This window comes from Coccinella septempunctata, chromosome 2 (assembly GCF_907165205.1).
Source record: "Coccinella septempunctata chromosome 2, icCocSept1.1, whole genome shotgun sequence".
In the NCBI taxonomy this organism is placed as follows: Eukaryota; Metazoa; Arthropoda; class Insecta; order Coleoptera; family Coccinellidae; genus Coccinella; species Coccinella septempunctata.
The window spans coordinates 39,991,771-40,110,049 of NC_058190.1; the positions used below are offsets into that span (position 1 = coordinate 39,991,771).

The 118,279-nt window shown below is 35.4% G+C and overlaps 9 protein-coding genes and 3 non-coding genes across 15 annotated transcripts; 7 read left to right on the forward strand and 5 right to left on the reverse strand.

Annotated features, from left to right (window-relative positions):
* Window positions 1–416: 416 nt before the first annotated feature.
* Window positions 417–58,649, forward strand: LOC123306908 (glutamate decarboxylase). Of its 3 annotated transcripts, none has more exons than XM_044889103.1 (11): window positions 417–932; window positions 6,895–7,019; window positions 20,461–20,697; window positions 38,292–38,495; window positions 39,001–39,119; window positions 41,449–41,700; window positions 42,432–42,499; window positions 47,127–47,205; window positions 47,263–47,412; window positions 56,629–56,823; window positions 57,147–58,649. In XM_044889103.1, the coding sequence occupies exons 2-11, from the start codon at window positions 6,956–6,958 to the stop codon at window positions 57,318–57,320; spliced, it is 1,542 nt and encodes a 513-aa protein (XP_044745038.1). In that variant the 5' UTR covers window positions 417–932; window positions 6,895–6,955; the 3' UTR covers window positions 57,321–58,649. The 3 variants fall into 3 exon arrangements, with proteins under 3 accessions (XP_044745038.1, XP_044745040.1, XP_044745039.1); XM_044889105.1 differs by lacking the exon at window positions 417–932 and adding an exon at window positions 3,039–3,057; XM_044889104.1 differs by lacking the exon at window positions 417–932 and adding an exon at window positions 3,928–3,959.
* Trnae-uuc lies at window positions 37,499–37,570 on the forward strand. Its single transcript has one exon. It is a non-coding gene; the product is annotated as a tRNA-Glu (tRNA).
* LOC123306909 (P-granule-associated novel protein 1-like) lies at window positions 50,172–52,853 on the reverse strand. The gene is made up of 2 exons (XM_044889106.1): window positions 52,646–52,853; window positions 50,172–50,973 (listed from the first exon to the last, which is right to left on the reverse strand). Coding segments are annotated over exons 1-2 (753 nt in total). The 5' UTR covers window positions 52,648–52,853; the 3' UTR covers window positions 50,172–50,222.
* Window positions 53,616–55,813, reverse strand: LOC123306910 (P-granule-associated novel protein 1-like). Its single transcript, XM_044889107.1, has 2 exons — window positions 55,656–55,813; window positions 53,616–54,423 (listed from the first exon to the last, which is right to left on the reverse strand). Coding segments are annotated over exons 1-2 (747 nt in total). The 5' UTR covers window positions 55,658–55,813; the 3' UTR covers window positions 53,616–53,678.
* Trnai-uau lies at window positions 56,010–56,101 on the forward strand. The gene is given in 2 exon segments: window positions 56,010–56,047; window positions 56,066–56,101. It is a non-coding gene; the product is annotated as a tRNA-Ile (tRNA).
* A 683-nt stretch (window positions 58,650–59,332) lies between the features above and the next one.
* LOC123308046 (fumarylacetoacetase) lies at window positions 59,333–64,295 on the forward strand. Of its 2 annotated transcripts, XM_044890571.1 has the most exons (8): window positions 59,339–59,611; window positions 60,138–60,248; window positions 60,308–60,429; window positions 60,780–60,920; window positions 61,028–61,281; window positions 61,394–61,600; window positions 62,019–62,167; window positions 64,076–64,295. In XM_044890571.1, the coding sequence occupies exons 1-8, from the start codon at window positions 59,528–59,530 to the stop codon at window positions 64,268–64,270; spliced, it is 1,263 nt and encodes a 420-aa protein (XP_044746506.1). In that variant the 5' UTR covers window positions 59,339–59,527; the 3' UTR covers window positions 64,271–64,295. The 2 variants fall into 2 exon arrangements, with proteins under 2 accessions (XP_044746507.1, XP_044746506.1); XM_044890572.1 differs by lacking the exon at window positions 61,394–61,600 and having other exon boundaries at window positions 59,333–59,611.
* A 3,765-nt stretch (window positions 64,296–68,060) lies between these two features.
* Window positions 68,061–70,954, forward strand: LOC123308047 (fas apoptotic inhibitory molecule 1). The gene is made up of 3 exons (XM_044890573.1): window positions 68,061–68,479; window positions 70,331–70,559; window positions 70,752–70,954. Exons 1-3 carry the CDS (start codon window positions 68,333–68,335, stop codon window positions 70,952–70,954), a joined length of 579 nt encoding a protein of 192 aa, XP_044746508.1. The 5' UTR covers window positions 68,061–68,332.
* Window positions 70,955–71,148: 194 nt separating this feature from the next.
* Window positions 71,149–71,220, reverse strand: Trnae-cuc. Its single transcript has one exon. It is a non-coding gene; the product is annotated as a tRNA-Glu (tRNA).
* A 657-nt stretch (window positions 71,221–71,877) lies between these two features.
* On the forward strand, window positions 71,878–85,826 carry LOC123307404 (synaptic vesicle glycoprotein 2B-like). Its single transcript, XM_044889691.1, has 8 exons — window positions 71,878–72,015; window positions 73,946–74,070; window positions 74,916–75,137; window positions 75,196–75,358; window positions 76,840–77,308; window positions 80,569–80,942; window positions 82,734–83,111; window positions 84,731–85,826. Exons 2-8 carry the CDS (start codon window positions 73,995–73,997, stop codon window positions 84,909–84,911), a joined length of 1,863 nt encoding a protein of 620 aa, XP_044745626.1. The 5' UTR covers window positions 71,878–72,015; window positions 73,946–73,994; the 3' UTR covers window positions 84,912–85,826.
* Window positions 85,827–96,724: 10,898 nt separating this feature from the next.
* Window positions 96,725–102,190, reverse strand: LOC123307415. The gene is made up of 2 exons (XM_044889702.1): window positions 101,255–102,190; window positions 96,725–98,426 (listed from the first exon to the last, which is right to left on the reverse strand). The coding sequence occupies exons 1-2, from the start codon at window positions 102,177–102,179 to the stop codon at window positions 96,790–96,792; spliced, it is 2,562 nt and encodes an 853-aa protein (XP_044745637.1). The 5' UTR covers window positions 102,180–102,190; the 3' UTR covers window positions 96,725–96,789.
* Window positions 102,191–104,026: 1,836 nt separating this feature from the next.
* On the reverse strand, window positions 104,027–108,679 carry LOC123307414 (hapless 2-like). The gene is made up of 2 exons (XM_044889701.1): window positions 107,696–108,679; window positions 104,027–106,116 (listed from the first exon to the last, which is right to left on the reverse strand). Exons 1-2 carry the CDS (start codon window positions 108,648–108,650, stop codon window positions 104,102–104,104), a joined length of 2,970 nt encoding a protein of 989 aa, XP_044745636.1. The 5' UTR covers window positions 108,651–108,679; the 3' UTR covers window positions 104,027–104,101.
* A 5,370-nt stretch (window positions 108,680–114,049) lies between these two features.
* On the forward strand, window positions 114,050–116,565 carry LOC123307416 (segmentation protein even-skipped). Its single transcript, XM_044889703.1, has 3 exons — window positions 114,050–114,299; window positions 114,901–115,109; window positions 115,382–116,565. The coding sequence occupies exons 1-3, from the start codon at window positions 114,161–114,163 to the stop codon at window positions 115,922–115,924; spliced, it is 891 nt and encodes a 296-aa protein (XP_044745638.1). The 5' UTR covers window positions 114,050–114,160; the 3' UTR covers window positions 115,925–116,565.
* Window positions 116,566–118,279: the final 1,714 nt, after the last annotated feature.

A 118,279-nucleotide genomic window follows, 5' to 3' on the forward strand; every position in this document is an offset into this window, starting at 1 on the left:
CCCTATTGAGCGTGCATTTTGGTGTAATATACTAAATTTTTCCTATTTTCCTATGGACTGAAGGTTCTGGTCAGTTAAATTCATCATTATTATAGAGGAACTAATTGATTTTTTGGAAGTTACTCCATTATTCTTCACATAAAATATTGTGGAGAATTCTGCTGGTTAAGAGTGTTGAATTTAGCAAAGTCAAAACGTCGAAAGCCTACTCCTTTAGGCCAGAAGTTTGGTTGATATAATTGATCTTTAAAGGAGAAAGGTGCTCCCACCATAAAACATTTCTTGTGGGGGGTTTTGGAGGGTAGTTCTTTCACCGTTTATTCTTCTTCCTTGTTTAGTTTCTCCTCTAGGTAGTTTTTTATGTGTGTATGTTCTACATCGGGTAATACCCTGTATACATACATCCATACTCTAGGTAGGCTTCCTCGGAAACCGTGACTGTTTATCTCTCCTTGTCCGATTGTTTTCTTGCGATTCTGGCGCTTTTGCTTTCTCCTCTGCACCATCTGAAAATTATCATTATCTGTAATGTCCGCATTGTTAACATCTTTATGGGGTGAATGGTGAATGTTTATTGTATTATTCACACTTGTTGATTCCTTGTCAGCTGTTTCCTTATCAAGGGAATTCCCATCTGCATTTGTGATTTGTTTTGTAAGTTTTTGTGTGACATTTGATACGGTTAAGTTGTTGATCTCATTTTTTCGGTTGTCTTAATTTTGAGTAACGTTCGTTTTGATTCCCTTTGATTGTGCCTTCCTGTACTGAACTTGGTTTAGTGGTATTTCACTGGTTCCGCTGTTGCTTAGCTTGGATTCGCTTGAGATTCCTCCTGTGTTAATTTCTGTCTTTAATTTTTGAATTTCATTCGACAAGTATTGGAAGTTTTTGTCTAAATACTTTTGTGGAAATTCGACCATCTCTGAACGAAGGTAAGTGTCTTCTATTGATATTCTTCCAGCTGTGGTTGGTTCGGCTTTATTGAGCAATTGGTTCTTGAGATGAGAGATCTCTTTCTCGAGATTCTCAACTTTGTTTTCTAGGTTTTTGTTCTTGTTTATTAATGTAGTGTTTAACACATGCAGTGCCTTGATCTCTGCTCGGGTTCTTTCCATTAAGTTGGTTTCTTTGCAGCACATTATTTTGTTGCCATCTAGTATTTTTAGGTTATTTGAAACTTTGGCACAACTTGAGTGGTACATTGCCATGCAGTTGATGCAAACTACTGTTTTGCATGGTTTTTTTGCACAGCACTTGAAATTTGTCGTATAGTTGGCTTTGTTTGAAATGTTTTCCACACTTTCGCTGAGAGCATCCGACAAATCGTCTTCATCGGACGCCATCTTAACTAATTTTAATAATATCGATGCAGTTCTTGACATGATTTTATCAGACCGTCGAATTGGGCTAAAAGGGATATCTGAAGCACTGAATATTTCATACGAACGCTTTCATCATATAGTTCACGTCAATTTGGACATGAGAAAAATTGCTGTAAAATGGATCCCCAAATGTTTGAATCAAAGATTATAAAGTCAGTTATATTCTTTGGTTTGAATGTTGCCAAAAGCGTGCAAGGGTAGAAGCATCGCGTTCGATCTGTGCTCGATTTGAAAACGATGTAGACTTCTTAAACCGAATTGTTAGTATGGATGAGACTTGGGTACATTTCTACGATCCAGAAACAAAGCAACAGTCGATGGAATGGCGACACTCTGGTTCTCCAAGACCTAAGAAGTTTCGTGTCCAAGAATCTGCTGGAAAAGTTCTTGCTTCAGTTTTTTGGGATTGCCATGGAGTAATCATGATTGTTTTTTTTATAAGGGTAGCACAATAAGCGGAGATTACTATTTGACCTTACTGACCACTCTACTGGAAACAATTAAAGAAAAAAGAAGCGGAAAGCTATCTAAAGGTGTTTTGTTTTTGCATGACAACGCCCCTGCACACAAATCTCATGTTGCCATGCAAAAAATTCGTGATTTAGGGTTTGAATTACTAGAACACTCCCCTTATTCACCAGTTTTGGCTCCATCTGACTATCATCTCTTTCCTCAACTGAAAAAAAGTTTAAAAGGTCGTAAATTTTCTTTCAACGAGGAGGTAATAAAAGCTGTGGAGGTCTGGTTCGCAGAGCAAGAAGAAAAACTTTTTTTGAAAGATCTAGCGACGTTGTAGGTTCGCTGTAATAAATGTATCCAATTAAGAGGAGAATATGTTGAGGTTATAAAATATTGTGACATAGGAATTTTGTTTGGTTCCATAGTAGGCTAACAATTTTTCAATATATCCTCGTAGATATTAGCGTAGAAGGAGCAAGCATTAATATAAAAATACCTAACTCTATGATCTCTAAATCACTATCTATGCAACGGACAATTGCTTCTTCGGACATACCATGCTCTGTAGTAGCATAAATAACTCTTTTCTCAGTTTAGTCAGTGAGCCTACTACGGTCAAGTTTGAATTCATTATCGGTATCACCAATATAAAATGGTCTTGGATGGTGCTTCATCTCCAAAAGTTGAAATAAGATTATTTTTAATTTATCCACGTCGAAAGTCATGATTAATCAGACTTTTAACTTTTAACAAATATCTATTGCTCAAATTTGTATAGATATCACAGTAGATATATCGTATTATCAAAACTTAAGTTAAGTAAGGAAATCACTGGATTGTTTGTAATGAATCTGTGCCAAATAGACGTAATTTTCGTTTATGGCCATTTATTTTTCACCTTGAATCCCACTTCGAAGAGTGAATGTGCTTATTTATCCAGAATAATGACATTACTCGTGCTCCAAACTAATGTCCCCTCAGTTATTCTAATTTTAGGATAGGAGGATGAATAATAATCATTGAAATTAAAATCGAAAGCGCGAATTTGCAGAAAATTATAATTTTTTTATCAGTTTTTGAATATCTTTGAGTATTCAAATAAGATTAGATAAATAAGTGCCTAACTAGGACAGAAATAAGTGACCTGACTTAAAAAGCTGAGCTTGTACTCAAACCAAACTTTATTAGTATTGGTCGGTGGTGTTATTAGTTGGAGGTAAGAATATTACGAGGATATTTTTTTTTGCATTGCATGGGGTTGTATGTAAAACATATTCTTCCATTGAAGGTGGCTCCTTTGAAAAAAATTATCAAGCTTCTGATTTTGTTTCATGACAAAAATATCCCAACCAGATCACGACACCAATTTTAACACAAAATTTTTTTCTCAGTGAGTTTGATTTTGTTTTTTTCACGTTTTGTAATTCGACCGACTTCTTCTTGTCCAAAACTTCATTATCGTAGGGTTTAGAACTGGAAGTCGCTGCATTATTTTAAAGGTGTTTTCAACCTGATCCTGCATGTTTTCCTAGATTTTCAGTGATTGGACTAATTAAAATTCTTGAAGAAATAATGAACCAACATTTTATTTCGAATATTTCCAAAGAAGAGTGCTTCTCAGATCTGATAAAAGTACAATACCTTATTTATATAAGCCCATTTTATGACTTTTGAGCTATTTTTTCGAATTCAGTTATAAGCAGCACTCCAGGGGTAAATTTTCAAGGGTTGAAACCTCCTACAACACCGAATAAATTAAACTGACATATTGCGTTAGATTTTCAATCTATTAAATTCTCTAATCCTCACTTTTCTCATTTTTTATAGTTACCTACAGGTCGTTTGAGCCCCTAAAAAAAGACAACATTGGCATAGGGCTAATTTTGATCCTAAATTTGAAAATGGATGCCTGTTCATGAAATAGTAAGGTTTTCAAACAAAATACCTTCATTTACTAGCACTTATATCGGTACTGGTATAAAATTAACCTAAGTTGTTATCACGACGAATGCTATTTCCACGAATATAATTTCTTGTAAAAATGGTCATCAAAATAATCAGATAATCCTCATTGTAAAAAGGGAAGTCGTTAAAGTTGGTGCTTAGTGGAAGTTTTGGGTAAGTTAGAGGTTCTTGTAACTATCTACATCGGTTAACTGGTTGGTTTTCATATAAGTTGCTGTCACATATAATATTGAAAGCCTTCTCAAATTGATAATAGTGTTCAAACTATTATCTCAAGCCAACTTTCATATGATTCTATAAATTATGTTGAAATTCCCCAAATTCTTTGCCATCAATTATTAATTGTTGTTTCGTGTGAGTATTAATTGTATAGTTCAAGTTGCTTCAAGAAGACTTTGCGAATTCCACACATGACACTCAAGTTCATTTCTTCAGGTTTCTTGTTGATCAAAATCGAAAAATTTTGAGTTCATGGCAAGCTTCGAACCAGGACCAGTAGAATTTACAGAAGAAACTCCAACCAGTGGGCTAGGTTGCTCAAATTTGTAATAATGTCTTAAAGAAGACTGAAATTATCATTACTGGGAAACTGAAAAAAAATTGGTCGATTGATTTAAAGGTTTCCATTCCAACCAAAATTGTGACATAGTTGGGTATAATGTTTTGGTGTTGATATTGAACTCCTTTAACCGATAGTTCTGGACACTCAGATCCTATGTTTTCAGCTGTTTCTTTTTCCTATCCAAAGACCTTGTATGTCTCATGAGCATCTGCTGACTTCCCCATACGGTACACAAGATAACGACAGCAGCTACAGCCAGCTTTCTGGGGCAGGCCAATAAAAGTAACATAAGTATTTCTGCCTCTTAGAGTGCAAGAGTGTTGTTCTATAGCGTTATTATATTTTGTACCTCTAATAATTGTTGGATAATTGCCTTAAATGGGCCTTTTCCAAGCCACAATTAGAGTGCAGCTTTAAGTATAACAGGTGTTAACTAAGGGGTTCAGAGCTGAATTGAACCAAGTCCATGCAGCCTAGTTTTGAGATAAATGGCTTAGAAGTTGTTTATCACCAATTAATTCAAAAGTGACTTCTTTATTTATTATTATTCTTATGTAAGCATATGCTGACATTCTAAACTTAAAATCTAAAGAAGTCACTTTTGAATGGATTGGTGATAAACAACTTCTAAGCCATTTATCTCAAAACTAGGCTGCATGGACTTGGTTCCCTTCAGCTATGAACCCCTCAACTGATGTCTTTTCGCTCGTTTCCATACCATAATGAGCTGCTACCGATAGAAAGAATTTTCCCCAGCAAGTAGCTTAATGGTTTTACGGCATTCACACATCAGCAGAGAACCCTGGCTTGTGATTCCAGAGCTTTTACTAGAGTGGCCTGGTTTTTCATTGTAATGTAAATATGCGCCTCTTAAAGGTCCCTTTTGAGACACTCAGGAGCACAAGTGTAGAAAGCTAGTGTTTTTCTTCATCAGCCACTGCCTGTCCACTTCTAGATATAGGCCTAACAAAGCTCCTTTCATCTGTCTCAGTTCCTCGCTTCTGAGTAGGTTCAAGTTTCATTTGGTTATGAGCCACGTTTTGCTTCATCTTGTCTGTGAAATAGAAGGCTTTTGTCCCAGGGGCTTATTTATCCTTCGTTTTAGTTTCTTAACTGAAGTTAAATATAGGAGAATAACCCTAGATAGCTTTGATGTAACCCAAAAATACTGCGATGGATGTGCGACAAGATTGTGCGACCAATAATGACTTAGGTGCAATAGTCTGGCCTGCCAGGGCAAGTGAAAACAGTACCTACCTCGATATAATACAAAGGCTGGACTGTTGTTGCTGGAGCTATGAGAACGTGACCAACTGGAGCACTAAAAATCATTAACGGTTCTTATAAACATTCATCGAACAAGTACCAACCACATGAGGTGGTAAGCGATTCCAAATGGCAAACACACTACTTTGCTCAGAAAGTACTCTCTTTGAATAGTCTTCTTTTTGCAGCCTAACTCTATGGACACTTAGACAAACATCAATGTTGAGCGTAAAAAGCGATCCAAGGCTGAAATTGAAAAGAACATTGAAGGCTCTGTGCATCACTATAAGAACCACGACCACGAAGTCGTCTCTCAGAGTTTTTTGACAGACTGTCAAAAAACTCTTTTCTAACGAAAAGAATACCTCTGGCAAAATCCTCGTGGGTTGATCATTCATAAAGTTCCCTGGAACTTCAACACTTCAAGATGTAAGAAGTATCTGGATTTTAGGCAGAATATGCTATTTCTTACTGCATTCCTCACAAGAAATATCCCCTCAGGAAGCACCTACGCAGATTCTGTATGTAGGGAAGGAGGAAACTCTTGAGCACCTGGTGATGGAATACCTCGGTATTGCTAGCCAACGCAAAAACAGCTTTGGACAAGAAATTTGTTAGGCACTGGAACTCTTTGAGGCCATCCAGGTACTGAAGTTCATTAAAATTCTAGAAGTAGAGGGGCTAGATAGAGACGAAGTAGTGGCGAGAAAAGCTCTGATGGAGGGTACAAAAGATTTTAAGATCGCAATCCTTACCCTTCTTGAGATTCCCTTTAAAATCTACAATCTACTGGGTCCCTAATGAAACGATTAAAACAATATAACCGTACGTGTAAGAATTCAATCCTTATTGGGCGATTTTTTGTTCTAATATATGACTGGACTATCGAGCGTTGATTCAAAGATGAAATATACTATTCATGAAATACTTTCTAACGGTTCAAAACCTCCCTCCAACAACTCCGATCCCAGAAGCGCTCCCCCATATCGATCCCAATTTCCTCCCCAGATCGTCCATAACCCATTAGAAGCACGTGGAGGGCATCGGGAACCGAAACAATTGAAAGCGTAGGATTCCGACGAGTTCGCGAATTCCAAAAACTTCACGCCCGCCAAAAATCCATACTTGCTTAGACGCAACCCTCTGTGTTCGCTCTTGTGGTTGCTCCACCCCCGTCGGACGGCCTCCGACGCTCTGACGTCACGGGTGGTGCTCCCGCGCAGCGCCTCCAACTGGGTCACCATCAATTTGACCTTTCAGGACGAACGCGGAGTCCTCATCCAGAAGAGACCGAAGTGACAGTCCTGCAGAGTCTTCCGCCATGGCTTCCTCCAACAGCAGCAACTACAAGCTGAACGCTGCCATAGAAAAGCTTTCGTGCACAGGTGAGTTGTTAGTTTCTCCTATTTATCTCCGCGATGTTTTCTGGCCGTCGAGTTCTTCTCCAAATTGAACTGATTCAAAGTAGGCTGGTATTGGCCCCAAACCGTTTTTAAACGTCTCCTACAAGATCATTTAGAATGGAGAATATCCAGCATAATGCAGAAATTCTAACGTTTCATTATATCATACCATATCGATATGCCCTCTATGATACAATGATGCTTCAATTCATGAATGACTTGAACCTTCATCTGGTGAACTATACAAATTATGAACCTCGAGATCAGAACGAAAATTAAGAAAGATACTGTCATGGGCTAATGAAATCGAAAAATTTCCGCCATTTTTAGACGCCATCTTGGATGCTCCTGCTCGGTATTGATTCTTAATTTGTGAAGTCAGTCAACATGTGACTGCACATAAACATAAAATCGTCTGGAGTATTGAACTCTAAATAGTAGTTTGTTCATTTCCAGACTCACTGTATTATATTGTGTTACCTTGAAGTCTCCTCAGGTTTGGATGGCTTTGAAGAGTTTCGTTTAGGGATGAAGCCTCTCATATACGGCTTATGTGGCGAGCAGCTTCGTATATTCTGCCAAATAATAACTCATAAATATAAGGATAATAGAGAACCATTTTCCACTACACAGTGATAAGTTGTTTCAGAGGGAGATCTCCTTCTGCGTTTACTAATTTTGTTTAGACCTTCGAAGAATTTGTCTTGTCCATCAGTATAACTTTGTTCTACTCCTATCTACAGGGTGGGTCTTTGACTCGTAAAAATATTTTAACAGTAGATTCTCCAGGTTTAAAGAAACACTTTTTTTCTAAACCATTTTTTCCAATTCGGCCCTGATGAAAAGATATAGCCATTTTAAAAGTTTCCATAATGATCTCTGCCTCCCCTAGAAAAACAAAATTACCCTCAGAATAACCACCTAAATCCATGACACTACACATATGTGGATCTTTTAAGAAGATCTTTTAAGAAGAGTTGTATTCAGCCTAAGTACCCAATTTTCCAAATTTTACAAATACTTTTTAATTTTTGAACAGCAAATTACTCGAAAACGGCGCATCATACGAGAAAATATGAAGAATACTTTTATTTTACAAAGTGTTCAAATATACATTGAATAGCGTCCAACTTAGTTTCAAGAGTTGTGTTCTTTGAATTTTTGGTATTTTTATGGTACGTATGATCATAATGAGAAAACTGGAAGACGTGGATGATATCTTAAGCCCGTTTGCAACAGCCGAGAATTCTCTGGAGAATTCTCTACAAAATTCTCGCAAGAAAGGGGCGGAGACTATTTAGTACGCAACTGAACAGAGAATTCTACCGAAAGTGCGTATGTAACGGTACATAATTCACGGCGCATGAAATCTCGAGTAAATTTTCTAGAGAATTCTCGCCTGTTGCAAACGGGCTTTATGTTCGAAAAAGATTCATCAAATAAATGGAAAACTATATTCTGAAATTAATTTCATTCGATAAAACCGTTTGTGAGAAAGAACTAAAAATATTTTTTTATGGTGTTATATGGTTTCTCAACAGCCTGTATCTTTTAAGCCTAGCCGATTCGGAAAAAAGTGTTCCTTTTGACCTCAGCAATCTACTGTTAAAATATTTGTACGAATCAAAGACTTAGCCTGTATATTGGAAGTTTTTTTATTATTAGATATCTTTTTTTTATTCAGTCTGGCCGCGTTTCCAGAGAAGCTTTGGCTATCATGAAAATTTCCAGGTCTGCAAATATTCGCTGGACCCTTTTCTCAATCCCTATTGGTACCTTAAAACCTGGGCAGTTTGCTTTATAGGAATTACAGATCCAGTATTTGCATTTATAGCTAACTGGACATCATAGTCCATCAGTATTCTTATGCCTCTATCCAGATTCATCGGATTCTCATTCCTTATTGAAATATCCATATAGTACGTGCATTTCTGCTTGGAATATTGTAGTGTTTTCCCTAAGAATAGTCAAACACTACAGTGTATCCCAATTCAAACAAGTTAAGAAACCACAAAAAGAATTCTTTCACCATTCCAGAAATGAATTATGACAGGTCTACAATATGTGTGCCATGTATAGCTCAACTGAGGTTTCAAGCTGATTTATCCATAGTAGCTTAGGAGGAAAGTATATATGGCTTTGAAATCAGCCTGTAGGGTTATTTCAATCTTCGTGATCTATTTCGAAGATTTATTGTTGAAAATGAACCATGAGCAAGCTTGGACTGAAAATCAGATCTGATCGATGTCAGAAGGTGATTAATATCTCCGCCATTTTGAGTCGCCATATTGGAGCTCAGTATTGATCTGTCATTCGTTATGTCCGTCAACATTTAACTGAACATGAACATAAAACTGTCTGGAGTGCCATAAAATGCAGTGGTATATGCTTGAAGTGTCCATGACTGGTATAAAATGATTACGAATCAAGTCTGACGATCGTAATTTCACGAAATTTATGTGTAGATTTGAGTTAGTGGTCGAAACTAATTGAATCAAGTGGTGTTCTATCAATTATAACTTTACGACGGTTATTAATTGAGGAAATTCGTATTTCCTACTCCTAGCCCTTTGAATCCTACAAACTTGGAGACTAGCATTTCACGAAACGAGTATAGTTGGCCCAATTTACCCCTATAAGAGCTGTTTCAAATTGTTTTAATACGCTTCTCGTGAAATATCGGACCTTTGGGATACGTCAATGATTAATTGGGGCCTAAGCGGTAATTGGGGGATAAAATCTGCTAGAACCACACCTGTGCTTGTTGAAGAATTGAGTGGATTCGGCAGTTGGATTTGAATTATGTGCTGGCATTTATGTCGAAGCTGAATCACTAAAATTAGGCCTTGTACTGGGGATGTAGTAAAACGTATGGGAGTAATAATTATGGGGAATTAGTTGGGGAAATGAAAGATAAAATAATAAAATAATACTGTTCCGGATGCCAGGGTCTACAGTGGAATTTGATTGATCTTTTCTAGCAATTTTCTGAACATTCGAATATTCACCCTCCCCTTGTTCTCCCAGAGTATATAAAGGATTGAATCTTTCTCCTATTTGCAAAAGATTAAGACAATCCTTTCTCTCATTAAAAAGTTTTTAAGATTTAAACACAAAAAAACAATATTCTGACATTCACAGGGCAGTCTCTTCGAATGATCCATTTAGAAGTTTTACGCATTGAGATTTATTAAAAGCCTTCCCACACTTCCTTGGCAAACTGGAAAAAGCTTCATGAATCATTCGAAAACAATGGCTGCATGTTGGCGAAAGGAATCGCTGGACCAGTAATAATTCTCTCCTTTCTAGATTCAAGTCCATGATTAAAAAATGTTCATTAAGAGTGAGTTATCAGTGGAGTCGTTCTAAGATTCAGTGTTTAGTTTGTTTTTTCTCTCAATCAGAAAATGAAAAAGTATAGGTACATGGATGGTGAAAGGAGATCAATTCTAGAATTGAAAGGTTTGTTCGTACAAAATCTTCGAGGAATATTATGGAAAATTTAATTTTTTTGAATTGCAACCATCTCTCTGAGTTGAAATTTATACCATTGCTACAGTCGCTTCTCTTCAATTATAGTGAATAGCCTTGAATGATTTTTAGGGCTCATGTACAGTTTTAGTTTTCAAACATCAGATCTAACTGAAATTTTATATTATCCTCAGTTTAACCTATAGCGTCAGTGTAAAAATAATATGGTTACCCGAGTGGTTACCTGAATGCCAAAGCAAGAAAAAACATGTCTGTTTCATTGAGATTCCGAAAAGGTGTAACTCTCTGTATTTCCAGTATTTAATACAAAATATATTCCTCTTACAATCTGTTGATGATAGTTTAATGTTAACCTTATTTTTAAAATTGAGAAATGCAACCAAAATAAAGCAATCATTCATCAGAAGGTGTAGAACACGTAGATATATTAGAGCTTATGGTGGCCACTTTGAGCATCTTTTGCGAAATTTTATTCAGTAAACGATACTTATTTTAGAATTGTCGATAGGCAAGCAGAATAATGCAATCATTTATTAGAAGGTGTAGAGCATGTATGAGAGCTCATGATGGCCACTTTACACTTTGTATGATTTAATTTAATAAAACTATAATTTAAAATTGTTATTTTGTCTCGTTTTCTTTCATTACTAAACTGCATAGTTGTTGAATCAATACTTTTCAGTTAATCTCAAGTAAGGTAAGGTTCAGCATTTTTGTAATTAAAAAAAAGGTCTCGACTCAATGGAATACGAATTTATTTTTAGCTTTTTTTCTTAATTACAAAAGTGTTGAAATTTATTTCATCACTTGAAATTCACTTAAAAATATTTATTTCATAACTATGGGGCTGAATGATGAAATAACACGGAAATTTTAAATATCATTTCATTGAATTAAGTTTTGCAAAAGTGGCCATCATAGGAGCTCTACTAGATGCTCTACACCTTCTAATAAATGATTGCTTTATTCTGCTTGCATTTCCATCTCAGTTTCTAAAAATAAAAAAAATGCTTTACATTAAACTAGACCTTGACTCATTGTAATAGAAATTTATTTTGTATTTAATGCTGGAAATACATCGAGTTGTATCATTTCAGAATCTCAGTGAATACAACGAAGTTTCTTCATCGAAAATTAATTGATAATATAAGGATATTAAAGTTTTTCAATGAAAACTTGCGCGCTATTGCTCATCCATTGAATCCAATAACATTAATATGACTTTTGCAACTGCTTGCTGGCTGATAAAGACAATTAAAACAAAATTAACGTGACTAACGGAAATTTTCAGGTTGATGTCCACGGGTAGATTAAGGTTTAGCATGGACTGAATAAACATAGATAGGAGTTTAGAAGTTTTAATGTTTTAAAAGAGGGGAGTCATAAATTTATTCTATTTTCAGAGTGTATTGTTATCTAACCCAAAGTTACATAATGAAAGGCAGAGCAGACAAATCTGTAAGGAAACGAGATTGAAGCGGTGTAGAATTTCACTCTTCACCTGAAAAAAGAAAGAAATTAAATAATTCCGCTTGTTCATGAACACTGAGTTTTCTCTGATACAAAGTGTCCAAGGAATAACTGTACATTGGTGATACCTGAATTACAACTTTTTAACCCCACGAGATGGAGGAAAATGAATGTACTATTCATGTCGTCTTTTTTCGAGAATCTAATAATGCCATCAACTGCATTCCTCTATCTTCTTTTGTTTTTGAGTAATGGGTCAAAATTTAAATTTGGGCGATTTCAACATTGGTCATTATCTCCGTTTCTGTTTGTGCTAGGATGTTGAAATGAACACATTATACAGGCACTTTTTTGATAGCTATCCATTGGCGTACTATGATTTCTCCTACAGGTTTATTTGCTGAGCTATAACATAAAGTTGTGGTTTTTCTTATGAAAACAGTAGTTTAAAATGACTCGCCATTTTTTTGCTGTTTCAACAAATTACGCCGATTAGTTTACTTTTGATAATAATCAAAGTATGTATTTCCATGAATTTTGAAGATCATCCTGTTGATCTCTGAGAAAAGCCAGAGATTATTTTTCACTATCAATCCCTATTCACCAAGTCCTACTTTACCTCTGTTGTTAGTATGTAGGGTTGATCCTGGGACACCTTGTACAACAGATTATCTTGTACATCCTGAAAATATCCAATATCAAGAGACAGTAGTTGATCTACATATTTTATCTCAAACATTGATAAGAACACAAATTAATAGAATCGCTGAAAATGCCTAACATACCACATTGATCAATTCTGTCTATTTTGACTTACCAACAACATCTTTGAGCTAAATTTCACCCTCCATTCGCAACTGTCACTTCTAGAAAGAAGGTATTCTTTGAGGTCAAGATTCGAACCACCAAATGAATCAAGAGGTCCAACTCTGCCGAGGACTTTAGCAGAGGACGTCTGCGTAAAGTTCAATCAACGATGCAATTCGAAGTTTAGACTGGTGTATTTAGAATCTGCAGTGTGCAGTAAAGACAGCTTAGAGAGATCCATCCATGATTCGAAACATTTGTTGAGAACCCAGATGAGTCCAGATCTTGAGTTTTGTCCATCTGCTCATACAATCTTTCACCAAGGTGTTGGAAACTCCAGTATCTGATTGTAGGTCAATTTGTATTTCACTCTAGCCTTTGGTGGTCAGAATCATTTCGATTGTCCCTGAAGCCAGAGTGCCCAGGTACTGAGGTACCCAAATCAGTTATAATCTATTGCCCTGTCCCAAATGGAGAACTCAGTGATTTTATTTTATTGACAGTCCTGTTCCTTCTTTGGAGGTGTTTTAGTCATAAACTTATTCCTAGACAAACTTGTAGCTTAGTCGTGGATACCCAGCTTCAAAACATTGCTTTGTTTTGAAGCCATTGGTGAAATAGTAACGTCACTCTAAGTAGAGTTGTTTGTTTCTGAACCTGTTTCTTCTGGGATGTTGAAAGTAGGCACTATCTTGTGCAGTTTCTGTCGGTACAAGGTTAGTTCTCAATAGTGGCGTCTGAATTGAAACCATGAGTGAGTTAGTCATGGAAATTAGCTTCACTAACAACTGAGTCGATCGTAGCTGCATTAGAAATATGTTGCTAGTCTAGCCTCCTATTATTCATGGAAATCAGCAGAAAGATCACCCTCATAAAAGAAGACAAGATTCTAACCATTGTTTCTTATTTTTTTGTTATTATCACTGCAATACTTACCCAAAAAACAAACAAAATTGGCGTCATAGTTACATGATACAGGGGAAACGTCTTCCAATAGCCATTCTTATCATTATCGTAGATTCGGGTAACTTGGGACGATTGTTGCATTCAACTTGTCATATTTTCAAAACGGTGACCTATTTTTATTTGCAAATGAGGTTCGAGTATGCTCAATGACTCAGACTATTGATTAGGATATATACCATGCTTCAGAATTCGGATATAAATTTTGAAAAAAATAAAATATACTTGTCTCAAGTCACCCACCGATTTGGGGGGCATGAAACACAAGTTAAAATCAATTGATTTCTCAACTCTCAAATGAAATAGGTGACTTGGGACGGTGTATAGTTTTGAAAAATTAGAATTTGTGATTATTTAGTTGAAATTCGGTAAGGAAATTAAATGATAAACCCATATTACAGCTAAAGTAAGTATATTGCAACTCAAATGTATTATAAAAAAACTAAACAAAACAAGAGAACTTTGATTTCTTTCATTTTTTGTTGATTTCTTTGTGGCAATAATGTAAATAATAATATCCTGCGAAAAATCGTCATATTTCCTGCTACCAATGCGTCGCTTGTATCTATTCGGCATTGTCCCAAGTCACCCTATGAAACAACCAAATAAATGAATGAGATCCGTCTTGCCGTTTGATTTGTGAACAACCTTGTTTCATAACATATCTAATATCCCAATATCCCACATATCCAGAAAAAAAATGACACATGCACAAAGTGAAACACATGTACAGGATACTAGAATGTATGTATAAGGGCCATAAAATAACGCGCTTATACTCTCCTGAATTCGTTAATTTTTCCTGTCAATTCAAAAGCTCTAGTCACAGCAAACTCAACAGGAATTAATTGTTAAACTAACCGAAAAGACGCTACACAATCTTATAAGTTTGTCCCTTCACTCATAAATGGTAAGAAACTAGGAAATCTGCAAGGGGGGTAATTGTCCCAAGTAACAGGACTGTCCCAAGTCACTCGAATCTACCGGTAATATCTTATTAAAATTAAAGAACGAGTACTAGTGGGTTCTGATATTGTAACACTGTTGGTATTCAACGTTATGAATCGAGAAAGAAAATTCAACTTCAATAGATCAATATAACTAACACATCCCCATATAGATCGTTTCGATTTTTAAATTCCTGAAGAGCACAAGTGCATACTATGGGATAATAAATAGCTTGAAAAGGGCCCGTGGGACTTTTAATTAAAGCTAAACTTCCCTCCGTGGTTAGAATTTCTATTACAAGGAGGGGAATACCAGGGTCGTCTCTTCAGTGCGGCCAGTTCTTGATTGACCCCAACGCAATTTCTGTATTGATGGTTTTGGTTTTCTCTTTTGCGCGAGTAATTCTTATGATTTTGACCAAATGACTGTTATTTTAGAATTTTTTGAAATGAACTAGTTGGACTCATTGATAAATAATCCATCGTCAAATGCAAATATAATAGGGAGTTCATCCCTTGGATGGGAAATTGATTTGATTATGACTTTCATTAAGCGCTGTCCCAATATCTTTTCTATCGTGTCAAATTGTGAACAACCGCTTATACTTGGAAACAAACATTTTCGACAAAACCATCACCAAATCAAAGGATTTAGATTCAGAATCCTTAAAATGATTTTCTCTGAGTATTAACAAGGTTTGCAAGCTCCTCTACTATGGACAATAACTAGCGAATTTTGTTCCTTGTCCTGGCGTGGTTGAAAACAGCCCCCGCCGCTGCTTCTCGCCGATTTTCGCAATATCTCCACCCCTATGGCGGTACAAGCTGTGCCCATCTCGGAGCAGATGTTGTTCCACATCCCCTGTCAGTCAGCCTGGAAAAGCGGGTTGAAGTTACCCCGATTGAAAATTATTCACTGCCTCCGATACGTAATTGAAATACCTCTCGTGTCTGTTTTGTCATTGTCCAAAGATTTATTTGTTATCCCAGAGAGAACTGAAAAAGTTTTCTTTAGCTAATATTGTTACTGAAGGGGAGTTCGAGAATAATTGTAGTTGGAAACCTATTTTAGATTAGTGATGAAAAGGAGGCATTGATTTTATATGAAAACTAAATAGAGGCGTATTTTGCATCTGCCATTTCATCAATTACATTTATAACAATCAAAATATTGGGAATTTTCTTGGTTTCCCCAATGCCATCTTGAAAAATTATTCAATTTTTTTATTTTCTTCCAGATTATGAAGGGTATACCTTCGCTTTAATTAAGATACAAATTAAATTAAAATGAATAATTCTCTACGTTGAAAATTGGAGAGATAGTTTTTCCAAACCTGACAATAGCTATTCCTAAGATTTGCTGCATATCTACCAATGAACATATTTCATGAATAAGGTTTTACCACGGAAAAACCAATTAATTAAATTTAGTTGTGATTGTGGTATATACAGAACCTCTATGTAGTGTAACAGAAATCGTAAAAAAAAAATGTTATTTTTAGTTCTATCTCACAAACTGTTTTATCGAATGAAATGAATATAATTTTTCATTTATTTGATGAATCTTTTTCGAACACAAGATATTACCCACGTCTTCCAGTTTTCTCATTATAACCATTACGTACCATAAAAATACCAAAATTCAAAGAAACCAACTCATGAAACTAAGTTGGACGCTATCTAAGGAATATTTGAACGTTTTGAAAAATAAATGTATTCTTCATATTTTGTTATATAATACGCCGTTTTCGAGTTATTTGATGTTCAAATATTAAAAGGTACCAATGAAATTTGAAAAGTTGAGTAATTTGGCTGAATACAACTCTGATTAAAAGATCCACAAATGTGAAGTGTCACAGATTTAGCTATAGTTATTCTGCAGAGTGCAGGTAATTTTGTTTTTCCAGGGATGTTTCTTTTGACCTCAAGAATCTTCTGTTACAATATTAGCGTATTATAAATTTCATTCCAGAGCACTTACTAGCTCAACTAGTAATGCACCCAAAATATAATATTACTTATTAAAGTTAATCATATTAATTGAATTGAGTTTTCTTTTTATAGTAGACTTACACTTCATATATTTTGAATAAATCAAAAAAAACATGAAATTTCAATCAGTAGACTTGTGAAGTAAGAAGCATAATATAAATTTTTCACTTCCGTCGCTATACCTCAATGACTGTTTATATTATTATGGTTAATCTTTCATCACTGAACTCTTTTTGTTAATAACATGATACCTTTGTTTTTAGAATATTAAATGTTTTCTGACATTCGCCTCATCTACTCTGATTTCTTCTTGAAAACATCATTTTCTTTCCCTATATCTGAAACATATAGAAAAACAGAAAAAAAAAGGTTCGTAGAAAATGCTTTTGCGCTTTTAGCGTCAGATATTTTCCGAAAAATATAACCTAAGAAATTATTTTCAATTAATTGTAATTTTTTTTTGTGTCATCTCCAGAATTTTCAGAAGAACTTTCATTAAAAGCTTTCGAAAATACTCCCAATCAATATTTTCTCCGTATGGTTGTAGAATTATAATAAGGAGATATTTTATCTGTTTGTTTTCGAAATATTCACATTTGAATTTTAAACAACATTGGTTTTGTCCTTTGAGCTATGTAAATCAATCGAAATTTTGCTAATTTATTCTGTAATTTTTATGATAAATCTGTTAACGATTATCGTCGAAACTATAGAATAAAACAATATTTAAATTTAAATTTCAAACAACACTTGTGATGTTGTAATTTGAACCATTAATTACATGGTTTAAAGAACAACATTTTCTTTATTTATACTTTTATTATTCGAACAACCATGGGACAATTTTCCCCAATTATAAATTTGAATATATTCATCGGATTACCGCATAAATAAGGAATAATATTTGATTTCCCGCAATATGAGTGATTTATAATGCAGTAAAAATAATATGTAATTGTTTCTCCATCAGGCTGATGGAAGCTTTCTACTTACCTATCACAGAGAGCTTCCTTGAACAAATATAGTTACCTGTATATTCAAAATATTCGGCCGAAAAATTTAAGTTTGGTATTTATCCACCAGTATATAATATTGCTATAGAAGTTAATTGTTTGATAGGATTCTGTGCAGAGATATAAAGTCTATGTATAGTTTTACAAATACAGTTTTATACGAACGGAGCATAAAAAACTTCCCATCGAAATGATGGAGTGTGTGGATGATAGAATTTTATGGAAGATTGAAAAGTGCTGATAAGACCCGAGGAAAAAATCGATCATCTCCCACTCGGTGTATCTACTCGCTCCGCTTCGAACTTCACTTTTACGCCGTATCTGGATCCGATCCCTCATAAATTATGATCATCAGTGGAGCCTATCCATTTTTCAATATAAAGCAGCATCGATAAATAAGAGGTGCGATTAATCCCTGGATTGAGCGGCTGACGGATGGGCTATTAAGGAGGGCTGTAAAAGACTAAATCCGCCACAAGGAAGGCCTACTGGGACCTCGAAAATACCCCCCAGAGATGGAGGGGGAAACTCGCGGGATTACAGGACTTTTTTCGGCGTCTCTGAAATTCTTATTATCTTATCTGCAGTTATGCCAATGTAAATAGGTATAAATCAGTCGAGGACGAGGTCCAGTTATTATAAATTGCAGTAACTGTAAATGGAAACTAGTCAGAGAACCTACTGAAGAAATTAATGAGAAAAAAGAAAGAACCCAAAAACATTCAAAGTTGAGTGGTTCATTCTTCTCTGATATTTTGTTTGACATTTTCTCATATAAGTATTTTACAAGTAGGTTACAAATGCTTACGCGACTAACGAATTTTTGAAAAAATCTCATTTCATATGCTCAGGGTGTTTCGGAAAGCCGGTGCATAATCCTACTTTCTTATTCCGAATGGATGCCCAATTTTTTATTCGATATTCTCATTCTCAATAATCAATCTCCCTGTACTCAGATGAAGAATTTATAAATTTACCAGATACCACATGATACCGCTTTTGTAAAGTATTTCCTTGAAGCGACACTAGAAAGAAAAGTTGCTGATCGGAATTAAAAGCACTCCGAGCTGTTGGGGAAGATTTTAAGTCTGACACAAAAATATCGATGGGGTAAGAACGACAGCTTGATATCTTGGTGAGTTCAAAATGACTTTGGTCTATTGAACAATAATTTGAGAAAAAAAAGCATTATCACCAGAGTGTCATATCGAAGATCAATAAAAAAGCGATAAAACAATAACTAAAATATTTAAAATTCACTATCTATTAGGTATATTTCGGAATATGTTATATCATATATAAACATGGGAAAAATTTTTTACCTTATAGTTGGGGAGCCGACGATGTTAAATCGGGATTTACTCGAGCGTCGTGGAGATCTCGTGGATTTTGAGGATTAGAAGGTAAACAGAAAAAAAGGTTTCATGATGTATGAACTTTCAGCGGTGGGGAAAGCGTCTGCAGGTTTTCAAAGATGTAAAAAGAAATCGTCAGGAGTACATACTCGAGCGTGTCAGATCAAGATACTGTATATGCCCTACGTGTCTCTGATAATAAATTCATGTTAATCTGATAGTTTGCGTGGTGGCGCTGGTCGTACGGAAGAGTTGAAAATGGTAAAAAAAAAATTTTTCGAGCGCGTCAGATTTTTAGAGGATATGTCAATTGGACCCGAAGGAAGCTACTCTTCAAGGGACTGACAATTCGGAAGTGACGCAAGGTCAGAACGGTCCTTTGAAAAAGCAAAAAAAAATTGTTACTTGTTCATATTCGATCGTGTCAGATTTTTATACAGATGGTTAATCTCGGTGTTGCAGACGTGTTGATCCATTAATCTTAAACTAATTCTGAGGGGTTTTCTTAATCTGACAGTTTGAAGATAATAAAACGGCATATTTTTTAATATCTCCCTTCCTGTACCTCTAATTGTTTCTGTATTCATTATGAAAGTCGTAGATAATAAAATTTTATACAACTTTTGTCTGAAACAATTTTGCCTACTCTTAACCGTTTTCGAATTAGAGGGCGATAAGGGTGAGGAGGTCAGCCACACATGCGATTGACTAAGGTCAATGTAGAAACCCAGTCTAATGTACATTCATCGCCATATATCTCGAAAACGTTTGAAGGAAGAAAAAATTGCTTAGAACAAAAATTGTAGAAAATGTTATGCCCTACAACTTTTATAATGAGTGCGAAAAAGATTTGAAGCCCAGGAGAGGAGATAATTCAAAAAAAACGATTTTTGAGACCTTTATGGCCAATTTTTATTGTTTCGGCTTGCTGAAACTGTCAGATTATATTTTTTCCGTTATTCTTGAATAATTGGCTTCAATATGAGGAAAGAAGCCTATGCACTCGAGAATGTACACGTGACGTTTTTTTTGCGTTTTTGCTTTTTTTTGCAAGTTTGGCGTCCTCCCACGCATTTTCTTCAAACTTGAATTGTCAGATTAAGAGATTGTATAATTTTCAACATTAACCACATATATCTCAATCTGAGTATGTACAATAATCGTTTTTTTTACTATTCTGACAGGCTGTCCTAGACAATTCCCCTATATACAGGTTCAATTTTTTAGAGGTACTCTAAGGGGTCCAAGGTATCTCCTCTTATATTAATCTGACACAGTGGAGTATATCCCGAATTTCTCTCTTGGGCTCCCCAACTATTATGTATATACTATGTATTCAATAGACTATTGGTCCCACATTGAATATTTTCGCTATTTTTTGCAGATATCTTGCCTTATAAGTTGGAGAACACCGAAGCAACATGCGAATTCCTCAAGAAGGTGGTGGAAGTTCTGTTGGATTTCGTACGATCGACCAACAACCGCAACGAGAAAATTCTGGATTTCCACCACCCAGAAGAGATGCAGAAACTGTTCGATTTCAGCATACCTGATCAGGGACTCTCCTTGCAGCAACTGATACATGATTGCGCAACCACATTGAAGTACCAAGTGAAGACCGGTAAGTTCCTCCCAAAATTTTCACGGAAAAATTCGATAATGATGTTGTACTGTAGAAATTCTGGATGAATTATGAGTACTTATTTATGAAGATATCTCCCATCATGATCTACGCATCATCGTAGATCTAAATTTTATACATATTCTAAAAGAGCAACACTACTAGGTATTAATCTCGAGATTTCACCGGATTTTTAACTGACCCCATCTTTTTGGCAATTTTGAGAAGGAAGAAATTTACGACCTTTTAAACTTTTTTTCAGTTGAGGAAAGAGATGATAGTCGGATGGAGCCAAATGTGGTGAATAAGAGGAGTGTTCTAGTAATTCAAACCCTAAATCATGAATTTTTTGCATGGCAACATGAGATTTGTATGCAGGGCAGATTTTTGGACACGAAACTTCTCAGATCTTGGAGAACCAGAGTGTTGCCATTCCATCGATTGTTGCTTTGTTTCTAGATCGTAGAAATGTACCCAAGTCTCATTCATAGTAACAATTCGGTTTAAGATGTCTACATCGTTTTCAAATCGAGCACAAATCTAACGCGATGCTTCTACCCTTGCACGCGTTTGGTCAACTTTCAAACATTTGGAGATCCATTTTGCAGCAGTTTTTATCATGTCCAAATTGACGTGAATTATATGATGAACGTGTTCGTATGAAATATTCAGTGCTTCAGTTATCTGTTTTAGCCCAATTCGACGCTCTGATAAAATCATGTCATGAACTGCATCGATATTTTCGGGGAGTGACACAGAAACTGGCCTTTTCGATAGGTCATCATCTTCAATGGAAAATTTGCCTCTTTTGAAGCTTGCAGTCCAATTTTTCATCCTAGCATACGAAGGACACCAAGGGTTTTAAGGATATATTTGTAAATCTGCTTACCTCTTAACCCTTTTAAATACAGGTACTTGATGATGGCTCGTTACTCCAATTTTTCGATTTTCACAATTTCGATGGAAATCTTCTCTCTTTTAATTCATTGTGTAACTCTGGTTTACTTTTTTGACCTCAAACTTCACACATCTATGCTTCACACTGGCACTTCTGATGAGTTATTGTTCGTTGCTATGGTAAGGCAATATTTTTTCTATGCGTGGAACTGGACTAGGCTAACTAGATATCAATACATCCTCGCATAATAAAAGAAAGGAAAGAAAAACTAACTCGAATATGAGGTAGAAGATAACTGAGTAAAACTATAACCAAACCTTGAATTTCTGATTTATACTGACCTAGGAAAATGTTCAATAAAATGCAATGAAATTTATTACATTACTTTGTTATTCTGTCACGAAAAAAGAAAGATACAATATTGAATAGACTATTGATTTCTACCCTCGATATTGCCTGGAGAGGTATCGAGTTATCTGCGGTCTTCTGAAAGATACTGCGGCATACAGGGGTGATAATGTCGATCCTTGGGGACCAGACAGGACGCGTGTCTGCAGGCCCCAGCGCCTGGTTGTGATGAGATCTTTGTTTGCCTAAATATCGGTGAAAAGCTTGTAATTCAATGATAATATGTTATCTACCCCTGAACAGATTGTGGGTGCCATAATAATCGACCAGAAATATACTAGGGCGACGAAAATTTATGCAACGGGCTTCACCTAATTTCCATACAGTTTTTTCGATTAACTTGGTTTGCAAGGGTGAAAATATACAGACTGTTCGATCAATATGGTTCGAAGTTAATATGCATGCATTCAGACAGAATATTCTTCAACTTGTGTTCAGAAGCTGTGAATAAAACGAAAGGATCAGTATTTCTGTGTATTTATAATATTGGGAGTACTAATTAGTTCAGTCAGTTATTCACCACTAAAAATGCATTCATATAAGAAAAAATCAATGAACAGATTATGAGATCATTGAAGTATTCTCCATCGTTGAACTTTTTCCATCTTTCAACAAATTTTCGAATAACATTTTAAAAAAAATGCCTCGAGAAACTACGTTTCTCGGATCTTTATCATTATTTGTCTTCGAGTTTTTTTGGCTGTCCATAAAGAGGCTTCTCTTTAACGCTGAAATCACCTTTCTTGAAACAGCCAAAGCATTCCCTATATGATTTATCACTTGGAGCATTGCCACCATAAACTGCCACAAGCATTGGATGAATTTCAGCTGTATTATTCTTCAAATTAGCAGAAAACTAAAACTTCCCTCAAATGTTGTTGGGTCAGCACATAATCTAACATATTCAACACAGTGAAAACAAGTTTTTTCTTCGAAATTCAAAGCGCTATGAACTGAATATTTTATGGGCTAATGTTTAACCTCTCTTAAAACACCTAAACCACTATAAGACAATAAGACATTAATAACAGTCAAGGGCCCATTAATAACAGAAAAGTCCATTAAGATGTAAAACTGTCATTTTTGGAGGAAATAATGGAAATGAAAATTGCAATGGACTCCCCTGCAACCACATAATTTGAACTTCCAACTTCCAATAAAAACAGGTTTTTATCGATTGCATCTGACTGAATTTTAGGACAAGAGTGGTTTCTTCGTCAACCTCCTCTTCAGAGATGTCTTAATATGTCCCTAATACAGATTCCAGAAGATTGATTTCTTCATCAACTTGGATGTCCTGTTCTTCGAGGGCGTAGTGTTAGGTTGAAGCAGTTGTGGCCTTTACAGTATGCTAAGAAAGCTGAGAATTTTTTCTCAGCATTCCTGCAGGATGTTAAGGAAAATTTCTGGTGTTGGAAACAGGTCTTTATTCACTTATGATGTTACTCATACGTGTAGGTACAACTGTGACCTGAGCTAGGATTAAATATCCGATCTTCTTTCAATATAACGTTTTCAGCTTTCATAGCCAAAATATCTGTTTGTGTTTCTTCCAAAACTCAAATTGCTTTTTGATCAATTCTCTTTCTTACAGAGTATTTTGTAATTATACAGGGTGTCCAGGGATTAAGTGTAGGTACATACTCTTATCAGAGCTGAGTGCAAATTGACTATTAGAATTCAATTTCTGGCTTTCCCCAGGAAGCTACAGGGTGATTTTCCAAAACTGTGTAAAGTAGAGACCATCATCAAAGCAAAAATTATGGAAGGAATTTTTTGAAATATGCTGAGATCTTATCAGTTAGATATCAATTATTTCACTGTTCCAAGGTCGTATCAGTAACCTCCCAAGTTTCAATAAATCCCGCCGATAAGTTTGGCTTTGCTGATTTATTTATTTATTTATTTATTTATTTATTCATACGGCCTTGCCATTTTACAAAATAAATTATACAATATCTGCTCCAAAAAAAAAAAAAGGTTTACATTACTCAAATCTTATTATATGCACATTAATAAACTTGATTCCTTTCCAAGTATCTTTTCATTGAAAAAATAGATAGTGAAAACAAATCAACATCTCTAGAATTCGCCTCTCTTAATGCTCTATCTATCGGATTATTAAAACTATAATTGGTTGGACAAAATCGTATTTTGAACAGTTCTCGGTTCCTGAAATTTATAGTGCAACAATTCAATCTTATCCTCTCTAAGAGATATTTACAATCTGTGTAATTATTCAAAATTTTATATATAAACATTAAATCAAAATTTCTCCTTCTGTTTTCTAATGAGTTTAATCCTAGCTCCTGCTGTAAACTTGAATAATTTAAACTACAAAGAGGAATATTTTTCTTGAAAGCTATCCAGCGTATGAATTTTCTTTGTACCATTTCGATGTTTTTGACGTGTACTTCATAAAAAGGCGACCATACCACTGTAGTGTATTCTAAAATGCTTCTAACATTAGTGGTATACACAGTTGTCATTGCTCGTGTGTCTCTAAAATCTTTCATGTTCCTTTTTATGAATCCTAACATTTTAAGCGCTTTACTGGCTACAAATTGAGCATGAGCTATGAAATTGAACTTTTGATCGATGTAAATTCCTAAATCTTTTATTAAAGTTACGCTTTCTAGAATTTCTTCTCCTATTTTGTAGTCAAAAACTATTGGAACCTGTAGTCTGTGCAATCTCATTGTCCGGCATTTTGCCACATTAAGTGACATCTCATTTTTATTACACCAGTCCAGTAAACTGTCTAAATCTTGTTGTAACAATTTACAGTCTTCAAGATTTCTAATCATCTTGAATATTTTCAAATCGTCTGCAAACAATAGAAATGCCCCGAATCGGATGAAACCTTTGATGTCGTTAATGAAGCACAGAAACAGTAAGGAAGACAAGGGAGAACCTTGCGGTACTCCTGATTCTACTAATATTTCTTCAGATAATATGTCCAAAATTTTGACCCTTAATTTTCCTTGATGCATTCGATTTGCTATCCAATCAATTAGTGGGGATCTCACTCCTAGTTTCTTTAACTTAATTATAAGTAACCAATGAGCAACTTTATCATAGGCTTTCGAAAAGTCTGTATACACACAATCTGTTTGTGCTCTACTTGTCATGGATTTTATCACATGATCTGCATATATTGTTAAATTAGTTGTCACCGACCTCTTGGAAATAAACCCGTGTTGTTCTTCTATAAAGATATGTTTGAAAAGAGGTGTAAGTCGTTTGGCCAATAATGAATCCAAAATCTTAGGAATATATGACAGTTTACAAACTGGTCTGTAATTTTCAATATCACTCCTGTCCCCGCTCTTGAACACTGGCGTTATATAACTTATTTTCCAACACTCAGGGTAAGTTCCTGTCTGTATTGACATATTGAAGATTTTACGTATTGGTGTTGTTAAGTTTCCACTGCATCGCTTCAAAAACATAGCAGAAACGTCATCAGGTCCTGCATCGTTTCTATCCGGTAATGCCTCTAGCTCATTGAGAATCTCCTCATCAGAAAAAGTGCATGTTGATATATCTACTGAATTTTCGTATACTATGTTTGTTTCTTTAGGGTTGGATTTCTGAAATATCTTTAAAAAATTACTTCTGAACAATTTAGCTATTCCGGCAGGTTCACTCGATATTTCGGATTTAAGGTACATTGTGTTGGGAAGGTCTTTAGACGTTTTCAGATCATTTATATATTTCCAAAAATACTTTGGATTCACGTTTAAGGACTCTTCTATTGAGTCTATGTATGACTTATGACAGCTCTCCAATTCTACCTTGCATTTTTTCCTCAATTCAGCAAAATCCAGATAATTTGAGGTTGATTGATTTTTTTTGTACATTTTATGAGCTCTTTTTTTGGCCGATATTAACTGTTTCAGTTCTGCAGAAAACCAAGGAGGATAAGTATGACGTAATGCAGTTCTCTTTGGTACATGTTTATCAATGATATTTTTTATTGTTTCGTTAAAGTTGGAAACGCTTATATTAACATTCATACCAATTAAAGGATCCCAATTAAGGCTCTGTAATAAATCATTTATAGTTATGAAATCAGCCATTTTGAAGTCAAAATAAGTTGATCTTGAGGAACGATCAGTAATACCGGTTTCGATGGTAACTTCGAAATATAAAGCAGGGTGATGTGTATCGCAACCCACCAATTCATCTCTGGAAATCAAAATATCAAGATCTATAAACGTTGAAAATATTAAATCTAATATAACATTATTGGTATTCCTTATTTTATTCTTTTGTGTCATATTCAATAGCAGTGAGGTATTCAAGATTATTGTTTGTGCTTTGTTCGAGCAAACTCTTAACTCATTATAATCATGCCAACATGTATCCGGAATATTAAAGTCTCCTAAGCATATAAGATCTAGTTCAGGTAACTCATCAACTAACAATTCTAAGTCTTCACAGTAATTTTCATAGACTGATAGATTACAACCTGGAGGAAAATAAACACAAGATATCAATATTCTCTGAGAGCCATGAGTTAGTAATGCACATATATGTTCTGTATTTACATTTTCTATACTGATGGTCTTAGTATTCCTATGAATTTCGAAAATTACCCGGTAGCTATCATTCAGGATGAATTTTTGACTCAAACAAATATCTCAACAGTAGATTCTTGAGGTCAAAAGAAACACTTCTCTCCTTTACATTTTTTTCCGAATCGGCTCGGTTTGAAATATAGAGGCTGTTTAAAAAACATAAAAAAATCCACAACTCATAAACCGTTTAATCGAATGAAATGAATTTCGGAATATAGTTTTTCATTTATTTGATGAATCTTTTTCAAATACAAGATATCACTCACGTCTTCCAGTTTTCTCATTATGAACATTAAGTACCATAAAAATACCAAACTCTTGAAACTAAGTTGTATGGCATCTAATGAATATTTGAATCTTTTGTGAAATAAAAGTTTTCTTCATATTTTCTCGTATAATGCTCCGCTTTCGAGTAATTTCTCCAAAAATTAAAAAGCATCTGTGAAATTTGAAAGATTGGGTACTTTGGCTGAATACAACTCTGTTTAAAAGATCCACAGATGTGTTCTGTCTCAGATTCAGCTAGTTAATCTGAAGGTAATTTTGTTTTTCCAGGAGTGGCACAGCTCATTATAAAAACTTAAAATGGCTATATCTTTTTATCAGGGCCGAATCGGAAAAAATGGTATAGAAAAAAAGTGTTTCTTTTGATCTCAAGAATCTACTGTTAAAATATTTGTACGACTCAAAGACTCACCCTGCATGTACAGTTACTCCCGGAACTGCCTGTGTATGTGTTGGACTAATAATCCAACAAAAAAAAGTCCAACCACTCCAACCCTGGTTTTAATTAAATTTCAACCCCAAACTTAGTATCCCACCCCCGCCAATACGGAGTTTCGCTATCTAAATTGCATCAGACATTCATCATAACTTGGTAGACATTCGAAAACGTCCGGAAAAGAGATGTAATTGAATCAGTGGCAGAATTTGTGGTATCGCAGTGTTAACAAGCTATTCATCGAGTGGCGGGGTTGTCGCGCCCTGCTGGGGGCGAAATGAGATATATACTTTGTGTGTTACGCCAAGGGCCATTTCCTGTGCCACCGACCCAGATAACTATGGAGCTATTTCCGTTCGAGGGAAACTTCGGCGTTGGGGGCGGGAAATTTTGGCTATCCCATCACAGATCAGATTCGTTGTTTTGCCGGTTCAGTAGAGGATATTATAGATAGTAGGTATTGAGTTTCACCAAATAGTTATTTATGCACCAAGGCCAAGGACGAAAAACTGTCTATTAGAGTCGAGTCTGCAAATTGATTTGTACAAAATGAATCATGCTTTCAAAAATCAACTTTTGAATGGTATAGAGTCATTCGGGGCAACTTTGCGCACTTTTGCCTTTCAAGCCATACCCTGTTTCAAATGTTGAAGCTAGGAACATTAAAACATATTCATAAGATAGAGAATTTTCTAATCTATAAGAAAACATCAAAAAGCAAACATACAAAAACGTTTTCTTTCCGCAAAAAAGAATTTAATAGAGAAAGTCGGAGTGCGTTCACATGCCCCGTATTGCGGGTAAGTGTGCGCACTCTCACGGGGTAAGTGAACGCAGTTCTTAATGAACCACACAATCAAAACAAATTACAAAATAATGTCATCAAAATGTTACAATATTAGAGAAATGCTGTTTATTGTCAATACAGAAGCGCCTTTTTACAAGCAGTGCATTATTCTTCGTGCCACAATTCTTGGTGAACACAACACTTGATACATTCCCCTGTTGGTGGCTCTTCATATTTTTCCGAACAAATAGGACAATATTGATCGAGTCTTAACCAAGAAAATCAACAATGTCATAATTTATTCCTTACTGAACTAATGCCCATATAATGAATCTATGCGCACACTTTCCCCAGTAAGCCAAAATTTGAATTGACGTTCTTATAGAGTTGAACTAAGAGAACCTAAAATTTTTTATTATATATTTAGATTAATATGCCCATGATCGAATAAAGTATTGTTTAACACTGAGGGACTCGGAACTTGGACCTGGCAGAATGTGCAGAGAAGCTAAAAATTATCAAGAAAACTAGGGAATTTGATTGATTGCAAATAAAAAGTTAAAGGAACATGGCTCGGCGCAGTCCTATGAAAAACTAATATGGCGATTCTGCGCCCTTGCTTCACCCAAATGAACCCCTCTTTCATACTTTGCATAGTCGAGATATACGCATTGCGCACACTTACCCACTGCGCTCAGTTACCCCGAATGACTCTAATATTAATAAGGAAAAAAGTTTCTTGTGGAAGAAATTTTAGGGGTGGCTATGCCATCACAGATCAGATTCGTAGTTTTTCCGGTTCAGTAGAGGATATTATAGATAGAAACTTTGAAACTTAAAGTAGGCATTGAGTTTCACCAAATAGTTATTTATGTACCAAGGCCAAGGACGAAAAACTGTCTATTAGAGTCGAGTCTGCAAATTGATTTGTACAAAGTGAATCATGCTTTCAAAAATCAACTTTTGAATGGTATAATATTAATAAGGAAAAAAGTTTCTTGTGGAAGAAATTTTAGGGGTGGCTTCTTTTATTCTGCTCAATATCATTTCTATCAGTTTTCTTGTTTCTAAGAAGAAAATATGAAATTGCAGGGGCTGCTCAAAAAAAAATTCGTATAAAGCCCCACAATATTTTTCAAAAAGGAATGGAACACCCAAATTTTTTCGCAACTATTCATTCACACCCTGTATACGGGGTGTGTCTTTACCCGTAGAAATATTTTAACAGTAGATTTTTGAGGTCAAAAGAAACACTCTTTTTCTATACCATTTTTCCGATTCGGCCCTTATAAGAAGATATACCCATTTTGAGTTTACATAATGAGCCGTACCACCCCTGGAAAAACAAAATTACCTTCAGAATAACTAGCTAAATCTGTGACACTACACATCTCTGGATCTTTCAAACAGAGTTGCATTCAGCGAAATTGTCCAATTTTCCGAATATCACAGATACTTTTTATTATTGAACATTAAATTACTCGAAAACGGCGCATTATACGAGAAAATATGGATAATACTTTTATTTTACAAAACGTCCAAATATTCATTGGTTATCGTCCAACTTAGTTGCAAGAGTTGGGTTCTTTTAATTTTCGGTATTTTTATGGCAAGTCATGGTCATAATGAGAAAACTGGAAGACGTGGGTGATATCTTTTGTTCGAAAAAGATTCATCAAATACATGAAAAATAATATTCCGAAATTCGTTTCATTCGATAAAATCGTTTGTGAGAACTGAAAAATAACATTTTTTTATGATTTTTCAACAGCCTGAATCTTTTAAACCAAGCCTATTCGGAAAAAATGGCATAGGAAAAGAGTGTTTCTTTCGACCTCAAGAATCTACTGTTGAATTATTTGTGGGAGTCAAAGACTCACCCTGTATTGTTTTCATATATTTTCCCGGTTCGCATAATTTTTCGTACAAGCTTTTTTTTCCACTTTTTCAATCCTCTTAAAAACAACCGGCGACCCATTAGGCGCTTCCTCGATTTCATCCCGTGTAGGAATGTCTGTGCCTTGTCATTTTCCAAACCGATGGACATAATTCCTGCCCCATTCAGGGGGAGATTAGCGCGGCAGGAGGGCGCGATTCCTGCCACTCGAATCGCCCCTTCGCAAATATCCCGGGGCTGCTGTCTGGCATTCACTCTCGCATCTACTCCCAAATCCTTTCAGAGACGTATGTCTATTCGGAGCAAATCATTTCCAGCAGGATATCCCGGCTGACAGATGGGGCCGGGATATATACCGATTAATGCTCACTTTTGCAGACGTTCGAAGTAAGGCAACGTCGGCAGGGAAAGCAGGAGTATAAAATTTTTTACCGTTGAGTTCACAGAATGAATCGTGACGTGTGTGAATATCTTTTAAAATACAAATCTTTAAATCTTTACACTTGATAGTTTTTTATTCTTATAATTTTATTATTGTTATTCATTTTTTATCTTAAATTGGTGAGGTAGATAAGGGTAATAAGGCCTGTCGGACAGTAAGACCTAAGTAACAGAAATAATCGTAGAAAGCATAAAATGGCTCTATCTTTTTATCAGTGCCGAATCGGAAAAAATAACAAGAAAAAAAGTGTTTCTTTTGACCTCAAGAATCTACTGTTGAAATATTTGATAAAAAGATAGTTTAGGTCAGCACCCTAAAACTCCCCCCCCCCCCTCTCAAACTCAGGATCTTGATGCGCCACTGGTTCATAATTTTCGATTCATTCCAAATCATCCTTACTCCCTTTAATTTTAATCCTACTAAAAATTACAGTAAAGGAAACTTTAGGCTTGAGGTGACTTTGAATTTGATTATGATTCTGGATGTTAGCTAGGCCTTTTTACCCTCACACCTTAATTCCTTTGAATCATTGAATGTTTTTCACTAATAGCATTGAGTATAATACTCAATGCTAATAGTATTAATGATAGTTGAAATCAACGATATTGAATTACTTTGTGTTTTCTATTCAGAAAGATGTAATTTCCTTTTGTAATACTTATGGTCTTTTGAATCAGAATAATAAGATTTCAAAGAAATAGTGCACTTATTAGCACTAACAAAAATATACTATTTGAAAAGGTATAAAATACCTTAGTTTCATACTTCTATTCACTCTTAATGAAAAGTATGATCTCCAGGTGCATCAAAACCTGCTTGGTATTTTTCTGCATGCTCTCCACAAATTTATTGAGAAATCCCTTCTCAATTTGTTGCCAAAGTTTTCTTTTTGTAACATTTTATAACGTGAGCGACATTGTCTCTGCTCTTAGTAACAATAATAAGGATAATAAAGCTGCTACATCTGAACTCGTCAGTAAAGAGAAGGTACGTATTCCCATTCATCCACAGAACACATACACTGAGAAAACAATTTATCAACTATAATGCATATTTATTAATACGTAATATGGGCTTTATTCGAACATGGCGTAATGAATCTTTATTTCCCAGAAATAAATGCTTTATTGGATATCCTCAAATAAATATTTCTTATTTATTAATATATTGAAATATATTTATTACTAATGAATTGAGTTCTTCGTTAATATATAATAAGCTTCGTTATTAGTAATAATGAACTTTCTTAATAGTTATTATCAGGTTTGTTGAGAGATGAACCTATTGAATTCAGTCCCTCAATAAAAGGATAATCAAAACTCTCCAATGAAAATAAAATACATTTATTTTCAATTTAATATTAAAGATGACAAATTCGTAAAAGCTTGACATGTATCATTATCATTATCACTCAATTTGAAAAAAAATAACAAAAAAATATAAAATAAGTCATAGACATATCATCAGCACCATAAAAAATAACCAACCTTCTCCTGCGTCTGATTGAATCCTCAAAAAATTGACCTTTTTCGAATGGGGTAATCCTTCCTCCTCTAGAATGTTCTCCTTATAATTAAAAACACTCACTGAACCCACTTCACTTCACTTCACTCCACTGTCTCCACTCACTCTTTTTAACACCATAGACAAGAAATTATTTGTAGAAACCGCTCTAATAAGCTTGTTCAAACTCTCAAGCCACAAGAAAAAAAATCAGGGATCTATAATATTCAGATTAATCTGGAAATCTCCCTGTATTGCATCAAATTTTGATAGTAGACTGAATACAAGAACCGACGCTTTGCTTGACCATTAGAGACGCTTGCCATCTATTGGTCGACAAGATTCGACAAGTCGAGAATGATTTCATAGCTGGTAAATAATTTTTTTTTGATGTTAACAAAAATAAATAGATTATTTATAAACTATATATTTCTGAGAAATAAAGGTTTAGACTAAGATAACAAAACGATATTCATTTCTACCAAATAAACAATATTTGGACCAAATAAATTAGGCTTTAATAAATTTCTCATTAACTATAAATAACTGAAATTCCTGAATTTCTTTGAGGGAAATCACGTTTATTTTTTATTGGCTTATTAAATTTATAGTGAATAAATTCGGATCAAATAAATATTTATTAAATGTAACCCGTATCATTTTTCTCAGTGTACATAGAACAGTTATTTATGTACCAAGGACGAAAAACTACTTTACAGCAGAGCCTGCAAATTGATAGCCGAGGCGCAGCCGAGGATAGCAAGCAGGCGAGACAATATAGACAGCTTTTCCAGGGGTGCATATTACATTTTTTCGTCGACCTCACATGCCTTTATGAAAGTTAGAAGTTTCCCTGTTTTATGGCCTCATCTAGGTGTCCGTAAATGCCAGGTTCCTGAGGTCTGTTGAAGTGTAACTGTTATCCACATCCCTTTCAATATCCAGTCTTGATTATACTGAACCCTAACATTCAGACCACGTCCCTAATTCACTGGTAAAATCTAGCCGTTCTCGTAAAGAATTAATTTGACAACATCAAATGACAGTTATTGTCACAGGCACATGTTTTCATCAAATTCTGTATTCACAAAATTGATTCAATCTCGCCGGGATCTAATATATTGCCTAGTGACAACCGGACGAAAAGTAAATCAGTACAAAAAGTGAATCAGGACGAAAATTACTCGCCTTCAAAAGTAGTCGACTTTTCGTTCGGTAATTAGTACGTAAAATGTCATTTTTTGTTCAGGTCGACGAAAAATTAATTTATGCATTCATCTCGCATCACGTCAATGCAGCCGCCCCATGGGCCCATTGCTCACTCTTATCTTTGACGCTTGTGTTCACGAGTGGTCTTCAGTCTGTGCTCAAGGAAATTGTATCTGTGTCATCTCGAAGACTATTCTACAAGTGCTGTCTTCTCTGTCTTCTTACCGAAAAAGTGTAAACCATTCTTCTTTTTTTATTATGTGGTCTACTATCTATACCACTTATGTGTCTTTGACGAACTGTTCCAGTGGCAAAGTATCGTGAGAACTGAGAGTAAATAGGATATCACATATCACACTTTGTATAGTAGTGTATAGCATTGAATGAATTGACCACTATCCTGATCTTGAAGTATACCAAGGGCTCTGATGGCATCATCATCTGATAAAACTTGGAATGATAAAAATTCTATTTTTAAGAATAGAAAGAACGGTTTGTCCCTTTGAAAATGAAATACAGACCGAAGACAAAAATCATTAAAATTTCTGACACACATGAAGCAGACCTAGGATCCAGATTCTTTCACAATTTTCCTCTTCGAAGTCGGCTGGACGTTATCTCGATTTTTTCAACCCCAATACTGCGTCCTCCTCAAAGGCCTGTGTACGGAAATTGCCACTCGCTGTTTATCCCAATAGAGGATTAACCATAATCCAATGGGTCACGTGTCGTTTCATGGAGGGAGATCAAGAGCCGAAGGTAATGTCTTTGTTTCAAGTCCACTGACATTCAATTATTCTGGGCAATAGCCCGAAATGAAGGAAGACTGATGTATCGAATTGGCGACATGAAGGGGACTTTGAATGATGGAAGGAAAAGATACGATGTATTGAAGTGAAATTTTCAATACGCTAGACTAGTTTATGCCTTATACTTCTCGGATTGCCTTAGCTTGTTTCTCATCCGTGGACCTGATAAAGCCTAAAATTTACAGAAGAAACCTTGTCAGACTGACAAGGTTTCGGCTAATATTAATAATTACTGACAATGTCAGTAATTATAATATTAAAATTAGCTATTGTTAGAAAAAAATTAATTTTCGAAATTCCAAACAAAGAATATCTCTGGTACATATGAGATGATAATAACAAATACAGATAAATAAGTACAGTGTGGGCAAAATTCGTTGTCTACTGAGGAGATCTCGAGAACTATAGCAGCTAGAAAGAAACGGATGACACAATCTCGAGCTCTTTTTTCTTGACTTATTAATAAGATTTTGACGATTCCGAAAAGTTCTCATAACTTGTTTGTCTTTGAAGTTACAGATCTGAAACTTGAACTTTCTCAGGAATTTTTATACGTAGAATCTACTGACAAAAAGATTTTTTTCCAATTCAAAAATAAGAAATTCAATAAAAGTTTGCATTTAAAAAAAAAAATTAAAGTTCACCTAATGATTCAAAGTGAAAGAATATTTTGGCTCGTCAGTGATTTCTAGGTAAAAAAGTGCCTGTAGAAGGTTCAAGTTTCAGATTTGTAACTTCAAAGACAATAAAGTTGTGAGAACTTTAGGAAATTGTCAAACTTGAAAACGAAGTATCGTAGGAGGCTGCGGTTTTCACCATTCTTTGTTTTTCCGTAGAAGAGCCGGAAATGTGTCATCTGTTTTCTTCTAGCTGCTATAGTTCTCGAGATCCTCTCAGCAGACAACGAATTTTGCCCACCCTGTACAGGGTGGCTGATTACTAATGTGCTATTGTGTAGAAAAAAGTTTCGTACAAGACTGTATGATTCGAAATAAATCCTCCGAAAATCGTCTTTCCATCTAAACCGTGTATTTCAGAGAGCCTGGGGCATGATTCTGCTAAGAATTTTTTTTATCTGACATACCACCTGAGTTTCAAGCCCAAAAAGACATTGACTAAAGTAAAAGAAGAGGCAATGAATATTATAATGCTGAACACATCAAGTGGGTTATTCGATATTTCAGCATAATCTTTGTTTTTTTTGTAGTTATCAGTATAAACACAAAAGTCTCTTGGAAAAAAAATTGAAAATAATATTTTCGACAATCCCGTAGAATTGTCGCTCCAATTCCCGAGCTAGTCATGAACAAGCGTAGGAAAATCCCAGCAGAGAAATTGAAAACATCTTAACGCAGCTGCAGACCTGTTTTGGGATCATTGTCCCTCATCAGTACTGTGTAGTGATAGATATTTCAACGAATGTAACAATTCGTCAAGCGACCTTATTTACAAAACTTTTTTCTTCGCAGTGTCAAAAAAAGCTGAAGGGGCTGGGGTAGGGGGGAATGGCATGAAACTGATGGTTTTGTCCATTTATTAAGGAGCCGGAATGCTGGATTCAGTAATGATATATTTCTCTCGATACCGGAAAAAACTGTGTTTTTGAATTCTTTATAACTGAACTCGAAGAATGTTGCCCATGTATCCACTCGCAAAATCAGCATGTCGAAAAGTATTCCAATTTTAATTTCATAATTGCATACTAGAAATTCCTACGGAATTCCTGCAGTATAGTTTAGGGTAAAATTTAATCCAACGTGGTCTTCTGACGGGGTAAAGCGGTAGGGTGGCTTTGAGTGCCCTTAATTACTGCACTTTGCCGGGGAGAACTTTCAGTTTGGAAGTATTTGGGCAGCGGTGCGATACATGTTGTATACTGGGTGTAACAGGTTGATTGCCCCTAGCGTGAAGGGTTAATTTCACCAATCAGCCTCTTCCCTTTAGGTTGTTGCTGCCCAACGATATAAATTGTATAAAGGTTTAGAAAAATCTGTACTATAACTTTTCAACATCATCTGAGGTTCACGAAATTTTCAAACAGGACCTTCTGTAAGTGAGCTCTCATCAGACAGTTGTTTCAAATTCTGTGAAATTATCAATCTTGACTCACGGTTTTAGGGTGATAATGAAGATGGAGTAAGGTGTAATTATTTCTTAACCTTCAATCGAAGAAAGTAAAAGAATACTCCACTCACATTTTAAGTATGAGCTGTGACATCCCTGCAAAAACTTTCAGAATAACTAACTGAAGCTGTGACACTACACATCTGTGAATCTTTTAAACAGAGTTTAAAAAGTACCCAATTTTTCGTATTTCATATTTTTTATTTTTGAATATCAAATTATTAGGCGCATTATACGAGAAAATACGAAGAATAATTTTATTTTTCAAAATGGTCAAATATTCATGTGAGCCTTCAATTTAATTTCAAGAATTGGATTCTTTGATTTCTGGCATTTCATGGTATCAAATGGTCATAATGAAAAAACTGAAGGATGTGGTTGGAATTCTATTTATCACATCATTAATGTAACACTTTATTCTAAAAATCATACCATTCGACAGAATCGTTTGTGAGATATACCTAATCTAACCTAACCTAACGTATCCAAAACCTAACCTAACCTCTAAGTCTTGAGTATTCAAAAAACTGAATTAATTCTCAATTATTTGGGTAACTCAAAATTGCATTTTTTCAGGGATTTTCAACAACATGTATCTTTTCAATCGTATTGGAAAATATTGAAAAAAAAAATTATGTCTTGTGACCACGGGAATCTTATGTCGAAATTTATGTACAAAGACTCACCCTGTGTATTACCTATCAGATAGGTTCTATCTGTATTTTCTTAACTGAAATCAATGAAATTTTTCTGCTGCATTTTTCCCCCTGAATATACCGGAGTAGTCTTGGAAAATGGAATGTTTTTCCTCCCTCGGAAGGGGATGCAGTAGTCCCGGATTACCCAGATTACCCTGTCAGGCTTCCTAAGCTTCCCAATGTGGAGACCAATTTATACCACACTTAATACCACTCGACGTTTATAGCCACAATGTAAATTCAGATTTGTTTTAGTTATACCACATTATTTCCTTTTTCCTTTTCCTCCCCACGTTGGTTGGTTGTTGGTTCATTGGACTTTTTCGTGCTTTTTCTATAAAGCGTACCAGAAAAATAACAAAACAAGCTCATACTTCTTGTGCGAAAAATTATTGAAGAAAATACTCGCATTCGTCAATTTTAATTTCAAGAGTAAGTTACCCAGTGCCTTTTTGAATTTGATAGGCATTTCTCACTCCCTTGTATACGCCCAACGCCCATCGCACCCAACATGTTTCTTCAAATGGTATTTAATATATGGATTTTGATATATCAAATGGAAGGATATTCTATTACCTATTTAGCGGTGTAACTGTAAGGAAAATTGGTTATGCCGTTTTTAATTGAAACATTGTGAAAAAATTAAAAATTTGTGATTTTAGAGTACTGCAATCTGGCCACCTTTGCGTAATCATGTTATAAATCTACATCATACTCAACAATCCGATATGGTCTAGTGGCTAGGATACCTGGCTTTCACCCAGGAGGCTCGGGTTCGATTCCCGGTATCGGAAGATGTTCTTTTGTTGATAACTGGCAAAGAATCTATTATAATCTACAGGTTGTTTTGTAATCTGTTATGCGGATCTCTTAATAATAATTCAATGTTTCCTATCTATATCTTTTCACTGAGATTTCGTAGTGTAGGTACCTACTTTTAGTGGATCTTTTTCCTCTTTTTTTCTGTGGGATTGAAAATATTTCATTATGAATGAACTCATTATCTATTATCATTATGAATTTTTTTTATAAATTACCAATTATGCCTCAAGTAAAAGGGGAATGTTTGTTTTTGAAATTTAGGAAACAAAACAGTCTATTTAAGCATCATGAACCATCAAACCATATAAGACCACATATTTTCATATTCGTTTAGAAATGTATTAAATTTTTCTCTTCAATATTTTAAATTTTATTAGTTTCACTCGTATTTTCGATATGGATTTGTGTTTTAAGCAAATGAAACAGAAATTCAATAAGTAGATAATCAAATAAGCTATTTATAAAAATGATGTTGTTGAAGTCAAACTGATTGTTCCGTAAATCTGGCGTATTGAACTTATTAATTACTTTATTTTTTACTTTCAGCCTCAATATGTAAAATTTTCATTAAACACCCAAAGTCTTTGCTTTTATCATTTCACTCTCTGTAGTTTCCACCTGACTACTGACCCCTTAACAATGAATATTTGTAATCCAGGTTTATGTTGTTTTATATGATGGCTTTCTTTTCAGGTCATCCCCGTTTCTTCAACCAGTTATCATGCGGTTTGGACATCATTTCCATGGCTGGAGAATGGTTGACTGCCACTGCCAATACCAACATGTTCACTTACGAGATAGCTCCAGTGTTCATTCTCATGGAGAACGTCGTAATGACACATATGAGAGAAATCATCGGTCCCAACTGGAAGAAGGGGGATTCCATCTTAGCTCCAGGTGAAGAATTTTGGAAAATATTGCCATTGAATATTTGATTTCATATTCTCTCCTCAGAATTTCATTCGCATTTTTTCAATGTTCGATCGATGTTTCTAAAATCGTTTTTCCATACGTTCAAATGTTCAGCTACTAAAATGCGGGATACAGAAATCATCGGAGCATGTAATTCAAGTTAATCCCTTAATTCTAATGTCAATAGGTGAGGGATTCAAAATGCAAATTGAAAGGGGTTCACCAGAGCAGCAATCTGTTCTTTCCCATGGACTGGGAACCAGAAGTGAGAATGAAGGGAAGCAAGCAAGATGTGGGCGTATATTCGACCAAAAAATTGTCTTGTTTTTGCATAAATTCCAGATGTGAAAAGGGGGAAAAATAAAATAATATCTACAATGAAAATTCATTTACATTCGCTAGAGTAGAAAGATCTGGTCAAAAACTGATAATTGCTTTCTTCGACTGTTCTATCTAATATTATATTGATTTTCTTTTCCTTTTTTTCCAGGTGGTTCAATTTCAAATCTTTATGCCTTCTTAGCTGCGAGACATAAAATGTTCCCTAACTACAAAGAAAAAGGAATAGCAACTATCCAAGGACAGCTTGTCATGTTCACGTCAGATCAGGTTGGTACAAAAATATTTCATTTGTATTTGCTGGAAAGAACTTTTTCTACCTGTATTTTACTATTGGTATCTAGTAATAATAAACTTCATTGAAATAATGTTTCAAAGGGCTAACGATCTAGATCCTCCTGCCTTGTACACACTTTTATATACTGTGTGAATAATTCGTCTTTTCTAAGCCCAGTATCTGGTAACGCTAAAATAATAATTGTACAGGGTGGGCAAAATTCGTTGTCGAGAGGATCTAGAGAACTAGAAGAGCTAAAAAAAAACGAATGACACATTTCCTAGTTCTTTTTCAGATAAACAAAGAATGGTGAAAACCGTAGCCTCCTACGATTCTTCGTTTGTTCGTTTTTGAGTTATCAGCAAAAAATGAGATTTTGACGATTTCGAAAATTTCTCATAATTTTTTTGCATTTGAAGTTACAGATCTGAAACTTGAACCTTCACTTTTTTACGTAGAATTCAATGATGAGCTCAAAATATTTTTTCATTTCGAATCATTTGGCGATTTTTCTTTTTTTATATGTAAACTTTTATTGAATTTGTTATTTTTGAATTGGAAAAAAAACTTTTGTCAGAGTGCCTATACGAAGGTTCAAGTTTCATATCTGTACCTTTAAAGCCAAAAATGTTTTGAGAACTTTTCTAAATCGTAAAAAGCTCATTTTTTGCTTATAATTCAGAAATGAAGAATCGTAGAGGCTACAGTTTTCACCATTCTGTGTTCCTTTGAAAAAGAGCTCGGAAATGTGTCATCCATTTTCCTATTCCATCCATTTTCTTCTACTATTATAGTTTTCGTGATCCTCTCAGTTTACAACGAATTTTGCCCACCGCATAGTCCGTTTAATGAGAAGAACGAACTATTTCAAATACAAAAATTGAATATTGAAAAGGATACTATCGGAGAAATACATATTTTTCTTCAAACTTAATACTTAATACAAGGAATTAAATAATATTCCCCGAATTAATGGAAAACCCTATACAGAGTAACAAACATGAACGGCGTTATAGAAGTGAGAAAAATTGAACATTCACCCCGGGTTTTATAAAGCTTGATCGGGGAATCAACGCTTGATTGACGAATAGACGTCAATTTGTTTTCAATCGATAATTCAGTCATGAACACTCACAATATCATTCTCTCATCAAATGAGACTTATGATCTACATCTCAATTCCTATAGAGAGTAATTAAATGGACGTTCTTATATATATTCGGAAATGAAAAGGTTCCAGTCATCGACTTTCAAATCGTTGATCGGGCAATCAAAGTTTCATTAAACCCGCCGTAAGTGTTTCAGTGTCAGATATTGGGAAGGAAAATTCATAAGAAGTTCCAAGTAAAAAAAAAATAGGAATAAAACTATACCAAGAAAAATTCCTTGTTTCAAAGTACATATAAATAACAAATTTGCAAGCAATATTCCGTGTTTTTGTCAGAACTTTTCAATTTCAGAAATCCTTTTCGGGTTTAGGTTCCTGGAATGAATCCTATTTTATCTAATATTATGAATTCTAATTCTTTCCACCCAATGACTTCTACATATTTCAAATGAAGGCCAAGCTATAAATTTCATTCCTGAATTCCAACCCACTAGAATCTAGTCCGTATAGTAGATTCTTTCGTTTAAGAATTCGATTGCATTTCGACAATGAAAGCTGAGGAAGCAATTTCACAAGATATTACATCTGAAAGAAATAACAGCCATAGCAGAATGCGTGAAATCAATTTTTTTACGCCGCTGTGGATAACACGGTGGAGTTTTACACGGAAATTGTCCTCCGATTGGGAAATCGAAATCGATACTCTTCTACCAGCCACTTCCCGAGACATAAATCCTTACCCTCCACAACAAAAAGTCAGTCCATCTGACTTTGGCAGACTCTATCTAAATATAATATAGGTTTTTTTCTCACAAGCTGCGGATGCTTGTAAATTAATGAAATATTCTAGAATTCTAGGTTTTTCTGTGATCTGTCAACTGCCGTTTTATCTTCAATTTAGGAATAAAAACAATGGAGAGATGGCAGAAAAAACACTTCACCCACAATCTTACAATGGACACGTGCCATTCTTTTTCCTAGCTCTTACGGTTACAGAGCTATCATTCAAACCCATCGAAGTTTGCCCATCCTGTACAATAAGAATTTTTGTATAACCTTATGTGTTTTGAAAATGAAAATTAAATTTTTTCAAGGAATAATTCGGAAACAATCGAACAATTTTCTAATTAAATATACCTTTCTTCCTTCTATTCTTTTGATGGCGGAGTTCGAAAGGAAGTGTGATTTTCCTCACACTGCCCTTTTTTTTTCAGAGTCATTACTCCGTGAAATCTTGTGCCTCCGTTTGCGGTCTGGGTACCGACAACTGCCTAATGGTACCATCCGATATCTATGGTCGCATGATCCCATCTGAACTTGAACGTTTGATCATCGAGAGACGCAATCGTGGTCACATTCCCTTCTTCGTATGCTGTACCTCTGGAACCACAGTCCTCGGCGCTTTTGACCCCATCAATGAAATCGCAGATATCTGCCACAAATATGGTCTATGGCTACATGTCGACGTAAGTAATAAACTGCACGTCAGAAGTTATTATGTATTCTTTATTCATCGCATATTTTACGAATATAATAGTTATTTAATTCAATTAATGAAAGCGATTAATGATTCAGATCATTAATCGCTCAATTAATAAACGAGTTGATTACAAGATTTTTCCGTCTACCACATTTTGAATTGAATGTGAATTCTTGATTGCAAAAATTTCCTATCAATACCTAGTCAAATTTGTCTATGTTCATATGTTGATATTTATCTATGTTCTAAGATATTTATGCGGCCGATCGAACAATTCGAGAAGTCCATAGAAGGCATATTCGAGTTGTGACATTTTGAGTAAATCACATTGATATCGTTGCCTATAATATATGTTAAAGAATATGTGGAGCTGGTGGCAGCTGGAGTTGTAGTACATAGATATATTGATTACTGTCTAACCATCACAATTTTTCTGCAACCTCCACAATTCATCTCTTCGCAATTCACACGAAAATCAATGCTACATAAAAATGAAATAATTATTTGAGAAGCTGCTGAATACTTCTATGTTCGATTACCCGTGACAATAATGCATTAATAGGAAATAAACCAATAAAAGGGTTCATTAACAGCTAATTTCGTGTACGTTAAACAGTGCTATTATTAAGAGGTCGGCGGAAAAAAAATAATCATGGAGATATTGATTGTAAATGAATTTTGCTTTGTCAATACTATGCAAATTAATGTATTTTACAGGCTGCCTGGGGTGGAGGTCTTCTTCTTTCCAAAAAGTATCGTCATCCACGTCTCACTGGGGTTGAGAGGTAAGATATTAATATATTTCGAAACTTTTTTAATCTCGTCAGTTCGAAGCTGCTAAGAGCTGCTCTCCTAGTGGCCTGTGCCTGATTTATAATGTTGGGCGCTTTTGTTCTCGGGCTTTGCGGTTTGACTAATTGTGTGGTGTACTTGACACTTTGATTTATGGGCTTGCTAGCTAGCGCCTATATGGTTCCGTACAATGCAAATTAACTTTGTAACTTCGCTTGTGAGAACGTTTCATAGGAGATTAATTGGTTATTAGTTCAATTAAGGTCGTATTCTTCATAAAATAAGAGTATTTTATTATATTGACCCTGAAATAGGAATTTAACTAGATTCGCAAACTTGAAAGAAATTCGCAACATCAGGCCTCGATCATACTAATAGTCCTATTGGCGTCATCTACACTCAATTTAAGTCTCGGCATTATTGCAAAACGAATAACTGATCCAAAATTGTTAGAAATTCAGACGACAATAACTTGCCTGAAACTGAAAAAATTTTATCAAACGAGGAGCATAATAAAAATCATTCAGATATAAAGAGTAAACATTTGATTTCCCATAAATTAACATTTGCTGGACAAATTCGACAACTTTTGCACAGGTCACAATACGAGGAAATTCAACATGTGTTGTAAGCCTAGACCAGTTCCATGCATAAAAAAAATTTTGCATTACCATAGCAGCGAACAATAGCTCATTAAAAAATAAATTAAAAGAAAGAAGATGTCTACCGAAATTGTGAAAATCGAAAAATTGAAGTATCGAGCCATCATCAAGTACCTGTATTTAAAAGGGTTAAGAGGAAAGCATATTTAGGAAGATATGCTTAATACCTTGGTGATCAAAGTCCTTCGTATGCGACAGTGAAAAATTGGACTGCAAGCTTTAAAAGAGGTAAATTTGACATGACAAGATGATGACCGATCGGAAAAGCCAGTTTCTGTGTCAGTCCCGGAAAATATGGATGCAGTTCATGACATGATTTTATCAAACCGTCGAATTACGCTGAAACGGATATCTGAAGCACTACATATTTCATACGAGCGAGTTCATCATATTGTTCACCTCAATTTGGACATGAGAAAAATTGCTGCAAAATGGATCCCCAAATGTTTGAATGTGGACCAAAAGCGTGCAAGAGTAGAAGCATCGCATTCGATCTGTGCTCGATTTGAAAACGATGTAGATTTCTTAAACAGAATTGTTACTATGAATGAGACTTGGGAATGGCAACACTCTGGTTCTCCAAGACCTAAGAAGTTTCGTGTCCAAAAATCTGCTGGAAAAGTTTTTGCTTCAGTTTTTTAGGATTGCCATGGAATAATCATGGTTGATTTTTTGGATATGGGTAGAACAATAACCGGAGGTTACTATTCGACATTACTGACCACTCTATGGGAAAAATTGAAGAGAAATGACGCGGAAAGCTATCCAAAGGTGGTTTGTTTTTGCAGGACAACGCCCCTGCACACAAATCTCATGTTGCCATGCAAAAAATTCGTGATTTAGGGTTTGAATTACTAGAACACCCCCCTTATTCACCAGATTTGGCTCCATCCGACTATCATCTCTTTCCTCAACTGAAAAAAAGTTTAAAAGTTCGTTAATTTTCTTCCAACGAGGAGGTAATAAAAGCTGTGCATGTCTGTTTTGCAGGGCAAGAAGAAACTTTTTTTTTGAAAGGTCTAGAGACGTTGCAGGTTCGCTGTAATAAATGTATCCAATTAAGAGGAGAATATGTTGAGTAATAAAATATTTTGACATTGAAATTTTGTTTGGTTCTATAGTAGGCTAAGAATTTTTCAATATATCCTCGTATTTCTGAACTTCCTCAACTTCTGGGGAGCAGTATATAACAAATTGCACTATGCTTTTTATTTTGGCAGGTTGGTTTGGCTGGTGAAACTTCAAGTAACTAACTAATATTCTCCCATTCATAGTAGAAAACTAGTTGCACATAATATTTAATATTCCTGTTAGAATTAAGAACATATGGAAAATTTCTATTTTGTCGGGTAATTTTTTCTTCCCAATTTTCCATCATTTCTTATCTTCGAAGTAACGCTTCAAGAAACTTCCGAACTAATAAAATGTTCTATGAACTTTTCTCTCAAATTCCCATTTTTCTGAACTCTCCATGAGTAGGTAATGTGCAAGTTCTAAAGTGCTCAAAGTGCAGACTTCTGTCTAGCCTCTTCAGAGGGCCTAATCCCCGATTACATGGGAATCTGGCAGCTGTATGTCACTCGGAGATACAAGACGGTGGATTGATCTAAATCCTGTCCTAATTCTGCTAGAACGTTTAATCAATGATGTTCAACTGTCGGAAGAGCAGCTCATTGTTCCTTGGATATTTTCCAAACTGGAGACTATCTCTTTTTCCCCCTCAGTTTCAGATAAACTCGATAAGCAGCCTCCTAAATTGTTGGAATTACTTCAGTTGATTATTTATTGATTGTAAACAGTTACTCAGGAATAGGTCTTCAAAATTCAATAAAATAGAAAACACTCAATTTTTTTCTATCACGAACTGAGTCTCCACAGTTATTGCTGCCTGTTCAAAATCGAATACGATAACATTTGTCAATAATTGCCTGATAAATACAAAGTGAGTTAAAAATAGCGAACAAATTTAAAAATAGTCGATATCTAAGCCATTCGAAAATTAATATCTTTGATAAGCAGTTACCTACCCTTTTATAGGGAAAAAAGTCAATTTTCAATGATGGCTTTCTCTATACTAGAGTAGTAAATAAAACTTTTTGTGCCAGAAATTCATAGACCTTGGGTTGCTGAGGAGATCTAGATTTTGTGGGTTATTTTTTCCAGCAACTCTGTATATATTTTTGCATTAGTTCTTTGACTCTTCTGTAACTTTAGTACATAATTGAAAAAATTTTAGACAGCAAAGATATAATATGCTATATAATTGGAACAAAAAGTTTTCTCCCAAACGATGATCCATCTAGAATTTTTTTTATTTCTAATGACTTACTTAAATCTAGTGCCGAAAATTGCGAAAATTCTAATTATGGAGAGAAATTATTTTATACAGTGTGAGCATTTTAACAGTATAGATTATTAAAGTCAAAAGGAAACAGGCTGTTGAAAAATCATTTAAAAAATGTTATTTTCAGTTCTATCTCACAAACGATTTCATCAAATGGAATGAATTTCGGAATATAGTTTTAAATTTATTTGATGAATTTTTCTCGAAAACAAGATATCATCCACGTCTTCCAGTTTTCTTATTATCACCATTACGTACCATAAAAATACCAAAAACTCAAGGAACCCAACTCTTTAAACTAAGTTGGGCGCTATCTGATGAATATAGGAAAGTTTTGCAGAATAACAGTATTCTTCATATTTTCTCGTATAATGAGCCGTTTTCGAGTAATTTGATTTTAAAAAATTAATGAGTATCTGCAAAATTTTAAACAATACAACTCTGTTTAAAAGATCCTCAGATGTGTAGTGTCACTGTCACATATTGAGTTAGTTATTCTGAAGGGAATTCTGTTTTTCCAGTGGTGGCACAGCTCATTATGAAAACTAAAAATGACTATATCTCTTTATCAGGGCCGAATCGGTAAAAATGGTAAAGGAAAAAAGTGTTTCTTTTGACCTCAAGAATCTACTGTTCAAATATTTTTACTGGCCAAAGACTCACCTTGTAAATTCCTGTGTTCATCATTAGAAATGAAACTCAAAAATGTTTCCCCTAATGCCTTCATACTGAACAAATGCTAGTCTAATATTCCACATTCTTCTTTCCCAAATCTTTTCCTCTGGAATGAATGTTTGTTTTATTAGGAAGTTATCTCGGCTTTCCATAATATAAAGTCAATTGAAACCCTCCACCCCAAGGGCTTTTGTGGCAAAGTGTTTTCTCACCATAAGTAGTTTTGATGCAAATTAAGGCACACTTTAGAGATTATCGGCTGTTTATGGGGACCTTTAGAGGGGGAGCGGTATATTGATTTTACGGTAGAGGTGGGGTTGATGGTTGTAGAAAATTCATTTGGATTTTACAGAATATAGAACCCTAAAGAATAATTATTGAAAGATATCAGGAGTTGAACATGACATACGCAACTTGACTTTTAAACAAATAAATTGTTAGTAAATGGGTTCAAAAGATTTCAATAGGAATTGCTGAAGGATTTCGTTTCATCAAAAAAAGTTCATACAAACCTATTACCTAAAATGTTCAGGTTTTTTGAAGATCAGTTCTTCCTTATTTTTTTAATTGGTAAGTTTGTTTAATATTTGGAAAACATTTTGAGGTATGATCAACAAATTTGGAGAATACCTTTTCAGGCTCCGCACTGATATTTAGACCAGTGGCGTCGCCATTTTATTCATATATTAACAAAAATAATAAAATGAAAAAATACAAAGCGAGCAATAAGTAGGATCACGCTCAGGCTTTTTAAAACACCATGTATAAATTGAAAAATGTTTTTTTATAAATAAACATTGAATGATTTCTACAGAATTCATTCTGAATAAGTAAGACTTTAGTGCGAAACTTTTTTCGCCCAAGTGGCACAAATAATTTATGGGTGCGGAGGCATTTATCATCAATCACCCTGTACATAATTCGATGCGTCTTTTCCAGGGCCGATTCGGTAACTTGGAATCCCCATAAATTAATGGGTGCCCTTCTCCAATGTTCTACAATCCACTTCAAAGAAGACGTAAGATGTTTGAAAGTTAGCCTCCGAATTTTCCCTTAATTTTTGGTTATCTTCTAGGGCTTATTGATGAGCTGTAATCAGATGTCTGCTGATTACCTCTTCATGCAGGACAAGCTGTACGATATCCGTTACGACACTGGAGATAAGGTCATTCAATGTGGTAGACATAACGACATCTTCAAGCTGTGGCTTCAATGGCGGGCTAAGGTAAGGAAAAAATTACAGCTTATACAGGGTGATTCATAACTATTGGGACATAGGCTAAGGGCAGATTGTTTGGACAAAAATATGGCGATAGGACCAAATATACTTCAATGAAATATTGCTGTGGAAAAAGGGTGCGTTAAAGTTGAATTTTTTTTTTCGTTTTTTGCTAATAATTTCACTGTATATTTTTTCATCCGTTTTTAAGAAAAACACAATTGAACAGTTCAGAGCATCGGCAGGGGATTTGAAGTAACGAGTTATTTATTTCATTCATTTATTTCGACGATAAAGCATAATTAAAAACAATGTAACATAAAAAGAATAAACTTAAATTAAATGTTCTACGTGGCCTCCTCCGACTTCCATGCCTTTTCTAATTCTTTTAGTATAGGACTTTCGAACTTCGAAGAAAATATTATTCTGTCCCCTTATAAAAAATTCAAGCAAAATACAGCAATATTTTATTGAGGTATATTTGATCCAATTAATCTGCCCTTAGTTTATTTCCCAATAGTTATGAATCAATGAATCACCCTGTATTTATTCTTGCTGAAAGTTGAAGTTTCAGCTTCAAAAGAATCTGATTATTCAACACTATTGGTCCAGGGACCCACTTTGAAAGAATATACATATTTACGAAAAAAATGCTTTCATTTTCATTGTTTGATTTTTTTTACTCAAACTATAATATTTGGAGTGTTCCTGAAACTTTTATGGGTTTTTTCCCCAATACCTACAATAGAACAATAGAAGGAGTTATAATAAATAGGTATTTTGTATTTAGGGAGATGCCACAATAAATTAAAGAAAAAAATCAAGCAACTCCTGAAGTATACATCAAAATGTATAAAAAAAAATTTTTGTGAAAGATTATCATTTTCCGTCCAGTCATATTTTTGATGCTCCGGAAAATAATACAGGCTGTATTTAAAGATGTGGCCCTTTTTTTAGCATAAGGTGGAAATGGTCGAAATAAAGCGTTTCACCAAAAATCACCAATACAAAAATTTCCTATTAGATCATTTGTTATCTGAATTATCGCAAAGCAATTGAAAAAACTCATCTCGTGATGACTGACTCAACCATATAGTTTCGTTTAGGATATTGGCCCGTTCGATTTTTGCGTGGGAATAGAAATTAAAACTTGAAGTTTTCTCATTTATTAGTTACTTTAAACGATTTTATGAAAAAAATGACTCATTTCGATACCAAATGACAGAAAAATAATTAGAACCAAGGGTAAAAAAATAGAATATTAGTTCAGAATCTCATTAATATTAAAATTCGTCCAAATTATTCACAATTTTTTTCTCAATGGTCATCACAATCTTCTTCTTATTCGAACAATCGTCGTAAAAATGGGTTGAAATAGGGTAACAATAGTAGCACTTTGTCAACATAAGCACTTTAAATAAACTGTCTCAATTTTCTTCACTCTAAATCACACGATACAACAATTTTTTCAAGTGACCTGATGCAACTAATAAGATAGACTCGCAAGTCCTAAACCATTCATTGACCAGACATATGTTTATGTTTTGTTGTCACCTCTAAAAACACCCTGTATTTTTGGAGTCCGGAGTAAAATATTCTCAAGAATGGCAAAGACAACATCGGAATAAAAATTGATTGAATATTATTCTATGACCTGCAATTTTTTATGAAGGCTTTATTCAAACAATAGCGATAAAACAAACCCCAAAATATGGGTTGGAAGTTGAAATATACAGGATTGAGTGAAGTTCTTATTACGTCATGCGTAACACATAACACACAAACAAACCAGACCAGACTATAGATAGAACATACATACAAATACAAGCATCCTTCTTGGATTTTCTTTTTACAGAAATGGCTTCGCTACAGTAGAGAAAATTATTATTGAAACATAATTATAAGTAATTTGAAAAAATCTATACCGGTTGAGTCATTGACTCAACAAATACAAATACAAGCATCCTTCTTGGATTTTCTTTTTACAGAAATGGCTTCACTACAGTAGAGAAAATTATTATTGAAACATAATTATAAGTAATTTGAAAAAATCTATACCGGTTGAGTCATTGACTCGTACAAATACAGTAGATACTTCAGGTCAAAAGAAATACTCTTTTTCCTTCACTATTTTTTCCGAATAGGCTCGGTTTAAAAGATACAGGCTGTTGAAAAACTATAAAAAAATTTTATTTTCAGTTCTATATCACAAACGATTTTATCGAATGAAAAAAATTGCAGAATATAGTTTTTCATTTATTTTATGGATGTTTTTCGAACGCAAAATATCACTCACGTCTTCCAGTTTTTTCATTATGACCTTTACGTACCATAAAAATACCAAAAATGCAAAGAACCAAACTTTTGTACTTAGTTCCACGCTATCTAATGAATATTTGAACGTTTTGTAAAATAATAGTATTTTTCATATATTCTGGTATAATACGCCGTTTTCGAGTTATTTGATATTCAAATAATAAAAAGTATCTGGGAAATTTGAAAAATTGGGTACTTTGACTGAATACAACTCTGTGTAAAATATCGACAGATGTGTAGTGTCACAGATTTAGCTAGTTATTCTGAAGATAATTTTGTTTTTTCAGCCTGGAAAATGGCTATATCTCCTTATCAGGGCCGAATCAGAAAAAATGGCATAGGAAAAAAGTGTTTCTTTTAACCTCAAGAATCTACTGTTGAAATATTTGTGCGAGTCAAAAACTGACACCGTATACAATAGTGAAATATTATGACATCTATAAACATACTCTAATCTATACCTATATTCAAAATCAAATTTAATAAAAGAAGTATAAGATCTAACTTTTCTTTATTTTGATGTTCAAACTTTCGAGCTGTTGTTTCACTGATTGAGCCAGGTTGACTCCCTTGAGTTTGATCGACTCCAAACTGGGACACTTCGTCTTTATGTCTGTCACATCCAGATCAGTCAAAGGGTTGTTGCTCAAATTGATCTTTTTCAAATTCGGCATGTTCGGCAGCTTCGCGAAGGAAAATTTTTTGATGGCGTTCTTCTGCAAGTCCAGTTCTCGGAGTTTGTTCAGTCCAACCATAGAATCGGGTTCGATATTCTCTATGTTACATTCTTCACACACCAATTCTTCCAGACTTGAGCAATTAGAAAACATTTTCGCTTTGATATCTCCGATATTCGTGGTTTTGATCTTGAGTTTTTTTATTTTGGATAGGCCACTGAAAGTTCTCGGATTTAAAATGTCGATTTTGGAGTTTTTTATGGTAATTTCCTTGAGGTGGTCGCATCCGCTGAAGGATCCTTCGGTGATTTCCCCAATAGTACTTCTGTCAATCTCGATTTCTTTCAGGTTCCGTATATACATGAAACTGTTCACCAAGATTTTGTCATAATTGCACTCTTTCAACTTCAGTTCTCTTGCCTGGTTGTTTTCGAAATAGAAGGTTGAGGGCGAGAGTGTACCTGATTTGCGAAAAAGTGTCAGTTCCTCAACATCCTCCTCTGAACTGTCATAACCACAGAATGTTGAAACGGCCAAATAGGATAGGATTATGCTGATGACCAGTGGGTATTTCCTGAAACGCAATATGATATAGGTATATACAGGGTGAGTCTTTGGCTCGTACAAATATTTTACCAGTAGATTCTTGAGGTCAAAAGACACACTTTTTTTCTGTACGATTTTTTCCGAAGCGGTTCGGTTCAAAAAATAGAGGCTGTTGAAAAGCCATGAAAAAATGTTATTTTTAGTTTTTATCTCACTAACGGTTTTATCAAATGAAATGAATTTTGGAATATAGTTTATCATTTATTTGATTAATCTTTTTCGAATACAAGATATCACCCACGTCTTCCAAATTTCTCATTATGACTATTATACGTACCATAAAAATACCAAAAATGCAGAGAACCTAACTCTTGAAAATAAGTTGGAAGCTATCTAATGAATATTTGAATGGTTTGTGAAATAAAAGTATTCTTCATATTTTCTCGTATAATGCACAGTTCTCGAGTAATTTGTTCAAAAATTAAAAAGCATCTGTGAAATTTGAAAAATTGGGTACTTCGGCTGAATACAACTCTGTTTAAAAGATCCACAGACCTTTAGTATCACAGATTCATCTAGTTATTCTGAAGGTAATTTTGTTTTTCCAGGGGTGGCATAGCTCATTATGAAAACTTAAAATAACTCTATCTTTTTATTAGGTCCGAATCGGAAAAAATGGTGTAGGAAAAAATGTTCCTTTTGAATTCAAGAATCTACTGTTGAAATATTTGTACAAGACAAAGATTCACCCTGTATACAGGGTGTCCCAAAACTAGTGAATCAAACGTCACACCACGCTAGAGTAGATCAAATACTATCGAATGACACCAACATTAGTTGATCGAAAATGTACCGTTTCTGAAAAAACCTAACCTAAAGTTGCCGATTTTCGAACTATTTTTTCAATCACAAGGCCAATTTGTGATTAAGGATAGCGTTTTTCTCCCAAATTATCACCCCTATAGAGGGGGTTTATTCTCAGTAATAAAAATCATGTAGAAAAAACAATTGTTTTAATTTACATTTACTTAGGTTATCGATTAACTACTTAAAATAATTTCCATTAGGGGAGATTAAACAATAATCTTAGTTCAATACAATTCAAAATCGATATCCTTTTTCACAAACTGGGCCTGTGATTAAGAAAAATAGTTCGGAAATCGGCAACTTTAGGTATTTTAATAAAATTCTGATTATTTTGGAAACGGTACATTTTCGTTGAACTAATGTTGGTGTCATTCGATAATAATATTTGGTCTACTCTATCGTGATGTGACGTTTGATTCACTAGTTTTGGGACACCCTGTATTACTTGAATTTTTACTTTTTTACCAGTCGAAAAGTGTAAAAAAAGGCATCGAATGGAGTCTGTTGCAGTCTTCACTCAAATACAAGGTGAAAGAGGAATGTCTAACTTGGAATGAATTCAGTAAATCAAGGAAAGTTTTTTCTTTTTTTTAATATGTGAATTATTTGAATTGCGCTCTTTTTGATGCGGACTAAATATAGAATTCTTTCCCCTTAAAAAAATCGACAAACATGGAGGTATCTTTTTCAACTCAACGAAATGATTACTGAATTCATTCATGAAGTATAAACCAGTATTGTTTCCGTAAGGTATTTTTTGAATGCGTTCTTGTTATGAGCAATTCACAACCCTTTTTTTATTCCTTGAACGATTAATTGAAATCAATACTTACATTTTGATAGTAGCTCAAAAATCACACCTAGGTATTCAAATCGAATAATAAAACAACAAACTGAATAAAAATTTGTTGTTGCCAGAATGTTTGTTTTCGAATTCTTTGGCGATAAATATTTATCTTTCCTTCTCCTTGGCAAAATCGAAGTAAGATAACAGATTATAAAATGGAGCAACGTCTTCTACTATAATATACTCGTTTGGTCGTTTTCAACTTTTAGTCCAAGAGAATATAACCAACATATGTGACAATAATTGAATTTTATTTCAGAGTGAAAAAATATATTTTATTTCCATGGAAATAAAAACTATTATAGTTTCAATCAGTTTACATAAACGTTAATTATGTTCATCACATCTTTTCGAATTCATTTATTTGAATTTATTGAATTCAAATTATGAGAAATACGTGATTACTAGATTTGTAGAATTTTGTAGAACGGACAAAATAGCTCTGATTTAAAACCCAAAAATGTTATTACAATTGTCAAACCTCACATATTCGTACTATAAAGTGTGGAATGTATCAAATTTTCAAGGACAACCGACTGCTTTCATAAAGGTGAATGGACTATACCAGAAATTAGCCTTGTATATTCGGGAATCTGTAAATCATAACTGTGAATAAACAAAACAAAAAATCAACGTACATACTAGAACGTGTCAGATTAAGTTACATGCATTTAAATACATGACAATTTAAGCCAAAATTGGCATTTGTACATCATAACTGGTGATGAATCTGTTATGATACCAGCAGTAAAGGTCAGATAATTATCCTCAGGCTCAAAAATAAATAAAGAGGTTCACAACAGCCGAAGAGAAGGTGTTTAAAAATGAATTAAACAAACTAAAATCTTAATTTTCACGCATGTAAAAATGCATCGACTGTGATGAGTAGGTAATCATTTGAAAATTTTGACAATAAATTCAGCCTTAGTACTCTCAAGGTTTTAAAAAATCCTACATTATTACAAAAATTCCTATTTATTCTGTACAGAATTTGAATTTAATAAGAGCAGTTTATCTACTTAATTCTTCTTTATTTTTATTTTGAAAGTTTCGAGTTGTTGCTTGACCGGTTGAGCCAAGTTGACTCCCTTCAGTTTGATCGACTCCAAACTGGGACATTTCGTCTTTATGTCTGTCACATCCAGATCAGTCAGAGGGTTGTTGCTCAAATTGATCTTCTTCAAATTCGGCATGACTGGCATATTCGCGAACGTAAATTTCTTGATGGCGTTCTTCTGCAAGTCCAGCTCTCTAAGATTGCTCAGTCCGTTCATGGAATCCTGTTCGACATTTTCAATGTTACACTCTTCGCATACGAACTCCTCCATGTTTGAGCAACCGGAGAACATGTTGGTTTTGAGATCTCCGATCTTGGTGGTCTTGATCTTGAGCTTCTTGACGTTGAGCAGATTGTTGAACGCCTTCGGGTTTAGATTGTCGATCTTGGAGTTTCTTATGATTATTTCCTTGAGGTTGTTGCATCCGTTGAAGGCTCCTTGGGATAATTCACCGATGGTGCTTTTGTCGATCTCGATTTTCTTCAGGGTCTGTACGGAAGTGAAGCTGTTCGCGGAGATTTTGTCGTAATTGCACTGCTTTAGCTTCAGTCCTTTAGCGTGGGTGTTTTGTGCGAGGAGGGTGGAGGGGGCGAGTGTGCCTGATTTGCGAAAAAGTGTAATTTCTTCATTTTCCTCCACTGAACTTACACCGAGTGTTGAGACTGCCAGATAGGATAGAACTATCGAGATGATCGATAGGATTTTCCTGAAAAGTAATTGAATGTAGAATGCTAGCCAAAAGTGCGTAATGAAATCAATATTTCCTATAATTATATCTGATGTCCCGAAACTATGTACAGAGGCTGAGTCTTTCACTGGCACAAATATTTTAACACTAGATTCTTGGGGTCAAAAGAAACACTTTTTTCCTATAGCATTTTTTCCGATTCGGCCCTGATAAGAAGATATGGCCATTTAAAGTTTTCATAATGAGCTGTGCCTCCCCTGGAAAAACAAATTTTCCTTCAGAAAAACTAGCTTAATCAGTGACACTACACATCTGTGGATCTTCTAAACAGAATTGTATTCAGCCAAAGTACCCAATTTTTCAAATTTCCCAGATACTTTTTAATTTTCAAACATCAAATTACTCGAAAACAGCGCATCATACGAGAAAATATAAAGAATACATTTTTTATTTTACAAAAAGTTCAAATATTCATTAGATAACGTCCAGTTAGATTCAAGAGCGGGGTTCTTTGAATTTTTAGTATTTTCATGGTGCGTAATGGTCATAATGAGAAAACTGGAAGACGTGGGTGATATCTTATGTTTTCAATTTCGTTATTTCAAATGGGACACCCTATTTATTTTAACTTTTGTCGCTTCTTTATCCTCATCTGAGTATTTTTGTCTGGTACTTCCTTATCCCTTTATCGGTTTCTTTCGGATATATTCCACGAAAAATTTAAGAAAAAATGGACCCAATGAAATAGGTAGGTACAGAAAAGAAGTTTCACGCTTTAGGAAGCTGAAATTAAATATACAGGGTGTTCCAAAAATTTTTCGTTCTGTCACTCGAAACAGAAACTGTAAAACTCTGATGGGGATAGAAGAGCAAAAAATGTTATACCCAAATTTTCTGATGATCCGTTCTCCGTAATGAGCCATGCACCGTATATATTTTTCCTTAAATAGGCTGTGCTGAATATGGAACATCAAGATTATATTTATAACGCATTTTTAGAATTTTTTCAATTATAAATTTGATGCAATTTGATCCATGCAAACCCAAAACGAAAACTGAAAAGTTAAGGAGGAAGCGCTGCTACTCAGAGGTTTTTGTCTTGATGGATTATACTTTGAGTTGCAGAATATTTTCCAATAAAATTTTTTCGTTGTTTTATTGCAGAAATTGTTTGTTTTACCACTGTTACCCATACATAGATATATTCGAATATTCCTCAAATACTCTTATTAAAAGAAATATCTACTCACATTTCGATAAATATTCAAAAATCACACGTATTGAAGTATTGAAATTGAATGATACAAACACAATCTGAGCAATAACTTCGATGTTGTTGTTTAAATTAATTAGGAATTCATTTGCGATAAACATTTATCACTCCTTCTTATTCGCTTAATTCTTGGTAAATTGTTGTCAAGATAATCGATAATTAAGCGAAGCTCTCGTATTGAATTTCAGCACTCTTATCAAGGATGATCGAAATTTGCCTTCATTAATTAGAATGAATGTTTTTTTGAGTCATAATGATTACACCATATTAATTTCTATTCTATATCTAACCCGCATTGTGATATACGTCTATTCCTACACCATTTCCCAGATCCCCAGTGGCGCAATTGGTTAGCGCACGGTACTTATAAGACAGTAGTTGTGAGCCATGCCGGGGTTGTGAGTTCGAGCCTCACCTGGGGAACATTTTTATATCTGCAAATTAACATTTATCATTTTTGATTCATTATTTCGGATAACCGGCCCTATTGTCGGACTTCAGATCGAATAGAGTCCGTATGCACCGAATAGAAATGTTACAGACAAATGGTGCAATGTGCAATGTCTGATCTTCGAATTGGACTCCTTACCTTTTTTATTCGCCGAATGTATTTTTTTGAAGATAACACGAAAAAACTTCAAACTCTTCTGAAAACTTTACAGTAACGCCTTCAGCCCTTCCAAGGTTTTCCCAAAAAATATCAAAAATGATGGATTTATGAAATTCCAGTACCTAATAATATCCCTCTTATTTGGACCTTTTCCCTAAATCGACTCATCTGAAGTTAAAGAATACAAATATAACTAATATAAGTGAGTAAAAGTAACGCACAACATTCATATCTTCGGAATTTACTATTTCGTAGAAAAGAGCTCAAAGAGGTCGAACCACCAATAGTGTAATTTTGCATCTTTCCCTTAAATTCATCATGAGATTTCATTTCTTTGCAGGGCGACGAAGGCTTCGAGAAACACATGGACCGTTTGATGGAGCTCACCGAGTACATGGTGAAAAAAATCAAGGAGCAACCAGACAAATTCCATCTCATTATGGAACCTGAATTGGTGAATGTCAGCTTTTGGTATATTCCAACCAGACTTCGTAAAGTTGCTCATTCTCCTGCAAGGGAACAAGAGCTTGGGAAGGTAAGAAAAAAAGAAGGATGTATTTCTTGATTATTTACTTCAGATTCGTTCAAAATATTTCTGATTGAATATTTCATTGAAGATCCACATTACCTACTCAATAGACTTAGTGTTTTTGAATCTTGATCTTTATTACCAAAACGCCTATTATGTTTTTTGAGATAAGCAGTCCGTGGCTTAGTTAGAAATCAATTATCAAGAATAATACTCCGTAACCCTTCCACGCGGTGCTGATGGGCTCAAATGAGAGCGAAACTCTGGATGTAGATTCATGCCAGTCCAATTTTTTTTTAAATTTCTGTTGACACTTATATTTCCCATAGCTATGTCCCGTGCTAAAAGCCAGGATGATGCAGAGTGGTACTCTGATGGTTGGCTATCAGCCAGATGATAGAAGACCAAACTTCTTCAGGAACATAATCTCATCGGCTGCAGTCACCGAGCAGGATGTCGACTTCCTCTTATCAGAAATGGACAGACTTGGCCACGATTTGTAAACGCCTTCTAGAAAAAAGTCAATTTTATCAGTCGTTATTAGAAAAGTGTCATTCCTGTCAGTTTTTCTGTTGTATTGTTAGTACATCACAAAATTTAATCTTTTATGGATATTGAATTGATGACTGCTTCCTGAGAGGAAATGAATCTTTATCAAGTGCATGTAAATCAACTTGAAATAAGCAGATATCGTTAAAATAAAAAAAACGATGATCTGATTCGTTAGACCGAGCCAATATTGAAAAAGGAAACCAACAATATCAAAATCGAAACATATCAAATCAAACAACTGTTGAATAGGTTAGATGAAACGGCTTCAAATGCTTCTGAATAATTTCTGCCGAAGCTGTTCAGTTTTATTATAACTTAGGAAAATTTAAGAAAGAAAATGCTTTGTTTCTGTCCATTTATTCAGTTCCCATTGATTAATTCTTGATGAGTGATAACATCAATTTAATTTTTTGAGTAACTTCATCAACGCTTAGTATTTTTATCGGTAGAAAATCAATAATATTTGCTGAAAATTTTCACTCGAAATAATTTAGAGAATTTCGTGAATGCCAAAACTGTTTGTTTGGAGACGTCAAATTGTGGTTAAATTTTGTGATAGCTGTGAATAATCTGCTCTATGTGTTCTATACATATATAAAAAGTACCGTTATATAAAATACTTCACAAATTAAAAAAAAAGTAGCGTATCATTATCATACGTTATGAAATGTGTAGCTGATGCAATAAATTTGTATAGGAAATTATATTGATTTCAATAAATATATTTATTAATATCGAATAAAAAATTGAATCGATGAACAGGAATATTATAATGGAAAGTTTATTGTTGCAGCTTATTGAAATATTTTTATTGATTTTTTGATAATTCTTCGTTGCTGTTTTTATTGATTATATTATAGAGAAATTTACTCACATACAAATTGTTACTCATTCTTGAAAATTATATGGTTTGAAGTTTTCGAACTCGAAGAATTATGTTTGTTACTATGGATTTTATGGAAAATATATTTCCCGTTATTTTCGATGTTATCCACTGTTATTAAACTTTTTTCTGAATTTTGGTCAGATGCCAAAATACGCTTTCAATGTAAATTAATAATATTGTTGAACTTGTTAACATTATATCATAATGTACAAAAGAAAAAAAAGACTGTCATCAAGGTCTTCTAACAAAATCCATGTCTTCCATTCGAGATAATTAATGACACTTGTAGTCATAATCTAGATGTATATGTATTTTGAGTGAATAGTCGGTTGATTCGAGCATCGAAAAAATAATAATTGTAAAAATAAATGTACATAAAAGCTATAGTTGAAAAGAGGAGTTTTATTCGATTTCGATTCCCTATAAATCATTTTCCTATGAAATTGGGTTATAACCCAATTTCCAATTTAGTTATTTTTTTTCAATTGAAATAGAAAATTATAATACCTACTGTTTACGTAATCAGGAATGAGAAAAACTATTAAGAAAAATCAGTTGTGAACCAGGAGGAAAAGTCTTTTTATCGCACAATCTTAAATAGGCGTTTCGAGAATTTTTAAAACAGACTCATTTTCAAGTTATAAAAGAAACAAGCTACAATGTAAAATAAGGAAATTGACAAATATCCTTTCATATGAAGTCCTCTCTTCTCAAAATCAGCTAAATTTAATGGTGGCAAGCAAAAACAAATTTTGTTCAATTTGTTTCCCTCTAGAGTTGGTCCGAAAGGCACTGCAATTTTCCAAAAATGTCCAGTTTTTTGAATGGCATGCCCAGAACCTTCGATCTTTCGTCTGTTGGATAATCTATAGTTATAGTATTAAAAGTAAGTACATAGTACATAGTATGCCTTTTAAAAAAATTACCTTATTGAAATTTTTCCGATGATTTTTTGACGAGGCTTTGAAACTTATTATTTTAGGGATCAATATAAACTAATGAGAGCTCATTGGGAATGTTTTTCTTGGAATTAACCTTTGCACTTGACCTTCAACATCCCATTTCCTAACCTAAAATTTGTCGAAATCGGCTTAGTATTATTTCCAGAATATAAATCCAGTGCAACTAACAAATAAACACATTCGTCATAAAGTAGAATATTTCTCAATCAGCATTCACTATCTTGCTTCAAGAATCGTTATTTTAGAATTCTGAAAACTCCATTCTTGTCTTATCATCGGTTCCAACAGTTGGACAGAAAAGGAGTCAGAAATGAAGTGTTTTGTGAATTACGAAAAAAACTGTGATTTTCCAATAGAAAATTTACCGTACGGTGTATTTTCTACGAATAATGACGTGAGTAGATACTTTGATATTAAGCTTTAATTCAGTATAATGGCATTTCGAAATAACACCTATATAGATAAAAGTTCCTATTCAATAAATATAGAGGTACATTTAGCGTACTATCAATCCTTATTGTAGAATTGTCAATATAAAGAGTAAATGAAAATTCAAAATTCAAAATGAGCTAATAAGGCAATATTTTTTATTTTCGACTTGCACTGCTACCTTTCCATCTATTGGAAGCATTTAGTACTGATGTAATGGTTTCCTCTTTGTCTGACAGAAATCTTTATGTTTAATTTACACTTTACAGGCTTCTTCATTAACTTATGATAACGGAAACTTCAGGATGCCATAGTTAAAAGAGTAATTGTTAGAGGGCGTAAAACCAAAAAAATTATAAACATTGCATTATCACTATAACATTCGGTATTAAAAGTGTCAATAATTATACATATACTACATGCAGAACGTTTAAAAAAATAAAGATATAATATGAAACTATTTTACACCCGAAACGATCGATATATTACAGATTTGTCACCGAATAGGGGTAGCTATTGGAGATTTTATATTAGATCTGAAAGAAATATCGCATCTCTTCAACGGACCACTCTTAAAAAGTCATCAGGATGTTTTCAAAGAGGTATACTTTCCAAATACTCAAAAATTGCACAACAGATAATAAATAGAATCACTTTTTAGCCAACTCTCAATAAGTTTATGGCCCTCAACAGAGAATGTTGGATTGAAGCTAGAAAAACACTTCAAGATCTTTTGTCTTCAGACAATCCAACTCTGAGAGACAACACAGAGTTGAAAGCAAGGTAAAGAATAACGTTTTAGTTTCACCTACAAATATTACACCCTTTTGGTATTCAATTTCTAAGATTAACCAATAAGGAAATAAGTGCATCCCCTTCACATATTCCACTCTAAATAAATTTATGTATGAGTGTTACCTATATGAAGAGATTTCATAACATTCACATTTTATATAGTAAATAAACATAATAATTAAAAATTCAAATTCTCAATACTCTGTTATTCAGCTGAAAACGCAGAAAAGAATAGTCATATTATTAAAGCTACATATTTAAGACTTTAAGTTTCATATTTGAGCTTTGAGTACTCAACTCAGCTCAATGGTTAGATTCCAGAATCTTTTTTTTTTCAGAGCTTTCGTAAGACAAAACGAGGCTAGGATGCATTTACCTGCTACCATTGGGGACTACACTGACTTCTATTCCTCTATTCACCATGCAACCAATGTTGGTACCATGTTCAGAAGCAAGGAAAATGCACTTTCAGCGAATTGGTAGGTGCTGACTCTACTAAAAATAGTTCCCAAGCTCAGGCTTTAGAATCAGTTAATATCTCTTACTTAGGTTTGAAAATTTGACAGTTTTCCTGAATTTTTTTCAGGAAATATATTCCAATAGGATACCACGGCAGGGCAAGCTCTGTAGTGGTTTCTGGAACACCAATTCGTAGGCCTCATGGACAGACTTTAGTTGCTGATGGGGCCCCGCCCGTGTTCGGTACCTCAAAACTAATGGATTTCGAGCTGGAAGTAGCTTTCTTCGTGGGCGGAAAAACCAATAAACTTGGCGAACCCATATCGGTCAAGAACGCACACGAAAATATTTTTGGATTTGTTCTAATGAACGATTGGAGTGGTAAGTTATTTCGATGAATCACGTTGTGAAAAATAGACCTGTTTTTCGAGAAAGGGCCTTTTCCTTTTTTAATTAGCAGCTGGAAATCTTGAAAGCATTGAATTTTTTTCAGCCAGGGACATACAAAAATGGGAATACGTACCCCTAGGTCCATTCACGGCAAAGAACGTTGGAACAAGTATATCCCCTTGGGTTGTTACGACATTTGCCCTAGAACCTTTCATCGTCGATAATTATCCCCAAGATCCAAAACCTTTCCCTTACTTAACGCATGAGGACAAGTTCAACTTCAACATCAATCTGGAGGTTGACTTGAAACGTAAGCATCTTTTCATTTAATTTCTTCCACCAACAATTCTTCAACGTTTCTAGGTCTTTTCAATCTGGAAATAATGAAATTATCCGAAGAGAAATAATGACCATTTCTTCGCTTGAATACCATCCATTATAAATAGATATTTTTTTATAGTAATGAAAAACGCACAGTTAGTCATAGTTTAGAAATGTGGGCTTTTCACAGTGTTTTTCATTACTTGAATCAGAATCATTCTATTGAGAGTACCTACTACATTGAGTATTACACCCAACCATTGAGTTTAATACTCAATGCTACTAGCTATTATTTGGTATATGCAATATTAGCATCAATCGATCACTTATAATATGTAATAAGTTATGAATGATGGCAGTGTTTGAATTGTTTCAATGTCCCTTGATCATAAAATCGATTTTTTCAGCGGATGGTTCAAAAACGAGCACAACCATATGCAGGTCTAATTACAAATACTTATATTGGACGTCCAAGCAACAATTAGCCCAACATACAATTACAGGTTGTAACATGAACCCTGGTGATCTTCTTGCTAGCGGCACGATCAGTGGAGAAGTGAGTTGAAAAATTAGTAACATGAATTACGAAATTAGTAGTACGAGATGAATGAGTGAGTCTCGGTGTGAATTCTAAAATTTATGACTTTCATTCAAATTGCAATTTATGAAATCAGTAGATTGCATAATTCCATTGTTTTTAGGATACCAAGAAAATCCACTCCTAAATTACACTCCAATTTTATTTTAATTTTAAATTGCTTCAGGTAAAAAATTCAATTGGAAGTTAGGAAAGCTCATCTGTTGAATGTTGTTACTCAGGAACGCATAACTTAAACTCTCTATAACTTCCTTTATTTATAGAGCATATCATGCATGTTTTAGTTCATAGTTCATAACACTCGCATTATGAGTGGGAACGCGCGTAACTTCTCAATTTTAATGAATTAAAACGACGACGCCTTATGTTTTGTTTATTAGTCGGAAGAAGAAACCTTCTTCCGTTACAAGAGAAATTCTAAAAAAATTACGCTTATGATTTTCACTGATTGCCTGATTATTTCCGCGTGTCTTAAGACCTCACGTTCACATATTATGAGTACTATACAAAACTGTGGCGCCATCTCTTTTGTAATTCATATTACAGAAATCTGTGAAATGTTTCTCCGGCAGAATTCTGTTAACTCTCTGGTTATTGCGTAGATATCTCTATCTACGGGTTGCGTAGATATCTACGACGGGTTGTGGGTTATGGTGGCATTTATGGAGGGCTGTGAACTCTAAAAGAACTCTCAGAGTTCACTCTAAAAGAAATTTTGTAGTTAACTCATGGAGATTAGCTACCCTCCATAGTGGCATTGAATACAGCGTGTCTTTATCAAACATTTGCCAAGAAATTGTAGAATAGACTATACATAGATCGGTTGTTTAAGCTGTAAGCGTCATGCGTCATCTTGACTGGTAGTTATTTTTAATTGCGTTAAGTGCGGAAGATTAACAAATCTTCCGCCACGCGATAAATTCTTCCTTAATAATTAAGTAAACTTAATCTTATACTTTGTACGTTCGGAATAGTGTAAATAGTTTTAGATTTAGATCTTCTGAGTATACCGTAACCAGTGTCGTCCTCTCGGAGAAGAAGTATAAGTTAGATTGAATTCCTCAACTTATGCTCAGAGATTCCTTTGATGATTGGAAGATGTCATGTTGATATTAATTTCCAAATAATATTGAAGATTGTTTAATTTTTATTTTTCGAATCTTTCGTTGAATTTTGCAATGTCCATGATTGATAAAAAAGACGTATTTATAATTAATTATAAAATGACTTACTGTTTAAAAAACTCCCTGTGAAATACAATTGCCCCGTTTCGTTTCGGAGATCTAGTCGGTGTGTATCTGATAATAGGTATCCTTGTTCCTTGTTTATATTATATAAACAAGAATAATACCAGAGCCATCTGAAACAGATTAAGAATATACATTCTACAAAGATCAATAATAATTACACCAAATATTATGGAGTTAGGTTTGGTACTGTTGGAAAGCAACAGTCAGGATAAGGTTTTCTCACTCACTCATGGGATATCGAATGGCTACAATAACAGTCGAAGGGTGAATCAAGGATCTATAATCTTTGGGGTGGATGATATCAAAGATATTACACATAATATGTGATATCTTTGGATATCTTAAAATATATGTAATGGAATTATAGACCTAATGAAGTGTCTATTAATTAATTATTTTTATTACTGAATAAGCACTTAAATGATAATTATTTATAAATTAATAATTTAAATATATGAGTAGAATGTACCTACACTTTGAGTAAGGCTGAAATATTCAAATGATGTATATTATGCTTTCTACATAGAATCTGTTGGCATTTGAAACCAGGTCCTACCATCCTACCAATGAACCAATGATTCACTGTCCTCATTCTGAACTTGGAAATTTGTTTTAGGAATCAGACTCTTTTGGATCTCTTCTTGAATTATCATGGAAAGGTACTAAACCGATAAAACTGAACGACGGCAGCCAAAGAAAATTTCTTCAGGATGGTGACACAGTCATAATGAAAGGAAAATGTGAAGGAGATGACTACATTATTGGATTTGGTACTTGTGAAGGGAAATTATTACCTGCCATTCAATTATAGAGAATATAAATAATATATGCACAGATATTTTAGTTTTTATTCATTGCTTCCCATTTGATATTGAGTGAGACAGTGAAAGAATTCAATTATGATCCGTGAAAAGAAACATCTCAGGATTTACATCTTGGATTAACAATAAATGTCAGCATTTTCCTTTCAAGCAAAATTGAGTTTTTGAGTATGTTCACATGATATACAGGGTGTTTCTAAATTGGAGATACAAATGAAGAGGAAAGTAATTTTTTTGCGTGATTGAGTAGGTTTGGTTTTCGATACAAGGAGTTTAAGTTTTCTTGTAGTAATACATTTTTTGTAACGATTATACGAGTTTATGGACTCTTTATGAATCATTGCTACAGATCGGGTAAATTACTATAAAAGCTAATAATGAATTTATGCACCACAGCTTAATAACTGGATTTTTATGACAATTTGCAGATACGACAAAACAACAAGAGACCATAAGGTTTAGATTCTTTTTACATTTTTTAAAATTAACATTGTTCCACCAAAAAAAAATGTTCTGGAGTTCCAGAAAAATACCATGTTGATCTGCTATCGAAATTGGCATGTCACATGGTGAGAACTATCAATTATAATATTTATGCCAAATTTTAGTTGAATATCTTGTAAAGTCTAGGTACTGTTAGAGAAAACTTTGAAAAAAATTCTAAATTTAACACCCTGTATCTCGAAAACGAATCGTTTGCCATCCCATGTTTATGACACTTTTTTTATCTTGAAATTACTCAAAGAATCTCCTCCTTCCGTTTGTACCTCCAAATTATGAACATACTTTAAGAAACTCGTGAAATATAAATTTTTTCAATTTTTCCTATTCTCTTTAAGCGAACCCGAGGGTTTTCGTTCAAAAGATAACGGTTCAGAGAGGAAAAAACTGAAAAAAAGTATACTGCGGAGCAAATTCCGCATCTGAAATGATTGTACCAGATTCAACACTAACAAGTGCTCGAAATTGAATCTGTCAATCTGAGCAAATTTTGAACTGAAATTAAATTTTCGCCCAGGTTGAATTCAACGGGTAAATCTACTTCAATTCGACGTCATTCTAATTGGAAACTGTTCACGTCAACTTTCCGTTTTCCGAATTGAACTTCTGCAATTACCATCAGGATCTCATTAAATTTTCAACAGAAATTCCTAGGTCTTTCAGAGGAGCGAGCTTGACCTCGTATACATTTGCTGTCGTAACATAGGTACCTACATCGGAACTGGGTCGGATTGAAATTAATGGGGCTGAGGGAAATGGAAATGGAGTGAATCATGGGTCGATAAGTTGAAAATAATGAGCTCTAACAGAGATAGTCACTGACTTCTAAGAAATTCAGTAAATGAAAGATTTTTTTCTAAAATATACTGGGACAAGTCCATAAGTATTTTTTTGCTGTGAGAAAATATACAGCGTGTCCCAAATTTTAGATATTCTTTCAAATGGAAATACTAATTTTTTATGACTAGGTATTCTTGAAGGGTATATGAAGTTACATATGCTTACCAAATATCAAATTCTTATTTCTTGTCGTTAAAAAATTCGTTCTATTGAACAAATATCATCTAATTAGATGATATTTGTTCAATAATTTTTTAACGAAAGTGATTCAACCACAGCCTTCTCTACAGGTTGAGTCCTTGACTTGTACGAATATTTTCACAGTAGATTCTTGAGGTCTAAAGAAACACTTTTTTCCCTAACCATTTTTTCCGAATCAGCTCGGTTTAAAAAATACAGGTTGTTGAAAACCCACGAAAAATGTTATTTTTAGTTTTATCTAACAAACGTTTGTATCGAATGAAATGAATTTCGGAATATAGTTTTTCATTTATTTGATTGATCTTTTTCGAAGACAAGATATCACTGACGACTTGCAGTCTTCTCATGATGACCATTACATTACGTACTTTAAAAATACCAAGAGTTCGAAGAACCCAACTCTTTAAACTGAGTTGGACGTTATTTAATGAATATTTGAGCGTTTTTTAAAATAAAAATATTTCCTCTTAATGCGTCGTTTTTAAGTAATTTGATGTTCAAAAATTGAAAAGTATGTGTGAAATTCGAAAAATTGGGTTGAGTTGAATACAACCCTGTTTTAAAGATCCACAGATATGTCATAGATTCGGCTTGTTATTCTGAAGGGAATTTTTTTCTCTAGAGGTAGCATATCTCATTATGAAAACTTAAAATGGCTATATCCTCTTATCAGACCCGAATCGGAAAAAATGGTATGGGAAAAAAGTGTTTCTTATGACCTCAAAAATTTGTACGACTCGAAGACTCACCCTGTATAGACTGGCTGTGATTCAACACATTGAAATAATTCAGGCAGTTCAAAAATGTCAGGTCAATATGTTTTTCTTACTTTTAATCGTTTTTGTCGAACAAAAAAGTTAGATGAAACAAGTTAGGAGAGTAGCATCGTATCGAGTGAGATCTAGATGAATTATCGATGATATCATATCTTAAATTTGCGACAGGCTGTATAACAATTTTACATATAAGGCCGTGCAATTCAAAATATAAGATTATACAAAAAAAAGCTGTCTTTGAATTACTGAAAGTGTAAAGTGTAAAAACTCTTGGAGTAAAATTGGTAGCTCGTGTGAGAACTGTCAGATTCGATGCATGATTTTTATAGGAATAAAAAGTCGTTGATCTCGGAAAAAATCACAGAAAAGTAGGTAAAAACAAAAGGTAGGTGAAAAAATTAATTTTCTATTACCACAAGAAAAGGAAATGAGCAAATATACGCAATTTGTGATTAATTGCCAAATTCCATTGGGAATATGTGATTACATATTTGCTAGATAATCATTACCATACTAAAAGAATCGTATATTCTATAAGGTTAAATAGTCTCAACCCACATAAACCTATCGAATATACAATTTATAAATCGAGCAATAGTACAAATGTTCACTGAGTTTATGAAAACTCCTTTGACTTTGCCTTTCCAGCAGGGCTAGAACACTGATTAATTCGATATAATACCATTGACATAGAGAATGGACTGAGCAATACCCGAATGAAAGGGTCAGCTCTGTAGAAAGAGGAATCTATGATGCGGCCAATACTTGTCTCTTTTCTATGGACATAGAAACGTGAGAGTGGAGTGTGGACCAATCAAAATTCTAGAAAAAAAAAACATCTGGCCACATGTTTAATATAGTCTCTTTCACATTTTTCTGTAGAGCCCAATAGGGAATGCTCAGTCCATTCTCTGTGTCTATGGTTTTTGAACAAGAGAAAATATTTTTTGGTGCTACAAAGTCTGTGGCTCATGATGAAATTCACCAATACCAGGGCACCTCTGGAAGAACATTTCTGGACTTCATAACATAAGAAACGAAATATTCCGGTTGAAGAAATTGAATGAAACACTAAACACTTCTGATCCCTAGAACAACGTTTTGGCTGCTTTATTTCGCCTTCCTTACAGTAAACTGTGTATAAGTTTATGTGAAAGATTGTCGTATGAAATGTTTGAAGAGATATTCAGCTGAGAAATCGTTAACTGATTGACTTTTGTTGATACAAAATGACTACTCAACAGAAGGAAGTTCAGAATTTCCAGAGCTTCATAGACAATTCCCCCACGGGGTGGAGCATTATCGTCCAAAAATTTGGCCCATTAGCCGCTATTGCATGATTCGACAAGTTCTCATAAGCTCCCTATGGATAGACACAGTCAAAAACAGATCCTGTACAGGAGTAGTAGATCTTGGGCGTCTACTTCTCGGTCTTTCGCTCAAGTTTCCAGTTTGCCGATGGACCATAAACTACGCTTTCACTAACCTAAAAAAAATTCGCAACAACCCCCTGATTACCTTCTCCTCAATCATACCAATAGCCCTATTAGAAGGCTCCCTAAATTCGAAGGAAATCTTGAAGCAGTGCTCGTGAACGTATAAAATTTCCCTCGTCCATATTTCTCTTTTGAAAGTGCGCGGTCGCTGACAATATTTTCAAAGCCAGAAAACGATCAATGTCTTCCATTACAAACATGCCACGTTCACCTGATTGTATCGATATTCCAGTCCACAATGTCGGACAGCACGAAAGCCACAAGACGTAACGATAAGAGTGACCTAGTGGCCACCTGGACTGTGCCCCTCTTGGACGGGGTGCACGTCATCGAGTTCGAACACGGTACCACCAGCGGAAAGAGGGTTATAAGGGTTGACGGAAAGGTTGGTAATGATGTAGTTCACCTTTTTGACGCACACCGGAATCGGTTAGGTTGCACCTGAACACATTCTAATAATAGATATGATGGCAGAATTTTTTACTACGCTGTAACAAGTTCGATTGAACTAGAACGCAGTAGATAACTTCATCCCTAAGTGAAAGTTGGAAAGAAACATTTACATATATGGGACAACCTTTCTTGATTCCTAAGAATAAAAATGGTAATATGACAAACTGTTCTTCATTGACGATAATGAGAGCTAGGCAAAATATATTGAAATACAAAATGTGCAATACTTCCTCTCATGAAATGCGAAATACGAGGATATATTAAAAAATTCGTAGCCTACTATAGAACCTAACAAAATTTCAATGTCAAAATATTTTATTACTCAGCATATTCTCCTCTTAAGGAGCGAAGCTGCAACGTCTCTAGAACTTTGAAAAAAAAAGTTTCTTCTTGCTCTGCAAACCAGACCTCCACAGCTTTTATTATCTCCTCGTTGGAAGAAAATTTACGAGCTTTTAAACTTTTTTTTCTGTTGAGGAATGAGATTATAGTCGGATGGAGCCAAATCTGGTGAATAAGGGGGGTGTTCTAGTAATACAAATCCTAAATCACGAATTTTTTGCATGGCAACATGAGATATGTGTGCAGGGGCGTTGTCCTGCAAAAACAAAACACATTTTAATAGCTTTCCGCGTCTTTTATCTTTAATTTTTTCCCGTAGAGTGGTCAGTAATGTCGAATGGTAATCTCCGGTTATTGTTCTACCCTTATCCAAAAAAATCAATCATGATTACTCCATGGCAATCCCAAAAAACTGAAGCAAGAACTTTTCCAGGAGAACCAGAGTGTCGCCATTCCATCGATTGTTGCTTTGTTTCCAGATCGTAGAAATGTACCCAAGTATTGTCCATAGTAACAATTCGGTTCAAGAAGTCTACATCGTTTTTAAATCGAGCACAGATCGAACGAGATGTTTCTACTCTTGCACGCTTTTGGTCATCATTCAAAGTTCAAACATTCGGGGATCCATTTTGCAGCAATTTTTCTCATGTCCAAATTGACTTGAACTATATGATAAACGCGTTCGTATGAAATATTCAATGCTTCAGATATCCGTTTTAGCCCTATTCGACAGACTGATAAAAACATGTCATGAACTGCATCGATATTTTCGGGGACTGAGACAGAAACTGGCCTTTCCGATCGGTCATGATCTTCAATGGAAAATTTACCTCTTTTGAAGCTTGCAGTCCAATTTTTCACGGTCGCATACGAAGGACATTGATCACCAGGAGTATTAAGCATATTTTCGTAAATCTGCTTACCTCTTAACTCTTTTAAATACAGGTATTTGATGATGGCTTGATAATCCAATTTTTCGATATTCACAATTTCGTTGGACACGTTCTTTCTTTTAAATTATTGTGTAACTCTGGTTTAATTTTTTGATCCCAAACTTCACACTGGCATTTCTAATGAGTTATTGTTCTTTGCTATGGTAACGCAATATTTTTTTTATGCATGGAACTGGTCTAGGCTAACTAGATATCAATACATCCTCGTATACTTGAAGAGAATATTCTTGAAATAAATCTTTGGAAGGTCAGTGACCTCTAGCAGACCAGTCAATTTCAGGAAATCCCTGGAATATAGCATTTCTCATAAGTTTCCTCATCTAATTTCGTTGTTTTCTTGAAACACGTGCAGGAAAAAATTTTTTTAAATGAAGGAACAACATCCCTATTGAAAAACTTGAAGAGGTATTTTTGTGAAATGAAATAAACTTATGATCGGATCATGTTCTCTAGAAACAATGTTGACTATCGATAACATTTTTCTTCAGGAAATACTTCGAAGAGAATGGATGTTCAAATTGGTTGGGGAAGAAGTCTTCACTTTAGGCGCTCAGAAAGCCAAGTGTGTCCTGAGGGTTGATCCACTGCCATTATTCGCATTCTCCTATGGCCTCCTGGTGGATGGAAAACCGCTCGAAAAATTCACCGAAAAACAAGAAGCGACAAATCGATATTGGTCAGTCATCACGGAAGCCGGGACCCATAAAGTTGTACTAGGTCAGTTACAATAAATAAAAATTATTGAAAAACGAAGAAATTTTATACCGTAAGAAAAAATGAATTTAAATTTCGAGATCGAATTGAATAGGTATATTACATATAAGTTTTTTAATGTATTGTAAAATAATAAGAATGTAAATGTTTTTGACCTTCCATTAACTTATTTATGGTTATTTTTTTTTTTCGTAGAAAGGCATTCCCTCGATGTTTTTGTTGATGCCAAACTGATCGAGACTGAAAATACATTCGTAGAGGAAGGTACAGAAATGAAATTTGAAATAAATGGAGTATTTGCAGTAATAAAAGCATCCTATACCCATAAAAGAGAAGGAGTGATACATGAACTATATGTCAATGGCCAAAAAGTAGAAGAGGATAGTGATATTGGATAAAGATTTTCCAAGAAATATTTTTCATTTTGTTCTGTATAATAAAATTTTCACAATAGATTCATTATCATTTTGTAGAACAAGAAAGGTGATCATATATTATGTTAAAAAGCTAAAAAAAGCATAATGATGATGATAACTATACAAACAGGGAATTGGATTGAATAAAGAATCAGTAGAAAATTTTAAAAAGTTATTTCCGGTACCGGGAATCGAACCCGAGCCTCCTGGGTGAGAGCCAGGTATCCTAGCCACTAGACCATACCGGATTGTTGATAATTTAAAATTATTTCTCAATTTCTTTAAAAAGGCCAGGCCAATTAACCAGGATCGGATTTAGTATTCATTGAGATTAAACACATACATTTTAAATATGTATTGTGACTGTGATATAAGAAGTTGAGGAAATCGAGTGAAACCGTAAGAAAATTAGGGACATATGACCACGATTAAATATCACATCAATTATTGCAAATAATCCACCCCATATAGATATCCAAGAGGAAACCAACCAACTTCAGTATCTGGGATGGCAGTTGAATGCTCGCTAAACTCATTCAAGTTAGGTACCGTCAATGTCCTTGAAGGAATCCAGTAATTAGGTGAAGCACATTCTTATTTCTAGATCTTCTTAGATCTCGCAGGATTAGAGTTCCCAAGGAACTTTTTAGAATGTTTCAGTCTGGGGAGAGTTCTCCAGAGTAATTCTCTTCCGGTTGACTGAAACCTTAGGGTTTACAGATGTCCTTTTTCATTTCTCCCGAGCTGCAGACCGGGGAGTTATCCCACCCTAACACCTGGGCCTGTCATCCCTCATCTCCAAAACGATTATGCCGGGCAAGAATGAATCGTATCCCCCTTTTCCTAAAATCGATATCTCGGTCTTGCTGCCTACACGGTAGCTTGCACCGCCACCGCTGCCGCCTCTCAGTCTTGCCTGACTTGTTCCGTCCACAACGTAAAAACCCTCATTCATCCCTGATCGAATTACCCCGTGCCTGCCCTTGAAATTCGAAACACAAAATATCGCCCCTAATGTGCTTCAGTTTTTCCAGTCCTCAAAGGTGAGTTTCTGACTTTTTCAATCGAATGAGATGTTTTTCGTTTATTTGGGGTTGTATATGTAAACAAAGTCACGCTGTCAGTGTCTGGAATTCAACCCTGACATTTAGGCGGTTAAGGTAATGGGTTTGTTCTTAACTATGTTTAGATTTGATGAAATTGTAAATTGTACAGGGGAGAAGTTGTGTTTTCTGTGTAAAAGTCATTGTTGTGTGAATGTCTGTGTCCTCAAACGAGTAATTGAAACACTGATAGGATAGCTTTATTTTATACTTGAAAGTCAGGCGTTGTGGATCCTAATTTACAAATCTCGAAATTATTACGTATTCAACTGTAACATGTTGGTTCCATATAGAATCTACAGTAGTGGAATGAAAACACTATTCCAGATATAAATACTTGTGATTTTTATTAGTACTCAACATGTTTCGAGCTAAAACAACTCATCATCAGGAATAATATTGTTGTTTTTATGTAAAAGTATTCACAGTATAAATGTTCACCTTTTACATACCATTGAGTTAAATATACTCCCTGACAGTTCTTCCTTATATTAAGTGACTGTAGAAAATTTTAGGCTGTTTTTTTGATCTTTTTTTCGTCGAAGCCTATAGATGTCTCGTACATGTAAGATTTAAGGATTGAAGATGTAGACAAATGTTTTACCTCGAAAACATTCCTTTTTCAACTCTGACATTTAGAATGGTTCAATAGAATTCAAGCAAAAAAAACGTACCTATTGGTTATTGGTTTTCGTGTAAAAGTGATATTTATTCTTCCCAGGCGATATCGATGAACATACTCAACTTTTAATATTAAATAAAAAAAAATTTCAAATAATGATCTTGAGATTATATGAAAAAGTTGAAGATATTGAATGGCATTTGAATATGAATATGTTCCTTCACAGGTTTTAGATGTAAACATTGACTGACCGTTTACTGAAGGATAATTTGAATTTTCGAAGGTACTTGTATTTTTCTTCAGACGTATTGTGAGTTTTCTCTCTGAAAATCTGAAACTCAAGGGTGACTCTTTGACTGGTACATATATTTCAACACAAGATTCCTGAGATCATAAGAAACACTTTTTCTCTTTACCATTTTTTCCATTTCGGCTCGGTTGAAAACATACAGGCTGTTGAAAATCCATTGATAAATGTAATTTTGAGTTACCTATATGTATAGTTTTTCATTGATATGATGATTCTTCCATCCACATCTTCCAGTTTTTTCATTACCATTAGGTAAATACCATAAAAATACCACGAATTCAAAGAACGCAACACCTGAAATTAAGTTGAAAGCTCACTGATGAGCATTTTGGAAAATAAAAGTATTCTTCATATTTTCTCGTATATCTAATGCTCTGTTTTCGAGGAGGTACTTTGATTTTCAAAAATAAAAAATATCTGTGAAATTCCTAAAATTGGATACTTTGGCGGTTAATTGAAGTATTATTCGACCAACTAGGGAATTTTGTTCTTCCAGGGGTGGCACAGCTCATTATGAAAAAAGAAAATGTGGGTATAATACCTACAACTTTTTATCTAGGCCGAAAAAATGGTAAAGGAAAAAAGTGAATCCTTTGACCCCAATGACCTTCTTCTTCAAATGTTGAGCCTGTGGCTTGTATTTTCTATTTTTTTTTCCATTTTAAGCCTCCTGGGAGGCTGTTTTACTTTAGGATACGCATAGAGTGATATTTTTTAGTTGGGCTCGATAAAAAGCCTTCATTAGATCTCTGAAACACATGTAACCAGCCTGGGAATAGGTTATCAAGAATTTACTTTATGTACAAATACTACCAAGGATCTATTCTGGGTCCCCTTCTGTTCCTTGTTCATTGAGTGGACCAGAAATGACTGTAAAATGTTGTATCGTTCATGTTATAGTTAAAGATTTATTACAGCTTCAATTTAAATTTTTCCAGGAAGAATTAATGAAGTGCCGCAGAAAAAAATCGATATGTTAGGCGAAAAATGTGTGAGGATTCGGCATACTTGGTTTCTCCATTGGAGAGTGCAAGAAACAGCATTCCAGATGAAACAAGAAGACGTGAGTCATAGATTTAGCAAAATTGTTAGAATACAATAAGTACTTGAATTGTGCCGAACTAAGGAATAACCATACCTACTATTAGCACTAAATAACTCTTGAAGTTGCTTTTTAAAAGAAATAAACAGGGCAATATTGACCAAGACGAGATAGAATAGCCACATGGTCATGTATCCCCAAAATCCTTAGAACGAATATGAAACTTATTTTGATGTTCTAGTTAAGCTGTAGTGAACCACTTTCTTGCTCTAGCCAAACTTCGTTTAGCATTCATGGTGATTTGAATCTTATTGATGAATTATTTTCTCTGAGGAGAAAAAAGGACTTTCAACTCGAACTAAGCTGTATTCATAATTTTCATTTTATAACAGGCTATGGATAGGTTATACTGGTTTGATTGTACAGGGAGTCCGAATTTAATATAAATATATTTCAGGGGGTGATTCTAGGTCAAAATATAAAGAAAACTTTATATCAACTCAGTTGCTAAAATGCACCCCACGGGCGCTAGACCCTCTTCAACAAGCCCTCCAAAATTCAGCGAATTGGCTATATAGCTTTCTCAAAATTTGGCGTAGTATAGTTCTGGTACATTGAAGTTTTTGGATAAACTGTAAAAAAAATGACTGATTCTCATCAGAGGCAGAGATAGGGGGATCTCATAAAATTACTTATAGTTTTTGATTCAGTGATCTTTCTTATTGAAGTTTCAATACAAAAATTGATTATTCATTTTTGTAGGTACATAATAGGTATCTTTCATTGAAAGCGTTATGTAGCATCATTCTCGAGAAAAAGACTTACTGGCTACTGTATCTATATAATGAAAAAATTTCTTGTTTCAGTGTCATTCGGCACAATCGGCACAAACAGGACTGGAGATATCCTAGTTGGCTTTCACGAAGATGCTTTATCTCAAGCCACAGTCGGAAGAGCCCAGGTGATCCTAGCCATCGTTTTAGGCCTAGGCTTAGCGGCCGACTGTGGATTTGTGTCAATTTTAGATTATATTTTACCTTTAGCAGAAGTCCATCTATGTCTGGGGGAGAACGAGAAGAAATGGCTAGGTGAGATCAAATAAATCATCCAAGGGATCGATTCGGAATTCATTTAATTTATTTTCAGTTTCAGTGACATTCTTAGTCCTGGCTGGGGGTTCCTTTTCTTGGGGCATTCTTGGGGATCATCTTGGGAGGAGAAGAGCCCTGATAAGTGCGCTGTTCGTGGCGGTTCTTTTCTCCGGAGTTGCCACAGTCATGCCCACCTATGGCACATTCATCACAGCCTGGTACGAAATGAAAAATAAAATAAACTGCTCCACAAGAGTTAGGGCTATCTCATTCAATCGTTTTTAAAAGTATGTAATCTTCGAAAAAATCCCTGTAAAATCATTTAAAACTCAATAACAACTTGAATCGGTCCAATAAAAATCAGTATGACATTTCGTCAATCTGGTCGCCTTTTTTCTGAAGTTTGGTTCTTTGCATATGCTTCATGAAAGTTCTTATTTTGAAATGAAGTCAGTTTATCAACGGCTTCGATTTGAAACGAGTTTTCTGAAAATGCCAAGACGTAAATTAACAAACGATGAGGCTAATAGGGCTATCGGAATGCTACAGGGTGGCCTAACTCAGGTTGTTGTAGCGGAAAGGCTCCAAGTCAGCCAAAGTGTGATATCTCGACTTTGGAATAGATTCAGGGAGACAGATTTCGTGTTGGAAAGAACAAGGCTTGGTGGGCGACGAAAACCAACACCTGCTCAGGATCGTTTCATCACCGTTTCGGCGAGAAGAAACCCTACATCTACGTGTAGAATGCTACAGAATACTCTTCAAAATGCAGATGGGGTCCAAGTTTCCATCGAAACCATCAGACGACGTTTGAGAGAGGTGAATCTAGGTTCTAGACGTCCATTAAGAGGAGTTCCATTAACACGTGACCATAAGCGTCAAAGACTGGAATGGGCAAGGTGACATATCAATTGAAACGATCAATGGCGTAGTGTCCTTTTCACTGATGAATCCAGATATGGACGATTTTCAGATTCTCGAAGAATAAGGGTATGGACAATCCCACGCATACCCCGTAATCGTCGCTATGTCCAAGAAGTCCATCCATTCCGAGGGGGTAGTGTTATGGTACGGGCCGGGATATGTTTCAACGGGCGCACAGATCTACACATTTGTCCTGGGAATATGACCGCCTTACACTATAGGGACCATGTCATTGGCAATGTTGTGCCACATTTTCACGCTGCTATTGGTGAAACTTTTCAATTTCTAGACGATAACGCTAGACCGCACCGTGCAGCCATAGTTGAGAATGCGCGCGAGGAGCTTGGTATTCCACATTTACCAATACCTCCGCACTCATCAGATTTGAATTGCATATAACATGCATGGGATATGCTCCAAAGAAGATTAGATAATCATCAACCTACCCCAGAATCCTTAAATGATCTGAGAGATCTTCTTCCCCGTTTATGGAACCAAATTCCTCAAGAAATGTTCAACAACCTCGTGTGTAGTATGCAAAGAAGATGTAAACCTGTTATTGATGCCCGTGGAGGCCATACATTGTATTGATAGTCTTAAAATGCTTGAACTCTCTGGGAATAAAATTAATTTGCAACTCGAAATCATATTAATATGAATTTTCATCACAAAAATCTTATTTTAACTATATTTTTTCGCAATTTAAGTCAATATCCCTAACTCACGTGGAGCAGTTTATAAGGAAGGTTTATCCAGTAGTCACGTTCTTTTTCAGGTTTTGCGCTTCACTAGGAGTATCAGGCATATTCCCCCTCAGCTTCAGTTATCTGGCAGAAACCTGCTCCCGGGCCACTAGATGTAGATACGCTGGCTTCCTCCACTCCTTCTGGCCTATCGGCGCAATCTACATATCAATTCTAGCCGACGTCATACTCCCCATGAAGGGCGTTGATATCGTACAAGACAATCAGGAACATTGGAGCTCTTGGCATAGATTTTTGATATTGAGTATTATACCCACATTAGCTAGTTTGTTCGGTCTCATTTGGACGTCGGAGTCGCCCAGGTATCTCCTGGAGGCGTCTAGGGAGGTCGAGGCTTTGGCTGTGTATCAGAGGTTGCACAAATTGAACAATACCAGGACGCAATATGGCATGACGGAATTGGAGTTGCCAGGACGTGGTGCTTACAGAGAAAGATCGAGCAGTCCTGGGAGGAATATATTTAAACATCATTTGACTTCGGTAGGTATACAAAACCTAATTGGGCTCTAATTGTAACAAAGAATAGAAATTACTCATGGACGTAGAAATTGCCAAACCATGATACGAGTCTTTGACTCGTACAAATATTTCAACAATAGATTCTTGAGGTCAAAAGAAACACTTTTTTCCTTTGCCATTTTTTCCGAATCGGCTAGGTTTACGAGATACAGGGTGTCGAAAAAGCATGAAAACTTTATTTTCAGTTCTATCTCACGAACGGTTTTATCGAATGAAAACAGTTTCGGAATATAGTTTTTCATTTAAGTATTTGAGGAATCTTTTCAAACACAAGATATCACCCACGTCTTCCAGTTTACTCTATATGACAATTACGTACCATAAAAATACCAAAAATTCAAAGAACCCAACTCTTGAAACTAAGTTGGACGCTATGTAATGAATATTTGAGCGTTTTGTAAAATAAAAGTATTCTTCATTTTTTTTCGTATAATGCTCCGTTTTCGAATAATCTGATGTTCAAAAATTAAAAAGTATCTGTGAAATTTGAAAAATTGAGTAGGGGAGATTAGGGAGCATTGATACATGGGGAGGCTTGATACAGGCTTATATCCGCGATCTGTAGCCGTTTTCAAAAGTATTATACTAGTGAACACTATTCTTTGGCAGAGGGCATTGCGTGACGTTAATCTGTAAGGCTAACAGTAGTTTGTTTGTGAAATATTCAACGAAGAGTGTTTCGAGGTGAGAAATTGTTTTTACTCAAGTTACCTAAGGGTTTTATGATCATGCATTAATTCTTCTGCATAAACAAACATTTCACTGGGAAATATGCATAAAACTACTCAATTTATAGTTTTATTCGCATATCAAAATATATGAGTATAAGATGAAAACATAAATCACTTTAAAAATTGCTTTCAGGGAGGTTTGAGACATTTGTCGTGGGGAGGCCTGATACATGTATCATCTTCAGAAAATATTCCGTAGCTAGTTGGATAGGCCTACATGAAGGCGTTTTCACCACCAACATATCAAAGGGATTTTTAACAACTGGAATTTATCCGTACAATCCCCATGTATTAACGAGGCCGACTTTTCGTGTGCGGAAGTGGTCGGTTAGACCATTTCCTGATTTTTCTACACCTATGGGACCAAAGCAAGCCAGTATCATTGCTGACCTACCTTCTGATCTAAATAATCCTCTCGATTACTCTCCCAGTGCATCGTATCAATCCTCCCATAAGTGGGGAGGCTTGAGACAGTTTGCATGTTTTTGTGTTCAACGTTCTGTACAGAATAAGAAGTTTATGTTTTGAGACTTCTATATTTATTTTGTTGAACGATTAATTGAAGAATTATATAATATAAGAAAAGTCCTGTTTCTTCATATAATTCAGTTTCCAGAATAAAAATTCCAAAAAACGTATCAACCCTCCCCAGTCTCCCCTACTTTGGGTGAATGCAACTCTTTTTGAGATCCACAGATGTGTAGTGCCACAGATTTAGCTAATTATTCGTAAGGTGAATTTGTTTTTTCAGGGGTGGCACAGCTCATCATGAAAACTTAAAATGGCTATATCTTTTTATCAGCATTCTGAATAGGAAAAAATGGTATGGGAAAAAAGCGTTTCTTTTGACCTCAAGAATCTACTGATAAAGCGTTTGTACGACCCAAAGACTCACCCTGTATATATTCTTTCAAAATAGAGTTATACAAACTTTTACAATCAAAAAACAACGAAGCGGGTTTAAAGAAATGGCAACAAGATACAGATCCTAGAACCTATTCCCCGTTATACATCTCAGTGTAAGCAGGGGAAAAATGTCAACAGGGGGCCATACATATCTTCATATTATGATACATGAAAACAGAGATGAAAACCCCAGAAAAAACTCCCCCTGTCTGCCCGTATAAGTGTATTGATAATGAATTTGTATAAAGAATAAACTGAAATTATTATATTGAAGGACATCTTCTTCATAGGACGAAATCCAAAAAAACTTCTATCCCTCTCTTTCTTCCATGAAGGTTGACGAAGTGAGAATAATCTGAAAACAAAAAAGAAAGAAAAACGAGAGGGGTATTGAATTTTATATTTCTCATTAAATAATTTAGAAATTTTTAGCCCCTCTCAAAAAATATTCGGATACCGAATGAATGACTTCGAAACCAACCTCAAATTTATACTTTCTTTAACTCTTCACCAAGTGGTCTATAGTCACTTCTTCTGCGCCACACTCACATCTTGGACTATCAACAGCATTCCATCTAAAATCATGCTATTACAATTACTCCGACCATGGCCAGTCCTAAGTCGATTCAGAATTCTTCTAGGAAGATCAAATCCAGGGACTTTTTTTGAAGGATCGAACCTTTATTGAAGAGATTAGGTACATAAATTCCGTTATGATTGCCAAACTTCTTTATGGCTATTAGTCGAATAAAGAGAATCATTAGGGAAAGGCTTACGAGATTTCAATCTGGTACTTCTAGCATCTGGTATAATATATGGTAACATTGGGAATAAAATTGGGAAGTAATGGAATTTATTTCGAGACTGCCACCTGTAGGAGAATATGAGGTGGTACGTGGTACGATGTTTGAAAGAACGGGTAACCAATGTAGAGGTGTATATTTGATGGTTCCAGTAACAATCCTCATATAATCATTGAGTAGGATAACGATTTTATTGACGTGAGCACTGTTGAACCGAACATAGCAACAGTACCTACTCAGAAGCAGAAAAAACTAAGTCCAAAGCTGCCTTACGAAGTGTGATAGCATCAGCAGCAGCTCCCCATGAAGAAACAACTAATTTCTGAAGTATATTGTCCCTCGATTTTAATTTTAAACGTAAACTTTCCGAATGAACTTTAAAATTGAATGAAGAATCTTATAGGTGCACATGAAAATGATACTGTGATAGCGAAACACGTGTAGTGAATTTCAGTTTTTGATAATTCCCTCTAAAATAGGATATGTAAATAAGTCTATTCAACCCATAGATATAAACACATGGACTGTGCCTTCCCTTTCTATCTATGCATGAAATACGGTCAAAAAAAGTGACAGAGAGAAACTGAACATCGGCCATGCAGTTGTTTTTTTTTCTAGAATTTTGATTGTTCCGGACTCACCTCTATGTAAACACAAAAGAGACAGGTAATGGCCCGACGTATATTTCCCTCTTTCTATAAAAAAGCCAATTTCATGCTGGCATTGCTCAGTCCATGTCTCTGTCTATGATCCAACCCGATATTTGATAAATTGTTTCTAGTTCCAGGAAATCATCCGAAAAATATCAACACCAACCCACTTTCGAGTGACCCTCCTCCTGGCAATCCTCCATCTCATATACGGATTCGTCTACGTAGGCATTTCCAGCTTCTCGGTGTCGCTGTTGAAAGAATACAAAAATCAGGAGTTTTTCTCCAGCAGGACGTACGTACAACACGAGTTTTTCACGGACACGGCTTTCAATCGATCGATAGAGAACGTGGAGTACAAATTCACCACATTCAAGAACGTCAGTTTCAGCCACATCAATCTCAATCATGTTCTGTTCACCAGCTGCATCTTCGATGATTCAGAGTTCGTTAACGTCAAGACCTCCAAGACGTATTTCGAGCATGTGACAGTTCAGAATTGCAGGTGAGATCGGTTTTTTTGTGGATTGTTCGGGGTGTAATGGGTATTCTTCTTTGGTCAGGGGACCAGAGACCAGAGGAAAGATAACTTTCCTCTGAGATAGAGATATTCTGAAGCATCAGCGTGTGCTTACCCTCAAAGGGTAGTATAGTGAAAATGTTTCATGACATATTGACGAAGAGTTTAGGGAACCCAGATTCTAGATAAACTGCGAAAAAATATAGTTAAAATAAGATTTTTGTGATGAAAATTCATCTAATATGATTTCAAGTTTCAAATTAATTTTAGCCTGTAGGTATGCAGCGTATACAGGGTGGTTGAGAAAAATAGAGTAAAATAACGAAATTTTATTCCCAGAGAATTCAAGCATTTTAAGATCATCAATACAATGTATGACCTCCATGGGCATCAATGACAGCTTGACATCTTCTTTGCATACTACACACGAGGTTGTTGAACATTTCTTGAGGAATTTGGTTCCATAAACGGGGCAGAAGCTCTCTCAGATCATTTAAGGATTCTGGGGTAGGTTGATGATTATCTAATCTTCTTTGGAGCATATCCCATGCATGTTCTATGCAATTCAAATCTGGTGAGTGCGGAGGTATTGGTAAATGTGGAATACCAAGCTCCTCGCGCGCATTCTCAACTATGGCTGCACGGTGCGGTCTAGCGTTATCGTCTAGAAATTGAAAAGTTTCCCCAATAGCAGCGTGAAAATTTGGCACAATATTGTCAATGACATGCTCCCTATAGTGTAAGGCGATCATATTCCCAGGACAAATGTGTAGATCTGTGCGCCCGTTGAAACATATCCCGGCCCATACCATAACACTACCCCCACGGAATGGATGGACTTCTTGGACATAGCGACGATTACGGGGTATGCGTGGGATTGTCCATACCCTTATTCTTCGAGAATCTGAAAATCGTCCATATCTGGATTCATCAGTGAAAAGGACACTACGCCATTGATCGTTTCAATTGATATGTTGCCTTGCCCATTCCAGTCTTTGACGCTTATGGTCACGTGTTAATGGAACTTCTCTTAATGGACGTCTGGAACCTAGATTCACCTCTCTCAAACGTCGTCTGATGGTTTCGATGGAAACTTGGACCCCATCTGCATTTTGAAGAGTATTCCGTAGCATTCTACACGTAGATGTAGGGTTTCTTCTCGCCGAAACGGTGATGAAACGATCCTGAGCAGGTGTTGTTTTTCATCGCCCACCAAGCCTTGGTCTTTCTAACACGGAATCTGTCTCCCTGAACCTATTCCAAAGTATAGATATCACAGTTTGGCTGACTTGGAGCCTTCCGCTACAACAACCTGAGTAAGGACATCCTGTAGCATTCCGATAGCCTCATTAGCCTCAGCGTTTGTTAATTTACGTCTTGGCATTTTCAGAAAACTCGTTTCAAATATAAGCCATTGATAAACTGACTTCATTTCAAAATAAGAACATTCATGAAGCGTATGCAAAGAACCAAACTTCAGAAAAAAGGCGACCATATTGACGAAATGTCTCATACTGATTTTTATCGGATCGGTTCAAGTTGTTATTGAGTTTTAAATATTTAACAGCGATTTTCTCGAAGATTACTTACTTTTAAAAACGATTGAATACGATATCCCTAACTCTTATGGAGCAGTTTAATTTAATCTCAAGTATTCTTCTTCAGAGGAGAATCTGACAAAACTTGTAGCAATACTATGATCATGTACCTTGTACCATGCATATATAGCCTCAGTGAAAACGCCTTCATATTTTGAGCCTGCTCTCCTCTTTTCAGATTCGTAGATACGGATATAACAGACCATCATTTTCTAGAGAGTACAATGAGGAACAACACCTTCATATCATTAATTTTCGAGTGTCCAGTAGACTTCGACTACAACACTTTTTTACCAGACATCTACTACAACACCCTAGACTGGGCCGATCCCATGTTTTTGGCGCTGTTCCTCATGGGTTTCGTGATGGAAGCAACTCAAAGATCGAAGATTATCCTGGGCCTAACGGCCTTGGCTAGCTTCAGCAGCGTGGGGATGTTTTATATGACTAACACCTTTGCAGTGGAGATGTTGGAGTTCATCTTGAAGATTTTGCTGATGTGCGCTGTGAATGCTCTCACAGTTGTCGTCATCGAAACTTATCCATGTCACGTTAGGTGAGGAAATTTTGTAGACATATGCTTACATCTCTTCATAAACTTTTTACGGTTTTCACTCCCAATCTCTGAAACAAAATCAATTGAAAATGAAATCAACGATTTGCTCCTGCGTAAATTCTTGCACTAATTTGTCAGGAGCAAATTAACTAGAAAAAATTGTTGCCTGACAATGAACTCAAAATAAATAACGTTGAAATTATAATTCTTCGTAACGTTTCGGAGTCTATATCAGACTCCTTCATCAGACGGAAAAATCTACTCTTGAAAATCTTCTGAATTGTCGCTTTTTGTCTGACATTAATTGTCAACACACAGAAACAGAGACTGCACAGAAACGTTGATTCATTTAATTTTGAAATTACCGGATGGCAGCTCCTTCTTTAGTAAATTGATCCAAATATGATCTATTCCTATCGAACAATTTGCGAAATTATTATCTTGATCTAATAGAATACACGTAGACTCTTTAATTTTTCGTTTAAAATGGTCTGGTTCTGTCATTAAAATTTTAGTGTTGTCCCAATCCATCATGTGGTCTCCCGTATTAGAACAAATGTGATCTGCGATTTGTGATCGATTAATTTCTCTATTTTTAATATTATTTTTATGTTCGCGTTTTCTTATTTCTAGAGGTCTGGACGTTTCACCTGTATAAGTTTTACCACAAATACAGGGTATGTTGTAAATACGGTAATTTCAAAATTAAATGAATCAACGTTTCTGTGCAGTCTCTGTTTCTGTGTGTTGACAATTAATGTCAGACAAAAAGCGACAATTCAGAAGATTTTCAAGAGTAGATTTTTCCGTCTGATGAAGGAGTCTGATATAGACTCCGAAACGTTACGAAGAATTATAATTTCAACGTTATTTATTTTGAGTTCATTGTCAGGCAACAATTTTTTCTAGTTAATTTGCTCCTGACAAATTAGTGCAAGAATTTACGCAGGAGCAAATCGTTGATTTCATTTTTAATTGATTTTGTTTCAGAGATTGGGAGTGAAAACCCTAAAAAGTTTATGAAGAGATGCAAAATCCTCCCAAAATAAATTTCAATCGATATATGCTTACATACCCTGCTCTACCGAAGTCATTACTTTTCCCTCAGATAACCTCACAAAAACGTTTTTCTCGAAATATTACAAAAAATTATGAAATTTGGGACACTATTTCCCGCCAAACTAATTTCTACAGCCAAAAAATCCCTGACAGAGAAAATAAACTTCTTCCAATGGCATTTTTTTTTAAATAAATTCTAAATTATTCCTGATTTGCCATGCTCTTGAAATTTACTCCTTAACTACCTATTTTTAACGTGCACAATAGACAAGTTTCTTGCTATGTTCATTATTCAAGTTAATATCTGCTATAACACATATTTTCTTTGCCAATTTCACAAATCGCATCTTTAAAACCGGCCAATCAATATTGATAATTCTCTTGGCACGTACAATATTTCGAAAATAATTATGTGAAATTGTTAGAGCGAAATACATTAATTTGAGTTCTCCTTGATTTGCAGCTTCCACAGCAAATTGTCCATTTTTTCTACTTTTATAAATCAAAGGTGTCATAGGTACATATTCATTTATAACGTTAACATATAAATTTTTTTGCAGATGCACAGCTCATGGATTCATGCGGTGCTTGTACCACATAGCCTCTCTGTGTGCAATAAATGTCTACGGATCTCTGATAAATGTTATCCTGCTATTTCCAACGATCATTACAGTCATCGTGCTTTTTGCAGCTACTTTTCTATCCACCAAAATCCAAGACAACAGCAAGACCCTACTTTGATTTAACTTACAACGAAGTTGGACATTCATAACTTTAGAAAGGATTTCTGTAACGTAACAGCCATGCATGCTTTAACAAGCAAACCCCCAAAGTGCATGTTTTTTCGGCTGAAACATGTCCATCATCCATTGGTTTTCTGTATACGAGAATTTTGTGAGGAAAGATCTACATATCAATGATGCCGAAAAGCAAAATTTCGAGGAACAATCGAAATTCATATTTGATCAATGTATAGAAGCAATAAGCATTATCAGGATTCATGACCTGTTTATATGTTGAATCATTGAAACTTTATTATATCACCTGAACTAGTACAACAGTACATCTGGATATTTCTTTCCGAATGCTGGATCAGAACTTTGAGTGCTGGGAATAAGTGAAAAAAAATAGTTTCAATCCCTAAAATAATCATGGTTGTGAATATAAGATAGGAGGAAGAGAACAGGAGAATATAAGTTACTATTGGAATGTGATGTAGCCTAATTTATATCATTGGGATGAAAAATTGTACCAATTGTTTCTTTCAGAAAATGTTTGACTAATGAATTCGAAATTTTGAATTCATCTCAATCATTTGTTCCTAGTGCTCACTGTGGGAGAGTCGAAATTATTTCAAAAACACCAAGAAACCCAGGATTTTCATGAGTCATAGAGAAGAAATATTTATTTTTCAAATTTTGATGAATTTCAGATCATTTTTAGATAATTTCCCTTCAAGTAGGTACCTCTAATGTAATGTCTTCCTTTGGACACAAAGTTATTCTTTTACAACATACGTTACTCATCTCTTATTTCCTACAATCAGAAAGGTAAGGAAATTTGAGGAAATGAACTACATATCACCTGGAACGACAAATCATTGTGTGATTTGACCCTGAAGATTTTGTATTGGTCGTATTGAATAAAACTTTTGCTTCATAGAAAACAGCATTTTCATTAAACTTTTGTTGCTAATTTACCTACTTCCATTTTACACTTCTAGTGAATAACTGAATAATGATTTGTTTTCTCTACTCATCAATTCATTTATTGAAAATTTGCTTTTGTGTCTGTTTTTTTAGTACTTCTGAATTTCGAAAATTATGGAATAACAGAAAACTTTTTGATTTAAATCAACCATCTATTGCCATCTATTGACCAATCGTCAAACTTGAAAGTTGCACCACTTCAACTTTTTGCCATTTTGTAGTTATATAATATGATTAAAGTTATAGAGTTTCCGCTCACTTTCAAAAAAGCTCTCATTCAGAAGGAAAAAATCTATTGAACCTAACGAAATAGGTTCCTTTCAAATTTTCCTCTTCAAAAAGTAATCTGTTTTTAATGATGTTACAGAAATCTACAAAATATATTTAATCAACTATTTTTAGTAGAGAGCATCAATGATAGATGGAGGCACCAGTAGTTTTTCGGAATTTCCCATATCGACCAATTTTGTCGCCATACAACTTTGCCCCAGTATCTTCACGTTATTAATATCATAAGGGAATAAGCTGCTTTCATTGCGCAGCCCAAAGCAATTTTCCTCGAGCCTCCCACGAGAGGAGTAAACGCTGCATAATTGTTTAATTATTGAGCATAATCGTGGAGGATGCCGGCTAAGGTTTACACTGTAATCAAAATTTTACCTCTCGCGGCGCTGCTTGATCATTAATTTCTTGAATCCAGGCCTTTTATACGAACTTTCACGAGACTTGTAATGTTCTTAACGGGGACTCTAACTCGGGAAATCGATTTTCAGGAAACGTGTGAAAATGAAGGTCCATTCTCTTTTTGCAGGATTCTTGATCGGATTCGTCGAATGATACGTGTTTTGAATGATTTCCTCTTTGGAAATGAAAAGAAAAGAAAGATTTCTATTGATTTTATTGTTTCTTGTTATAGTTGAAGAAATTTGTGAAGTTGCTGTGTAAAATCTGAAGTGATTTTGTGCTAAAACCATTCACCAAACCGCTTCTGAATCGATATTATTCAGTGAAAGCCATAAAATTTGAGTTTTATCATGATGATTTTTTTCCAACACCTATCCCATAAGATTTCAGGACCGCCTGGAACAAATTGCTTGAGCACATAACACACAGATTTTTTTTTGTTTTGGTTAAAGATATCGGTGAAATTCTTCCATTTATGTTTTTTATCCTAAATCTGCAAAAAAAAGTATACTCCATAAAAAAAGATGTACAGAACGAGATTCGTATGGAATTAAACTCTTATGAGGTACTTATGTAGGTACCTAGATGCAGTGAATATTTTGAAAAGAGTTTCATTAGGTGAAGGTTTCCAATTTTTCGAATTCCACAGATAATTTTTATTTTTGAACATCAAATTACTCGAAAACGGCGCACCATAAAGGAAAATATGAAGAATACTTTTATTTTACAAAACGTTCAAATATTCATTAGATAGCGCCCAACCCTTGAGTATTAACTCAGTTGAATACTCATAGGTTCAACTTAGTTTCAAGAGTTGGGTTCTTTGAATTTTTGCTATTTTCATGGTAGGTCCTTGAGTCCATGGTCATAATGAGAAAACTGGAAGACGTGGGTGATATCTTGTGTTCGAAAAAGATTAATCAAACAAATGAAAAACTATATTCATTCGATAAAACTGTTTGTGAGATAAAACTAAAAATAACATTTTTTGACGGTTTTTCAACAGCATGTATCTCTCAAACCGAGGCGATTCGGAAAAAATGGTAAGGGAAGAAAGTGCTTTCTTTGAACTCAAAAATCTACTGTTAAAATATTCATATGAGTAAAAGACTCACCCTGTATAAATATTTTCAAGGTATACTTATTGTCTGGCTTATGGTTGGAAAAAAAGTTGATAGCTTGGAAAGAAACGAATTTATGGACTCCTGTCTTCTGGGTCACCATATATGTAGAGGGTGGGCAAAATTGGTGATACCTGAACTACAACTTTTTAACCCAACGAGATAGAAGAAAAGGAATCGCATATAACCTTCGTCTTTTTTCGAGAAACTATTAAGGCCATCAACTACATTCCTCTATCTTCTTTTGTTCTCGAGTTATAGGGCAAAATTGAAATTTTAGCGATTTCAACTTTGGTCATTACCTCCGTTTCTCTTTGTGCTAGGATGTTGAAATGAAATCATTATAGGGACACGTTTTTGATAGCAATCCAGTGGTGTACTATGATTTTATTCAACAGGTTTATTTGCTGAGCTATAGCACAAAGCTGTGTTATAGAAGTAAAAATTACTTTGAAACAAACGCCATTTTTCCCGATTCAGAAATATATCATACATAGACCTCAATTTTTTTATGTAATTTTAAACTACTGTTCTCATAAGAAAAGACACATCTTCATGTTATATCGTCGCCCAGATGTCAAAACCTCGTATCTCAAAATTCACTGATTTTGAGATACGAGTATAATTCTGACTATTAATTAATTTTCCATCGATTCCAAAACCTTGTATGTATATCGATTTAGTGACAGACAGTATTAAACCACTTATCAAAATTTGAACTAAAACAGATATTTGATTAAGATATGAGAAGTTTTCTTCATTTCCTGAAAATTGTGCTTTTTTGAGATACATGGTTTTCACATCTGAGCGACGATGGACCTGTTGAAAAAAATAATAGTACGCCACTGGATTGCTATCTCAAATGTGTCTGAATAATGTTTTCATTTCAACATCCTAGCACAAACAGAAAGAGAGATATGTAATACCAAAAGTTGAAATTTATAAATTTTGGCCTATAACTCGAAAACAAAAGAAGATAGAGTAATGCAGTTGATGGTATTATTAGTTACTCGAAAAATGACGACCGTAATGTGTTATGCATTTTCCTATATCTGTTGGGATAGTTGTAGTTGTAGTTCAGATATCACCAATTTTGCCCACCTGTACAAAATACAGTTTTCTAATTTTACTTGTACGTATTGGTATGGTTCAGGATACATCTAGTTTTATCAACTTCTTTTCATAAGTGTTTAAGGATAATATTGTACTTATATAATGGTGCAGTTTAGATATTGATAGATCCATCTAACATCGATCATCAGCCCCTCGCATCAGGACCATACTGTAGGGTGATGGCGTTCATGAATTTTAATAGACACAGCATAGTCTCCAGCTGAGATCTCAAGCGGCACCAGATAGATATTCGCAGCTCGATTTTTATCAATTATAAGCCGGATGACAAATTGTTTATTCTTTCCAGGCAATTCCTGTCGTGCGCGGATTTAGAATTTTATCGGGGTGTATTCCCAGTCGGACTATTAGCTCCGTCACCCCAGATGAACCTGCCCGTATCTGTAGGGGTTGAATTATACGATCGGATTTCATAAATGGAATTATCCGAGACTGTTTTCCGATTGTTTTTGATGCGGTGCTTCAGAAGGTTAGTCAATCCTTCGGTGAATGAAGGGGGTTGGTGATATAGCAGGGGTCTTATCGAATTTTGAGTTCATGAAATGATCCGTTGGAGGAGCGATGATCTGATTAATCCTTGAGCTTTATCGTCCCCTTATTATATATTGAAATATTGTCGCTGTTAGTAAATTGGTTGAACACATGTTTATATTATGTAAAATTGTTTCACGGTCCACAGAATGAAGGGTGTGCTTTTCAATTGATATGTTTAATCCCTCGATTATGGAAATCAGAATTTTATGTAACGATAGATGAGTCTATGGTTTTATCTGTAACATATTGGCACACGGAGCAAACAACAAATATACTGCTCCACAAATTAGGGATATCGTATTCAATCGTTTTTAAAAGTATGTAATCTTCGAGAAAATCTCTGTAAAATCATTTGAAACTATCAATAACAACTTGAATCGATCCAATAAAAATCAGTATGAGACATTTCGTCAATCTGGTCGCCTTTTTTCTGAAGTTTGCTTCTTTGCATATGCTTCATGAATGTTCTTATTTTGAAATGAAGTCAGTTTATCAACGGCTTCGATTTGAAATGAGTTTTCTGAAAATGCCAAGACGTAAATTAACAAACGCATAGGCTAATAGGGCTATCGGAATGCTACAGGGTGGCCTAACTCAGGTTGTTGTAGCGGAAAAGCTCCAAGTCAGCCAAAGTGTGGTATCTCGACTTTGGAATAGGTTCAGGGAGACAGGTTCCGTGTTGGAAAGACCAAGGCTTGGTGGGCGACGAAAAACAACACCTGCTCAGGATCGTTTCATCACCGTTTCGGCGAGAAAAAACCCTACATCTACGTGTAGAATGCTACGGAATACTCTTCAAAATGCAGATGGGGTCCAAGTTTGCATCGAAACCATCAGACGACGTTTGAGAGAGGTGAATCTAGGTTCTAGACGTCCATTAAGAGAAATTCCATTCACACGTGACCATAAGCGTCAAAGACTGGAATGGTCAAGGCAACATATCAATTGGAACGATCAATGGCGTAGTGTCCTTTCCACTGATGAATCCAGATAGGGACGATTTTCAGATTTTCGAAGAATAAGGGTATGGACAATCCCACGCATATCCCGTAATCGTCGCTATGTCCAAAAGTCCATCCATTCCGAGGGGGTAGTGTTATGGTATGGGCCGGGATATGTTTCAACGGGCGCACAGATCTACACATTTGTCCTGGGAATATGACCGCCTTAAACTATAGGGAGCATGTCATTGACAATGTTGTGCCAAATTGTCACGCTGCTATTGGTGAAACTTTTCAATTTCTAGACGATACGCTAGACCGCACCGTGCAGCCATAGTTGAGAATGCGCGCGAGGAGCTTGGTATTCCACATTTACCAATACCTCCGTACTCATCAGATTTGAATTGCATATAACATGCATGGGATATGCTCCAAAGAAGATTAGATAATCATCAACCTACCCCAGAATCCTTAAATGATCTGAGAGATCTTCTGCCCCGTTTATGGAACCAAATTCCTCAAGAAATGTTCAACAACCTCGTGTGTAGTATGCAAAGAAGATGTCAAGCTGTTATTGATGCCCGTGGAGGCCATACATTGTATTGATGGTCTTAAAATGCTTGAATTCTCTGGGAATAAAATTTCGTTATTTCACTCGATTTTTCTTAACCACCCTGTTCACGCTGCAGACCTACAGGCTAAAATTAATTTGCAAATTGAAATCATATTAATATGAATTTTTACACAAAAAACTTATTTTAACTATATAATTATATATAGATCATGTCGAAAATGACCGGGGGAGATAATAGGTGAACGACACTAGAAAAAAAATCAATCTGTAGATTTTTATTGTTATAAAATAAATCAAAACAAAATAGAGATAAATATATGATATGTCTCGCAGTTAATGAGTTTCTAATTTTACACGAAGTATCTCAAAAACGGTTGACCGTATCAAAAAAGTCTCGAACAAAATTTGTCGCAAATTTCATGTTCTACAACTTTGATAATATTCGTTAACATCGTTGGAGCCACAGAAACAGAGATATTTGAAAAAAACAATTTTTTCGACCTTTGACCTTACTTACGACGCACACGGAGATTTTATGATTTTGAGGCAACTTTTAGAATGCCACAATGAAGGTGTATACAAGTTTCCAGCTTATCTCCCATTCCGAGGTTGAATCCTATTTTATATCAACTTTCATAAAAAAATTAGGATTGCCATATCGATGCCGTCATATCCCAAATTTGAATCACGCTGTATTGTATAATCTTTTCTCCCATCAAAACTTGGGCAATTTGAAATACTAATCAACCTGCCCGAGCATATTTGCAATAAAAATATCGTTATCCCTGGTATGGAGAAGGCCCCCTCATAAATACAAATGAAAGAAAAATGGAACAAACAATGAATATGAAATAATAAAAGCCATTCGTCCTTATCCCAAAATGTTGATCCAACGCCGTCCGGAAGAAATTTTATGGGAACGAGTCAGCCCTCAGTACAAACCATTCCGGAACGAACATTTTTATCTACTATCTAACGTTTTTCGGGACTCCCTTAATGCTCCTTTTTCCTCTCAGCGATCCGACGAATAAAAATCCAATTAAGCTCAACGACAAAACAAGCTAAGTCTTCCGCTATAAAGTCATAATAAACACACATCTAAAGACAAACCCCGCATAAAACAGATAAAATCACACCCGCTATATTCGGATCCAATTCGGTATGGATTCACCCTATTAGGAATGGACGCACAGGGACGTATTCAGAGCATTCATGTATAGAAGAAAATAGCAAGGAAGGGAATAAAACGCTACGAAGTCGTTAAAATATTTATTTGTCGAGCTAGGAAACAGACCAAGGCCTTAAATTTTCTCTCCTAGCCTTTGAAACTGATTTTTTTCCTGATTTCACGCCAAATTATATTTTTGTTAAAAATTTTCTTGAAAATTGATTTTTATTTATTGCTCTGAAACCGGTCGGAATAGTCAAATGAAATTTGGTTGATTAGAGGAGTCAACTAATTATTGTGGATTTTTTGAGATGCAATCAAGATTTTTATGTTCATCGTTGACGCTCATACAGGATGTCCGCGCCGTAGGGCAGCGGTCAATTACCCTAATTCTATTGACTTTGCAAAAAAGAGTTTCAAATGAAACTTTCCCCTTTTTGAGTAGAGCATCTCCTTAAATTATTTAGAACTAAACAAAGTGTTTCGTTTCTTCTGCGCAGCTATCAACTTCGTTATTTTAAAAAGAACACCCTATATATATTTTTACATTTTTGAATTCCTTGTAAAATTTGAATATGAGTTTGATAACACAACTATGTCTGAATTCTCAACGGTTTTCGAGAAATTTGACTTTTTATTAATATTTTGACAGTTCGAGGTACTTACATAAAGGACTATAGCTTCGTCCCTATTCTATGTAATTGATTCTAATTTGGACTGTGTCTAGCCAATAAATGATATAGGTACTAAAAATTTTCTTTGTCAATAACCATACTATATATAGGGTCCACGAAAACGTAGATCCATTATCAAAACAGAATTTCATTAAAATCTTAATTTTTGTTCGCTCCTAGTTGTTTGAGATAATGAACAGAAAAAAATATGGGTTGCCATTTGAAAGAATGAAGATTTTGATGAATTTCCGTTTTGATAATGGATCTACGTTTTCGTGGACTTTGTAACGTGCGTTCAAAAAAATTCGTCGTCAAGTAGGCTATGGAATTTTGAACGTCGATATTTCGTGTCTAAAAGTAATTCTTAGCTCGTGCTGTACTATTTTCCAGGTGAACTGTCATTTTAGCATTCTGGATTGTTGTTCAATTAAAATTATCAGCAAATTATAAAGATGGTTTTTAAGGACGTGTAAAAGGCTTTTACTATCGAATCCTACTTCAAAATTGGAAAGAAAATTGAAGAAGATTGAAATATTCTGTTCCGGCGACTTCATAGAAGCCTATGTTGCTGTAGATTATTGAGTATGAATTTTTCCATTGTACTGTTTTGCGATGTGTTGACGAAACAGGTATGTTCAAACAAAAAAGGAAGTGGTCGACCAAAGAAGAAAACTCCAGAGTTCAGCAATAATGAAAACATGATGACAGAAGCTCGACAAACCTCTGTTCAGGTTTTATCTCAAGTAGCTGGAGCATCCGTTGGCATATGCCACCCGATTTTGAAAAAAAGATATCCATTTGTTTCCATGAGGATTGACATGTTATCAGAAAACTAAAAAGGTTGTGATTACCTAACCTTGTAGCATCCAAGAAAAATTGGAATTCAGTATGCATCAGTCAAAGGCAAAATGTGGACCTACTTTCTTTTATGGAACTTTAATAGCAGAACGTTATGTAGGAGAAAGCATCATGCCTTTTTATTGCTGAATTGAATTTTAATAAATTGTCCAATAGCTATTTTCATGTAATTCAGTTCTTTTAGTTTAGTCATGGATTTTCAGTAATGACTGAATCAATTCAATATTTATAAAGAATTAATAAACATATTATTGAGATTCTTACTGTGATTTATTCATATGACTGAAGTAGCTAGAACCTTCTTACAAAAAAAACATAATACCACGATCGATTCAAGACTCATGTCTCTTTGAAAATAGTGGACGGTTAAAATTTTTACGAAAAATTTTTCTAACCGCCTCAGATTGTTTGGATTCTTGTCATCTTACTCAATGAAAGAAATAGTTTGCGAACGTTGGGTGAAATTAACCTGTAACATTTTCTAAAAAGTGCCTTTCCGCACAAAATTACGATATATAGGTTGATGTCATCATTGTTTACATTTTGGGAAGATGAAGTAATTCAAGGAAAGACATACGTTCAGCCACCGAACATCAGCCTTCAAAATTTCATAGCCTACTTGACGACGAAGTTTTTCGAACGCACTTTATATAATATGGTTATTTAAAAAGAAGATTTTTAGTGTATTATTTATTGACTAGACACAGAAACTTGAATCAATATTTCAAGTCCAAATTTGAATCAATAACATAGAATAGGGACGGAGCTATAGTCCTTTATATAAGTACCTCAAACTGTCAAAATATTAATAAAAAGTCAAATTTCTCGAAAACTGTTGGAAATTCAGACATAGTTGTGATATCAAACTCATATTCAAATTTAACAAGGAATTCAAAAATGTAAAAATATATAGGGTGTTCCATTTAAAATAACGAAGTTGAAAGCTATGCAGAAGAAACGAAACACTTCGTATTCATCACCTTGGTCTTGGGTTCATCGTCTTCAGCTCTCACAGAAATCTCGATAGTACAGCTCTGCACCAACCTGGCGCTACGGATTCACCCTCCTCATGTTTTGACTACTGTTGAGATTGGTTTTTAATATGACGATTTCTCCCATACGCACTAGCCACTTAGGACGGCGTTTTAAATATTATCTCATTTATAATAGCCGTTGAAGTGACGTGATTCGGTTTTTAGAATAGCATCTGGTAGAGGAACGACAGCTAGCAATACGCGATTATCTCGATATTGGTCGTTAATTTTCAATAACGATGTGTTACTCCGTTGCTTTACGGCATTAATGACGGAAGAAATATCAGAAAAAGAGTGATGAGAGGTTATAACATCTGGTTCAAGTACGAAAGGAGTTTTCAAGTGGAAAAATAAGTTAATAGTGAGAACACAACTGACATTCTGGCGTTGTTACATTTTTTACACCATATAGATTATAGAGAATGCTCAACTTCCTTATTCCTGTGTACGAGCATATATTGAAAAATTCTTAGCCTACTATGGAACCAAACAAAATTTCAATGTCAAAATATTTCATTACTCAACATACTCCTCTTAATTGGATACATTTATTACAGCCCACCTGCAACTCTAGACCTTTCAAAAAAAAATGTTTCTTCTTGCTCTGCAAACCAGACCTCCACAGCTTTTATAACTTCTTCGTTGGAAGAAAATTTACGACCTCTTAAACTTATTTCACTTGAGGAAAGAGATGATAGTCGGATGGAACCAAATCTGGGTGAATAAGGTGGGTTTTCTAACCCTAAATCACGAATTTTTTGCATGGCAACATGAGATTTGTGTGCAGGGGCGTTGTCCTGCAAAAACAAAACACCTTTGGATAGTTTTCCGCGTCTTTTCTCTTCAATTTTTTCCCGTAGAATGGTCAGTAATGTCGAATAGTAATCTCCGGTTATTATGTTCTACGCTTATCCAAAAAATCAATCATGATTACACCATGGCAATCCCAAAAAACCGAAGTAAGAACTTTTCCAGCAGATTTTTGGATTTTTTTCTTAGGTCTTGGAGAACCAGAGTGTCGCCATTCCATCGGTTGTTGCTTTGTTTCTGTATCGTAGAAATATACCCAAGTCTCATCCATAGTAACAATTCGGTTAAAGAAGTCTACATCGTTTTCAAATAGAGCACAGATCGAACGCGATGCTTCTACCCTTGCACGCTTTTTTGTCAACATTCAAACATTTAGGGATCCAATTTGCAGCAATTTTTCTCATGTCCAAATTGACGTGAACCATATGATGAACTCGTTCGTATGAAATATTCAATGCTTCAGATATCCGTTTTAGCCCAATTCGACGGTCTGATAAAATCATATCATGAACTGCATCGATATTTTCGGGGACTGACACAGAAACTGGCCTTCCCGATCGGTCATCATCTTCAATGGAAAATTGACCTCTTTTGAAGCTTGCAGTCCAATTTTTCACGGTCGCATACGAAGGACATTGATCACCAAGGGTATTAAGAATATCTTCGTAAATCTGCTTACCTCTTAACCCTTTTAAATACAGGTACTTGATGATTGCTCGAAACTCAAATTTTTCACAATTTCGGTGGACATCTTCTTTCTTTTAATTTATTGCGTAACTCTGGTTTACTTTTTTGACCTCAAACTTCACACTGACACTTCTAATGAGTTATTGTTCGTTGCTATGGTAACGCAATTTTTTTTTATGCATGGAACTGGTCTAGGCTGACAAGATATCATTACATCCTCGTAGTAGAAGAATAAATCTTGAGAGAAGTCAGGAAGGGTATATCACCACTGAAGCTAACATCAGGAGTCGAATGAGTTCAGAACATTTAAAAACTATGAATTTAAGAAAAAATATAACTGAATAACCCTTTCTATTTACCAAGGAAAAGGTAAGGAAAGTCAGATAGCTTGCATGGTCATCTCTGACTAATTGTTCGTAATTTTAATTTTTTTTTTTCAACTTTGTCATTTTGAAAGTTTTGTATAAGTGATTTTTGGTGAAACTCTTCATTTTGACCAGTTCTAACTTCTGTTAAAAAAAAAGCCTCACCTTCAAATACACCCTGATATTAGCTATTTCATTGAAACAACTATTGAAAAATGATCATATTCCAGTTTTACTAGAGTTAATAATGCAAAATACAATTCAAAATACTTATACTGAAAGCAACAATGTTTCAAAATTCAGAATCGGACCAGAAAACTCGTCAATATTTATTTCTTACACTTCTTCATACACGATTTAGGACTCTTTGGAGGAGTGATCATCGGACATGGACAAGGCTTCTTCTTATACTGCTGAAATTTCGCGTTCCTAACCTTACTATCGAGATTCTCGTTAGAATATTCCGGCGTGAAAACCTTAACCACGACCGCGTGCAACAAAACCAACGGATACAACAGAAAAAAGAAAACATTTATGGTAAACTCCACCGATATCGAAGTCGGCCTACAACGTTTCTTCGCGTCCGGGTTTATCGGCCAACCTAACTTATCGTACTGCGCCGGCGTCATCGTCAAATTGGACTCGTAGTACCTATCGATCGACTTTGGCAGCCCCAAATACCACTCCATTCCGAACCTTCCGATCGGTGGATAACACAAACCTATAACCGCTTTTAGGACACCCAAGATCAACAACAAGAGCGTCATAGTTAAGCATAGATTGAACATCAGAACCAGGTATTCCTCGACGAAGGATGTCGACATTATGTATTTGGAGGCTATGGGTAAACCGCCGTAAAAACCAGCGGCGTTGTAATGATCAATGGGAAGTGGATGACATTTCAGACCTTTATCAGCCTCTAAACATGTGCAGCAACAGTGCCATATACAAATGCACCTGTCGCTCTTCTGAAAACGTATCCTCCTGAACGCCAAAACGTCGTGTCTGTAATTCTTCACGTCCACCGAGCAGTAAAACTTCTTTTGAGGCAACGGGAACAACACTGTTATCGCGAAAATATGCTGTTGTTGCGGTGGAATGACGGCGGAACTGGTGGCTATATTGCTGAATCCAGCTGGAAGACGCAAAGGGCAGTCGGTCAAAAACACGTAAAAAGCCGCGTAGACCAACCCCGTATTCGTCACTTTCACCGTGATGTCAGTCTTCTCACAATGCGTGGCATCCACGTACACTTCGGTAATGACGGCAGAACTATGAGGCTTCAACATCATATTGAAATCGGCCTTGATCTCGATGCTTATGAAACTCTGATGCGGCCCCTCGTAGTAAAACGTCAAGTTCTGGAAACAATCGGTGGTGTTATGCAGCGGTACCGGCGGCAGCTTCGCGAAGTTCTTCAGGAAGAAGTTGCCCCTGTATCCACGCCGCTCGCGTTTGTAATCCTGACACCAGAACCACTTGGGGGGGTACTTCAGGGCGCTGCTCTTGGTCACGTATTTTTCATGCGCGCCGTAATGCACGCCGGACGAATCGAAGCATTCCTGTTTCCTGATGAACATTCCTTCGGGGATCAGCAGGAAGCGTCCGGCTCCGCCTCTGAGGTACGGGAACTGCGGTATCAGCAACCTGACGCAATCGAAGGGGAGCGCGAAGTTTCTCAGCGGCGGTTCCTTGGAGCTGTAGCCGGCCACGAAAGTGTCGTTTCCTCCCCAGAATTCGGTGTCGTAAGTGCCTAGGAAGAGTGGTTTGTCGTCCGTCACCATGTTCCACTGCACGCCGCCGGTGATGTCGTGGTGTTTTTCGAAGATTTCTAAGGAAAAGTGGTGTTTCACTATTGGTTCTTGAAGTTTGTATATGTAGTATCTCATGTTGCATAAGGCGCAGTTTTCGTAGCAATTCGACTTTGGTACTGGTACCATGGGGTAGTTGGGGGAGGAATAACCAGCTGGAAAAAAATCCCAGTGTCAAATTTGTGAATTTATCGTTTCAATTCAATTTTAATTGACTAAATACAGGAAGATTCAAGGTTTCAGGTCATAACTTAAGACAGTGATAGTTCTAGTTAAAGTGTGCTAAAGATAAATTTGAGAATTGTCAACTGTGATATTGATGTCTTCTTTACTAGTCCTTTTGATGCTTCTCCAATAAATTACGAGGATATAATGAAAAATTCTCAGCCTACTATAGAACCAAACAAACTTTCAATGTCAAAATATTTTATTACTCGACATATTCTCCTCTTGATTGGATACATTCATTACAGCGAACCTGCAACGTCTCTAGACCTTTAAAAAGAAATGTTTCTTCTTGCTCTGCAAACCAGACCTCCACAGCTCTTATAACTTCCTCATTGGAAGAAAATTTACGACCTTTTAAACTTTTTTTCAGTTGAGGAAAGAGATTATGGTCCGATGGAGCCAAATCTGGTGAATAAGGGGGGTGTTCTGTAACCCTATATCACGAATTTTTTGCATGGCAACATGAGATTTGTGTGCAGGGGCGTTGTCCTGCAAAAACAAAACACCTTTGGATATCGTTCCGCGTCTTTTCTCTTGAATTTTTTCCCGTACAGTGGTTAGTAATGTCGAATAGTAATTTCCGATTATTGTTCTACCCTTATCCAAAAAATCAATCCATGGCAATCCCAAAAAACTGAAGCAAGAACTTTTCCAGCAGATTTTTTTACACGAAACTTCTTAGGTCTTGGAGAACCAGAGTGTCGCCATTCCATCGATTGTTGCTTTGTTTCTGGATCGTAGAAATGTACCCATAGCAACAATTCGGTTTAAGAAGTTTGCATCGTTTTCAAATCGAGCACAGATTGAACGCGATGCTTCTACCCTTGCCCAATTTTGGTTAACATTCAAACATTTGAGGATTCATTTTGCAACAATTGTCCAAATTGACGTGAACTATATGATGAACGCATTCGTATGAAATATTCGGTGCTTCAGATATCCGTTTCAGCCCAATTCGACGGTCTGATGAAATCATGTCATGAACTGCATCGATATTTTCGGGGACTGACACAGAAACTGGTCTTCCCGATCGGTCATCATCTTCAATGGAAAATTTACCTCTTTTGAAGATTGCAGTCCAATTTTTCACGGTCACATACCAAGGACATTGATCACCAAGGGTATTAAGCATATCTTCGTAAATCTGCTTACCTCTTAACCCTTTTAAATACAGGTACTTAATAATGGCTCGATTTCGATTTCCACAATTTCGGTGGACATCTTCTTTCTTTTAATTTATTGCGTTTTTCTGGTTTACTTTTTCGACCTTGAACTTCTGACAACCACTGACAGTTCTAATGAGTTATTGTTCGTTGCTATGGTAACGCAATATTTTTTTTTATGCATGGAACTAGTCTAGGCTAACTAGATATCAATACATCCTTGTAGATTTGTTTACTTGGGCAAACAAGGTCATCAATAGTTACTTTTTGGCTAATGTGGTTTAAGTTGTACTGGTCGTTTTTTTATGTTGTTTTTTTGTCAGTACTCGTATTACAGCCAAGAACTCACGCATATTGTTACTGGTTTAGAGGTGTTTGTTAGAGCTTGATTAAATAATTAAATGAACTAATTCAGGTCAAGTCCAGTGTTTCCCCCAAAGAGATTCAATAAGGGTTTAATTCCTACAACAAATTTCATTGTGTTAGTGGCTTCTCCGTTTCTAAGTGACCTATCCTAGATTTTCCCCTTCTGGGGAGGGGAGCTTAACTTTAGGTGGCCACAAAAGTGCCCTCAGGGGTAGTAATTTTGTGGTGTTTCCGGTATATCTCGACAGGAAATCTGAATATCGATTAAGCAACTATTATAGTACTTGTAGAGCACTAAATTCTGCAACGAATAAAATCAAATGTGCGTTATGTGGGTGATCCGTTCACATACTATACAGGGTGATTCTTTGACTCCTTGAAACCTGACATCTGACACTGAAGTTTTTGTGTTTCTTTTGACCTCAAGAATCTTCTGTTTAAATATTTGTACGAGTCAAGGGCTCACCCTGTATATTAGAAAAACAAGCCGAAACTCACTTTTTCAATTCCATTGGGTCAACGAAGTAGTTTTTATAATACAATAAATGAGTTACTGCTACTGCAATTTCGTTGGCAATAAATATTGAATATTCCTCTCTCGATTGGACAATTGGTATTTAATTTTCGATAAAAATAACGAATTTATTGTAAAAATTCCTTAGTGATGGAAAATTTACATCAAGAGCAGAATGTGAAAATCGATTATAAGAGTTTTTCACGATTATATGATAGAAGCATTATAACTTGAGGAAAATGTTTTTCAAAAATCATAAGGAAATAATATTTCCGTACAGTTGTTAGTGTTCTAGATAAATGATTGAAAATCTCGATGCATTGCAGATTACATTTTAAAATCAGTTTGTTTTATTACGAGTTATTTGACAAGAAGTATGTCATTACGACATTTTCCGAGAAAGAACTCGTGTTTTTACTCTTGCGGTAGTCCATAAAATGTTTATATGTATATTCGTAGGTTTCTCTTGATTTTTTTGGCAATAATTCTAATGAAGCAGTATTCACTGACTCAACCAACTCTGAAGGAGTCCCATAAATGTAAAATTCATCAATTATCAATGTTAGGCTTTTCCCACCCGGTAAAATATATACTATTCTTTTTCCCCAATCTACTTGTATTATTTGAAAGATATTCGTCATTTGAAATGAAGACTGTGCATGGAAGACTGCATATCTTTCTCTTCTTTGTAGAAACTATTAAATGGACCTACCCAAACTGTCACACCCTGTATTCGTCGGCGATTTGATGGGAAGCTCAATGCTACTGAGAACATCTTTTTCTCCTTCTATACCAAAAGGGGCACTATTGACGTTTCCACCAGGAAGAATCCTTTTCTGTCTATCATTCACCTCATCTACAGGACAGATTCTTCTATTTGCATTTCCATAATCCTTTAAATAATTGGAGAATTTGCCGTAGTTATATTGAGGGACCTTATCTTGATGATTTGGTTCGTTTTCGTAATAACTTCTCGGATAACCTCCAGAAAGGTATGGGTTGGTGTTAGCCATCTGCCTTTGATAATAATTATTCATATCCCCATAAGATCTAGCGCTTCTCTTAACTTTCTGTATGGTGTAAGTGAATCTATTGTCGCACTCAACCCACGGTATCTTCTGCATCCATGGCTTCTTTCTACGTCTGGAATACTTCCTACCACCATCGTCCATGCCTTCCATAGCTCTGCACCTCTCTTTAACGCTGCTCTCGCAGTCCAACCTATAAGTCTGAAGCAGAGGCTCTTGCTTTATCTTCAATACATACGGGTACAGCAATTTCTGCTTGGTGTCAGTCTGACAATCGTACACTTCATCCACCACCACGTACTGGCTCTCGCAATTCGTGTGACCCACATTGGTCATTCTAACGGTGATCGCCACTTTTTTAACGCAGTTCTTCAGCTTGCCCTGTTCGCACACGTTGGAGTCAAACCCTTGCAATTTCCCGGCTTGACCGCAATACCGACGACGCTGGTGGGGGTGTGGATGACAGGGTATCAGAACTGCTCTCACTTCGTAGTTGGAGGGTTTGGTGTAGCATGATCTTTCGTCTGTGTTGAACAGTTCGAAGGGGAATGAGTAAGGGGCGACGACGTGGAACGAGAGAAAAAGGAACAAAACCGACGTTGTTGTCATTCTGGGAAAAAACGTTCATTGTCGATACTGTTGACAGTTGACGTATTTCGCCATTATTTCATGATTATTTCGCGTTCTGCAAGGGAGGGCTGCCAACTTTCCAGTGTTATGGGGCATTTGGGATCAGCTGACTTTTCTTATCAATCTTATGAAATGAATTGCCTTTTATAAACAAAAAATTGGTCCGTACAAGTATGGACAGTAGAGAGATGGAAATCATAGAAATACCAAACGAAATGGAAATCGATCGCTATACTTGTTGAAGACCACAGATAAATTGTCCCCTGAATTATGCAGATAGTTCATGTTTTAGCCAATAGATGTGTTGGCATTCGGTAGAGAACGAGTTTTTGATTCAAACTATACTCCATCCACTATTATAACAGCACTCGGTTGGCCAATTTGACATATTCCACACTTTATAGTACGAAAATGTGGGGTTATGAAGCTTGTCAAAACATTTTTGGGTTTTAAATCAACCCTGTGTTGCCCGTTCTACGTAAAAGTTTCTGTTATTATGTATTCAATCACAATGTCGGATCTCTTCAGAAAATATGTGACGAACATAATTGAAGTTTATACAAACTGATTGAAGGCATACCAAATCCAGTTATTTGCATGGAAAATACAAGAGATCAGTATAATATCATAATATGCACAAGCTTGAGGAGAGTTAATGTTCGTTATCTTCTTTGGCTTAAGTTTGAATACGTTACATCAGTTGTAGATTTTAAAAATATTAACCCGAAGATAAAATGCATATGAAGCAGTGGTTAGGAATGGGTATCTCCCGAAGGAATTAACAGATAATTATAAGAATGTAAATTCTTCAACAAAAATCATCTTGCATCAATATAAGTAAAAGGAATTGAAGGAAGTTTCAATTCAAGATGAACTTCACCTTTGAACAAAAATTTCACATGAATAAACAATTAGCAGGACAACTGGCGCGTATTTGTCGTTGTTCATCTTAATGCATTGATATAATAATAATAATTAGGTATTTATTGGCACCTTAAGACATTTACAAAGTATAGGACAAGACAAATGAAAAATAGAAAAATCAATTTTCGGGAACTTATTCTACAATGCCATTCATCGAAAATCCTGTAGTAAACTTTTCGCATTAATTCACTCAAACATAAAATTCTCAACTGCCACCACTTTTTTGGGTCTCCCAATAGAAGGAAATTCTTTGTCATCCCCTTCATTCACAATCTTTCTGATTGTGGAAATATTCAGCTGAAATATAAGTCGTTTAGATTCAGATGAAACATGAGTATATAAATTCTCTTACATTGAATATGTTCGCTACCGTCTGACGTATTGTGGATTTTAGAATATCAGGGTATAACTATTTGAATGAACGGACTTGAATTCTAAATAGCACTTCCTAAAACCCTGTCTCTTTTTTTCAATCACCTACGGTATTTTCATAATAAAAATTGATATTAGTGGCAACGGCGTTATGACATTAACGACATTTCATCAGTGCCAACCTTACTCCGTTCTAGTTACAAAAACTTGAGAAAATTATTTCATGGCCAACCGACAGCTAAAATAAATGTGAATGGAGTATACGTAGTTTTCACAATGTGAATTTACCTCAGAAAATAAATGAATTTGAAAGACTGTAATGAACATAAACAACTTTCATACAAAACAAACTGAGTGAAGTGATTTCTAATCTAGTTATGCAAATGCATGGAAAGGAGAAGAGATCAGTTTTCAAATATATTGATTTGACGAAAGATCTGACTGCTCATAAAGTCTTCATGCCTTGCTCTGCTAATCTCATGAGGAGGAAGGAGGAAAAATGGCCATGAATAGAGAAAAATCACACAAGGTATATCGATGTTTTTTTATGACTTACAGAGTAGATACATTATAATGTTAAAAAATATACAACTTAAATGGAGTCGTCAAAAACAAGAGCATTCCACACTTTCTCGAGATGAATATTGAATAGAAGCATCCCTTCTAGGACGCCTTGAACCATCCTCCGACCTTTTATTCACTTTTTTAAAAAACGCCAAACCTTTAAGTATACCTAAGGAAGGACACTCCCCAGTTTGGTGTCTTTGTCCACACAAACAACACGGTTGTTTATCCGACTCGTCAGTTGCATCAACGAAGCACATCCTCTTCACTATCACATTGATCATCACCAAAGGATAAATCAGGAAAAATATAGCGTTTATTGAGAACTCCACAACCATTGAAGCATTCCTCACCCTCTTCTTGGTATCGGGATGAATTGGCCAACCACCCTTATCATAAATCACTTCTCTACCTTTCAAGCTCTTTTCGTGGTAGTTCTTCATGGGTTTCGGTAAACCAAGCATGGAGCATAGACCCCATTCCCCTATTGGCTTGTAGAAGAAACCTATGACCCCTTTCATAACCCCCATAAGGATCAGGAGGAGTGTCATGGTGAGGAAGAGGTGGTACAAGATATTAGTAAGTTCTTCCAGTAAAGTGAACTGAACGTAGTCAGCAGCCATAGGAAGACCTCCGTGAAAACCAGCAGCGTTGTAATGGTCAAAAGGTAGAGGTTGACAAGCTAGCCCTCCATCAGTTTCAATACACGTACACACACAGTGCCATATGCAAAGACACCTGTCTTGCTTTTGGAACCTGATCCTTCTAAAAGCCAACAGTTCGTGTTTAACGTTCTTCGCTTCAATCGAACAGTGAAACTTTTTTTCTGGCAATGTGCACATTATTTCTATCACGAAGATGTGCTGATGTTGTGGTTGTATAACAGCGGATTTGGTTTGGATGTTGTTGAAACTTGCAGGCATATCTAAGGGACAATCAGTTAGTGCTACGTAGAAGATGCCATAGACTAAACCAGTGTTAGTGATTTTTACTGTTACGGTAGATTTGATGTAGTTTGTGCTGTCAACGTATACTTCTGTTATAACTGCTGCAGCGTGTGGTCTCAATACCAAGTTGTAATCCGTTTTCAATTCTATATTGATGGTGCTGATGTAAGCACTGCGAAAGTACATACTCAAATTTTGCCCTCCTTGCTCTGTAGTGTTTCGTATGGGGCACCTGGGTAAAAATCCAAAATACTTCAAGAAATAAGACCCTGACTGTCCCACTTCTTCCAAACGATGATCGTGACACCAAAGGTCTTTTGGTTGGTTCTTCAAACAAGTTCCTCTAGGCATACTACACCTGTTGGGTTGTTTGACGAACGCTTCGAATCCAACACCAACCTTGTCACATCTGTCTCCATCGTAAGTTATCATGTAGTTTGGTACAACAAGCCATTCGTAGGGTCCTCCCTTCAGCTCTGGGTATTTCAGTAAGGCGCATGGTTCAATTGGTTCTGGAACTAGCAGTCTATGGATATCTGGGTCAAGTCCAAAGGAATGTGGAGGTGGATCTTCTCCAACATACCCTGCCCACACCTCCTCATCATCGTCCGTATCTTCCGTTTTGGTGGTTCCAATGGTTAAAGGTTTACCTTTGGTTATGTCGTGCCAGATGACATGTCCCAGTAGATCCTCGTGTTTCTCGAATATTTCCAGGGACAATTCGTGATAAACCGTGGGTTTTGACATCTTGAATACCGTGTACCACAGTTTAGAAAAGACCAGACAATGGGTGCTCTGGTGGAAGGTTTCTGGGTTTACGTCTGTCGGGCATGTCTTATTGCTACAGTCCTGTCCACCACGGGGGTGTATGAACGGCTTCGGATTTTCGGCGTCAGAATCGATTTTCGTCAGTTTGTTGTCGCATCCGCCATTTTTCAGTATTTCTGTTACGTTTTTCGCTATCTTCTCGCATTCTTTAGCCAGTTTTTGCGCGAATGTTTCTTCCTTCGGATTTTTCTTCTGTGGTTTCTTCTTATTTTTTTCACATTCCTCGGAGTCGCTGCTCAATTGGGCACAATCCTCGGAACTATCGATGCTCTCTTCTTTTCCTGTAAATTTGAAGTTGAGTAATAATGCTAGATAACGGCTCATATATGCTTGAGACCTAAACTATCCTCCTAACATCAGATGCTGTCTTAACGAGAAAATTCATCTCAAGGTTTTTTCCACAGCCTTCGGCTAAAAAAAGATTAACAGCTCTGCCAGAAATTCAATAAGACAAAAATATCAAAAACTGAATTCTTGTAGGTAGGTACGACAACAACTGCTTCTAGGAGGGTAGAATACGAATGCATAAGAAATTTTATCAAAATGACCACATGTCGGATGGCAAAAGTTGAGAGGAATTTTTGTTACTTAAGTTTTAAAGCCAACTTGTTCATATTTTTGGGAATATCGGCAAATATAAGAATTCAAAAAAAACTCAACAAAAGATTCATCACAAAACAAAACAAAATCAACATTACCATAGAGAGTTCACACCAACACCAGCAACAAACTTGCCAGTTTTGCCACCTAAAATCATTCGCATAACCATAACCTTGGACCCCGTAGAGTAACTCTACCAAAAATTAGACCTGTATATAGGGAGAATTGTCTAGGAGAGCCTGTCAGAATAGTAAAAGAAAAAACGATCATTGTATATACTCGTGTCAGATTAAGATATATGTGTTTAATTATATGTATTCTCTTAATTTGACAGTGTCAGCAAGCCGAAACAATAAGAATTAGCAATAAAGGTCACAAAAATCAGTTTTTTTAAAATTATCTCCTCTCCTGGGCTTCAAATTGTTTTCGCACTTATTATAAAAGTTGTAGAGCATAACTTTTTCTACAAATTTTGTCCGAAGCAATTTTTTCTACGTTTGAACGTTTTTGAGATATATGGCGATGAATGTACATTAGACTGGGTTTCTACATTGACCTTGGCCTTTCGCATGTGTGGCTAAGCTCTTCGCACTTATCGCCCTCTAACTCGAAAACGGTTGAGAGTATGTAAAATTGCTTCAGACAAAAGTTGTATCGTATTTTATTATCAACAACATTCATGATGAATACAGAAACGATTAGAGGTACAGGAAGGGAGATATTTTTACAAAATGCCTTGTTATCATCTTCCGACTTTCAGATTAAGAAAACCCTTCCTGATTGGTATTAGATTAATGGACCAACACGTCTGCAACACCGAGATTAACCATTCATATGAAAATCTGACACGATCAAGTACGTACAAGTATCTAACTATTACATGTGTAACTTGATATAGCCTTCAAGAATAAAGAACAGATATCAAAAATTGGGATCGCCATTTAAAAAATTAATTAAAACAAGAATGTTCCACATAAAAAAGCACAATTTAAAATATTAATCGATTTGTCCGAGCATATGGGCAAATGCCGTTGCTACCCTTCGTTTATGTTCTGATCTGGGGGATGATTGGTTTGGATCTTCTTTCAGAACGATGACAAGTTGGCTAGTTCGATTCAGACCGAAACACCTGTTGATATTAATATCAGCGAGTGATATGCATATGAATCAATTCTTATTGTTGCATCATGTCTCACTGTTATAGGTGTTATATCTTATTTTCGTAACATACAATTTTGAAATTGAACTGGTAACACTCACTTCTTATATGTATTGGACTATCCTCAGCTGAAGGCAAATCATTAACATCGAAAGAATTCAGGGTTTTTTCCAAGTCCAGCATTTCATCTCTTCTAGAACTGTCTCTGGAATTCGTCAGAGACCCCTGATGACTCTCGGTTGATAAGGATAACATGTCACTTATACCGGTTGTCTCAATCGATGCTTCGCGTCTTCTAACTTTATGTTCATCCCCTATTTCTTCCATATCATCTTCGTCATTCTGTCGTTTGTAAGCTCTGTCCAGCATTTTCTGTTCTTCTTCCAACCTTGACACCTCTCTCTGCATCTCCTTATCGTCATCACAGGAACAGCAGAAACCCGTGCTGTACGGTATAGGTTTATCTTTGTACATGACCCTCTCACAGGTCGTATCTTCCCCTGTCGTCTTACAACCCTTGTAGTTCTTATTGTTTTTATTAATAACCAACTCCGTCGATTTTTCGTTGACACTGCTTTCTTTCTCCAAACTGTAAGTTTGCATTATGGGTCTCTGGTTGATTTTGAGCACGTAAGGGTACAGGAGACGCTGTTTGTGCTCGGAGGTAGGATCGTAAACGTGGTCCACTACAACGTACTGGTTCTTACAGTGGGTTCTGCCAACGTTCGTCATCCTTACCGTTATTATCAATTTTTTAGTGCAGTTCGATAATCTTCCATTGCCTTCGTCGGCCTGGCATTCAAAATCTGGCGGCCTTGGTGTAGCAGGCTGACCTGGGATGGAGCAAGGACAGTAACTGACGGAACAAGGTATCAATAAGGCCCTTATTTCGAAAGATGGGGGATTTGTGTGACAATCCCGTCTCACTTTATTAGGGATGGCTTCGTGCCCTGTTCGGTCATCACTTTCGGCTTTTGCCAAACATTTGGGTGTTATTAATATTGATGAGTGATATAAAATACAACATTGTAAAAAGGCGGTGTATAAAAGACGCATGTCAAATACTGAAAGTGACAGTTTGGGGGTTTTCTGTGGAAGGAGGGTTCGGTTCGGTTCCTTGAAAGGACGATGAGATTAAACAGGCAAATTTGAAGACCTATTCATTCAATTAACTCCTAAGGTATAATAATGTGAATTTACCGAAATTGGTTATCGAAACTGATGACCTAGACGGAGAAGAATCTATATCTACAACTATAACGTTCCTTCTAATTCTTCCAATGGCTGTTCTTGTGAATTAAAACGGACTTTTGTGTATTTATTTGTGTAGAAAATAAAGGAGATGGAAATACCATAGACTTATTAATACCTGATAACGAAACAAACTTAGGATATCTAGGTATAGGTATTGAAAAAATTATTGATATCGAGCTAGGTTCGGATTTTCGTAAGAAAATTATTGAATATCTCGGAAATGAACAGAAATAAACTCATGTTTCGATAAGAAAAAAAAGGGTTTCTATTTGAAATGAGAATATTGATGAAGACTGCAATCGAAATCTGGCATGTTCAGGAAAATCTGGAGTAGGTACTTTTTAGTTGAAATAAACGTGCATTCATCAACAATTCTTTGGGCAAGTAGCAATATACTATTATGTATACCTATCTATTAAAGTAAAAAACATACTGGCATGAAACGAAAACGAATATATTTGGATATTTCTTCAGTAATTTCTAAACTGAATGTAGTAATCAGATAAGAAATAAGCATTATAACGAAACCCTTTTGATAACTTGAGTATCACTGCTAATTTCCTATACAGGGTGAGTATTTGACTCGTAAAAATATTTCAACGGTAGATTCTTGAGGTCAAAAGAAACACTTTTTTCCTTTCCCTTTGTTTCCGAATCAGCTCGGTTTAAATGATACAGGCTGTTGAAAAACCAACCACGCTTTTATCGGAATGAGTTTCGGAATATAGTTTTTCATTTATTTGGCAACACAAGATATCACCCACGTCTTCCAGATTTCTCATAATGAACATTACGTACCCTAAAAATACCAAAAATTCAAAGAACCCAACTCTTGAAACTAAGTTGGACGCTATCTAATGAATATTCGAAAGTTTTGAAAAATAAAAGTATTCAACATATTTTCTCGTATAATCCTAATAAATGACTAACTATCAAACAACTTTTATGCGTAAGTAGATAATAGGTAAATTGTTCATCAGATTGCGCCCTATAGTAAAAAAATTTAAAGTAATGCTCATTTTGAAGGAAACATAGCTTTATTTTAAACAAGAATAATATTGCAAAACAACACTTCGAATTTTAAAGGTCCAACATCTTAACATTGTTTAGGTAGAATCATCTCTCAACTATTCTGATGTATTAGAACTGAATTAATACAAGTTTTTTGAGTTCCGTTTTGTTCAAACTTTGAAATGTAGATTTGTTCCAACGCTATATTCTTGTATGAAATAAATTTATGATTCCTTCGGAATGAATGTGATACCCATTGATAACACTATTCAACAAGGGTTCTCCCACCTAAGAGATTTATATTTTTTTTTGTTAGGTATCCCTCACCTTATTACAAAAATAATAGTACTTACGTTTGTTTAGCTCCCGTTATCAAAATAAAAGACATGCGTGAATTGTCCATGTTCGTACTTCTGTACCCTACGATACTTTATAAAATAAACAAACTATTGAAACAAGTTCAGTTTCTGGCAGCATTGAATGACTTTGAAAAAGAAGCCTGGTTGTCTTTTGTAGAAGTGATCAAAAATTTTCTTGGCAATCACAAATCTCCGCAATATGTAAATATCGTCAAAACGATGTTCCAGGCTCATCAAAAAATGGGATGCAACATGTCCTTAAAGCCCGTTTGCAACAGCCGAGAATTCTCTGGAGAATTCTCTACAAAATTCTCGCAAGAAAACGGCAGAGATTATTTTGTATGCAAGTGAACACAGAATTCTACCGAAAGTGGAGAGCGATTCCATCAAGACATCGCGTCATTCGAAAAACGCTACCAAGGCAAAGGGGAACCCTCTATTCTTGCTGATTACACTGATCGACAAAATTATAGCTTTGTTCTCCCACCTAAGGAAAATATATATATTTTTAATCTCCGTAGCCAAAGTATAAACCTACGATAAATAAAAAGTGGAAGTTAGCTCTTGTTGTTTTTTAATAATTATATTCATGATTTTTAACAAAATAAATTATTAATGATCCATCGTTAGAGAAATACTGGAGTCGTCCTACATCAGACAAAAGATCTAAGCGATCGGAATCTTTTACACCATTGCAAATATTATAATGCATTGTTTTTGTTAAAAATCATGAATATAATTATTAAAAAAAAACAAGAGCTTACTTCCACTTTTTATTTATCGTGCGTTTATACCTTGGCTACGGAGATTAAAAATATATATATTTTCCTTAGGTGGGAGCACAAAGCTATAATTTTGTCGATCAGTGTAATTTTCTTACGTATACGGGGTGTTTGGGACTCAGTTGGTGTTAATAATAATTTGTCCCAATAACGGACAGATCTTTTCATCTTATTTTGAAGTACTGAACCTACACATATCCGAATTCATTCCCATTAATTCTTGACACCCTGTGTACATAGTGAATTACACTTCACAGCACGATAGGGTACACCAAATACTATCGAGTGACATCAACATTAATTCAGCGAAAATGTACCGTTTTCAAAATAATTAGAACTTTATGAAAATACCTAAAATTTCCGATTTTCAATCACAGGGCCGGTTTGTGAAAAGATAGTGATTTTAGCTTAGGTATATTAATCTTAGATTATTGTATTGTATCACCCCTAATTAAAATTCTTCTAAGTAGTTAATCAAAAACCTCAGTAAGTGCGTAAATTGAAAAAAAATTTTTCACATAATTCTTAATACATACTCAGAATAAACTCCCTCTAGTTTCAAATGTTTTATTTTACATTTACTGAGGTTTTCGATTAATTACTTAGAAAAGTTTCAATTAAGGGTGATAATACAATAATCTACAATTACCTAATAAGGGCCTGTGATTGAGAAAAATAGTCCAAAAATTGGCAAGTTTAGGTATTTTCATAAAATTCTAATTATTTCGGAAACGGTACATTTTCGCTGTACTGATATTGGTGTCATTGGATAGTATTTAGTCTACTCTATCGTGGTGTGACGTTTGATTCACTAGTTTTGGGACACCCTGTATATAGAGTGACCAAAAAGAATCGCACAAAATTCATAACTTCGATATTTAGGTACCTAAGTAGTCTAAGTACCTACCTAATGTTTTTAGAAAACTACTGCATTGGAACAGGTTAATTGTCATTTCAGATTATGCAACTTTTTATGTATAAATGTGGGTAGTTAAGATTTTTTTAATGGAAACCCTAATTTAAAAAAAAATTGATATAAACCTTTTGATGCTCATAGGATAACTTTGTCATTGTAAGGTTTTTTATCAACCCCCCTTTTCATTATTTCATAGATAGAGATATTTTCATTCCCAAAAGATTGTCAATATCAAACAGATATGAACTTCCTAACTCTACAAAGATAAACACAATGAAAAAGGAGACGTTAGAGATTACGAAATTAGTAAATTTTTGTATTGAATAATGTGTAGTATGTAGGTACCAACCTGTATATTTTCATAAGTGAGAAGGCAAGGCCTGTATAACCTTACATCATCTGTATAGTTAAAGTTAACCATTGTCGTTCATGTTTATCAATTCATGATGATATTATAAATACAACAAGTAAACAAAGTATAAAGAATATATAGATGGCATTTGGCTATCTACTGTATAAACGATTGACCGAATCTACCCTATAGCTGGGTACATCAAAAATTGGTTATAAAAGACTGTATAGCTATAGCACATAAGAAATATTAAACCTGCACTACCAGCAGTTAAAACTCACGGACAGTAAATAGGGGAGAGTGGGGGATTACCGGCCCCCTAAGGAAAATTTGGAATTTCATGAAGGTTTATTGATTCAGAAGGAAACGGGTTGGTGTAAATCAAAGATAAGACATTCAGAAACAAAATTTATGAAAAAAAACAGAAGGGTACAAATAAGTAGTAGCAACATAATGAATTTTCAAAAAATTACTAAGTGGCCGGCATTACCCGCACCGTGGGGGTAATATCGGCCGGGCGTTATTCCAAAAAATAGCTTAGAGAGATTAATTATTTGATTTGCTAATTCATTTTCTAGCTCTTGGTTAAATATAGGGCATCGTCCCAATCGAGGATTCGAAACATTGTCATTTCTAAGACGGTCTTGGAGAGTCGCTCTCGGAATCCCAAAACTTCTTGACACTTCCCGAACAGCACGCCCATTTTGTATAGCTGACAAAGCTTCCCTCAGAGTCTCCGAAGTCCAAGAAGCTTTTTCGGTCTTCCTTTTGTATGTCCTCGGCATCTGAAAGTTGGGAAAAAATTCAAAATCTATCTATGGGGTAATACCGGCCGGGCCGGTAAAACCCGCAAGGCAAGGGCCGGAATTACCCGCAAAACAGTCATTCAACAATAATCACGATATGAAAAAATGTGTGGAGGAATACCTTTTTTGGGTGAAGTGGATGATCACCAAGAGTATTCAGTTCATTTTGATATGCGCTAACTATATTTGCCACTTACCGTTTTGAAGTTATGGCGTCTCGAAGTCACAGTTTTCTTGTAAGCAACACGTCTATTTCACCAAATGATCAACACTAGGAACAATCATCACCTCCGAGCTGCCCAAATGATACTGAGGTTAGATTTCTCGATGTGCTTGGCCGTTGAATACAAATCTATGGAAAATTCCTATTGGGGTAGGGGAATCTCGATGGCCGGTATTACCCCGACGGCCGGGATTCCCCCAGTCTCCCCTACCTATTTCAAAAAGTTGTTACGTAATAGATACATTTCTATGAAATATATCTTCAGAAAACGAACGAAATATACTTATCCATTTTATTTAGCTTTCATTCACGAATATTCTAGACTCCATTATTGAATCCTTCAATCCTTTTCTTGGAAAACCTCATTAATTGAATTAATGAGTATCCCAAACAATATAGGTGTAAGTAACTAGCTTATCCCCTTAATCCCTAAAACTACAATATAGCCAGCGCACAAAATAACTAAAGCGCTAAAGCAACGTTTATTGCGTCATAAAAATATAATCAATACTAAATAAGCTGTATGGCCAAGATGAACGCAGAAACCTTTATTAAGGTTTAGAATAGTAATAGGCTATATATCCCCCTAATACACTCCGACATCTAATAAGCGCCTATAAGGACTCAGTGTAGAAAATCGTCCTTAGCGCAAGAACACGTAAGGTGTCGAGGCGTTTCCCCTACCATCACTACAGCACCGCAGCCAATAGCGTCAAAGCCGCGCCCCTACCACATCAGCACTTAAAAGGTCCTTTCCGTCCGAAAAAGGATCACTTCAAGTTGTAGCTCGTAAGAATTTCGTACGCTGGTCGAATCGATTCAAGTTAATGTGTGTTAAGTGAAATAGTTCAGTGAGTTTGAAGATGCACTCACGGGATATTTACAATCAAGGTGATCGTGGACAGATCGTGGTGGATGTAATGTCGCCCTCTCACTATAATTTAGGATCACACGGGCAGCCTAGCCCTCCACAGTCGCCGAACAGCACCCAGTATTCAAAAGGTGGGTTTTTACCGAATTAAATTAGTGTCGATGGAGAGGAAACGTTTTTATCGGCTCTGTTTGTTATCTTTTTTGTTTTTAATACATCTGTTTCATGTTTTGAATCCTGTGAATATTTACAAACTGATTGTTTTGTACAGTTTTATTGCAAATTGCACCAAACCCAGATAATTTTCTATCAGTGAACTCTAAAAGAAATTCTTTTAGTTCGAGTTCACTATTTCCTATCTAAAGATATTATTTTCTCTGTCCCGTTTGCAATTATGAATTCATTTCGGGTTTAGAAGAAAATTTTCAACTTTTAGTAGTTCAAAGTTCATTCGGATACATTTTAAGTTGTTTTCGCCTATTCATATAGTAGTGGCGGAAATAAGTCTCCCCAGTTTCAAGTGGCAATTAGTGACCATTCCCTTTATGTATCTTCCGACGGACAAGTACTCGACACAACACATGTCCTTAAAATACTTCCCCACTTGACTCGTCTAGACCCTCATTTCCTGGAATGAGAGAACGTATGAGGTACTTCCCTAAACAATAATTGAAAATTAGAAACATCTGGTATATTTCACCTGGCCATAACTGAGTTTTCCTTCTTTTGCAGAATGTTTAACGACGATACACAACGATAACAAGATCAACAACAACTCGCCACTCAACAACAACGATCCAAATGTGAGACGTTACAGGACTGCCTTCACCAGGGAACAACTGGCGAGGCTTGAAAGAGAATTCAGCAGAGAGAGTTACGTATCCAGACCTAGAAGATGCGAATTAGCATCTGAATTAAACCTTCCAGAAAGCACGATTAAGGTGAGCAACAATTCTTTGGAATACTACTCTGTATTAATTTTCGAATACTGCTCAGGATGGAGGAAGCCTTGGATAGTTAGCGAGTCATAAAATGGATAATTTTGAGTCATTAGCTACCATCTCTCTTGGCTTTTTCCCGATATAGTCTAACAGCGGCTGCTTTGATCGTTTAAAAGCACAATTAGCGCTTTCGCAGGTGTTAATTGTCTGGATTATTCCTTCAGATGGACTCTGTCATAACGTTCAATCGTCTAAGTTTATTTTTGTTGCAGGTGTGGTTCCAAAACAGACGAATGAAGGATAAGAGGAATAGGATAGCGGCTTCTTGGCCTTATGCCGCTCTGTGTACTGACCCCACGTTTGCTGCTACAATCCTTCAAGCTGCCGCCAATACTCTACCTCTACACTACATGTCACCACCTCCAGTATATAGCCAGTACCAAAGGTACAACCCTTACTCCATACGTCTTCATCCAAGCGTACCCATGCAGAGCCCCAACTACAACTTCCCACCAAGCCTAGGTTTGAGCCAGGGAGTTCCAAGCATGCCTCAGAACGTTGCCGTACCTCCAGTACCACCAAATTTCAACTTCAACCTAGGATCAGAGTTCCCTTTGTTCCCTCTGAGGCCCCAGAGAGTTTCCCCCAACGTCTCACCTGTACATTCAGATCTCAGCTCAACGCCACCTTTACACGATAGTCTCTTGATGCCAGCCAAAATTTCACCGACCCAATCCACATCGCCGGCCATTGTTTCATCTCAGACGACATTCGAAAAACCGAAATTGTTCCAACCCTACAAATCTGAAGTTTAATTTTTCTTTTTTTTTTTTTTAATGTAAATATTATGTTTAGCTCTTCAGTTCCGTGTAAAGTACAATAATATTTCGGTAGTTTTCGGAGAGCATCAGTCTATAATACGGGTAATTGTTGATGTGCGAAAAGCACAACGAAATTGGCCTGTGTATAATAGATATATTATGTTGGACCAACCGGAAGTTTTAGATGATGTTCGAATTCTAGTTGAACCTTCGATATCGCGACGTATGTATATAAATATATATATAGGAGTGTAATTTATTGATACTGTGTATTTTGAGATCTCCTTGTACAAATTTCATCCTGTATATATTGTAAATCACATGGAGTGGTAATCCGAAATAATATCAGAAATGGACTGGTGGTGTAAGGATCATAACTTGATACTATGTCAGTTCGCCCTGCAAAAATGATTTTGGATCGTCGTGTTATAAATATTGATATAAAGTGTAAAAATAGTTTGGCATATTGTAAATATACAAGAGAAACATATTAAATTTAAAACATAGTACAAATTTCCTGTTTCATGATCCTTACACCACTATTTCTGTTATACCTATTGTAAATGTGGCGTTATGTTGTGATAATTTTATTACTCGTTTTTTTTTCTGTTTTCAATAAAAGCAATAGTACCTTATACTGAATTTTATTTCCTCGTTGACAACTCTTAATTGGTATCTACAGCATTACACCCAATTTCTTCTGGAAGGATTCATTTTGAAGGCAAAAATATAAATTAGAATCCTTATTACTGAGATTTTGTTTGGGAATGTTGGTATGAACGTCCATGAGTTGGCGGCAAAATTTTCAACATAGGAGTATTAAAAATTATTTTCAGATTATACGGGTCTGTGAAACCCAAGGATTATTGTAATCCTCTTAATAAGTGCTCATTGACGTAGTCAGTATGGAGTGACCAAAAGTTTGTTCCTGAAGCCCCCCTAGAAGAAAAAGGTAGTTTTAACTAGGCATCTAAGGAATATTTACAGTGTTCCTAAAAAGGGACAAGGTTTGAGAAAAGTGAAACTTCGAGGTGAATATTCTGTTGTACTTTTCAAAACTTCGCCATAATGGATATAATGAAGGGTTAATTTGTCATGTTATAAAATTTTATTTTACTATTAAAATGAGAACCTTAACCTTTGGTGACTCCAACTTCTCAGAATGTCTGTATAGAATGGTACTAGTAACACTATATAATTGCACGTTTAAGCTATATACAGCTAGAGCTTAGGGCCCCACTGTAAAGCTTGAAGGCCCCCTTGTTCCAATATTGAAAATCCGGAACGACCCATACCTACCTACCTCTTCATCATGCTCCTACTCTTCATAGGTGCTATCGTTGAGTATTAACTAATACTTTGATACTCAATCAATGGTATTTATTCAGTATTCGAGTCTAAACTCAGCAAATAGAGAACAGTTTTCGTAAACGGTGCAGGAAAATGCGCCTGCTATTTCTTTCCCGCACGCGTAAGCTGCAGTTCCGTGCGGGAAAGTATCACTTTGCGCACTTGTTAGGAAAATAACTATTTTGTCGTAAATAGCTTCGTATGGGTCGATTAGATTCTTTAAATTGATGCAAAAAAATTATACAGCGTGTCCAAAATTTGAAATATGACGTTTTAGTGTTTTCGATAATTTTATAATGACAATCCTAGTTTTTTATGTTGTTGTCGGTGAAAACATAGATATGTCTGTTCCAAGGTAAAAATATATTTATCCAACATCAACTCTAATTCGAAAATGAAGGAATCAGATTCAATTCAGTGAAATAATTCTGTCCGACGGATTGGTGAAAGAGGACGTTTTGTATGGCCTCCCAAGAGACCCAGGTCTCCAGATTCAACACAAATGGACAATTTCCCATGAGGATACCTGAAAAACAATGTTTTGAGATCAAACCGGGAAACATTGAGCAGTTACAGAAAATAATAACACAAGATTTACAAGAGCGTATAGGTACTCTGCTGAAGTGGAGAGTGGATTATATTATAAATGTTCCAAGGGTTCCGTTTAGATCTGTAGGATATTGTCAGTTAGATGAAGGACAACATTTTCAGCATTTATTGAAGAAACATATTTGAGCTAATATCAGATAGAACGGTTGATCAGACTTTATCATCTTCAAGACTTCAAGCTAAAAAAAATTACACTGAAAAGTTGCATCATTCTTATAACTTGTTACAATAGAACTTTGTGAATTGTGCTTTTAAGATGTCAAATAGACGAAAAATTAGTTTTCCCTAACTCTTACGGTTACAGAGCTACCATTCAATCCCATCGAATTTTGCCCGCACCCTCTATACAGGGTGAGTCTTTGACTCGTACAAATATTTCAACAGTAGATT

What these genes read in the sequence shown, in the direction of transcription:
- LOC123308046 (XM_044890571.1), top strand. Translation starts at nt 59,528, where the DNA reads ATGAAGTGTTTTGTGAATTACGAAAAAAACTGTGATTTTCCAATAGAA. An exon ending in TCTGGAGGTTGACTTGAAAC is followed by an intron (nt 61,601 to 62,018) that starts GTAAGCATCTTT and finishes CGATTTTTTCAG; the next exon opens with CGGATGGTTCAAAAACGAGC. An exon ending in GCGGCACGATCAGTGGAGAA is followed by an intron (nt 62,168 to 64,075) that starts GTGAGTTGAAAA and finishes AATTTGTTTTAG; the next exon opens with GAATCAGACTCTTTTGGATC.
- LOC123306908 (XM_044889103.1), top strand. Translation starts at nt 6,956, where the DNA reads ATGGCTTCCTCCAACAGCAGCAACTACAAGCTGAACGCTGCCATAGAA. An exon ending in CGTCTCACTGGGGTTGAGAG is followed by an intron (nt 42,500 to 47,126) that starts GTAAGATATTAA and finishes CGTCTTTTCCAG; the next exon opens with GGCCGATTCGGTAACTTGGA. An exon ending in GGGAACAAGAGCTTGGGAAG is followed by an intron (nt 56,824 to 57,146) that starts GTAAGAAAAAAA and finishes TATTTCCCATAG; the next exon opens with CTATGTCCCGTGCTAAAAGC.
- LOC123307415 (XM_044889702.1), bottom strand. Translation starts at nt 102,179, where the DNA reads ATGACAACAACGTCGGTTTTGTTCCTTTTTCTCTCGTTCCACGTCGTC. An exon ending in TACAGGGTGTGACAGTTTGG is followed by an intron (nt 98,427 to 101,254) that starts GTAGGTCCATTT and finishes ATTTTTTTCCAG; the next exon opens with CTGGTTATTCCTCCCCCAAC.
- LOC123307404 (XM_044889691.1), top strand. Translation starts at nt 73,995, where the DNA reads ATGTGTGAGGATTCGGCATACTTGGTTTCTCCATTGGAGAGTGCAAGA. An exon ending in TTAAACATCATTTGACTTCG is followed by an intron (nt 77,309 to 80,568) that starts GTAGGTATACAA and finishes AATTGTTTCTAG; the next exon opens with TTCCAGGAAATCATCCGAAA. An exon ending in ACTTATCCATGTCACGTTAG is followed by an intron (nt 83,112 to 84,730) that starts GTGAGGAAATTT and finishes ATTTTTTTGCAG; the next exon opens with ATGCACAGCTCATGGATTCA.
- LOC123307416 (XM_044889703.1), top strand. Translation starts at nt 114,161, where the DNA reads ATGCACTCACGGGATATTTACAATCAAGGTGATCGTGGACAGATCGTG. An exon ending in CAGCACCCAGTATTCAAAAG is followed by an intron (nt 114,300 to 114,900) that starts GTGGGTTTTTAC and finishes CTTCTTTTGCAG; the next exon opens with AATGTTTAACGACGATACAC. An exon ending in TTCCAGAAAGCACGATTAAG is followed by an intron (nt 115,110 to 115,381) that starts GTGAGCAACAAT and finishes TTTTTGTTGCAG; the next exon opens with GTGTGGTTCCAAAACAGACG.
- LOC123307414 (XM_044889701.1), bottom strand. Translation starts at nt 108,650, where the DNA reads ATGCGTCTTTTATACACCGCCTTTTTACAATGTTGTATTTTATATCAC. An exon ending in TAGTCCAATACATATAAGAA is followed by an intron (nt 106,117 to 107,695) that starts GTGAGTGTTACC and finishes TCAAATTTACAG; the next exon opens with GAAAAGAAGAGAGCATCGAT.
- LOC123308047 (XM_044890573.1), top strand. Translation starts at nt 68,333, where the DNA reads ATGTCGGACAGCACGAAAGCCACAAGACGTAACGATAAGAGTGACCTA. An exon ending in TTATAAGGGTTGACGGAAAG is followed by an intron (nt 68,480 to 70,330) that starts GTTGGTAATGAT and finishes ATTTTTCTTCAG; the next exon opens with GAAATACTTCGAAGAGAATG. An exon ending in GACCCATAAAGTTGTACTAG is followed by an intron (nt 70,560 to 70,751) that starts GTCAGTTACAAT and finishes TTTTTTTCGTAG; the next exon opens with AAAGGCATTCCCTCGATGTT.